Here is a 144179-nt window from a genome sequence, read left to right as displayed (position 1 = left end):
ATTTTGGAGGAAAGGGCGCTGTACTTTGAAGCCTCGCGCAGACTGTCGCTTCTGTGAGGGAGCCGCACGACCCCGCGCGGATGTTCGGTCCGTAAAATGAACTTCTTGAGAGGGTGATAAACATCACGCCTGTGCCCCTTTTTCTCGTTTCAGCTGGCATGCGCCCTTCCCCGAGGCTTTCAGCCCGCGCTATTATGCTTCTCTATCCCCGACACGTGCAGATACAAGAGCCTTGGCCGGACCTCATGCGGAACTCCCAAATAGAGGATTTAACCTGAACCCCTTCAGAAATCAACTGATCCGCACATGCACAACGTGCGCGGAATGAAAACTGGCAGGAAGCTAAGTTAGCAACAATAATAATAATAATAATAAAATCGGGCTTGTCTGCATGAGTTCCAAAGATAGAAAGAATATATTTCTAGAAGTTGTATAATAAATTGTATTATCAGTTATATTAAAATAGTGTGGCGCAATGAATTAGGGAACGTCCGTAGCCTTTTATTATCTCTCAGATAATTCAATTAATTGTTTTTTAATGAATTTCATTTCATCGGTTTTAAAAGGTTTTAAAAATGACGTAAAACTGTCATAAGTAAATGCATGTTGATTCAGCCCTGCTGTTATCACACTACTGTGAGAAATTGTATTTAATAAGACGAAAAATTGAATTTAATGTGCGTTTGGCTATCTTTAAAGTGTATTTTACAGATAAATAGCTCGCTATAAGTTACCTTTTATTTAACTGATAATATAGTTATCACTTTAAAGCACGTTTATATAGTTTTCAAATCTACTTAAAAAGCACCAGGTGGCATAACGCGTTACATTTTTAACCATTTGAAATCGATTTATTTGTTGACGCTTATAGCAACTCTATAGCACCGCATTTATTGCTGTGGCTCGCGAGGCCACTTTCCTTCAGCGCGTGGCCCTCAGCTATGCACCTTTGTCATCAATCGCGCTTTTTAAAGTAACAACCAGGCCTCGGATGGGCTGGCGTCCTGTGTTTTCGTCACGCAACTTCATGGGGAGCTTTTAAACGCACACTGACCAAAATAACGTCACGCGCGCGTAAAGATTTTTATTTTCGAGATGGCTAAAAGTCATCCCCAGGGTTTGACGCAATCGTGTGTAAAAATGCACGGGCAGCGTGGCTGACAGATTAGAGCCTCCTCGACTCTGTACCTCCGATCTGTTTCCACGCACCTGCTGCGTAACCGTTATTTTACGCGCTGTGACCCAGACCGACGCTTCATTACAATGACGCCCATCATGTTGCCACGAGTTGTTTATGCGTGTCACATTACAAACAAGCAAGCACAGGATACTTTTGTTTTGTAGAAAACGTTATATTTATTCGTACAAACACGTTTGCACCAGATTTATATTTTGAGGTAAATACATAATAGAATAAATCTCTTTATATACAATAAAAATACAATAGCATACGAAAGCGACAGGTTGAATAAATAAAACAAAAAGAAAGCGGTGGGAAAGCAGTCGTGAGAGTACTGTACTCTGCTGCGGATCAGCCAGACAGGAGAGGTTTCTTCGGGTCAAAATACATAATGCATAAGGCCAGATCTTTGTCTTGTCCATTCAGTCTATTGTCACGGCGTTGAAACGAATTTTCACGCTCGTTTTTCTGCTTTATCGCTCTACAAATTGTAATATTGACTTTTCACCTTGGACTGCAAAGGCCAATCAGTCTTGGTTTAAATTAGAATTTTCCCTAACGGGCGTTATGCCCCAAAGAATGCGCAAAAGTGCAAAGGTATCAGGAAAAGGCATCAATATCGGTAACAAAAATAAGAACATTCTCATCTGCGAACTGTCGTTAAGGCAAACAGTGAATACCTAATGTCGTGCTCTTGGTTCTATTAGAAAAGTAAAACAGCAAAGTGATTTTACACTACGCGCTTCTGCAGACTCTAACGCAGACGCGGGGACGCTCGGGTCGCGTTAATAGATGCTGGGCACGAAGTTGCGGTAGCTGTAAACTACGTCAGTCTGCAAGTATCCAAAATCGTCCACGGCCGAGGGGCTGCCCGGGTCTGAATTGCAGTAAGACGGGGATGAAGACGAGGAGGACGCGCCGGACGGCCAGGAGCAAGAGTCTCCGCCGGGGCTGGGCGCATCTCCCATGCAGCTTAGTCCTGGGAGCAGCAGCGCGGAGTCTCTGGGCTTGCTCTGCCTCTGGTCCGCGATCCGGATGGTCTCGGAGAGCGCCCAGATGTAGTTGTGGGCGAAGCGCAGAGTCTCGATTTTGGTCAGCTTGGTGTCGTCGGGGAACGCGGGCAGCACGCTCCTCAGGGCGTCCAGGGCGTCGTTGAGGTTGTGCATCCTGTTCCTCTCGCGGTCGTTGGCCTTCAGCCGGCGGTTCTTCTTCACGACGTGCACGGTGGCCTCGTTCCTGGCGCGGCCCCTTCGCCTCTTTTTCTGCTGGAGCTCGGCCGGAGACGCGGGCGGCTTGCCGCAGGAAGACGCCGGGGACGCGGGGTGGAGGCTGCTGCGCGAGTCCTCGTCGTCCGTGTGCGTGAAGGAGTAGTCGCAGCTTGAGGTGTCCATGTCGGAGTAGACGGTCTCCATTGTCGGCAACCTGGAGAAACAGCACAAGACAAGTTAGGTACGCGCCGCAAACACGCTCGGAAAGTCATCCCAAGTTCTCTGCGCGGGGCGAGTTCTCTTCTCCACGCTCGCTACGCACCTTATGTGGGCTGTGAGATGAAACTGGGCGTTTGAGGTCTTGCAGAGTCCTGCGGATAGTTTGCGTTGAAGTTTAAGGCACGCGTCTGTCTTGCTCTTACCCCTCAATCAGCTCGTGTGAGCTTGTGAGCTTGGCACACGACTGGCCTCACCTGCCTTATATACCCTGGCGAGACAATGGACGTACCCCCCTCGCTTTGGCATTTTTGTGAAGGATGAATGAATGGTTCGCATCAGGTCTGCCCCGTGCCGCACGACCATCTCATTAGCATAATTTATGCCCGTTGTTTGTTCGCCCTCTGAAGCGTGCCTGTAATCACCGCTGGCCAATCAGAGCGCAGGAGAGCTGGCCAGCCACGCGAGCAGAGCTGTTGCTATCTGTCCAGCGCGCACCAAGCCCACTTTAACTTAAATCTCTATAGGAAATCGAAAAGGAGAGACGACACGAAGTGGCCCGAGGCTAGGAGACATTTTTTTTAAAAACATTTATCTATTGTATTTTTCGTGCCCTAAGCCAATCATTGCGCCTTGCGCAAAACATATTCATTTCATGCAATTAATACAAGGTCTGTTATTATTTGTGGCTTGTGTTCTGATGCATTGACGTAGAAACTTTTTTAGCAGTTTACAAAAGTTATTGTAAGTTTTACCGAATGCTCCCAGACCGCTTTTGTCATTACGATACGACCAACACAGTTTTTAAAATCTTATTAGAAAGTTTATCAGATGGTTTTGCCCACGCAAATTAAAAAAAAACTACTTTATACCAAAGTAGGCTAATTAAACAAGCATGCAACACAAAGCATGTAAGGTAGCACACAAAGTAGCTATATATAAATATAACGCATTAATTTTATACCTGTTCGTTCATTAACCGTATTTTATCTTAAACGTATGCGTTGCTTTAACGCGCGATTTTACTCCCACGACTTTTAAACGAGTTTAGATTAAATGATGCGATTTTTTTATTATCCTTTAGCCTATGCATTCGACCATTTTCCCTCTAAAATAGCGTCTTTACGCCGCGTTCGCTTTATCGCGAGCGATAACTCACAAGGCGAAAGACGCAGTTCACTCTGCCAGCGCCTTAAGTTTTATTTAAAGACATCTTTATGAGACAGCCGTACAATTGTTCATTAATTATTCAATTTATTCAATTGCAAGCAACTCGCCCCTCTTTGGAAAAAAAAAAAAAAAAAAAACTGAAGGGGCGCTATTTAGAAATAGTTTGGCGAGGGACCTGCGGCGCCTTTCTCCGCGCGGCATTATGGCGATAGGGGCACAGTCATTTATAAATAATTACACAATGTTTAGAGTCTTCAGGCATGTATGATATATCAAAGCGATTATAAGGTGAATTGTTCCATTGTGCGCCTCTGCTCTCTCTTCTTTTCAGCTCTATGCGGCTTGTCCCCCGTCCAAATTCTGCGCCTCTGAGCTTTTGTCACTCATTTTTCTCGGCCTGCGACACTCCAATAGCATTATTCTTATTCAAATAGTCCCAGCGTGAACAAAAACACCCCGCTTCTGAGGCACGTTTGTGCTTTCGCTGGCATGAAGTGAAGCACAAGTGGACTAGATGCATAATTTCGGACGCGTAAGCTCCTAAATCTTCCGAGAGACTCATCGGAACGCGCTTTGCTCACAAACAGATATTATTATTTTTTTTGCTACATTAAGCGCGTTACATCGGCGCGAGCGCGCGCACGCGCTTCCTCGTCCCGTTCACTCTTTTACGGCGAACGCGTTGTTTTAAAGCCCCTCCGATGGAGGTCTGGGGGTGATGGGGGAGATCGATTTTACTATTACAACACCAACCTGTCAGTAATAACTTCAAAGAGGGAAAACAGCTTGAACGACTATTTTGCTTCCAGTCGGAGCATTAGCGATCTGCTCTGGACCTGGAGCTCGCTGCTCTCATAAAGTCATAAAAAAGTTATTGTTTTACAACGTTACTTAACATTACTTATTTCCACAGAAGTGATGGATGTGTCAGAGTTTTTTTTTCTTCTTCTTCTTTCTCTGCCTATAAAGGGGCGGTGGGGAGGAAGAAGGGCTTTGCCCCACAGCTGAGAGATGTTGCCAAGGAGATTTTGACAGGATTAGGCGCGAGTGCACGAGACCTGATTGCATTTCAATGGCAGAAACACGTGAGAAAATGAAACAACTGAATTACTTAAAGAGGGTCCGATCCGGACCACCGAAACAATCGAGCGCGCGCGCGCTCGCGCGTTTAAAAACGCGCGTGGTTGAGGGTCCGCAGCGAGTAAAGTGAAATATGCGAGCTGAATGGACGTGATATTTCAATGCACAATGGCTATTAAAAAAGATTTGCGTGGCAGGTGTGGAAAGGTGCATTGCGCCGCGTGACGCGTGAGGCGCAGGACTCTCTTTATCCTCCCGGAGAATGGCGTTTTAATTTATTTTATATCTGTTTATGCGATTCGAATTAAAATTCAATTTTGCATTCGGCCCAGCATTAATCCCCGGGTATTAACGCGATTACTGTTCGCAAAAGATCTTTGAGTCAGAAAGTCTGATAGAAGTTTTCACATGGTAATCCCCGGAATAATCCTTTCCCCTGGCGCTGAGGCAGGATCGGGGCCAGAGGACCTTTTCTCCTTCTTCAGAATTCAAGCAGGGCAGAATAGGGCCATTACTTTTGAATGATAATTAATTCCTTACTCCAGTGCTTCAATTGTACGGGATACCACACCCCAAATAAGAAAATCACCCCCACAAGGACTTAAGAGAGTGAAAATAAATTCTAGGGTTACAATGTTTAAAGACACTCCCTTTTCTAATCGTCCTGGACCTCTAATCAAATCTTGTTTATTTATTAAACGCAGTGCCTTTTGTACAAATTAAATATTCACCTTTTCAATGTTTGCAAAATGTTGCATCACCTCCTTCCTTCCTTTCTTCCTTCCTTCCTTTCTTTTTTCTTTCTTTCATTCTGTCTTTTCTTGCAGACGTTCATTCAGCCAAATATTTTTTTTGTGCTGCTTTTACAAGCAAAAATCAAAATTCGCTACATTTCTTTAAAAACATAGGAAGTAAACATGCCGTAATTTGCATTATTTAATTCACAAAATGTTTTCTTTCTATTTTATTAAGAATGCACACATTTTGAAGCATTAAAAACATTATATTTCATTGCATTATATTTTACTATTTTACTATTTTTACTATTTTTCATTAACATTTGTTCATCAATATATAAAACATTTATTGAGCAACATTTTTACACTAAGTTATATTATTAGTTCAAAAAATGTTTTCTTTCTATTTTATTAATTAAGAATGCACACATTTTGAAGCATTAAAAACATTATATTTCATTGCATTATATTTATTATATTTTACTATTTTACTATTTTTACATGAACATTTGTTCATCAATATATAAAACATTTATTAAGCAACATTTTACATTAAGTTATATTATTAATTTACAAAGTGCTTTTTTGTGTTTTATTAATTAAGAATGCACACATTTTTAAGCATCAAAAACGTTATATTTCATTGCATTATATTATATTTCACTATTTCACTATTTTTACTATTTCTACATTTGTTCATCAATATATAAAACGTTTATTAAGCAATGTTTTTACATTAGGTTATATTATTAATTTACAAAATGTTTTCTTTCTATTTTATTAATTAAGAATGCACACATTTTTAAGCATCAAAAACTATATATTTCATTGCATTATATTATATTTCACTATTTCACTATTTTTACTATTTCTACATTTGTTCATCAATATATAAAACGTTTATCAAGCAACGTTTTTACATGAAGTTATATTATACATTTACAAAATGTTTTTTTTGTGTTTTTAACTTAAAAAATACCACCGCTACCGATTACTATTATCATCATAACGATGTAATTTCGCACATTCAAAGCATGGTTACGATGATTTAGATGTTCGGAGTGGCATTTCTCCTTTGTCTGGAATGCATTCGTGTTCTCTAAAAGTCTGCTTAACGTTATTTAAAACGCACACCCAAGCGAACCCTCAAACACACCTGAAACGCATTCTCTGCCGTTTATTCGCAAGGTTTCCGAACAGGTGCCATTATCAAACCGCGATGGAATCTCATTACAAGCGATGCGAATGTAAATTTTCCTCTTTCTTTGTGAGTCAGACACATAATGTACCAGTTCGTGAACCTAGTGCCATCAATCAGACGTCCGAGTCTAAATACGGACCCTACGGTGGGGCATTCACTTGTCTTGGTGTGTTTGTGCAAGTGCATAATTTACCTCTAGTTTACCCTGCATCAGCGCCAACAATGAGAGCTGTGTCTCTAAAGACTTTATATTTGAGAGTAACCGGGGCAACTCTTCGGCAAAATGAGAAGAAGCTTTGCACAAGCTACATCGCCGTAAAAAGGGAGGAAGTATACAGCCATTCCCTGACTAATGATAAGTTCATACACCTGACCCCCGCCAGACTGTTGCATGCATTAGACCGTCTTTCTTCACATCCATTTTTTGATGTGTGCAATTTCTGTTTCTTCATACAGCGCCCGCCTCGGGCCCGACGGCGTCGCTCGTAGGTGTTCGGATCGGCCATATGGTTTTGAGTGCAATAACTCGAATCTCTCGCCAACAATGGAGTAATTGAGAAGGGAAAGGAGTCTGAGCTTGACTCGACAAAGCTGCAAAAACTCCTTCTTTCACTCTAATGAAGCTGTTGTCTGGAGGTTCTGTGTGGGGTTGGGAGGGTGGTGGTGGACGTGATTTGTCATACAATCTGAATCTTTAGGAGGGCCGGAGAAAGACCTCCTCTCCATATGTCTGCTTATTTTGCATCTGAAAGCTACCTTTGGCGAGAGCAGGGGAGAGGGGGAAGGAAAGCAGTGCCGCTGGAGCTCAGGAACGGGGCTCTGAGAGCACAGCTTTGCTCTCGAAAAACAAAAGCGCCGCGAGAGAAGCGTATCTCAAAACGGCTCGGCAGGTTTTTTTTACGTGTAACTGTTTAAAAATGACGCTTAAAAAGGGCGACGTTCAATTTAAATGCTTTATTCAAGTCGGAAATGTTATTTTATTTCGCTGTGTCAAACACCAAAACTCAATTTTATGGTTTAAGTCGAGACGAAATAGTTGCAGGTCACTACAGTGTGTAATATTTCATTTGCACAAATCAGTCAAAGACAATTAAGACAATATATATTTGTTATGCAATATGTTGCATATAGTGGTTAAAATTGTATTTTTATTTATATTTTATTTAATTATACTGTATTAATATATTTTTGTGTCCGTGATATTTATTATTATTTTAAGTAATGTAAATTTAATATATTTATTCATGCATTATGTATTTGTTTATTTTGAAAGGAGAATTTTAAGGAAAAGCAAAAGAAAAAAAAATATATAAGATTTTTGCATTTGATTGTATTTGGTTTGTATTTGATTCCTTTGAAAGCAGAAACTATATATAATGTATATTTTGTATATTGGCATTTTATTTTATACATTTATTTATGCATTATGTATTATACATTTACAATCATTTGTTGATGTTTATAAAAGTAATAAATACAAGTATATATTTTAAAAAATATGTTTTATTTATTTTATTTTGATTCGTTCGAAATCTGAATGTACTAAATCAATTGCATTATCTTAAAATAATAATTTATTTATGTATTATTTATGCACATGCATTTGGCTCAGAAAGTACCATTTGTTAATGTATTTATAACATAACTATATCATAATAATATATTACGTATGTATGTATTTCATTTGAAGCATAAAAGTTTTGTTCGAAAGCACAATTCACTTTAGTGTATAATTTTTTTTTATAAAATAATGTATTTTAATTATTTATCATTTATGCATGTAGCTACGGATCGAAAGCACAATTGTTTTTTTTTTTTCACTGTTTTGCAAAAAGTTATACTTAGCGATAAGCATAAATATAACATGCCAAACTGCATTTTATAGCCAAAGATAACTTAAGTGACAACGGAGAGGCTGTTAGCACCAATGCATTTTGCTGTTACTTCAAGAAAACTATATATTTCTTTGCACTGATTATTATACTCAGTATAGCTTCACAGGTGCAATAGACCTCTTAATAATTTCGATCCTCAGCATGGACTTGTGTTTATATATATACTGTTAATATATGATATGAAGTATGCTTTCAAGGACCTTGCGACTTAAATATCTGAATCTTATATTTTCTGTGCGTTACTGAGTACCATTTGCACTTCAAAGCACCGTTTTGAAACTGATGAATTGCTGTGAGTTGACATATAAAGGCGAAATTCCCCAGAAATAGAAAGAGGGACTGTGCAGACTTTGATTAAACGAAGGCACCGTCTCCGCAACACGAAGGCCGTGAACTTGTGACTGCGAGGACATCTGCGGCCCTTTTATAATATCAAGGTTAACGCGATGAGCGCCGGCTCTCTGCAAGAATGCGGACGAGGACAAAACGAAGAAGTCCCCAAGGACCGTGTTGGGTTCGGACCGTGCACGGACCCCATCCACCGTGCTCAGATATTTGTGGACATCTGCCCGTGCTCATCAACATGCATGGCTTTAGTCCTCGGCTATCTGACCTGCCTCGGCAACAATGGTGAGACAGTCTGATCTATAGCACTCCACTGCATTTGCTTTTATTTGCTTGTGAAAAGAAGCTTTTAAAAACTCGCAATTAAAGCTAAACAGCAACAAAACTGGAAAGAAGGATACCTTTCGCACGTATAAGCTTTTTTTGTCACATAACATTTAGTGCGAGGGACCTCTTCCACACGTCACATTGCCGGAAGATACTGTTAAAATGAATCTGATTAAAGTAATAATGCAGTTGTATATGATAATACTTTATTTTAGGTTTATTAATATCAGTCTTTTCCTTAGCGTTGTTCTTAGCATAGGCATATATGTATGTATATATATATATATATATATATATATATATATATATATATATATATATATATATATATATATATATATATATATATATATATATATATATATATATATATATATATATATATATATATATATATTTTTACATCTTGGGATTCAGCAGCACTGAAATTGCGCTCTGTGTCTTTAAAGTAAGTGTGTATATAAAAACCAGACACAAAACTGTCCCCTCAGTGAAAAAAACTTTGGTCACTTCAATAGTGGTAACTTTGGAAATGCAGTGACCTCTTGTGGTCATGTTCTGTGGTCATTTTGAGACGAATTCTTAAGTAAAAATCGCAGCTAGGCTTAAACAACAAAACCACTGGAATTCAGTTAGGTCTACCATATGTTAAGATGATATTAGAATGATTATTACTGTGTTTGTTTTATTTATTTTTTTAAATAACATGCCTAAATAAAATATACTATGTCGCTATACAGCAGAGGTCACTACCATATTTGTACTATATTACAGTTATTTTCTAGGGGTGATATAATTAACTAATATGTAAACGTTTAAAAATATTTAGTAGTAAAATATGCTGATTTTAATTATCTGAATCATTACATTCAGTTGTAAGATGATGAAATGTAGCATTAAATAATGGTGGACTGAAATAAATTCATTAAAGCAGTGACAAGCAAGACAGGCCTTGAACACAGGGTTACAGAAGGGCATTTCACTAAACTTATTTTTAATCGTGTTTATTGCTAGAAAATTACAAAATAGCATAATTTGGCGTTATAATATTTTTTGAATACTTAAAATAAATATTTAACAAAACAATAAAAATAAATATCTGTTTAATAATAATAAAAAAAAACAGCTCGAGAACTTTTGTTTGACTCGAAGTTGGACGTTTTTTTATGCGAAAATGTCTTTTAGGAAATTGTGTGACTTTTAATTTGAAAAGTGACCCGGAAACACTCTTTGTAGCCGGGTTTGAGCTGCGAGTGTCGTCGTCTGAGCGCGCACGGTTAAATACTCGCCTCTTTTTAAGATTAAAGGAAGATAAAACTCTTAAGAGATGTTTTATCACGTAAGTTGTAATTGTTTCGATCGTACGTGTAAAATTTGATATGTTCTTGTCGTTTATTCACTGATGCTGTTTTGTTTTCGGCTAACTGTTACCCGCACGCTCACTAACGTTTTGAACAAGTCGGATATAATACAGCTGCTAGTTAAGTTTTGTCATTTTGGAGATCGCTGAATATGTTGATATTTGTCTTGTTTGTTTAATATGTCGCAATTTACAGCAGTGTAATTGTCAATTAAACAGGTCCTAGTACATTAATGTCATGAATTGCTCTCAATATAATCTGTATTTATGATTGCTTTTTCCAATAGATCTCTTTGGAGCATGAGATTCTCCTGCATCCGCGATACTTTGGACCCAATCTGTTGAACACAGTCAAACAGAAGCTGTTCACTGAGGTGGAGGGGACGTGCACGGGAAAGTAAGTCCAACGCACAGTCAGACATCTGGCTTTTTCAGTGAAATATGAGGAACTTTGAATCTCAGATGTATCTCTCGTTTGACAGGTATGGATTTGTTATTGCTGTAACCACAATCGATAATATCGGAGCAGGTGTCATCCAGCCTGGCAGAGGTTTTGTGCTGTATCCCGTCAAATACAAAGCCATCGTGTTCCGTCCCTTTAAGGGAGAAGTCGTGGATGCTGTTGTCACCCAGGTTAACAAAGTACGGCTCCATTTGATCTTTTTTAATTAGTTGGAGAGCCCTTGCATAAAGAACTTGCTTGCAAAAATATCTTTAAAACGGGTTTGGTAAAAATGATTGTTCAGACCTCAATGCAATGTTTTTCCTCTCTTTCTTTTTCCCAGGTTGGACTCTTTACAGAAATCGGGCCCATGTCTTGTTTCATTTCTCGTCATGTAGGTTGTTTATATATGAAATTGTGTAGAGGCTTTTTTTTAAAATTTGGTTTGTGATTTTTATATCTGTGTTTCTGTTGTATCTAGTCTATTCCCTCCGAGATGGAGTTTGACCCAAACTCAAATCCTCCTTGCTATAAGACAGTCGACGAGGTAAGATTCAGTGAATCGCCTTTAGGAAGAGTTTTATTGGGGAGAATTCTTCCAAACATCGTTTGCGCAAATGTAGGTGCTTTGAGTTTGTTTTCTTCAACAGGACATTGTGATCCAACAAGATGATGAAATTCGACTGAAGATTGTGGGAACTCGAGTGGATAAGAATGATATTGTAAATCCCTGGCACTTTGTTGAATATGCAAAATAATAGAATAGAAAATGTAAAAAAAAAATCTTTAATTATTGTTATTTTTTTATTATTAGTTTGCCATTGGATCTCTCATGGACGACTACCTGGGTATGTATTTCTATATATGTCTAATATATGTGTGTGTGTATGTACATGTGTGTGTGTGTGTACAGTATGTGTATGTATATGTGTGTGTGTACAGTATGTGTGTGTGTACAGTATGTGTGTGTATGTGTGTGTGTGTACATGTGTGTGTGTGTACAGTGTGTACAGTTTGTGTGTGTGTGTGTGTGTGTGTGTGTACAGTGTGTGTGTGTGTGTGTGTGTGTGTACAGTGTGTGTGTGTACAGTGTGTGTGTACGTGTGTACTGTGTGTGTACGTGTGTACTGTGTGTGTACGTGTGTACTGTGTGTGTACAGTGTGCGTGTGTACAGTGTGCGTGTGTGTAGTGTGCGTGTACAGTGTGTGTGTGTACAGTGTGCGTGTGTGTGTGTGTGTACAGTGTGCGTGTACGTGTGTGTACTTGTGTACGTGTGTACAGTGTGTGTGTGTGTGTGTGTACTGTGTGTGTGTACTGTGTGTGTGTACTGTGTGTGTGTGTGTGTGTGTGTGTGTGTGTGTGTGTGTGTATGTACAGTGTGCGTGTACAGTGTGCGTGTACAGTGTGTGCAGTGTATGTGTGTGTGTGCAGTGTGTGTGTGTGTGTGTGTGTGTGTACTTGTGTGTGTGTGTGTGTGTGTGTGTGTGTGTGTGTACTGTATGTATATGTGTGTATGTATGTACAGTATGTGTATATATGTGTGTTTATATGTGTGTGTGTGTATGCATATGTCTTTGTTACTATCTAATTGCTGTCTAATGAAATAAGTTTTATTTTTACTCTTCTAGGTCTCGTGAGCTGATTCTCCTGCCAAGAACATGGGAAATATTAAACTTGACGCTGTGGTGGTGCATAATAGTTTGTGTATATACTGTAATTATCTTCCCATTCGTTTGAAGTTGTCTTTTTTCCCCCCTCTTTTTATAGTTATTTTTATCCCCATGTTAGTATATCCATAGTTTTCCCATGGCAACAGTTCAATTGTGGAACAGCATCGAGATAAATGGGAAGCGAGTGTAGCTCAGCAGTGGCTCTGTGTTATGGATAGACTTTGAACTGTTTAATTTAAAGTGAGGCGGCAGAGAAAGGGTAAGTATGATTGGTTGAGCTCTTCAGATATTAAAAGAACCTGTGAGCAAAAGCTTTTCACAAGCACGTTATAGAAGGACGAAGGTATCATTCCTCACATTGCTTTTTAGAGGTTTTTTTTGTCTCTATTATATAAGGTCATTTTTTTTTAAATATTTTTGTAAATGCCAGCCAACTTGTACTTGTATCTATTTCTCTTTTGTAATACAGCACTCACAAAATTTTGAACGTCTCTGTCTGGTTTTCTTGTTTTAGCTATTGCTTTTTCTGTGGTGCTTTTGTAGGAATTGTTTAATACATGGTATACAGGGAGCATTGCTAATCTTTGCAAATATTTTGATATTGGTATCCCGCTCTGAAAACAATTTTATTATTATTGCAGCAGCTTTCATGTCATGCACACAGTGGCTCGCTGTCTACTCAAATATTTAAAGTAATAGTAATGGCATCATTGGGAGAATGGTTTCATTTACTCATCATCAGGCCTTGTTTCTTCACGGGAACAGAATACAGACAAATTTAGTATTTCGTTGCTCACCAATGGATCCAAACATTAATCATCAAGGTAACAAGTAAGTCATAGGCTGCTTTGCTTTGGGAAGTTTGTCTGTTGGGACGTTCTATATAAGTAGAGAAACTATTTATTTCACTTGAATAGAAATTGTACAGAGTTGAGTTGTTAAGTATCTGTGTCCATATTTATTAAACACGAATAAAAAAATACAAAGTGTGTATATATATACGTGTATATAGATATACACATATGTGTGTATATATATGTATATCTATATATGTATATACACATATGTGTGTATATACATATATGTATATGTATATATTGCAGACATTTAATTTTATTCAGTGGAACACAAAAACAGATGCTGGACAGAACAGTATTTATTTTTTTCACTTTACATTTAATTTCAGTCCTTTCTCATGTGGTTATAAAATGAAAGGTTTAATTTTTATTTTTAAATAGACAGAATGACAATAACCTTTAATTAATCTGTCTGATGTGTCGATGTCCTCTAAATTAAAAAAAAACACGTTTATTATCAAACAAGATAAGAATGAGCACAATTCAGTGTTTTTCATCTATTTAATTTCACAACATTCAATTTATGTTGACAATAAATCAAAAGCGGCGCTTGACGTGTCTTACTTTATTTTACTTACACCATATAAAAGAAAATGATTAAAATGATGGAAATCTGACACTTTCCAAATAAAATAAACAAATGAATAAATAAGAAAAAACACGTCCAGCCGTCACTTTCACGCCCTCATTGCGTAGTATTTCTGCGACGGGCCTGGCCTATACGTCAGCAACGCGCGGCCCGTTCCTCCTTTCTCTCGTCCTGAAGATGGCGGCAGGGGTGAGTAAGATGGGAGAAAACCCTTAGACGCCTTGTTACAGCCCATCTCCATCCGCAATCACCCCGCAATCGCGCCGATCCTCGTATCTTCGTGCGCTCTCGTCGAGCCGAATTATTTTATAGCGTCTTTAACAGCCTTCGCGATGATTATTTTCGCTGTAAATATTCCCCACACCCCTTTATAAGGTGGTTAGAGTGATGACGGACAGAAGCGGAGCGCTGCGCTCCTTTGTGCCACGTTTCCCGTGCGCGTCGTTCCCTCTCCTCCTTTTAAACGTTCGCTGGACGTCGTGTTATTTGCGACTTCACGTTTTAATACGTAAAGGCGAATAGCGCGTGTTTAGTCGCTATAAAAGCGTAGCGAGTTGAGAAGCGCTCGCTGTACGGCCGTCAAGACAAAAAAAACGTAACTATTGACGTCTAACGTTGATGTCAGTTAATTTCGGGTTTTTAAAAAAACAGAAACCAATGATTCAAAGCTTAACGACACCAGATGGTTTACAAATAAGTGTACTGCAACTGTTAATGTTATTAGTTCTGCCAGTGTTCTCTCTCTCTGTATGCAAACTATGTAGTGTGTGAGGTAATTTATCGCAGGGAATTGACTCTCAGCTGTGTCCTCTTCAGGGAAAGTGCTGTGTAATGCTCGTAATGAAGGCACGGCGTCTGTTGGCACTGAGTTTGTGTTACAGTCCGAGCGAGCAGCATCGGTTTCAGCAATGCGATCTCCAACCTTTTGTTTCTGCAGACTCTCTACACATACCCGGAGAACTGGAGGGCCTTCAAGGCTCAGATCGCTGCCCAGTACAGTGGGGCTCGTCTGAAGGTTTCGAGCACCCCCCCTGCCTTCAGCTTTGGGCAGACGAACCGATCCCCTGCTTTCCTCAGCAACTTTCCCTTGGGCAAGGTCAGTGTCCTCCTGCCTGTTTTTTTTAATGCACGTGTTCTGGATGCAGATGGAGTTTATTAATGCTGTCCGTGTCCGTTTAGGTTCCCGCTTACCAGGGTGATGATGGCTTCTGTCTGTTTGAGAGCAATGCCATTGCTCACTTCTGTAAGTAATCTTTTTGGGGCCCGTTTGTGCTTGGTCACTTTGTGCGTTGTGTAGCAGTTCGTTAAAAGGGCGGCGTTTACGCTTTCACAAATTATCCAACAAATCTAAATTGAGTTGCTTTTGGTATGTGCCAGTTCAACAGATGTTGCATCTGATTTCAAAATCGAACGCCGCATTTAAGTGCGGGGGGCATTTCCTTTTTAACGCGTGTTGTATTTTAAATGAGGTCCTAGGTCAGGGGTGTCCAAACTCGGTCCTGGAGGGCCGGTGTCCTGCAGAGTTTAGATGCAACCCTAATTAAACGCACCTGATCCAGCTAATCAAGTACTTCAGACATGCACAGTATGTGTTTTTAGCAGGGTTGAATCTAAACTCTGCAGGACACCGGCCCTCCAGGACTGAGTTTGGACACCCCCTGACCTAGGTCTTTCATGATCTGAGGAAATGCCTGAAGGCGGCAAGTGTAAATATGCTCTGATATGAACTACTGAGACGTTTTATTGCATGCAGTTAATGCCGTTGTTTCCTCCTGACAGTGAGCAATGATGCCCTCCGTGGCAGCACTCCCCAGGCCAGCGCCCAGGTGCTGCAGTGGGTCAGTTTCGCTGACTCTGAGATCATCCCTCCAGCTAGCGCCTGGGTCTTCCCCACCTTGGGTATCATGCAGTTCAACAAACAGGTTAGCTTTGAATACGTGTGACGTTTTATGTCAGGAATTGAATATTGTTTTCTTTAAGTCTGCACTCTCTTTGTTTGTAGGCCACAGAACAGGCTAAGGAAGAGGTCAAGCGCGTCCTCGCCGTTCTCAATCAGCACTTAAACACTCGCACTTTCCTGGTTGGGGAGAGAGTCAGTCTGGCTGACGTCACTGTTGTCTGCTCCCTGCTCTGGCTCTACAAACAGGTGAGTCTGCAGGGTGCCGTGAAAAGCTGAGCCGGTTGCATTAATTAGGGATGTGCTTTCACACAAGGTGGTTGCATAAAATGGAGACTAGTTTTCTTCTGATTTGTTACATTATAGATTAGTCTTAAAGCTAAAAATTAGTGATTATTCCTTTGCTAACTTCTAGTTGGTTAACCAAGTTTAGACTCTTAACAGGCTAAGCTTATGCAACGCTGGTTTCTTCCCATTTACGATTAGTAGAGTGGTATTACAAAGATTTAAATGTAAATTATTTTTTTAAATGGCTATAGTGTTTTAATGGTTTGTTTTGTTGAATGTCATTAGTTTGTCACCTATTGGTTTATTGTTTTGACTAATAAGCAATAAATGCTTGCTAAAGCTTCAAGGTAATCGACGAATCAAAACTGCTTTTAATCATTAATATAAATGCAAGTTACGTTATTTACTAGAGCTTGGGCAATAAATCAATGCTAAAATGGATTCTGAGATTTTTCTGGCTTCATCTTGTTTCCTCAATCGATTTTGAGGTTGGATTTTAGCAGTAATGTAAACACAGATCACTGTGAACACACTTGTAATTTGCTTCAACCATTTTTATTATTTTAGGTTCAAGTGTAAAGATTTGGAAACAAAGTACAGGTGTTTCTAAAGAATTTCTTTGCTGTCTGTGGATCAAAACTAAGCTCAATCAATTCTAGACGAATAGCGACGCATTCTGCATTGATTTATCGCCATATTCACCTTTGTGGTGTTCTAATGCTGTATGTCTTGACTCATTTGTGTGTGTAATCTGTACAGGTTTTGTTTCACGTTGTCTTTTTCACCTTCTAGGTTCTTGAGCCTGCTTTCCGTCAGCCCTACCCCAACGTCACTCGCTGGTTTTTGACGTGTGTCAACCAACCTCAGTTTAAGACTGTTTTGGGCGAGGTCAAGCTCTGTGAGAAAATGGCTCAGTTTGATGGTATGTTTCTCAAATGTCCATGCTGTGTAGTTTTATGCATTTCAGCTTGAAGTGAAGTGCAGAAAATCAGTCTAATTTTAGGTTTATCAGCAGGGTCATCAAGCCCTAAACGGGTTATAAATCACTGTAGAATATTCTTTAGGCTTAGTAAAATTGATAAACTCAATAAAATTATACAACATTGTACATTCTAAAAGCAACTTAGAAATGCATTTACAATATTTTGCTGAAGTTTTTCCATTTACCAGAAATTTTTATAAAGTACAGCCTCTTATGTTTTGGGTAAGCTTCATGTGGGTTATTTTATTAGTATTTCTAATGCAACAATTTGTCATGTTTTCCCTGAGGGCTTTTTCTCACATAACAAAGATAATGCTGTGACTATTTAAGCCAGTAAAACCTCAAGGAAAATTAACCTGAAGCTCTACACACCCCAGCTTCCTCATAAATAACTGAATGCACAAAACTGATACTATTTTTGTTGAAGTGTGCATACAAATCTGGTTGAGTGGATTTTTCAGAGAAGGTATAAACTTGCATAATGAAGATCTAATGTCTTATAGAAGCATAAATAATAGTGTAGCAGCTTTTGGGCTTTTTAATATCTTTGCAATATTGAGTGTATATGTGCTTTAATTTTAAAATCATTTCTCTAGCTAAGAAGTTTGCAGAGATGCAGCCGAAGAAGGAGGCTCCTGCCAAGAAAGAGAAGAGTGGCAAGGAAGGAGGCAAGCAGCAGCAACAGCAGCAGGAGAAAAAAGAGAAGAAAAAGGAGGAAAAGAAAGCCGCCCCTGCTGAGGAGGAGATGGATGAATGCGAGGCTGCCTTGGCTTCTGAGCCAAAAACCAAGGACCCATTTGCTCTCCTTCCAAAAAGGTACTTGATACACCTCCTTTAGAGTTAGTTATTTGAGTTTACAGTTTAATCAGCATGCATTCGTCCTTTTGTCACTAGTTCTTTTGTCATGGATGAGTTCAAGAGAAAATACTCCAATGAGGACACCCTGACAGTGGCGTTGCCTTACTTCTGGGATCACTTTGATCGTGAGGGCTTCTCAATCTGGTATGCTGAGTACCGCTTCCCTGAAGAGCTGACCATGTCCTTCATGAGCTGTAATCTTATCACCGGTACGGTCAGGTCACATTGACTTCTTGATTTAGTTTTGTTTGTATTTCTCTACACAAAATGACATGAATGGTTTTTACTTGTTCTGAGTTTCTTTCCGATTCAGCATGTTCTGCTTGCGCAATACTGTAACATTGCATAGTTTTTCCACAGTATGTACAAGTACACTCTTGTTTTTGTTTTTTCCCCTCTCTCAGGAATGTTTCAGCGACTCGACAAACTGCGTAAAAATGCCTTTGCCAGTGTCATCCTTTTTGGCGCAAACAATGACAGCTGCATCTCTGGTGTCTGGGTCTTCAGAGGCCAGGATCTTGCATTTCCTGTGAGTGCTGCACATGCATCCATAAGCCAGCTTTCTTTTTTTGTCTTGTATGTTTTATAGGCAGATTTGACAATCTAAAATGCGTATGTAAGATATGGGATTGCAACAATTATGGTTGCCAGTTATTGTAGTGTCAGTGGGACCTCATCAGCAAAGCAAATGTTAATTTACTGACGTAAACGTCATTGAATTTTAAGCCACCATTCGATACTGCGGCTGAAAAACAAGCCTTGACACCTGAGCTTGAGTTTTGCAAGATTTGACACTTCTGGAAGTGGTTTTGTATCTGGTGAAAACCAGGAGGCTTGTGATTTTTTTTTTTTTTTTTTTTTTTTTTTTTTTTTTTTTTTTCTAAGAATAATTGAAAAGTCATTATTTGAATTTATTTCTGTATACAAAGTGATTTTTATAATAATTGAATAATTGAAAAGTCATTATTTGAATTTATTTCTGTATACAAAGTGGTCGTTGCTTTTATAAAATTCAAAATTGATTGACTCTTTGGCAGATGGAGTGTTCCGATGATGTTCTATACTACATGACTGTTATAAGCCTCACAGTTTTCATCTAAAATGTTAAATTGTGTTCCGAAAACAAAGCTTTTACAGGTTTGCAAAGACGTGGGGTCTTTCCAAACCTGTAAAAGCGATTTTTATTGCCAATTTTCATTTTTGGATTGCGTAACCCCCTTCACATTAGAGCTTCAACATTCATAATTGAAACCTGTTATTTTATAGTTTTTGCAACAAGTTAATTTAATTTGCAGCGATTTATTTTTTTATGTAATGCATAACATTGACTAGTTTAGGTTTTTAAAACCGCCTGCCAGATTAGCTTTTATTCCAAGGCACATGTTGAAAGCTCGACTCCAAAGCCTTGCATCATATTTGGGCGAAGCACAGAGTAAGAGGAACATGGAGTTTTAGCCAGATGTGACCAATAACCAAACAATTTTTCCATCTCAACACAGCTGTAGTGATCGAACTGAAAGCTACAACAAATGCAGCAGGCTTTCAGGAGTAAACAACCCGAATTTCCAAAGTCTTCAACATTTTAATCTAGACGTAAAAACCAGGTAGAAGCTTGCCCAAGTAGGCCGAACCTGTTGTCATCCTTATTTTTGTTTGTATATTTTTAAATGAAGGACATGTATTACTAAAGTGATTTAACATTAGGATTGTTTGGTTGCCAGACAGCACTCTTGACGTTTGATTGTGAGAAATAGATGCTGAAGCAAAACTAGTCGATTTACTGTTATAAGAAATGTGAAAACATGAAGGTTTGGTGTAATTAGACTTATTGATAGCTTTTTGTTTCCTGTTCGTTTGCAAATGTGCTGCATTCAGCCTTGTGCAGTTGCGTCACATACATATTAGCATTTCTGAAAACTGGTGAACGGTGTATATTTTGATATGGTTGGTAGGCTTGTTTTGGTTAAGTCGACAGTGCGAATCCGTTTTGTTCTGCATGCAACTACAAACAAAATGTTACTTTCAAGCCTTTCTCTACTGCCGTTGTTTCAGATTTAAAAGAGAAATTCTTTGCAATAATGTCTCTTTTTTCCCTGCTTGTCTCTTTCCAGCTGAGTGACGATTGGCAGATCGACTACGAGTCATACACTTGGCGCAAGCTGGATGTGGACAGTGAGGAGTGCAAGACCATGGTGAAGGAGTACTTTGCATGGGAGGGTGAATTCAAACATGTAGGCAAACCTTTCAACCAGGGCAAGATTTTCAAATGAGAATATCTTGCAACTAGTATTTATCATCAGAATCAATGGACATAAATTGTTTGCGATTCCCCTGTAAAGGCTTTGAGCTGTGGTTGAACGGAAGACTTCAGTTGAGAAAAAAATAAAACTTTTTTTTTTTTTTTTTTTTTTTTTTCCAACAACATCCCTTGTGTTCACTTTATTTGTGACGAGCGTTTATATAAGAGACTATTGTGATGTTTAACTCTCAAATGCTTAACCGTGCTGCACTTCAATAACTGTTACAAATGTTTTATAAGCGGTTAACGGTACAGTTTTGCAAGCTTTTGAACGAGGTTGAAAGTAAAAAAAATTGCTTTTAATTTGGTATCGCTGGTTTTAATGTTCCCAGAAAGTGTTTCCACAGTGCGTGGTGCTCTCCTGGGATCTGCGATTGAGAAAGCTTAGAAATTGATGCTCTCCTCGAATCTGGAAATCATTGAAAGTCTGGAAACAAAATGGCGTCTCAGCCATTTAATTAAGGGGATGTTTGCATATTTCGACTTTGGCTTTTTTTGGGGGGGATTGGGGGGGAAGAGAACAAAAAATCCACCAGAGGGCGCCTCAGGTCATGAATGTTTTAATACCCTAATATGGATCTAACCAAGTCTGCGGATAGTTTAAATGGGCAACTTTTTATTTTTTTTTTTTTTAAACATGCATGCAAACTATTTTATTTTTATATACAGTGTATCATATGGGCAAACTGAATTACAAGCTTACGATTTGTTGTATATAGAGTATTTCCGTTAAACAAGTACTTGACTAGCACAGAAGAGTACAATACAGTGCATTAAAGTCTTCAGGACATATAAAATTTCACTCTTTAGCACGGATCTTTATTTGCGAGCATCTATTGCCACAGGCTAGGCTTTAAGTTGCGAAATTGCTGTAACTAAGAAAAATGATTGCGACCATAAGCTGTTCAAACATGTCTCCGTTCTTACGCACCATTGGTATCGCCGTTTTTCTTTTTCCTGTGACAGGATGAGAACTTACTCCTTTGCTAATGTTCAAGCACACACTTCTGTTGGCATAGGCGTATGCTGGGATGTCATGTTGGTTGACACACCTGAGGTAAGACTGTATAAACTTCAGAGAGGAGAGAGGAAAAAAAAAAGAGAAAAAAGCCACACCTTGTCCACGGGCGTAACTGGTAACTTATCCTTTTTTATTTTAATGCTTCATTGATTTCATATGCTTGCAACTGGTTACTAATCCTGTTATTTTATATTTTAAAAAAAAAGTACAAACTTGATCTGTGTGGGAGAGGTAAATAACGTGGCCTAAACTTTGCTGTAAGTACATTGAACACACATGGGGGAGCAACTTAATCATAACTGCGGATGATTGATTGCGGTTAAGTAAATATTTCGGCAAGTAGGTCTACTCGGAGTACAAAAGATGTGATGGTTTTAGTGCTAAAGAGCTGCACTGATAAAATTCCTCCTCACTCAATGGAGAGCGCTCTCAGTCACAGGGTGTGGCCTCGGCTCCGGCTCAGCTGAATGTGCTGCCCTCACTTAACCTTGTGAGTGTGTTAGCAGGACGCTGTCACACACTGATCGCCGATTCACTTGCATGCCTCTGAAGAGTGCAGGCATTGATTTCACCCCCATGTTCTTCGATAAAAGCTGTGCTTTTAGTATCGCGTGATGGATGGCTGATTTTACAACTCCCGTGACTGCATGTTTTTAGTTTTAAGGCTCATATGTAGCATCCTACACATTTGTGAAACACAACACACTGCAATGAATGCAGATAAAACAGATGAAGATAAAAAAAAAAACAACTTTATGGGTAACAAGGTTTAACTTTTTTTTTTTTATTATTAAGCATTTATTAACCTTAATTAAAATGCTCTTTATTTTATTTGTTAACTGTGCTTCTTAATATTTTTATGGACGTAATTCAACTTTATTTTGTCAAACCTTTTGCAACATTACAATATCACTTCAGTAATTTAATGCATCTTTGCTGGATAGAAGTATTAATCTAAAAAGGACATTCTTTTTCACTACGATCTCCTAGTTCGATATGTATATACGTTACTTTAGATACGTTCTGTCTCCATGACGGTACGTTATGAGTCAAATGAGTGAAAATGCGATCCGTGTTAGGAAACGCACAGGAACGTGAGAGTGTGGAACTGGAATGTTTGCCAGAAAACCTCCTCTTCCTTTGTATTGGTTGAGAGACTCTGGGGTTTGAAGGGTCAAACTAAACCAGATTGAAGAACAATACGTGCTGTAATGCCAACAGCAGCACTACACTAGTTCTGCCAGCTCCCCCTGAAGTTCCCCAGTGCTCGTACTCCCTCCCCGGCTCTTCCCTTAGCTCCCATCTCACGACTCCTTCCGGATTGATTTTATTAGGCTACACCAAGTGCATGTGACAGATTGTTATAGAAACCAAGAGGCACCCGAGGTCTGTATTGTACATCAAGAAAAAAAGCCTGGTATGCCTCTGTTTCACACATCTGGAAAGAGTGAGGTCTAGCAGCGGTTAGGAAAGCAGACCGAGAAACACTCGAGTTTTCGAACATGCGTCTCAGTGGTAACGTCGAAAGCGTCGTCACAAACGCGTTACCTTTATATACAAACGTGGTGCCATGGTGACAGTGAGTCAGTAATGAAACCTCAATTTAAGATGAGGAACATGAGAATAGAAACCAGGCTGTGAAAGTGGTTTGTGCTGCATTGTGCTGATACGGGAATTTTCCCCTGGAGTCAGTCACCAAGCTCCTCCGCCAGGAAAAAATAACCACGCAACCAGGCTCACCAGAACTCGGCGCAGAAGTTACATTAACTATGCTCTTGCACTTTGGTTGCAAAATGCATGTTCTGCTTTAAATGTGGTTACGTTAAGGCGTTTCTTATTGTATGACAGGTATACGTGAGTTTTAATTCTGGCTTGCGTATTTTTGTTTTCCCCTCTGCACACATGCAGGAGGAATTTTTGGCATTCCAGTGCCGGGGGTTAAAGGTCAGAATGCCAAAGGCAGGAATGCGAATGCTGCTGTCAATCACTGGGAACCACAACAAAGGTTCATCAGCACAACGTCGGACGATTTGAACTTCTTGCATCCCTTTTCGGGGAGTTTTAAATTCAAGTCAATCGGCGTCTCTCGACGTGTTGGTTGAGAAAGTAACCGTGCGATTTTCATGCGAGGCATGGCACAAATCAGAAGGGAGAGCGAAAACAGACAGCCCCTGCATTTTTGGACATGAGACCCCATACATAACTCTGCAGGCTCAGATTACCATTGGGGGAGGTGGAGCAAAGACATTGGGTTCATACAGAGCTCCACTACAATGCTCAGAAATGTCACGCAACAGTCTATTCTTTCATCGTTTGTGTTTGATGCGGAAGGCTGAGGCTGGAACTGTTGTTTTCCCGGTGGATTTGACACTGTTTATTTCGGGACAAATGTAAATCACAGCAAAGTATTATTTCATGCATGCATGCTATGTTTAAGTGCTCAGTTACTGTACCTGACAATTTAGTGCAATTGTTTTCTAAAGAATTATATAAGGATTACACAATAAATCCACTTTGTAGTTTTGTCATAATTCAGACACGTCATGGGGTGAAGTCCCAGCAAAATATTTCATAGTCATTTTGAATGCTTTAAATAAACATCCAAAAGCCTAAAACCAAGAATTATGGATATGTTTTTTTTGCATCACTTTTTTTTTTTAATGAGAGTATATTTGTATTCAAGAGGTTCTGACTGTTTGTGTTCATCAGTTTTTCCCATTTGCTCATTTTACTCTGACTATCGCTTTATATAGACCAGATAGACTATATATAGACTTTATATAGACTTTATAAATCAGATGCAAAGATAAGTTCTTGAATATTTATTAAAATAAATATATACTAATAAATAAATCACAGATGGTAACAATGGTATGAGCTGACTAGATGCTTGGATGTTGTGGAAAGCTGGAAATATGGATATAATTTTTGTAAATATACTTTTCTGCGTATTTTAGTTAGTGAGCTAAGCGAATGGTACTGACGCTGCCGTGTGAACAAAACGAATCAGTTAAGCCAGTAACTTACACTTGAACCGCTCTGATTCACACTGAAACTTGATTCGCTAGCAAAAAAACACATTAGAAGAGCCTTTCATTTTTGAATTTGTAACGATTTTAAAAAGTATTTAGTGATGGGTGAAATGGATATTTTTTTAAATTTCGAATCAGTCAAACCATTGCGTTATAAAATCAGTCGAAACATGTATTGTGAATTGATTCGGGAACATGCATTGCCAATCGTTTGATTGATTCTGGTACTTTAGACTCAGGCATTTGATTCAGATTGGAACTTCAAAACGAGTTTGCAGTCTTTTGATTTATATCAAAACTTGGGTGCAGGTTCTCAAATCATTTCATGAAATGTCGATACACGCGAGTCCCAATCTGAAATGACGATTCACAAATCGTTTCAATCAGGATTTGAACTTCAGGGCGCACATCAAGCATAATTTCATTCTCAATAATTCGATTCTGGTCGGAACTTCGTTGCATGTATTGTGTGCGGATCGATTGCGAATCGTTTGGTTTAAATCAAAACCGATAAAACCGAGCGAGTCCCTCGATTCAGATTGGAACTTCGGAGCAGGTTCGTGAAACTTGATTCAGTTCGCCACTTTGAAGCATATATCGCAAGTCCATTAAGGCCGTACAGTTAAAAGACAAAAATAAATAAATATAGAAAGCATACACAGATTCAAATCCCAAGAAAATTAACAATGGCTTTATTATACTAAAAGTGCACTAACCATGTTTTTTTTGGATGTTAGTTACCATACAAATACAGATAACATGAAACTCTGGCCTATCATAAATGCAAAAATCTCGGTGTGGTTTTACATTGTGACATTTATTTTTTTTAAAACCCTTAAAATATTCTTTTTTTTAATTTTTAAATTTCAGTTGGATTTGACCAAAATGTCACTGTGAATGTCACACATCTCAGAAGGGTAAACCATTAAAAATGTTTAAATAATCTGTAATGTTTTTACATTCCGCAAAACAAAAATTGAGTTTGCTTACACCGCCTTGACTCTCAGTTTTGTGTGTTGCCATGCAGTGACTGTTTGTGTGCTTTGTCATAGTCCCGAGATTTCTTTGGTTTGCTGGTATGTTCTGCATGTGGAATTTTTTTTCCTTTTCGTGGCTTCGATGATCTTGAGATATACAGCGCTGCCGCTCAGAGGGAATCAAGAATCAGAACATCTCAAACGTGTGTCAAGTTAATATTTTGTCTCGTGGAATATGCTTAACGTCTGTTGTGCAGCTTCTTCAGTGCATTGCTAAATCAAAGTGGAATTTAAAAAATGCTAAGGATCTTACAAATTATGCAAGGGGTGTGTAAAATGATGAGCACCTAAGTTCATAAAATACTATATAGGTTAGGGTGTTGATGTATTATAGTGCTGCCTATACAGATGTATAGTTATTATATAGCGGCCTTTATACATGTTAAAATGTTATATAGCTGCAGTAGAGTCTGAGTCTGATTAGTGTCGGGGCTGTTGTCTGCGGCACACTCTCATTTACAGGCGCGCGGCATATCAGGCATTTCATAGGTGAAATAACACGGACCTCAGAGAAACCTGTGGTTCTCACACCTTTGATGTGTGTACCATCCGTCTACAATATGCTGTGTACATTTTCTGACTGACTAGGTTAAACGTGTTTGTGTTTAGCTGGTTTAAAGTGGCAATAACCGTAAAACCACACAAATTCCTGTGTGCAAGCAGGAATTCATTATGTTATGGCAAACCTGTATTGTAAGGTAACATATATATACATATATATATATATATATATATATATATATATATATATATATATATATATATATATATATATATATATATATATATATATGTATATACATTATATATATATATATACATATATACATGTGTGTGTATATATATATATGTATATATGTGTATATATATGTATATATATATATATATATATATATATATATATATATATATATATATATATATATATATATATATATATATATATATATATATATATATATATATATATATATATATGTATATATATATATATATATATATGTATATATGTATATATATATATATATGTATATATATATATATATATATATATATATATATATATATATATATATGTATATATATAAACAGTATATATATGGACATATATATTTATATATATATTTATATGCACAATTATATGCCTTATTCTGTTACGTGTAAATCTTTATATTATGTACGATATTCCTGAATATAACATATAATTAACATATATTGTTATTATTTAATAAATATGTTAAAGGTGGCAAATCCTTAATAATAAATACTATATTAACACAATATGTTATCCAGCATGTTTTTACTGTTGTTTATATTTTGATCATTTTGAACATATATCAGCGTGTAAGGTCATGCCCTTTAGTTGAAAATGTATGAGCTAATAATAATGCTGGTTTGTTTTTTATGTTAACAAATATTCTTTTGCACGACGGTTACTTTGTAACTTTTTGCAGTGCAGTCACATACAGATAAGTTGATTGCATTTGCCTATTTCTGTACATTTTTTCTACTGTACTTCACTAAAAGTGAAAACGGTGTTAACTGAAAATTCTTGTAAATGTAATACGAATAATTGTAAGGCAAAATGCAATCTGTAAGTATTAAATCTTATTATACACACACACAAAAAAGTGCAAGCACTGGCTAAACGAGGTAAAAGTACATCTTTGTACCTTATTTACCTCAGAATGATACATATAAGGTCTTTGAAAGTTCATATGAAAGTGTGTATATTAGTACTTTTCAAAAGGGTCCCACTCGACCTTTTTTTCAGAGAGTGCGTAAAAGTAAACCATTCTGTACTCTGCTGGTTTATTTCTCAATCATCTCAATTACAAGGCTTTTGTTATAAGACGTACTGTTACTGTACACATTGTTCTGCTGGTAAAAGCCTTCTTGTCATTCCTGTATTAACTTGTGCATGAGTTTTGAAACTCACCCGTGGAAGACTGCGGTGTCGAAACGCTTCACAACTATGAGAGGAATGTAATGATCATAGGTTGCTTATTGCTTCTAAAAACGAGAAAAAATGGTATACGGCGAAGTGAACAGAAACAGCGCTGCCGTGGATCATTTCTGCCTGCGAATTATTATATAAAACAAAGAGAAATGAAGGTTGTTAAAACTTTATAGCCTTGCACAGCCTTACTGTGGACTTACTGTGTTTCTAAGAGCGTGTATTTGTTGTTTAATTCGGATATTAGAAGGAAATGAAACTCTAGATCGATAGATGCGTGAATTCTAGCCGGAGCAGCTTTGAAGCTCTTTTGCAATCTGTGTATTTTGGGCCGTGCGGCTGGAGGTGTGAATGTACGGCGCGCTTCTTAAAAACGCAAACCTTCACGAAAAAAAGGTTTTGGCAGAAATGAAACTTTTTCGTCGGCGCTTACGTCACATTACGACTCTGCAGACTGCACAGCAACGCAACATGTTACTACTTTTCAAACGTTTTGACATGCCATATTTATATACACACAGGGGATCGCCATGGAAACATCACTGCAATAACCTTCCCCCTTTGCTTATTATGTTGCCACGGCAGCCATCCCAGAATAGTCCTTTTCAGTTTGTCCCTCCCTCGTGTTTATGACTCACGACCTGCAGGGGAAACCACAATTCAGCCTGTATCTCATGATGTTCCTCCCCTACGTTTGTGCTAGAACATTAGTACTGGATCTCAAAGAGGGGAACTCCATGAAAACACAAAAAATGTGACTATGGAGACTGCAGTGATCAAAACCATTCGAATGGGGGATGGGGCTAGTTTTTTTGGGGTTTTTTTGCTTAAGAGAGTTTCTAGTATTGCACGAAAGTAAATACAAAAACAAAAACTTATCGGCCTTATCGCATAAATGCCGCGGCAGAACTTCTGTACTCAAGTAAAATGCTCTCATCCTCATCCATACTAACTGATGTGGCAAATGTAATAATAATAATTGTTGTCTACAGAAGTAACCTACATAAACGGGTAGCCCACGCCCTTGCTGTGCACCAAGCCCTCCCACAAAGAACAGGATGAACCTATTGAAAACTCAAAACTTGGTCTTTGTTTTGTGGTGTACTCTACAATAACCAATAAGTCTGTTATGCCTCAGCAGTGCTGAAAAACACCTGGCACCAATTGTGTGTGAAGCTAAACAGTATCTAAATTAATATGCACACCTGTCTGCTAAAAGGGAAGTAGTACATGCAGATTATTTTAGGAGGAGTTAATTGTTTATATATATATATATATATATATATATATATATATATATATATATATATATATATATATATATATATATGTGTGTGTGTGTGTGTGTGTGTGTCTTTATAGTCTTTATATTGTATATTGCATGTGTGAAAAGGACATTAATAAAAGCTAAAAATGTCACAAAAATATAAAATATATATTTTAAAATAAAAAAAAAAAGTACAAAATTCAAAATTTTGTTTTAAATATATGCATGTAATATTAAAAATGTGTGTGTTTTTTTTTTTTTTTTTTTTTACAATTATTTCAATTAATTGCAGATTTTTTAAACACCTTTTTTAAAACACATTTTAAATATCTGGAGTTACCTAAAAATTGCAGATGCTTTTAGAAAATGCAATGAATTCAAATTATTGTAAATACCGGTATTTTAAGATCAAACCAACTGCAGAAAAGTATATATTGTAAATATCTGAAATGAATTACAATGGAAGTTATTTTTTAAATTTATTGAAATAAGTCTGTATAAAAACAGGAAAAATATACACAGGTAAATTTAATATTTAGAACAAATATATAATTAAAAAGACACTTAAAAATTAAATATTATTTAATTAAATAAATAAATTCAATAAATTAAAAATATTTGCAATTTATTAACAAATGCAGATACTGAAAAATTTTTTTCATTATTACTACTAAATTGTTTCCTTCAAATGTATGACATAAAACACTACCATAAAATCCCCTTTTCATTACACATTAAATTCACTGTATCTTCGAACCACGTTTTTCAGACTAGTTCTAACATCTGCATTTGAGGAACCAAAACTACCCATCAACTGATCAATTGACAAATATTTAATAACAACGCAACTTTCATAGCTTGGCCAGGCAGGATTACGATTTGTGGCCATCGTGGTGCTGTGGCGAGCATCAACGAAAGCTTTCAGGCTTTATATTCGAGCGTATGCGTGCTCCCTGCACTAAAACTAGCCGTTCTCTGATTTACAAGTAAAAACACAAGCGAGGGTGCGCAATTAAGATGACTTTGTTCTGCGCTGTTTTCTTTAAACTTCAAATAAAGTGGTTCCTCTTATCCTCCAGAGTTGATCCTGGGACACACCCAATAAATTCATCCTCTCTGCCCCTCCTTGTTCTTTTCCCTTCCTTCGCTTCTCGGTACAGCGCTGCGTGCATTGTAGTCATACGGGATGACTCACCCTGACACACCAACCCTGACTGCTGTTATTCACACTAGTTCATACAGGCAGACACACCTATGAGCCACTCACCAGGAAACACCCGTTCCCACATATCCTAGTATTGAACCATGGAGATATTTTTCAGGACTACTCCAGCATCGCTGGGTAACTCGCTTTATCAAAAGCACGAGGTCCTCTCGTTTAGCTCACGGTGACTAATCTCCCAAATATGCGTTCGCCCTCAAACTACAGAGCTTTGTTGCGTTTGCTGCGGCCATTTCATGTCTTCTTCTTCTTCTTTTTTTCCCTCCCCTCCTCACATGGTTTTGGAGCTATGCAGAAAAGCATGACTGTTTTGTTCCTTGACATTCTTCGCCTGTTTGTGATCCAAAAAGTTTTTATTGCATTGGGGAGACTGAACTCCTACACCGACGAGAGAACGCTGGAACGTACGCACACTGTTCCAGTTGTTTCCCGACTCGAACGGTTTGTCTGTTCTTCTGGTTGCGGCACATCCGAGGAGGGTTTTAAGTATTGACTTCTGCGACTTAATACTTGTGTATTTCCACTTATTTACTCAAAGCGCCGCGCACCACTCCCTTCGTTTCTTTATACCGGGCAGACAGTATAACTCTTTTCTCGTTTGGAGATTTCATCCTTTGCTTACCATTAAACACAGCCCTGAAAATGGGTGTGACGCGTGGATTTTGTTCACCAAGCGCCCCAGGCTTCTCTGTCTTCGCCTGTCTGTCTGTCTGTTTGCCTCGAAACGGAGCAAGCACCCTCCCACATGTGCACACCTACGCTGTTTACCTGCCTTTCTGGCATGAGCGATATCTAAGGCAGCTGAAACAGTCACTTAAATGGGGCAACCACAGACGTCTTACTCAATCAAATGCGAATTAGACCTTGTGAAACCTATTTTGTGGGATTAGGGCAGGTTAAAACGGAGCAGGAGTATTGTACAGAGAGCATAGAGAGGGATGATTTAGAGAAAAGCAGCCTTTTGATGGGGGGGTGAATGATTGATTTGGGCGCTGCAGGGTAAAACCTGTAGCAATAGAAGGCCTTGCAGGGAACAAAACACAGAGAGAACTGTAAAAGTGTGCATGGCAGGGTATAAATCTGAAAAGTGTGTTGTGTGTTCCGGGCCTTCTAGGTGTCTCATCAGCCATGCAAATCCTGTGAAGTTCAGTTGCTTCAGGTTAGGTATACATTTTACTTCACTTTTCTCTTAGGCTTTCTTTTTTTTAATCCAAAAAATCTAACATAATACAATTCAAATGACCTATATATTAAAAATGACAGCCTACATATATAGATCACAAATAGATTTAAGTAGAAAAAAAAAAAAAAAAAAAATATATATATATATATATATATATATATATATATATATATATATATATATATATATATATATATATAATAAAAAATTAAATAATAATAAATAAATAAATAAATAAATAAAAAAATATATATATATATATATATGTGTGTGTGTGTGTGTGTGTGTGTGTGTGTGTATTAGAACTATCCCTTATTGATAACAAATGCTACATATACGAATGCATTTTCCTGGATTTAAATATGCAGAAGGCAAAATATATATTTATTATGCATTTAACAAATATTTATGTTTATATATACATTACACAAATGTGCAAAAATATATAATATTTGAAAATATATTTATGCAAATATATTTGAATCCATATTGTAGTTAAAAAAATGTATTAACATTTTATATTTTTGGGGCGAATATAGGGCACATACAGCATACCATCTTTTTGCAAACAGGCTTTTTGTTTTAGGTAGATGGAGGGAATCCATGTTCGAAGGTTTGTGCTCTGAATTGCACATTATTTGCCTCAGTGAACTGTCACAAGCCTAATTAAATTTAATTGAATACTAGATTCATAATGTTCACAGCCTTTAATATTTGAGTTAATTAGGTTCATTATTCTATTTATTACATTAATTTTGTTTGTCATTATGATCATCTTTAATTTGCGTCTGCTTTCTCGCTAATAGTTTTCCTTACTTATTCAATCATAAAATCAGCATTAAACGTGCCAAATAAAAATATGAAGAGTTTATAACAAATAAAGCTTAACAATACATATTTAAATCGTTTCAACTGTAGGATTTCTGAGCTAAACAGATTAGAGTTAAAGCTCTGCATTACTGTAACAAATTCCTGTGACATTATTCTAGCTGTCTTGACAGCAGGGTTCTGACTCATGGTTATATAACTTAAATAAAATAAATACAGATTGTGTTTTGGAGCACCAGTGTTGTATTGTCATTTGGGCCTTGTTCGTTAGTTTTAATTTTCCAAAGAGCAAACTGAATAACCAATTTATAACCATTTCAGCACTCTGTCCGGTTGGTTTGAATTAGTTGTCTTTGTACATTGTTTAAAATGAAGCAAATTAACAAATGTTTTTTTATTTGTTATAATTTTTTTTTTTTGCAAGAAAGAATACATTAATAATGCAAAAATTGAAAATAAAATTCGCAATATTGTCTTTTACAAAACAAATGATGTCAAATTTGACTTTAAAAAAGGTAAAAGCTTTGTAATGTTCTTGTTTTTCCCATTTTTAGTTATTTTTATTTACAACAACATAAAACATCATCCGGCTGCAGAGATGTTTCATCAATCCGGTGGTCACAAAATGAAAATGAAACTCTCCTCAGAGATTTACACTGGATTTTCTGTTATGAAAATGGTATGCAAATCATGCTGGAAAAGCTCAAAGAGAGCACTATATTCATGTTTACAGACACAATGAGCACATTATCAAAGACAAGGAGCACTCCTTCGAATGTCTACAAATATTTGACATTTGTCATAAAGAAACAAATCGTATAAAATTTGTTAAAAACGCTCACAAACAAGGCTACAAAAAAGTTAACGTTTTACCATAAAAACATGAACTACTGCACGTGCTGTACATGGCAAAATTGCTTTGTATTTACATAAGTAAATTGCACATGTAAGTTGTGCAAAATGGCATTTTGTGACACAAAGGACATATACAGATTGCATACTGACAGCAAGCAGAAGACACTATGCATCGCAGTTCAGCATGCATACACAGGATCGTACGGGAACATGACAATATGAACAATGCAGAATGTGATACAAAGGTTAGTTGTCACTTGAGAGCGATATCTCAGCAACCATTCGATTTAGGGTCAAATTACACAAAAACGTGTTTTGTTTGGTTCTGTTTTTTTTTTTTTTCGAGTGGGGTTGACTTGTCCTGCAGAGTTAAGCTACGACGTGCCTCGGCACACCTGCATAGATCTTTCTAGTGTGCCTAATATAAGAGCTTGATTAGCTGGTTCAGGTGTGTTTAATTGGGGTTGGAGCTGAATTCTGCAGGACGCTGGCCCTCCGGGAGCAGGGCTGGACTAGTAAACCCTCTTTATTCTATTAAGCAAATTCAAATCCCAGTATAATCGTGTTTTTGCTTGATCTATAATAAACCTTGCTTTGCGACATGGCAGTAAGCTATTTTCTGTAAATGTGCGATACTTCTAAATCGCGATAAAGGTGATAAAGGTAGGCTAAGAATCAGATTGTGCTTTGTTCGCCAAGTGTGCGCAAACACACAAGGAATTTGCTGTGGTTTTACAAGAGCTCTTGTTGCATACATATAAGTAGACACACATATATGAAAAGGAAATATAAGAGCATTTAAACATGACTAAGGAAAAGGGGGAATAAATAAATAACGTATGCATCTGGAATAGAACAGGGCACCTATAAACGGATATGTTCATTTAGTACTGTCTATAGAACTTCATAAATAAAAAATGTATACGTATTTACCACTATGTATTTACAATTTACAACCAACTATTGCTTCTCTCTCAGATACTGAGATATTGCTAGTATATCTATATATATATATATATATATATATATATATATATATATATATATATATATATATATATATATATAAGAAGAATAAATAGAATAGATAGTATACATATAAGAAGAATAAAAAAGCGTAACGAGCTGTTTTCGCATAGGTAAAACAACTGGAAGTGAGCGACACCGGAAGTCCCGCACATTATAAACAAAATGGCGACGCCCTCTCTTAAATTAAAACGTAAACAAGTAAGCGCCATAAAATCAGACTAGCATCAGCAGTCAAAGATATAATGAAAACGAATTTCCCTTCACCACGAGATTACGATCACGTGTTTGGATCCATGTTAAATAGATGTTACACTTTTTTTCCCCCTCCGGTTCACTCTAAGTTTAAGTTAATATCTGTACTTAAAATCGCGACTATTTCATGACCGCCGTCAAGCAAGAAAAGAATCACGGGACACGCCTTTTATTGGTTCATGATTACACATTTTAAAACACTTAACAAATTGCCTCAATAAAGACGTGCCAATTTGCACCAAGCTGATAATTAAAACGACTCTTGTCCTAAAAGCGCAGTTCAACCTTTCAGTTAAAATCTGTTTCCAATCTGCGTTCGTGCGCTTTATGGCGGCGTTAAACATACATGTCACTCAAACAGTGGGTGGGCCGGGCTAAAATTATGAAGGACCACTCCTTGCTACACCGTTACCCCCGCCCTCTTCTCCAGAGAAGAACTCCACAGCCCTAGCCCAAACCCTGCCATTCTCCATAGCCCGGAGTTACAAGCACACTGACAAAAACCAGCACGAATGTGAGAGGAAGAGAGAGAACAAGAAAGAGAGAGAGAGATAGAGCAAGTGACAAAGTAACTAATAAAAACAGAAAAATACAAAGTGAGGCGTCGCGCCTCGAGAGACAACGAGAGAACACACGAATAGTTCAAGTTTAGTTTAGAAAGCGTGGTGGAAAACTTTTCTGGGCTGTGGCAGAAAGCTGTGGACCGCGTAAGATGCCAGAGCAAAGGTGTTGAACTTTCCAGGTAAGTTTGTGCATCTCTTCAAGTTACGTAGTCATGAAGTTGCGGCGCGCACGTTGCGTAAAGTACTTTTCCAGAGAGCGCATCTTGACTTATCATGTGCTCGGTTTTGTGTAATAACGCTATATATTTGTGTTTGTCGTGTTACAAATCTCACTAGCTTTATTGCCGAACATGAAGAAGAGGGTGGGTGGGTGTGTATCTGCTCAGTAATTGACATCTGTGGCGCACGTTTTTTTTCAACCAGCAATGCTGAAGTTTGCCGTTGTGAAGAATTAAGCGTTTAGCTTCTACCGAATCGCTCCGAAGAAACAGGATTCGCAATTAAGGCAAATTTTCTTGGGCTTTGCATGTCATGCAAAAGATACACCCGAGTTAAAAGAGTGCAACGTGGATGAGAAGGTTGCCTGATTTTGGTTGCATGACTTTGCCCACGCTCTAAAATGTATTTGGTTTAAAAGAAAGCTGTCTATCTATTAACTTTTACAAAAAAAAAAAAAATAAATAAATAAATAAATATATATATATATATATATATATATATATATATATATATATATATATATATATATTTATTTTCCTTTCTTTTTTTATTTTTTTAATAATTTAAAAAAAATGAAAAAGCGTATATGCAGCAACTAAATAGATTATAACTTTCTTCTTGAAAAGGAGCATTATCCTGCCATACCAAATCTGGTCATAGCTCAAGGTTTTTGGACAACGTCAGCACATATTCTACACTGTGGGTCAATTGTTTTCTCATATTTCACTCTTTCTTTGGTGTGCACGAAATGTTAATTTGTTTTAATAATTCTCGCTAGCCTCATAAAATGTGATCGTTTTCATTTAGTTTTGCAAATCCTTTCTCGTTTCGCCTTGATTTTCGTAACCTGGAGCCCTGGCCAGGGTGTGGGTAGTGAGTAAGAGGGGTGAAGGGAGGAGGGGGTATTGGAATGTAGTGGTTTGGAAAGACTTACTAATTGAAACCAGGTTTGAAGCACAGAGGGAGAAAGTAAGGCTTGCTACGGAGACGAAAGAATGAGGTGTTTTATTCACGCCCAACTGCTGCATGGCTTTAGTTGTGGAGCTGTTTTGCAGTAGGATGACTGAAATTTTGTTATATAACAGAATAAGAGAATCAAAGGAATAGATAAACTTAAGAAGGACGAAAAGGTTGCAGATGAGTGCTGATAGGTTGGAGGTGCGTATAGAGTGTTGGCAACCAAAAAGCCGTTTTATCTGATTTCAGCTGTCTTTTAAAAATGTTTGCGAGCAGATTTTTCATCCGAGAACATTTGTAGCCCATCCCCCTTCTCCTGCCACACCCAAAGCTTTCTTCTGTTCTGTCAGGACAGATGACTCTATAGCAGACTAAAGTAATAACGTAAAGTTATCTAATTGAGCTAAAGCAACTTTAAAACTAATTTAAATGAAATGTATTAACTTTTTTTATGCATGTGCGGTTGCCGCAGTCATGACCAGCAGTGTCTTTCAACCTCGGTTGTATTTGAAGGTTACCGTGCGTTTTGTTTATAAGGACAGGGCGCTTCTTGCTTATCTTGAACGCTTTAGGATTTGAATGTTGAATAGAAACAACGTTTTGGGGTCTGTGTGTCACTATCTGATGCGGGGTTTGCAGTGGAGGCAAAACTTTCTCCTCCTCCGTGTTGATAGGTCAGATTAGTGTGCACTTCATGGGACCGTCTATTCTAGCGTGAAACGGAAAGAGCCTGGACTTGTGCACGCTTCCTTTGTCGTTTCCTCAAAGGCTTGTCGAGGACTTGCGGTGACAACGCCAAGGGAGGAGTGGCAGGCTTTTGTAGCGGCTTTTGTTTCATTCGCTGTTTGTTTGTTTTCTCACATCTCAAATCTTCATTTGATTATTATTGTTTTTCTCTATAAGGGTACCGCATGAAAGAAATCAATTCTCCGTGAAATTGTGATGCAGATAAGCTGTCAGCGCGGTGCCACACAGGATGTAGGGATTATCTGAAGAGTTTAAGTATGAAGTCTGAAACTTGTATTATCTTGGTACGTGTCTTCCTGTTCAGACAGACCCTGGAGTTATCATCATTCCATGGTTGGGAAATAATTGCTTGAAGCTAAAACCGAGTTGGACAATTTGGACCTGTTTGCCAATATGGCTCTGAGTCAGAATCAGGCATTTAGATTTCATCATTTTCCTTATCGAGTTGTGTTGTAACAGTTTGGCACACATGCCTTAATCACTTTTACAATTATAATTATTGCCATTTCCAGTCGGATTCTATTAATTGCCTTAGAATAAAAAAAAAAAAAAAAAAACAGGTCTACTTGTTTTTACATTTTTGTATTATCGCAAAGTTAAAAAATGTATATTTTATTTGTTATACATTTTGGACCTCTGATAGCCTGTGACACATGATAACTGTACTTCTATTGTACTTCTGCTTGGATTGCTAGATTACATTTGTTGTCGGTCTCAAAATAGAAGATGCGGACTGCATTTCATTAAAGTTTGGTATCACATGACAGTAAGATGGTTAGGCTTCGACGTCTGTCCAAGGCTGTTTGTTTTTGCTCTGACTTTAATGCTTCAATTATGTACGAGTCCTCTTGTTTTCAGACAGTTACTTTTAGAAATGACGTGCTTCGTGTGCACAAACCATAATTTAATGATGCAGCAAGTAAATAGGTTATTTTGTAGCCGAGGTGAAATACGTGCACTAACTTGCATTGCCGCACGTGTCATTGCTACATGATATAATGGATGAAATGTTGATTTAAATTTATTGCAAACTTTTAATTGACCAAGTACATCATGCGAATGTGTTTACTGCTAACTAATATTTCGCATCAATGAATTACCATAAAGATATGAACTGCAGTGATACTTGATACGTCTGCTTGGTTCCAGTGAGTGCTGTAAGAGCTGCTTGTAGATGATGAAAGTTGCACACTTATTTTAAAAAGAATTAGTACACAGCGAGGCCATAGTTTAATGGTTCTCATGCATTACAAAATTTGCTGTAAGGCGATTTAATGATCGCCATGTCTTGACGTAGAATAAGTGTTTGACTACAGCTCGTACTACATCACGCCATTTGAGTAATGTAGGTATGCACATCTACTTGTTTACCAGACTACCAAAGGATACTGGCTGCAGAGGTTAGATCGTTTCATGTGCAGTTTACCCGAGTTTGTTTCTAGTTGAATTATAGATATACAGAGAGTTTGGATCTGACTTGTTGCACGGATCAACCTGCATGCCTTTTCACTTCTACAAAATGCTTCGTAGTGGTGACACAGACCTAACTATAAAACTAGCTGATGGCAAATGAAATGTAATGCACCCTGGGCTGCTAAGAGAACCACCTTACCATCAGTCATCGCTGTGTATTTGATTGCTGACTCATATCCGCTGACTCATTTTGAAGAGCCTTGTTAACAAGATAAACAAACAAGTCAGAATAGACAAGAACGTGCCTCAGTTCAAGTGAAAGCTTTTAGCTAATATACATGTATCTGAAATATTTATACATATGCGTTCAAGGCTTCATGATGTTGCTTAATGTAATTTACCGCTGTGCATTTTATTGTTGTCTTCTGTTTGTTCCTTCTGTAGATAGGTGATATTTCCACAACAAGACCGAAAGCGTACGTCTTTGCACGAGAGTTTGGTCACTTGTGGTTTTGAATTGAGTCCATGTGGAAGTAAAAGTGGAACTTTTAACCAAATAGTAGTTATGCGTTTTTTTTGCATAAGCTCTCGCTTTGTCAGAAATGAATAATGAGCCTTTAATAGAGAAATATGACTTGCACTTGTCGCATTAAAAACTATCCTGTAATTTGCTTTGGAAAGAACGTGTCTGCTAAAGGGCGAGCAACCAAGCAACTCCTGTAGGCAAAGCCAAAGGCCACAATTTATGTTATTGCATTGTGTAATGGCTGACTGTATGTGTGCGTGTCTCTTATTAAGCATTACAACTCTTTAATGGAAAAAGTGCGGCATGAAACGCTTGCAGTAGCTTTTCTATAATTAGTGGTCTGGTTGTTTGCCCAACAATTCTATCACTTATCTAACCCGCAGAGCTGCTGAATCTTTATAAATGTAGATTTATAGTTGTGCAATACATTTGAGCATTAAGAGCTTTCAAACAGTATTTTGTTATGACTTTGTTTTTCTGTGCATTAATCAGTCTCATGGGGGGTATCTATTAGTCTTTAGAAAATGTGGAAATCTGCTCGCTTTAAAATAAATAAATAAATAAAAGTGACCCCGCTCCACTGGCTGTAAGTAAGTGGAAACCATGAAAGAATCCCCTGTTTTTGTACCCCGCTCAGACCCACTGGGTGATTTGAGTGGTTGGGTAGAGAGTAGGACATTGCTTTGGAGTTAGTCACTGCAGGAGAGGCTGGGCTCTCTTCCAGTTGGCCTGACGGCTCTATCAAGGAATGCGTGTGACTGGAGGCCTGGGTGGGGCTCGCAGCTCACTGTGCGTTATGTGCGGGCTGAGAGATGGTGTGTGTGTAGTTTCTCATTGTACGAAGGGCGTGTCCCCTACTTTGGATTTGCAATGTTTGCCGTCTATGTTGTGCCATAAACTCTGCTCCTTTTAGAGTTGCGCAGTTGTTGCCAAACGACCTCTGCCAGATGGAAGCGTTGCGGTGTCGTCTGACACATTTAGACCCGTGATTATGGTCGCATTTCGTTCTAGTACCAGTCTTTCTCATGCACGACAATACGAACTATATATAAATGTAACTTTTTACATTTTTTTTTTTTTTTTAAAGCTAGATGGCATTCTTTAAGTCTTTCTGAAATTCCATATGCGCGATAGTTTAAGTAGTTATCGTTGAACGTGTTTGTAACATGCAGTTTTGTTCGGGCCGGCTCCACCTTTAGAGAGGTGACAGCAAACTTGATACAACTAAGTACGGGGCTCATAGATGTCACCCGTTTGAGTGTACACAGCTGCTCTGCCAAATGTTGTTCTTTGCAAACAGTCTGACAGCCTCGTCCAGACTGGCCTTTATCACAGCGAGCCCATGACTATTTCAGTCACAGCTCAGAAATAACCGTCCATTAATGAAACAACAGGGTAGTGAGAGCTTCTAGCAATGATTTCCAAATAAGACATTGGAAGTTTACAGTGTTTTTGTTCCTGTGAAGAGCTGTTTACTTTAAAATAGCTGGTCATTTTCAAGATGCATCGTGACTGCCCGAATGAATGCTTTTGTAAATATTTAGAGCAAAGATTTGCCCGTCGTTTTTGAATGGGACCGAGAGTTGCTCTTATTATATAAGATTATAAGTTATGGTAAATATACGGTTTTCTCTAAATGATTACTTTTGCTGTTAAGAGTCGTTTTCTAGCAGAGTCGGTAACAGAGGAATAATACTGGGGAGAAGTGATATCAGGGCAGGTCCCCACAAGCATGTACCTGTCTGTGCTGATTCCAGCGTTTGTTTGCAGTGCTAGTGTTACATTAAGCCTTTTCATGCTTTTCTGCTGTAGGGAAGACCTATCAATTTCAAGTAACCGCATTTGGGATCTAACCCGAGTCGTGAGGTTTTATCATTACTATCAATAGAATTATATTAGTATCTCTGAAACCGCATTTCATTGCTCTTTGTCATAGAGTTCACAGAAACGCACATGTATCTTGTCTTGTCATGCATCGTTGCTTTAAAGGCCTGAAAGACACGTTTATGAAACGAAACAAATTCCCAACATTTCTCTAGCCTGGACCGAAAGTCTTAAAACAGATATTTCTTTGTGCTCAGCCTCCTCCATGCAGAAATTATCTAAACTAAATTGGACGAGAAGCCACGGGACGGCTTCAAAGGCCGCGGAGTGTGAAGGACAATTTAACACTTTACAGATTTAAAGAAAGCGAATGGAAGCTCATGGCACTTGCTCTTTAAAGCTTGCCTTCATGATGCCTATGTTGCGGGAGTTTTTTTAAGTAGATGTTCGGCAACAAAGTCACTTGACTTAGTATTGACAAATGCCTCGCACCTCGCATCATCTGAATAATTGACACTCATCATTTTTGAGTAACTGGAGAACTCCATTATTAAAGCAAATACTGAGTGGAGTAAATACTGCTTGACAGAGAGGAATTGTTCCCAACGCGAGCAGGCAGTCTTAACCTTTTTATTAAATTAACCAAAAATGGACTCTTTTTTTTTTCCCTTGTTTTGTGTATGATAAGGGTAGATAATGAAGTTTGATAATTTGGTTTGTGTGAAATTAAATGAGTGAAATGACTGCGTAGTTTAGCCTCCGGTGTCTTCGGCCATACCATGTGACTTGAGGAGCTTTTAAGAGATCAAATGAGGATTTGCACATGATGTTTGCTTTCCTGTGAGAAACGTACTTGAACTTTATTTTGCTTGTGGCAAGTGACAGTTTCATGCCATTGGCATGGTTACTATGAATGGCTCGAATCATCTCAAGTTTTTAGTCATCTTGAATTACTTCTTGACGTAGCAAACAAAGGTCTAGATGACAACTTAAGAATTTAACTTTCACTCAAATTCGTTTTAAGGGCAAGGCGAAAAAAATTGAAACGCTGTAATATCTGAAAGCGGCAAGCAATTTCACTCTTACTGTAGCTGCCCAAAAAGATTCTGTGTTTAGAGCACAGTGCGTATTTGCAGCCATGAGAGTTTATTTAGTGGGAGTGATGCGGTTAATTGTATTGAACAATAATTAGTTATCAAACCTAATATTTAAATACAGATGTAATTGTGACTTTTAGTAGTCAGACTAGGCAGACAAAAAAAATCAACAGCAACGTTCAGAGGAAACGTTTAAGCTTGTGCAGACACGTGTAAGCTTTGGTTTGTGCACAGGAAAACTCCCTATTTGTGCTCTCGTAATGTAACCATTTCAGTCACTGTCGCCCTCTTAGGGCAAACCAAAGTAAAAAGCCAACTAGGGTGGGGCTGCATTTTTAAAGGAAAAGGGAAATAAAGTCAGTCTGATCCACGAGCTTAAGCTCTCGAAACCATGCAGACAAAACGATTGTTATTAACCTTTTTGCTTTGACAGATAAGCGATACTCGAGTCGAATGTACATTCTGTTATTGATGGTTTTAAATTGATTTTGGCATCTGTTTGATGCAATCTGATTTCCCTCTCCTTTCTTGCTTTCTTTCAGAATATAAAGGAAGACGGGAGAGAGTGTGAGCATTAGCCTTGCCAATTCAGTAGGTTCTCTTATCTATTAGTTTATGACATGCATAAAACATCAGATATAAGACTAAGCAGAACCTTCTGCCAATTTGTTGTTTTGACAATGTATTGAATGAAAGCATAATCGGTAACGCCCACTTGTCTTTCAGCATGAATTGCTGTGTGTATGTTATGTCACCTAATTATAATTCACGCACCAAACACTTTTTATACTTAGTTGCCTTCACTTTTTAGGTCCTCTTGGTCACTTTTTCCAACAATTTTTATTTTGGGGGGTTTTCTTTTTTCTAGTGTTGTTTAAATCTTGCTCTCTCCGGTAAGATGCCTCAAAGCTTGGTCCCGACTGCGCCTCAACAGTTCACAAAGATGTGTTCTAATTCATCGCTGTAGTCTCATGATTGTACGAACACTGGAGGTATTATGAAGTGTCTGCTTACACGGATCATAGCAGATCATATGATTTTGGACAAGAGCCATCTGCTTTAAGCCAACACGCTACAACAATACTCTGGCAGTGACGTGATTTTATACTCTTGTGAAAGCCGAAGGATATCTCACTTATACAATGAAAGATAATCTGTGTTACACTTGGTGCCAGAGTTGTTTTGAGCTCAGTCGCTGTGGTTAAGAGAAAGCACGATGTGACTTCTTTGGGAGATGGTTTAGTGGCTGCCTGCATGATTGTACCATGTTTCAGTCATGGATGTGCACACCTGCTGTTGTCCTTTTTTAATTGAATTAAATTTTTTTTCTTACCCTCCCACTCAGTTTGCTTCTCCAAATGCGCACGGTGAGGATTTGTGACAACAGCCTCCGTGCAAGTAGTACCATGGACAATATAGTTTTAAAAATGGGTAAAGGAAGTAGAACATGTATGTATAGTGGTACAGGAATGTTGAAAGAGGGTGTGGCATCATGTTAAGAGGCGGAACATGGACTAGGCTGGGAGTGAAATAATAAGCTTTTGCACTGCTTGCTAGGGAGTTCTTAAATACACAGCAATGTAGGTTTTCCCCTTCTCCTTTTGTAAATATCAGCTTTAGCCAACAATAATACAGCACTGTTTCAGGCTTGGGTTTCACAGCTTTCATGTGTTGCACTTCTACCCCTGCAGAGAGATTTTACTGAAATTACATTAAGGCTTAGTGCCTATTAAATGTAAAATATTGTGCATTATTCTGTTCGTCTGATGTTGACTACATTTTTGAAGCATTTAGAATTTGTAAAAGTCACATAATTAAAGTAGATTTAATACAAAACCAACGTTTCAGTCCGATTTCCAGTTACAGCAACAGTGTGTTAAATTATAGTAATGTCGATGTGTAGTTATAATGTCGTCTTGTTTTCTCATTAGTGTGGTCTCTAATATCAAAGCCATCTATTCTGAGAGCCTCAAATTGTGCGTTAGTATAGATAGGATATTTTGTGTACAGTTCAAATGCAAATTGCAGATGTTTTATAATATGTGCCGCACTGTCGAGGGAAGCATGATTGACTCTCAAATAATCTGTTCTGTACTATCCTGTCTCTATAGAATAGTCTACATGGACAAAAATCTAGGCTTCTTTCACCCTGGTGGGAAGCGTATTTGGTGGGAGGTATTTATAAATTAGAGGGGAGAAAATGTTCTCATTCTATAAAATACACAGAATTTCTCTAGGCGTTTATAAATAATCAATTTTATGATAAACCGATTTGCTGCTGAAATAATAAATAATTTGAATTTACACAATTAAAAAAAAGGCTGTAGATGTGAACTTTATCATCAGCTTCACGAATGGTTGAGCTGCACCTAAGCCTTTAATATTTGGAGCATTGTTTTCACATTTTATTTTAAGTGCGTACATTCCCTCAGTAATCTACTAAGGTCAGGGTCAGTCTTATTTCAGAAGTGAGTATACTTACTATTTTGAATCAAGGAAGCATTTGAATTGCTTGAATAACTCTTACATCCCACCAATTCATGATCACATGATATAGCCTTTTCTATTTCTGTTTCTTACACTCTGACATACAGGAACGCTTTCTAAATGATCAGTCACGTTATTGAGCAAACTGACATTTTTGTCCAATGACCATTGAGCTATATTTTTGACTGTTGTCCATGTCAACATAATGATACTGCTGGGGTTCTTGGGGGAACTTGGCTTCTGCTTAGCTATAACAAGTCACTTTTTTTGTCACTGGCAAATGTTTTAATTAAAATGAACTAGTGCCTCATTTGTTGATGTGTACTGAAATATGAATGTAGGTGTTTTCATATCCAAGAGATCTTGTGTAATTGCACGGTGGATGGTTGTGAGGGGGTGATATCTCTGAAACAAAGACCTTTCTGTGTTGAAAGCTGGAATGGCTGGCCCACATGTCATCTAAATAACTCTGAAGCAAAAAAAAAAAATCTCTGTTCATCAAGCAAAGATCTCCCAGATCTACAGGCTGCAGTGTGATTTTCATTTCATGGACATGAGATTTCTAGATATTTAGATAGTTTAATCTGTGTATTCAGCTGAGGTTAATGCATTTAGTGACAAGTTATTGCTCTTGTAAAGCTTTTCTCCTCAGGTGGTTTAGTGCTTTCTTTGATGCTCAAGATAATCGTGATATATAGATAACTCGGTTTTTGCTAGAAAGTAGTTAAACCACTGCAAGTTCCCAAACAGAACTCATGCGTGTTTACTTGCACTTTGTTGGAGACTATATTGCCATCTGGTGGTCTCATTTTGAAACTCTTTCACTGTTTTAAAAAAAAACCCCAACAAAAACTGTTTTTAATTATTATAAAAAAAAAAAAAAAAAATCAAATATGAACATATCTATCTGCGAAATGTTAATTTGAATGCAAGACACTAACTTTCTTTTCCTTTTTTGTTTCAAGGAAAGAACAAGGGCTGACACGGTCCACACTAGGGGACAGGGGAAGAAGTAACACGTTTAAAGGTATACAGAACGAGTAGTTGTGTTTTAGCTATGTGATGTTAATATCTATGTGTAAGCAAAGCACTGCAATTTTCAGTATTTTTTTTTATGTTTCCAGTTACTGAAAAAGCACTCTTTTATACTGTTTATAGTAATTATAAGTAATTTCTCTCCAGGAAAAAAAAGGTTATGTCTCTTAGGCTCTTTTTAACTAATTCAACTTGAAACTGTGTAGTAGTCAACATATATATTTGGTTTTGTGGTATTAGTTACTATGTTTTACTGTTTCATTGTGTATTCTGTAATTTCACTTTTTTTTGTTATTTATAAGATGGCTGATGAGCAAGACACAAGGGAAGTTCTTTTCCCACAATGGATGGGCACTGATAAACTTGGGCTCACCATAGAACAAAAAGGTCAAGGAGAGCTTTTTGTCAAAGAGGTGAAAGATGAGTCCCCTGCTGCTCATACTGGGAGAGTATATGAAGGTATGAAGTCAAAATACCCCTGTAGGTTTTAATGGAATGTGGAACTTTTATAGAAGTTAATTTTCTAACGTTTCTTGAATCTTTAGATTTTTCTAAACTAGGCCAGCATGATTAATCGAACACGATTGTCTGCACATTTTGTCAGTAAAGCCAGTTCTGGCATTAGTAGTAAATCTCCATCACCTGCTTTCAGATGAAGCAGCATTTAGTATACAGGGCTGTATTTTTCAGTGTATATAATCGTACAATTATGATCGCAAAATCGCAAAATGCTGCTCCTTCTGAAAGCACATGAAAATACCACATTTAAGAGTGTTTGAAATAAATCCTTCTGTGAGGTGATCTGGCTTCTTATACAAAATAAGGCATGCAACATTTCATAGTAAACCAAGCAGTGATAAAGACTGTCGATTAGCATTTCATTATAGATATACTTTTATTATGATAAATTATAGTAATAAAAACTCAGATGAACCTTACATTGCCATGTGTTTATTCACACCCTATTTAGTCACACTGAATCAATATAAACAGTTCAATCTTATGTTTATTCAGCAACCACTATAGGCATTACCTAGGTTTTATTGTTTTGTCACAGGTGACCAAATTGTGGGGGCCACTATTTACTTTGACAACATGAGCTCAGAAGAAACGTCTGAACTACTAAAGACTCTAAACCGACATAAGGTTGGACTAAAATTACAAAATAAGTCTGGAGACAAGTCACCTTGCCGTTCTCCAATGGGGACATTGTCATGGGAAGGACGTGGAGGGTTAGGAGGCTCTAGTTCAGACATTCTTCTGGTAAGGTGGCCTTGTATATAAAAAATGCAAGTTTTACTTTGATCAGTGCTAAATCTAAACTTAAATATACATACATTTTACTCAAAATGGCATTTGTAATTGTCCTTTTCCTGTAGAGTGGGGATGATGAAGACTACAAGAGAATCTACACTAAGAAGATTAAACCTAGACTAAAGTCAGAAGATCTTGCAGAGGGTGTTGATGTGCGCACTGAACGACACAGCAGCACAAGCAGTGATGGTTGCACCATTACTACAATAACTCGTCGAATAACTACCTACACTGTGGACGTGCCTGGGGGGACTGGTCAGCAGATTGATCCCTCAAGCCCTGAGTTCAAAGTTCAGGTCTTGCAGCATGAGCAGTCAGAGGGGGATTCTACTCAAATCAGATTACCACATAGTAGCCTTGTTAGTGGTGCACACGGAGGTATAAAATTGGGGGACATAACTCTTAGCGGGCCCCATGTCACTGGCTCCTCTGTGAAGCACTCTAATACAGGGTCTTTAAAAGCAGCAAGTGAATTAGATGGCAGTGGGAAAGAGATTACAATTAATGTGTCAGACACTGGACTGTCAGGTGGTAAAGGACAGATGGTTATAGAACATTTTGGAAAGAGTGAAGCTTCTGTAGGCAGTAGTGATCTCTCTGGCAAAGTAAGCATGGGGATAGACAAAGACGTGAGAAATATTTCTTCTCCAGTGGAAGTCGGTTTTAAAGCTTCAAGTATGATCGGAGGAGCTGAGGTTGCTACAGTAAAGGGCCCTGTTCTGAACACTCGTGTTTCTGGTTTTTCTATTAGTGGAGATAAAGGGGACAGTATTGGCAGAGAGTCTTTGTCTGAAGTGCATAAGAATGGGTCTGCTGATAAAACCAAAGTGTCTAAAGCTACCATAGATGTGCAAAGGCCCAAGGAAGGTCAACATGTAGAAGTGGATTTTAACAATCAAAATCTTACAAATGTTAGTCAGAGAGGTTTCAGCATAGGTGGGAATCAGGAAATGACAGCTCGGGTTCAGGAACCTGATACAGTAATAAGTCTCCCCAAAGCAGATGTAAAAAACACACCAACAGATATGGACATCAGGGGTCCAGAGATTCACTTTAAAGGACATGAGCGTACAGTCAAAGATGTTAAATTTGATGCGTCTATGCCAGATGTGGGTTTAAACCTCAAAGGACAAAAAGTGAAAGGAGATGTTAACATGTCTGTTCCAAATGTTGAAGGGAATGTTACAACTTCAAAAATTGAAATAAACAGGCCAGATCTTGAGGGTGGCAAATATGACTTTACTGTTCCAAAGGTCAAAATGTCCTCATTTGGAATAAAAACATCTGAGGTAAGGGGTCCTGATGTTGATGTAAACATTGCAAAAATGAAGATTAAAGCACCAGATGTGGATGTCAAGACTCCAGACCTTAACGTTGAGAGATCTGAAGTAAACATTAAAGATCCCAAAATCAAGATAACACCAGACTCAGATTCTAAGATTGCGGTGTCTGACGTGAACCTAAATGTAAAAGGGTCAACACTGAAAGGTGACTTGAATCTGCAAGGCCCAAAACTGAAAGGTGAGGTTGATGTGTCTGTTCCAAAAGTGGAAGGAGATATTAAACCACCAAAAGTTGAAATTGAAGGTCCTGATCTTGAGAGACTTGAGGGTGGTTTCAAGATGCCACAGATCAAAATGCCATCTTTTGGACTAAAAGGCTCAAAAGTGAAGGGTACAGATTTTGATGTGAACATCCCTAAAGCTGACATTGACATTAAGGCACCAGATGTGGACATCAAAGCTCCAGAGGTTGATGTCGAAGGACATGATGTTGGTTTTAAGATGCCAAGCATTAAAATGCCGTCATTCGGACTGAAGGGACCAAAAGTGGAAGGTCCAGATATTGATGTAAAAATCCATAAAGCCGATATTGATATTAAGGCTCCAGATGTGAACATCAAAGCTCCAAAGGTGGACATTGAAGCACCTGAGGGAAAGGTCAAGGGCCCCAAATTCAAGATGCCAACAGTCTCTGGTTCAAATATTTCTATGCCAGAGGTTGACTTCAATCTGAAAGGTCCAAAACTAAAAGGTGATGTTGACGTGTCTGTTCCAAAAGTGGAAGGAGATATTAAAGCATCAAAAGTTGAAATGAAAGGACCAGAAATCGAAGGACCTGAGGGGGGTTTTAGGATGCCACAGATTAAAATGCCATCATTCGGACTAAAAGGTCCAAAAGTGGAAAGTCCAGATGTTGATGTGAAAATCCCTAAAGCCGATATTGATATTAAGACTCCAGATGTGAACATCAAAGCTCCGGAGGTTGACATTGAGGGACCTGAGGGAAAAATCAAGGGCCCCAAATTCACAGTTCCATCAATCTCTGGTCCAAAGATTTCTACGCCAGACGTTGACTTCAATATAAAAGGTCCAAAACTGAAAGGTGATGTTGATGTGTCTGTCCCAAAAGTGGAAGGAGATATTAAAGCATCAAAAGTTAAAATTAAAGGTCCAGAAATCGAAGGACCTGAGGGTGGTTTTAAAATGCCACAGATTAAAATGCCATCATTCGGACTAAAAAGTCCAAAAGTGGAAGGTCCAGATGTTGATGTGAAAATCCCTAAAGCTGATCTTGACATTAAGGCACCAGATGTAAACATCAAAGCTCCAGAGGTTGACATTGAGGGACCTGAGGGAAAAATCAAGGGCCCCAAATTCAAGATGCCAACAATTTCTGGTACAAATATTTCTATGCCAGACGTTGATTTCAATCTGAAAGGTTCAAAACTGAAAGGTGATGTTGATGTTTCTGTTCCAAAAGTGCAAGGAGATATTAAAGCACCAAAAGTGGAAATTGAAGGCCCAGAAATTGAAGGACCTGAGGGTGGTTTTAAAATGCCAAAAATTAGAATACCGTCATTCGGACTGAAGGGTCCAAAAGTGGAAGGTCCAGATGTTGATGTGAAAATCCCTAAAGCTGACATTGATATTAAAGCACCAGATGTGAATATCAGAGCTCCAGAAGTTGACATTGAAGGACCTGAGGGGAAAATCAAGGGCCCCAAATTCAAGATGCCAACAATCTCTGGTCCAAATATTTCTATGCCAGATGTTGATTTCAATCTGAAAGGACCAAAACTGAAAGGTGATGTTGATGTGTCTGTTCCAAAAGTGGAAGGAGATATTAAAGCATCAAAAGTTGAAATTAAAGGCCCAGAAATCGAAGGACCTGAGGGTGGTTTTAAAATGCCACAGATTAAAATGCCATCATTTGGAATGAAAGGTCCAAAAGTGGAAGGTCCAGATGTTGACGTGAAAATCCCTAAAGCCAACATTGAAGTTAAGACACCAGATGTGAGCATTAAAGCACCAGACGTTGATATTGAAGCACCTGAGGGAAAAATCAAGGGCCCCAAATTCAAGATGCCATCGATCTCTATGCCAGACGTTGACTTCAATCTGAAAGGTCCAAAACTGAAAGGTGATGTTGACGTGTCTGTTCCAAAAGTGGAAGGAGATCTTAAAGCACCAAAAGTGGAAATTGAAGGCCCAGAAATCGAAGGACATGAGGGTGGTTTTAAAATGCCAAAAATTAGAATGCCATCATTCGGACTGAAGGGTCCAAAATTGGAAGGTCCAGATGTTGATGTGAAAATCCCTAAAGCTGACATTGATATTAAAGCACCAGATGTGAACATCAGAGCTTCAGAAGTTGACATTGAAGGTCCTGAGGGAAAAATCAAGGGCCCCAAATTCAAGATGCCAACAATCTCTGGCCCAAATATTTCTATGCCAGATGTTGATTTTAATCTGAAAGGTCCAAAACTGAAAGGTGATGTTGATGTGTCTGTTCCAAAAGTGGAAGGAGATATTAAAGCATCAAAAGTTGAAATTAAAGGCCAAGAAATCGAAGGACCTGAAGGGGGTTTTAGGATGCCACAGATTAAAATGCCATCATTTGGACTAAAAGGTCCAAAAGTGGAAGGTCCAGATGTTGATGTGAAAATCCCTAAAGCCGACATTGAAGTTAAGGCACCAGATGTGAACATCAAAGCACCAGAGGTTGACATTGAAGGACCTGAGGGAAAAATCAAGGGCCCCAAATTCAAGATGCCCTCAATCTCTATGCCAGACGTTGACTTCAATCTTAAAGGTCCAAAATTGAAAGGTGATGTTGATGTGTCTGTTCCAAAAGTGGAAGGAGATATTAAAGCACCAAAAGTGGAAATTGAAGGCCCAGAAATCGAAGGACTTGAGGGTGGTTTTAAGATGCCACAGATTAAAATGCCATCATTTGGATTAAAAGGTCCAAAAGTGGAAGGTCCAGATATTGGCGTGAAAATCCCTAAAGCCGACATTGAAGTTAAGGCACCAGATGTGAACATCAAAGCACCAGAGGTTGACATTGAAGCACCTGAGGGAAAAATCAAGGGCCCCAAATTCAAGATGCCCTCAATCTCTATGCCAGACGTTGACTTCAATCTTAAAGGTCCAAAATTGAAAGGTGATGTTGATGTGTCTGTTCCAAAAGTGGAAGGAGATATTAAAGCACCAAAAGTGGAAATTGAAGGCCCAGAAATCGAAGGACTTGAGGGTGGTTTTAAGATGCCACAGATTAAAATGCCATCATTTGGACTAAAAGGTCCAAAAGTGGAAGGTCCAGATATTGGCGTGAAAATCCCTAAAGCCAACATTGAAGTTAAGGCACCAGATGTGAACATCAAAGCACCAGAGGTTGACATTGAAGCACCTGAGGGAAAAGTCAAGGGCCCCAAATTCAAGATGCCTTCAATCTCTATGCCAGACGTTGACTTCAATCTGAAAGGTCCAAAATTGAAAGGTGATGTTGATGTGTCTGTTCCAAAAGTGGAAGGAGATATTAAAGCACCAAAAGTGGAAATTGAAGGCCCAGAAATTGAAGGACCTGAGGGTGGTTTTAAAATGCCAAAAATTAGAATGCCATCATTCGGACTGAAGGGTCCAAAATTGGAAGGTCCAGATGTTGACGTGAAAATCCCTAAAGCCGATATTGAAGTTAAGGCACCAGATGTGAAAATCAAAGCTCCAGACGTTGACATTGAAGGACCCGAGGGAAAAGTCAAGGGCCCCAAATTGAAGATGCCAACAATCTCTGGTCCAAATATTTCTATGCCAGATGTTGATTTCAATCTGAAAGGTCCAAAACTGAAAGGTGATGTTGACGTGTCTGTTCCAAAAGTGGAAGGAGATATTAAAGGACCAAAACTAGATATTAAAGGCCCAGAAATCGAAGGACCTGAGGGTGGTTTTAAGATGCCACAGATTAAAATGCCATCATTTGGACTGAAAGGTCCAAAAGTGGAAGGTCCAGATGTTGATGTGAAAATTCCTAAAGCCGATATTGATATTAAGGCACCAGATGTGAAAATCAAAGCACCAGAGATTGACATTGAAACACCTGAGGGAAAAATCAAGGGCCCCAAATTCAAGATGCCATCGATCTCTATGCCAGATGTTGACTTCAATCTGAAAGGTCCAAAACTGAAAGGTGATGTTGATGTGTCCGTTCCAAAAGTGGAAGGCGATATTAAAGCACCAAAACTAGATATTAAAGGACCAGAAATTGAAGGGCCAGAGGGTGGTTTTAAGATGCCACAGATTAAAATGCCATCATTCGGACTGAAAGGTCCAAAAGTAGAAGGTCCAGATGTTGATGTGAAAATCCCTAAAGCTGATATTGATATTAAGGCACCAGATGTGGACATAAAATCTCCAGAGGTTGCCATTGAGGGACCTGAGGGAAAAATCAAGGGCCCCAAATTCAAGATGCCATCATTGTCTGGTCCAAAGATTTCCATGCCAGATGTTGACTTCAATCTGAAAGGTCCAAAGCTGAAAGGTGATGTTGATGTGTCCGTTCCAAAAGTGGAAGGAGATATTAAAGCACCAAAACTAGATATTAAAGGCCCAGAAATCGAAGGTCCAGAGGGTGGTTTTAAGATGCCCCAGATTAAAATGCCATCATTCGGAGTGAAGGGTCCGAAAGTGGAAGGTCCAGATGTTGATGTGAAAATTCCTAAAGCCGATATTGATATTAAGGCACCAGATGTGAACATCAAAGCACCAGAGCTTGACATTGAAGGACCTGAGGGAAAAATCAAGGGCCCCAAATTCAAGATGCCATCATTGTCTGGTCCAAAGATTTCTATGCCAGACGTTGACTTCAATCTGAAAGGTCCAAAGCTGAAAGGTGATGTTGATATGTCCATTCCAAAAGTGGAAGGAGATATTAAAGCACCAAAAGTAGATATTAAAGGCCCAGAAATCGAAGGACCAGAGGGTGGTTTTAAGATGCCACAGATTAAAATGCCATCATTCGGACTGAAAGGTCCAAAAGTGGAAGGTCCAGATGTTGATGTGAAAATCCCTAAAGCCAGTATTGACATTAAGACACCAGATGTGGACCTGAAATCTCCAGAGGTGGACATTGATGGACCCGAGGGAAAAATCAAGGGCCCCAAATTCAAGATGCCATCAATTTCTGGTCCAAAGATTTCTATGCCAGACGTTGACTTCAATCTCAAAGGTCCAAAACTCAAAGGTGATGTTGATGTGTCCGTTCCAAAAGTAGAAGGAGATATTAAAGCACCTAAAGTGGAAATCGAAGGCCCAGAAATCGAAGGATCTGAGGGTGGCTTTAAGATGCCAAAGTTTAAAATGCCATCATTCGGACTGAAAGGGCCAAAAGTGGAAGGTCCAGATGTTGATGTGAAAATCCCTAAAGCTGATATTAACATTAAGTCACCAGATGTGGACATTAAATCTCCAGAAATTGACATCGAAGGACCTGAAGGAAAAATCAAGGGCCCCAAATTCAAGATGCCATCAATGTCTGGTCCAAAGATTTCCATGCCAGATGTTGACTTCAATCTGAAAGGTCCAAAGCTGAAAGGTGATGTTGATGTGTCCGTTCCAAAAGTGGAAGGAGATATTAAAGCACCAAGGGTAGATATTAAAGGCCCAGAAATCGAAGGTCCAGAGGGTGGTTTTAAGATGCCCCAGATTAAAATGCCATCATTCGGAGTGAAGGGTCCGAAAGTGGAAGGTCCAGATGTTGATGTGAAAATTCCTAAAGCCGATATTGATATTAAGGCACCAGATGTGAACATCAAAGCACCAGAGCTTGACATTGAAGGACCTGAGGGAAAAATCAAGGGCCCCAAATTCAAGATGCCATCATTGTCTGGTCCAAAGATTTCTATGCCAGACGTTGACTTCAATCTGAAAGGTCCAAAGCTGAAAGGTGATGTTGATATGTCCATTCCAAAAGTGGAAGGAGATATTAAAGCACCAAAAGTAGATATTAAAGGCCCAGAAATCGAAGGACCAGAGGGTGGTTTTAAGATGCCACAGATTAAAATGCCATCATTCGGACTGAAAGGTCCAAAAGTGGAAGGTCCAGATGTTGATGTGAAAATCCTAAAGCCAGTATTGACATTAAGACACCAGATGTGGACCTGAAGTCTCCAGAGGTGGACATTGATGGACCCGAGGGAAAAATCAAGGGCCCCAAATTCAAGATGCCATCAATTTCTGGTCCAAAGATTTCTATGCCAGACGTTGACTTCAATCTCAAAGGTCCAAAACTCAAAGGTGATGTTGATGTGTCCGTTCCAAAAGTAGAAGGAGATATTAAAGCACCTAAAGTGGAAATCGAAGGCCCCGAAATCGAAGGATCTGAGGGTGGCTTTAAGATGCCAAAGTTTAAAATGCCATCATTCGGACTGAAAGGGCCAAAAGTGGAAGGTCCAGATGTTGATGTGAAAATCCCTAAAGCTGATATTAACATTAAGTCACCAGATGTGGACATTAAATCTCCAGAAATTGACATCGAAGGACCTGAAGGAAAAATCAAGGGCCCCAAATTCAAGATGCCATCAATGTCTGGTCCAAAGATTTCTATGCCAGATGTTGACTTCAATCTGAAAGGTCCAAAGCTTAAAGGTGATGTTGATGTGTCCGTTCCAAAAGTGGAAGGAGATATTAAAGGCCCAGAAATCGAAGGACCTGAGGGTGGTTTTAAGATGCCAAAAATTAAAATGCCATCATTCGGACTGAAGGGTCCAAAAATGGAAGGTCCAGATGTTGATGTGAAAATCCCTAAAGCCGATATTGATATTAAGGCACCAGATGTGAACATCAAAGCACCAGAGATTGACATTGAAGCACCTGAGGGAAAAATCAAGGGACCCAAATTCAAGATGCCATCAATGTCTGGTCCAAAGATTTCTATGCCAGACGTTGACTTCAATCTGAAAGGTCCAAAGCTGAAAGGTGATGTTGATGTGTCCGTTCCAAAAGTGGAAGGCGATATTAAAGCACCAAAAGTAGAGATTAAAGGACCAGAAATTGAAGGACCAGAGGGTGGTTTTAAGATGCCACAGATTAAAATGCCATCATTCGGACTGAAAGGTCCAAAAGTGGAAGGTCCAGATGTTGATGTGAAAATTCCTAAAGCCGATATTGATATTAAAGCACCAGATGTGAACATCAAAGCACCAGAGCTTGACATTGAAGGACCTGAGGGAAAAATCAAGGGCCCCAAATTCAAGATGCCATCATTGTCTGGTACAAAGATTTCTATGCCAGACGTTGACTTCAATCTGAAAGGTCCAAAGCTGAAAGGTGATGTTGATATGTCCATTCCAAAAGTGGAAGGAGATATTAAAGCACCAAAAGTAGATATTAAAGGCCCAGAAATCGAAGGACCTGAGGGTGGTTTTAAGATGCCACAGATTAAAATGCCATCATTCGGACTGAAAGGTCCAAAAGTGGAAGGTCCAGATGTTGATGTGAAAATCCCTAAAGCCAGTATTGACATTAAGGCACCAGATGTGGACCTGAAATCTCCAGAGGTGGACATTGATGGACCCGAGGGAAAAATCAAGGGCCCCAAATTCAAGATGCCATCAATTTCTGGTCCAAAGATTTCTATGCCAGACGTTGACTTCAATCTCAAAGGTCCAAAACTCAAAGGTGATGTTGATGTCTCCGTTCCAAAAGTAGAAGGAGATATTAAAGCACCAAAAGTGGAAATCGAAGGCCCAGAAATCGAAGGACCTGAGGGTGGCTTTAAGATGCCAAAGTTTAAAATGCCATCATTCGGACTGAAAGGGCCAAAAGTGGAAGGTCCAGATGTTGATGTGAAAATCCCTAAAGCTGATATTGACATTAAGTCACCAGATGTGGACATTAAATCTCCAGAAATTGACATTGAAGGACCTGAAGGAAAAATCAAGGGCCCCAAATTCAAGATGCCATCAATGTCTGGTCCAAAGATTTCTATGCCAGATGTTGACTTCAATCTCAAAGGTCCAAAGCTGAAAGGTGATGTTGATGTGTCCATTCCAAAGGTGGAAGGAGATATTAAAGCACCAAAAGTAGATATTAAAGGCCCTGAAATCGAAGGTCCAGAGGGTGGTTTTAAGATGCCACAGATTAAAATGCCATCATTCGGACTGAAAGGTCCAAAAGTGGAAGGTCCAGATGTTGATGTGAAAATCCCTAAAGCCAGTATTGACATTAGGGCACCAGATGTGGATATCAAATCTCCAGAGGTGGACATTGATGGACCTGAGGGAAAAATCAAGGGCCCCAAATTCAAGATGCCATCAATGTCTGGTCCAAAGATTTCTATGCCAGACGTTGACTTCAATCTGAAAGGTCCAAAACTCAAAGGTGATGTTGATGTCTCCATTCCAAAAGTGGAAGGAGATATTAAAGCACCAAAAGTAGAAATTGAAGGCCCAGAAATTGAAGGACCAGAAGGTGGTTTTAAGATGCCAAAGTTTAAAATGCCATCATTTGGACTGAAGGGTCCAAAAGTGGAAAGTCCACATGTTGATGTGAAAATCCCTAAAGCTGATATTGACATAAAGGCACCAGATATGAATATCAAATCTCCAGAAATTGATATTGAAGGACCTGAGGGAAAAATCAAGGGTCCCAAATTCAAGATGCCATCAGTCTCTATGCCAGACGTTGACTTCAATCTGAAAGGTCCAAAGCTGAAAGGTGATTTTGATGTGTCCGTTCCAAAAGTGGAAGGAGATATTAAAGCACCAAAAGTAGATATTAAAGGTCCAGAAATCGAAGGACCTGAGGGTGGTTTTAAGATGCCACAGATTAAAATGCCATCATTCGGACTGAAAGGTCCAAAAGTGGAAGGTCCAGATGTTGATGTGAAAATCCCTAAAGCCAGTGTTGACATTAAGACACCAGATGTGGACCTGAAATCTCCAGAGGTGGACATTGATGGACCTGAGGGAAAAATCAAGGGCCCCAAATTCAAGATGCCATCAATGTCTGGTCCAAAGATTTCTATGCCAGACGTTGACTTCAATCTGAAAGGTCCAAAACTCAAAGGTGATGTTGATGTCTCCATTCCAAAAGTGGAAGGAGATATTAAAGCACCAAAAGTAGAAATTGAAGGCCCAGAAATTGAAGGACCAGAAGGTGGTTTTAAGATGCCAAAGTTTAAAATGCCATCATTTGGACTGAAGGGTCCAAAAGTGGAAAGTCCACATGTTGATGTGAAAATCCCTAAAGCTGATATTGACATAAAGGCACCAGATATGAATATCAAATCTCCAGAAATTGATATTGAAGGACCTGAGGGAAAAATCAAGAGTCCCAAATTCAAGATGCCATCAGTCTCTATGCCAGACGTTGACTTCAATCTGAAAGGTCCAAAGCTGAAAGGTGATTTTGATGTGTCCGTTCCAAAAGTGGAAGGAGATATTAAAGCACCAAAAGTAGATATTAAAGGTCCAGAAATCGAAGGACCTGAGGGTGGTTTTAAGATGCCACAGATTAAAATGCCATCATTCGGACTGAAAGGTCCAAAAGTGGAAGGTCCAGATGTTGATGTGAAAATCCCTAAAGCCAGTATTGACATTAAGGCACCAGATGTGGACCTGAAATCTCCAGAGGTGGACATTGATGGACCTGAGGGAAAAATCAAGGGCCCCAAATTCAAGATGCCATCAATGTCTGGTCCAAAGATTTCTATGCCAGACGTTGACTTCAATCTGAAAGGTCCAAAACTCAAAGGTGATGTTGATGTCTCCATTCCAAAAGTAGGAGGAGATATTAAAGCACCAAAAGTGGAAATTGAAGGCCCAGACATCGAAGGACCTGAGGGTGGTTTTAAGATGCCAAAGTTTAAAATGCCATCGTTCGGACTGAAAGGGCCAAAAGTGGAAGGTCCAGATGTTGATGTGAAAATCCCTAAAGCTGATATTGACATTAAGTCACCAGATGTGGACATTAAATCTCCAGAATTTGACATCGAAGGACCTGAAGGAAAAATCAAGGGCCCCAAATTCAAGATGCCATCAATGTCTGGTCCAAAGATGTCTATGCCAGACGTTGACTTCAATCTCAAAGGTCCAAAGCTGAAAGGTGATGTTAATGTGTCCATTCCAAAAGTGGAAGGAGATATTAAAGCACCAAGGGTAGATATTAAAGGCCCAGAAATCGAAGGTCCAGAGGGTGGTTTTAAGATGCCACAGATTAAAATGCCATCATTCGGACTAAAAGGTCCAAAAGTGGAAGGTCCAGATGTTGATGTGAAAATCCCTAAAGCCAGTATGGACATTAAGGCACCAGATGTGGACATCAAATCTCCAGACCTTGACATTGAAGGGCCTGAGGGAAAAATCAAGGGTCCCAAAATTAAGATGCCATCAATGTCTGGTCCAAAGATATCTATGCCAGATGTTGACTTCAATCTGAAAAGTCCAAAACTGAAAGGTGATGTTGATGTATCAATTCCAAAAGCTGAAGGAGACATTAAAACACCAGATTTGGGTATCAAAGGCCCTGCACTTGACATAGAATTACCAGAAGGAAAAATCAAAGGTCCAAAAATTAAGATGCCATCAATATCCGGTTCTGAAGGTCCAAACGTTGATATTAACTTTCCAGAAACAAATGTCAAGAAGCCTAAATTTAAAATGCCCAAGTTTGGATTTAAAGGGCCAAAGATTGAAGCACCTGATGTTGATATCAAACTTCCGAAAGGATCTAAAGTAAAAGGTCAAGCTGGTGTCAGTTTGGAAGGTGATGTAAATATGCCAAAATTGGACGTTGCTTCTCCAAGTGTAGAAGTTAAAAGTCCAGAGGGAGGATTCAAGATGCCAAAATTTAAAATGCCAAAATTCGGTTTCAAGTCACCCAAGGGAGAAATTGATGTCAGCATACCTAGTGGTGACATTGGGTTAAAATCACCTGAAATTGATATCAAAACTCCTGAAGTAAAGAGCCCAGATGTTCATGTTAATCTCCCTAAAGCAGATGTTGACATTAAAGGACCTAAAATTGACATCAAAACTCCTGATCTTGACATTGAGGGACCTGAGGGGAAAATCAAAGGTCCCAAGTTCAAAATGCCTACCATATCAGGTCCACATATCTCGATGCCAGATGTAGACTTCAACTTGAAAAGCCCAAAAGTGAAGGGTGATATGAATGTTTCTGTACCAAAGATTTCAGGGGACATAAAGGCACCAAAAGTGGACATTGAAGGCCCTGATTTTGATATCGAAGGACCTGAGGGGAAAATCAAAGGTCCCAAGTTCAAAATGCCTACCATATCAGGTCCAAATATCTCTATGCCAGATGTGGACTTCAACTTGAAAAGTCCAAAAGTCAAGGGTGATATGAATGTTTCTGTTCCAAAGATTTCAGGAGACATAAAGGCACCAAAAGTGGACATTGAAGGTCCTGATGTTGACATTGAGGGCCCGGAAGGTGGCTTCAAGATGCCTAAAATCAAAATGCCATCATTTGGATTTAAAGGTCCTGAAGTAGAGGGCCCAGAAGTTGATATCAATCTGCCCAAAGGAGATATTGATGTTAAAGGACCAGAAATTGACATCAAATCTCCCGATCTTGACATCGAGGGACCTGGGGGGAAAATCAAAGGTCCCAAGTTCAAAATGCCTTCCATGTCAGGTCCAAAAATCTCTATGCCAGATATCAACTTAAAAGGCCCCAAAGTCAAAGGTGATATGGATGTTTCAGTACCAAAGATTTCAGGGGACATAAAGGCTCCAAAAGTGGACATTGAAGGTCCTGATTTTGACATTGAGGGCCCGGAAGGTGGCTTCAAGATGCCTAAAATCAAAATGCCATCATTTGGACTCAAAGGTCCTAAAGTGGAATGCCCAGATGTTGACATCAATCTCCCCAAAGCAGATATTGATATTAAAGGACCAGAAATTGACATCAAATCTCCTGATCTTGACATTGAGGGACCTGGGGGGAAAATTAAAGGTCCCAAGTTCAAAATGCCTTCCATATCAGGTCCAAATATCTCTATGCCAGATATCAACTTGAAAGGCCCCAAAGTCAAAGGTGATATGGATGTTTCAGTACCAAAAATTTCAGGGGACATAAAGGCACCGAAAGTGGACATTGAAGGTCCTGATGTTGATATTGAGGGCCCGGAAGGTGGCTTCAAGATGCCTAAAATCAAAATGCCATCATTTGGACTCAAAGGTCCTAAAGTGGAGGGCCCAGATGTTGACATCAATCTCCCCAAAGCAGATATTGATATTAAAGGACCTGAAATTGATGTTAATGCTCCTGATCTTGACATTGAGGCACCTGGGGGGAAAATCAAAGGTCCCAAGTTCAAAATGCCTTCCTTGTCAGGTCCAAAAATCTCTATGCCAGATATCAACTTAAAAGGCCCCAAAGTCAAAGGTGATATGGATGTTTCAGTACCAAAGATTTCAGGGGACATAAAGGCTCCAAAAGTGGACATTGAAGGTCCTGATATTGACATTGAGGGCCCGGAAGGTGGCTTCAAGATGCCTAAAATCAAAATGCCATCATTTGGACTCAAAGGTCCTAAAGTGGAGGGCCCAGATGTTGACATCAATCTCCCCAAAGCAGATATTGATATTAAAGGACCTGAAATCGATGTTAATGCTCCTGACCTTGACATCGAGGGACCTGAGGGGAAAATCAAAGGTCCCAAGTTCAAAATGCCTTCCTTATCAGGTCCAAAAATCTCTATGCCAGATATCAACTTAAAAGGCCCCAAAGTCAAAGGTGATATGGATGTTTCAGTACCAAAGATTTCAGGGGACATAAAGGCTCCAAAAGTGGACATTGAAGGTCCTGATTTTGACATTGAGGGCCCGGAAGGTGGCTTCAAGATGCCTAAAATCAAAATGCCATCATTTGGACTCAAAGGTCCTAAAGTGGAGGGCCCAGATGTTGACATCAATCTCCCCAAAGCAGATATTGATATTAAAGGACCAGAAATCGATGTTAATGCTCCTGATCTTGACATCGAGGGACCTGGGGGGAAAATCAAAGGTCCCAAGTTCAAAATGCCTTCCATGTCAGGTCCAAAAATCTCTATGCCAGATATCAACTTAAAAGGCCCCAAAGTCAAAGGTGATATGGATGTTTCAGTACCAAAGATTTCAGGGGACATAAAGGCTCCCAAAGTGGACATTGAAGGACCAGATTTTGATATTGAAGGACCTGAGGGGAAAATCAAAGGTCCCAAGTTTAAAATGCCTACCATATCAGGTCCAAATATCTCTATGCCAGATGTAGACTTCAACTTGAAAAGTCCAAAAGTCAAGGGTAATATGAATGTTTCTGTACCAAAGATTTCAGGAGACATAAAAGCACCGAAAGTGGACATTGAAGGTCCCGATGTTGATGTCGAGGGCCCGGAAGGTGGCTTCAAGATGCCTAAAATCAAAATACCATCATTTGGACTCAAAGGTCCTAAATTGGAGGGTCCAGATGTTGACATCAATCTCCCCAAATCAGATATTGATATTAAAGGACCAGAAATTGACATCAAATCTCCTGATCTTGACATCGAGGGACCTGGGGGGAAAATCAAAGGTCCCAAGTTCAAAATGCCTTCCATGTCAGGTCCAAAAATCTCTATGCCAGATATCAACTTAAAAGGCCCCAAAGTCAAAGGTGATATGGATGTTTCAGTACCAAAGATTTCAGGGGACATAAAAGCTCCAAAAGTGGACATTGAAGGTCCTGATTTTGATATTGAAGGACCTGAGGGGAAAATCAAAGGTCCCAAGTTCAAAATGCCTTCCATGTCAGGTCCAAAAATCTCTATGCCAGATATCAACTTAAAAGGCCCCAAAGTCAAAGGTGATATGGATGTTTCAGTACCAAAGATTTCAGGGGACATAAAAGCTCCAAAAGTGGACATTGAAGGTCCTGATTTTGATATTGAAGGACCTGAGGGGAAAATCAAAGGTCCCAAGTTCAAAATGCCTACCATATCAGGTCCAAATATCTCTATGCCAGATGTAGACTTCAACTTGAAAAGTCCAAAAGTCAAGGGTGATATGAATGTTTCTGTACCAAAGATTTCAGGGGACATAAAAGCATCAAAAGTGGACATTGAAGGTCCTGATGTTGACATTGAGGGCCCGGAAGGTGGCTTCAAGATGCCTAAAATAAAAATGCCATCCTTTGGATTTAAAGGTCCTAAAGTAGAGGGACCAGATGTTGACATCAATCTCCCCAAAGCAGATGTGGATATTAAAGGACCAGAAATTGACATCAAATCTCCTGATCTTGACATTGAGGGACCTGGGGGGAAAATCAAAGGTCCCAAGTTCAAAATGCCTTCCATGTCAGGTCCAAAAATGTCTATGCCAGATGTCAATTTAAATCTTAAAGGCCCTAAGGTCAAGGGTGACATTGATGTTTCAGTACCAAAGATTTCAGGGGACATAAAGGCACCAAAAGTCGACATTGAAGGCCCTGATGTTGATATAAAGGGCCCAGAAGGGGGCATTAAAATGCCTAAAATCACAATGCCATCATTTGAACTCAAAGGTCCTAAAATGGAGGGCCCAGATGTTGACATTAATCTCCCTAAAGCAGATGTTGATATTAAAGCTCCTGATGTTGACATCGAAGGACTTGAGGGTGGTCTAAAACATGTTAAGTTCCCAAAATTCAAAGGCCCCAGCTTTGGAGTAAAGCCTTCAGGTGGCAGTCTATCAATACCTGAAAAAGATATAGGGGCGAGTGTTGATGTCAAAAGCCCTGACGTCAACATCAGTGGACCAGATGCAAATATTAAGGTGCCAAAAATGAAAAAATCTAAATTTTCGCTTGGAGTTAAGAGCTCAAAATTGGATGCAGATATTCCTGATGCTAGTGGTAGTGTAGAAGGACCTGATATGAACATAGATGTGAAAGGAAAGAAAGGTAAATTCAAATTGGCTAAAGGGAAGGGGAAGTCTAAAACATTTGATGGTGATATGAAGACTGAAACTGTCAAGTTAGAGACAAATGAACCTGACCTACAGATAAAGTCAACCAAAGTAAAGAAACCTCTTTTTGGAAAGTTACATTTTCCTGATGTGGAATTTGACATCAAATCTCCCAAAGCTAAAGGTAGTTCATCTGCCTCTGGAACAATAAAATCATCTGCTGATTTACCTTCTGCAAGCCTTAAAACTGACATTCAGACACCAGATGCTAGTTTGGACAGTTCTGATTTCAAATCAAAAGGAGGAAAAATCAAAATGCCAAACGTCAGCATCTCTGGCTCTGAAATAAAAACTCCTGAACTGGTGGTTAGAGATGCAACTTTAGAGGTCCCAGAAAAGACCTTCCAGTCCCCAGATGTCAGTGTAGCAGGATCAGGCATTAATGGAAAAGGCAAGGCTAAAATTGACATAGGAGGGAAAATACAGGATGTTGAGTTGACAGTGCCTTCTGTAAATCTCCATGGTGGTGCTTTAGATGCTGATTTAAGTCTCACTGAACAAAAGGGAGTAAAAGGGAGCATTGAAATACCAGGCTTTAATGTAAGAGGACTAAAGGGAGAGACTGCAAGTGGGTTAGAAATGAAGCCAGATGCATTATTATCTGGTGTGTTGGAGGGCCAAGAAGGTAATGTAACCTTTCCTAAAATCAAAGTACCAAAGTTTGGTGTTGCATTGCCTAAACTAGATGGAGATGAGATAAAAGTTGGCGTAGGTTCAGGTGAATTGGCAGCTGGTTCTAAAGTTACTTCCCAAAGTCTAGAATTTGAGAGCACTGATATAAAAAGCAGTGGTGGAAAAGTGAAAGTAAAAATGCCGAAATTATTTGTCAAATCTAAATCTAAAGGAGGCAGTGCAGCTGATCTTACTGTTGAGGGAGAAGGTGTTGATGTTACCAGTAAAGGTGGTGCGAAAGTGTCTAAGGAGTTCAGCCTTAGTTCTGGGGAATTGACAAGTGGCAAATTAGCAGTACAGGGAAGCCCTGGGTTTAAAGTTTCACCAAAGAGTAAATCTGCCTCCCTTGACCTCTTCAAAAAAACACGTCACTCCTCTTCTGTTAGTGATGAGGGAGGTTTAGCTTCCCCTGTTTCTGCTGAAGGCCACTTACAGGCAGAGGGTGGCAACATTTCAGTTGACGTTGGAGAAAAGACCAAAGGCAAAAAAGGAAAGTTGAAGTTTGCCACAATTGGAGGTTTTAGCTCAAAAAGTAAAGGCTCGTATGAAGTGACAGATGAAAGTGAAATTGGGATTGAGGGTGCTGGTGTGGTTGCTCAGTCTTCAAAGAAGTCCAGAATGTCATCATCATCTAGCAGTGATAGTGGTTCAAAAGGCAGTTTTCGGTTTCCACAACTAGAAATAGCAGTGTCACCAAAGAAATAGTTTAAGCACAGTACATTCTCTCTCACTCAGTCACACACACACACACACACACACACACACACACACACACACACACACACACTAGATGGCTCTGTAAATCTGTCTTTCATTTAAACAATAATGCACTGCCATAAATTGACTGTTTCTTTAATTCCCACATATGTTCTTTACAGGCATTCATATATATATATATATATATATATATATATATATATATATATATATATATATATATATATATATATATATATATAATTCCCTCTGAATCACAATTTAACTGTAAATAAGAGAAATCTGTTATGTAATTTTAATTTTGTTTTGTAGATAGGAAATTCAAATCCAATCCAACAATGCGTGTAGTTAATATAAAAATCTGTCATCTGATAACTTGTTCTATTTTTGTACCTTTTGAAAGTTTTGAAACTCTGTTGTCCTTTCTAAAATTGTCTGGACACATTTAAATGCAAGATGAGTGATTTTAGTTAGATTGAAAAGTTTTTAGCTTCACTTACATTAGTAGTGCTGTGTTATATGTACTCATTGCATATGAACAACTAATTTGAGCAGTGATAAACCACATCTCAGTAGTGAGCACAATGAAGTTTTTGGGCTGTACAAACTGTAAATAATTTGATTCAAAACAGATACATGGGATCACGTCCCAAATATTATGACAGTTCAGATATTATGGAATTTACACAGAGATTATAATCTTCTAAAGTATTTATATCTAAGACTCTTTTTCAATGATTGTTTGAATATCTTTAAAATGCACACCAAGAAGCAGCTGGCAAAAGCTGTGACTTGCTTTTTTATTTTTAATGGTTTCTAAGGCATTTTTCTTGGTTGTATCTTCCACATTTCTTTACATCCGGTTGACTCTCTCTCTTCCTCTCACTAAATTTATGAAATGCCGTGCTGTCACGTGGTGATATAACTACAGGAATGCTGATGCCAATGGTAAAACATTAATATTTTGAAAAGGCATAAAATGTGCATTTGCCCTTGTAAATAATGGGACATTTAGGTTGCAAGTTTCTAACTTTTTTTTTTCTCCTTGTATCAGTTGCAAAAAAAATTTTAATAAAGTGAACAATTATCAATGCTTGCGTGTTGAATGTGCCTCATTTGCATTAAAGTACGGAAAATGTACACAAATGCACAATTCCTTTTGTATTGTAATACAAAACCACACAGAACAGTTTTGTTGGAATAACTTGAATATCAGTGTCACCAAACTTATTAAAGCAAGGTTAAATTTTTCAAAATGTGTTAATTCTAACATTATGCTTTTAGCTTTCTATGAATACTTTGATAGGAGCCAACGTTAAAAAACAGGAAATGGCTTTCCTGCCCTGGTTCTTCAAACCAGTACTAAGGAAGGAAATGATCAGGAAATTCCTTTGAGGGAGGAAAATGTGGTTTGTTTTGTATGCAAATATTCGCTAGCAGAACTGGGGTGAGAAAAAAAGGGGCCATCTATTTTACGCTTAGCTTGAAATCTATGACAAGCAACTTATGAGCTGAGAGGACGACAGGCAAGCACCCGTAGTTTATCTGTTTCGTTTGAGAGGTAAGACATAAATGACTTTTTTTTTTTAAATGACTCTTTTAGTATGCTACTGACATTACAAGGAATCGAGTGGATTCGGGTGAATGGATTTTATCTTTGAACATGTTTGATTCTGAGAATTTCCATCTTGTGCTGTTTTATATACATAAATTCCATAATTTTAGCGTATCGATTTCCTTGGTAGTTCCTGGCTTGTCTAATTTTAAGAGGGGAAATATTATAGAATTTATTAGAAGTTAACTCTTTTTTTTCCTATTTGTATGCTTGGCATCACACAATTTTTGCTCCTGGCTGTTGTGACAGGAGGAAACGTTACATGTACTGCAGTTATACTGTTCAAAAAATTTAATAAAGGAGTCAAATCTGCATTAATATCGGAAAATAACCAGTACGTTAAGAGCTAGTGGGTTTGGAGTGTTGTTCCTTCATCAGCGCTCCTTGTTGTAGAATTATGATTATTTATGTGTTATGCAGGTAGGAAGAATCTCTCTTTATCTGGTAGGGCAGATGTTTGTGAATAATACAGTGAGCAGCAGTCTAAGCTGACATCTCTTGTATCAAAGAGACTTAAACAGATGGTGTCCTTGACTCCTACAGGAATAAGAGGCTAGACTGTGCATTTATTTCAGTTCATACTGGTGTGTACTGGTTCTGCACCAAAATAATTACCTATGTATGTCTAATGCATTAAAATCCATTTCAGGGAGAATATGACCTTTGGATACTTAGGGCTCTTTAAGGGCAGAATGGACAGAATGTAATAGCTAATGTGTTAAAAGAACAGACATAAAATGTTGCATGTACCAGATGACAGATGTCTTGCTTTTTTTTCTATTCGGAGCAACTAGCAATGGCTTCATTTGACAAATTTGTTGTAGTATCTTGTGCATTTCGCAGATTCACTTGTGAATTTTGTACCATTATACAAATAAATGCACATATATAATAACATACTAGACATCTTGTGAACAGGTGAACAGGGCACGGAATATTTCGCATTAGGTTTAAATATTCTTATAATAAAGTTTCAAAACAATAAGCAAACTGTCTATCTAAATAATAATAATAAAACAATAAATAAATTAATATGGCAGCCAACATGTGAAGTTGCCTTAAGACAAGAACAGGTGTTGTGTTGTTTTGGTTTTAGGTTTGATAAAAGGTTGATATATATTGAAAATATATTGTAATGAAACTTGATGCTAGGCAAATAGAAAATAAATAAATATATACATTTACTGGTTTGATGCATATAAACCTTAAAACAAGACCCATAGCTCTCTCTTTTAGTTTTTATTTTAATGTTTTCATTTGCAACCATTTGGAATAAAGCAAAGGGAACTCCTCACAATAACAGGTATAATATGAAAGGATGATAGGATAGTATCCATATTTTCAGCCTAGCGAAAGAACAGCCAACTGAATGCAATGCACATGAATAAATCATTATCAGTATCAGTATAAGACTGGAAAATCTTGGTTTAAAAACAGCATACATTGCAGAGCATCTAGAACAGTCTATACGATAAACACAACCTCTAAGCCAGAAAAAAAAACCCCACGACATCCCAACATCAACAAATTTGTATTTGTTTCCTTATATGCAGTTTAAGGGGGATTTTTTCTCTTTGCATTAAAAATAATTATAGTATAAAATGATTATTGTTACCATAGATAGTATGCATTTCTCGTAAGTTGCTGTATTCAGAGATCAAAGAATGCTTTGGGTATACCAATAAAAGATGTATGCAAGCACACAGTTACATACTTGAGATGAAATACTAACTGGTGAAGTCAAAACAGTGAAACACTTTGGTGTTTATCTGTCACTACTGCTTGAGACAGACAGGGAGAGAATATTTTTCTGCATGGTTTCCTTCGCTGAGAGCCTGAGACCGTCTCCCTCGGGATCCCATCAGATGGGGGGACTGTGCGAGGAGACATGTCTATGTGCATGCGTGAGGAGCGAGAGAGAGCTAGAGCGAGGGAAAGAGCATGTGTGTGCACACAGAAAGGAAAGGGGCAGAGTGTGAGTGCGAGCGCAGATGATGCTGCTCGTGGAAGGAGATGCTGCTGGTTTTGGCTTTCTTTCCTGTGCTACGAGATTTTCCCCACTAAGGTTTGACCTCTGCGTCCTGTCAGTTTGGCACCTCGGCTTCCCGGGTAAGAGCTGTTCCTTATTTGCGGCTGGAATCAGAGCAGGTTGCTGTGAGCGTTCCTAATTTTCTGTGTTGTGTGTGTCTGTGTGTGTGTGTCGTATGTGCAGAGAGACACAGAACGACAAAGGGAAGGGAGGAGGGTGGTACAGGCAGAGGATATCATGTGTGCGCTATAACTAAGGACAAGGAGCAGACAGAGTTGGAGAAGAGGGGAAATAAGACACGAGGAAGAAGCTGCAGACGCCAGACCAGGCAACAAAGACAAAAGAGGTGAAGCCTCTCAAGCCGAGACTCAGCCTCGATATTCCTCGGATTCCATGTGCCACTGGCATCGAGTCAAATAGCATGTCTGTGTCTGGAAAAAAGGAGTTTGACGTGAAGCAGATCCTCAGGCTCCGCTGGCGCTGGTTCAGCCACAGCACTCAGACCTCGGCTGGGAACGGGGGCTACATCCAACAGGAAGGTTTCGACCAACGGGGAACACCGGTCCGGCTAAAGAGTCACTCCCGGGACAGAGGAGGTTTCCGCAAGAATAACAGCCCCGTGCACAGCATTCTGGCACCGAACCCTGGACCCACGCCTGTTTATGTCAGGCCAGGCGATCAATCATGGCACCAGCAAAACATCATCCAGCACCTCCAAGCCAGCGAGGAGCTTCCCAAGAGCAACTCACCTTGCAGTGCCAGGAAAGAGGAGGCGAAGAGCAGCCATGAGGATGTGAAGAGCAATCCGGAGGATCCCTGTGAGGAGGAAGCCACAGACAGGTAAAAAAAAAAAAGCTGAGTGCAGAAATAGAACCGTATAACCAGATGTGTGAAGAGGTGCCTGCTGCTGTCAGCTAACACATGCAGGGTGGAAGCGACTAAGTTCTGCCTGTAGGCATGAAAGACTTGCAGTTTTTAGATGAAAATCCTATTTTTGCCCTTAGTGCGGTAATGAAAACAGACAGTACAGTGCCTAGAGATGAGCGAGGTGTTATTTTGGCACGGAGTGGATTTACGCTAAGCCCCAGGGAGCGTAAGGATTCAGTACAAGTACAGTATTTAACTGTCACTTTATTCGGGCTCATTACACCAGTGAAATTCGCTCAGAAATGACAGTTTGTTTTATTTTCATTGGCTGCGTTGCCAGCACTCAGGGCAGCAGCTTACACGCCGCTTCGGTCTTCGGAGAATATCGTTTTTCAATCAACTCCACCATTGCAGCTGCCACCGCTGCTCACCTGGGAATAGTTCATTCACATGGCACACGGGTTGTAGAAGCACAGCTCTGAAATACCCACAGATAAATTATTCATCAAGCAGACATCTCGCAAAACACAGAAGAAAACACAGAGGCGTCTGAATATAGCCGGCAGTATAACACGTTCTGTAAGCCGTGAGGTGGTTTTAGCAGCCTGCATTTTCATAACCTGAAGCAGGAATATTTCATGGCGTGTTAACGCGCGCATCCTTTGACTTATAAATGCTACAGAGAGGGTACATCAGAGACCATCGGCGCAAGGGCTATAAATTTGGGGAAGGGCAACAGGATGAATTATCTTTAGTGGGGATGATGTTTACACATCAGTGCAGTTCGAGAGAAAGAGAACATTTCATTTGCTTGCTCCGATCGATCGAAATTTACGAGATTATAAAGCCCTACTTCCACAGACGCTTTCAATTCACATCTTAAGTGCTGGATGTTTAGGAGAGAAAGGTCTTGTTTTTTTTTTTCTTCCACTGAGCGGCTGTGTCTAGCATAATGTCACCGTAAAGCAGGAAGTAAACATATTCTCAGATAAGGAAGTGGCAAGACTGACCCACTCTATAAGATGATGTCATGAGAGATAAAAGCAAAACAACGCTCTCCTTTAAAAAAAAAAAAAAATGCGCCTACGCAAATAGTCCATCGTGTTTTACACCTGATGAACATTTATAGTTCATTTGCATATGCATGTGAAACTGTTACTGTCCATCAAATGCTTTTGTGTTTAGACGGAATTAATACTGAATCTAAATAACCCTTGATTAAGAATAACATATTTGTAGTGTATCAAGTGATTTATTCAAATTATAGTATCGTATGCTCATCAATTTAAATGCTTTACGTTATTGTTTATATCTTTTAAAATCACTTTCCGGTATTTTCATTTAACAATTTATGCATTTTCTCCTCTTTCCTTTCCAGTATACAGATTTTTTTCAAAACATGTAAACATATCCTCCGTGAATGGCTCTTTATTTATTCAGTCTTGCTTGTTCTGGCAAGGAGCACTGGCTGTATTTGCAGCTCGGGACTGGACTGACTGCAGATTTACAAATACGTGCGATGCACGGGTCAGAGGGCATTGAAAACATTAAATTGTACTATATTAACATTAGCCATGGGTTTGTGGCTCCCAATAAGCACTGCTATATCTCCTGCTATAGGCACATCTCCCCATGGATATTTATGAGTCTATTAATATTTTAGAGCGTGTGCGGTGTTGCTTTTTTGGCCTTTATCTCTTAACAGTATGGTAATAGAATCAATTCAGGTCAAAGACAATAAATAAATCAGGTAAACCTGGCAAGAATATTCCTTACTGATCCAACCTGAAGTCAGTATTATCTGCATCGCTTGTAGACGCAAGACATGAAGTCTCAAACGTCAAGTTTTGACCCTTTAAAAGCTCATGTTAATTGCTTTGCTGGTCTGAAAGCTTTCTTAGTGTTAATAGGCTTGTCCACTGATTGATATGGTCTTGCGAACTTAAGTACCATGACTTCATTCTTCATCTACCGTGGAAAAAGCGCTATTTTCATACAGAAATGACATTAGCCGCAACATTAAAACAAATTGCAAATTTAATCTTATACACTAGAAAATCATTCTTAACCCCTGAAAATTAACTACTGTGTTTTCATGAGTGCCACAGTGAGGCTATCATGTGCTGTGTTATGAATACTTAATCAGAGAATTAGACAGAAACAAAAGACATTTGATCCCTGAAGACTCTCCCATCATGTGCTTTAAATTATCATACATCAGAGCCTCTAGGTATGCTATAATACATCTGCTGTTACATTTGTTTGTTATTCTGTGTTTTTCTTCCCCGTCCTTTTATCACTTTTCATTTAGAATGCGTAAATAAAGCATAAATTTCCCTTACAGGCACAATGTAATGGAAATGAGCCCTTTAATGTGCCTCTAGACTAGGGATTTTGTTGTGCATCTCTGTGTGTGAGTTAATAGTGAGATCAGACCAAATTCCTCAATGCACATTTTTTCCCAAAGGGCAAAAAATAACTATTCATTGGTTTCACTGCCCTGTGTGACATTCATCAGTAAAGGAGAGTTGAAGAAGAGGTGGTAATGCATTAGAGTGCAATTATAAAGCAGAATATGTATATAAAATGAGCTGGATATAAATTGTAGTACACATTTGGTCTTAGGAGTTTATTGTTTGGAAAATGCACTTGTAGTTCATTACAGTTGAGCTATATAGGACTTAACTTATCCATACACATTATTTAAATACAAAAATGTTCCATACTTATCGTTATTGTAGCGCCTTGCATTGTTTGTCGATCCCATTTCCCCCTCCGTTTCCAGTCCTCTCTACACCAGCACTGCTAATAAAAATGATGAAAAAGCTTTGTATTGACATGCAATGTCTCACAACACAATGCGCAATTATGTTCGTTTTTAAATGTATTCAAATAAAACACATTACTAGGAAAAATGCCAAACACGTCGCGTTTAATAGCGTCCGCTGTATAAGCTATATTTATCTGATATATTACTCATGGATTTTATTACCAGTGAAACGTCAAACCGGTGGAACCTCAAAATCTTGTGAGGCAGCCAAGGCAGTAATGAATAAAATATTTTAGGGAAGAAATTAATCTGGATTCAGCCTGGAAGCTGTATCACTATGGGAATTGATGAAAAGTGCTGAATACTATGTTTAGAATGTTTCTGTCGATCTTCTCTAATATTGAGGCTGCAGACCTGCTCATCATAAATAATTCAAAGGGATTGATGAAATATCCATCTTTTTAAGGGTTATTTTTTTCAAACAGAAAGTGAAATGAAGAGGCATATAATATATGCTGAAATTAGAGAGGTCATGGTGATTTTGTAATGATGAACTGAACCAGTAAGATCATGTTAGTGGAGGGCATGCTGACACTCCAAGCACGAAATCTGTTAAATGTATTGTTTTTCTATAAATTTAACATCCGAATCTGGAAATGTTTAAAAAGAATCCAACCTCCTTCTCTGTTTCAACATGCACTCATACCCGGTATCTTGCTAAATCTGACATGTATATTCACTATAATAGACACTCATTTCAAGTAAATTCATATTTATGTGAAACGTCTGTTTCTGATCTGTTCAAAAGGGCCGAGCAGAGAAAGAGTGAGAGAGAGAGAGAGAGAGAGAGAGAGAGAGAGAGAGAGAGAGAGAGAGAGAGAGAGCGAGCAATGTTTGGTGTCCTACATATCCCTGCAGGCGTAAAGGGCTTAGGGCCATGTCTGTGATCTGTGTTACCGTTTCTTCAACTAGTCTGACAAGCTGACAACATGCCGGCTTGCAAAGGGTCATGGGTTGTAGCAGAACTACTACATTGTTATGTGCAAATTGAAGTTCATATCAAGCATTGTGGTGAAAATATCAGCAGGTCTACTTAACACGACTGGGTAGTGCCATAATGATAAAATAACGTCAGTCATATTAGTGGAGAATCGTTTTAAGCGCCGCATGTTGAACAGCAAACATGATAACATATTCGACGAAATGCTAATGGCCATTCGCTAAAGTTTTGAACGCATTGTCTTGAATGCACTGTAATTATTTCATGAAATCTGGTGAAAGGTTGAGCGAGTTCAAAAGGAGTAATGCCTAAGCTCACTGTAATTACTGGCTGGAAGTCATTTTGCTGAAGGATTTTTGGAAATCCTTTGCAGTTTTTTTTACAGAGGAGCCATAGACTGCTATACAAATGGATGTTGTGCATATATTAGAAGTGTATTGTGTTATAGATGATAATATATTTAAATAAATGAATGTTTATAGCCCTTAATCGTATGCTAATCTGTTAATTCATTAATGCAAATAATAATGATGTTTTACTGTATTATATCTTTCAAACGATCGCGTGCATTTCTATATTTACGTTTTTAAGCACTTATCGGAAAAACACATTGTGAAAAATATATTGAGTGCGTCACTAAGTCCTTGTGAAAAAGACCATGCCTTTCTTTTGATGAAACGGTGTCTATGAGAAGAATTTTGGCCCTGACCCTTTAATAAGGAAACAGCAGACACTTGAGTCAGCAGCCGTTACGTTGAATGATATCTCAATTTCCTCTCAATTGCCTTGGAAAATAATGACACCATCTTGTCCTAGGATGAGTAGAGCTTCATTTCAGGGAGAGATTTATGGTATCTTCATACAGCATTGACAGGTCAAGAGACATTGTCCAGGTAGAGAAATGGATATGTAGTGTGAGACGGGGAAAAACGCAAGAGGCGAGTTCAGTGTCGAATGTGTGGAAGAAATGATTGAAGCTGGTTTAAAGTATTAAAATAACTGAAGTTTAAAGAGATGGAGTAAATAACTATTGGACGCTTTTTCTAACAAGCGCTGTATTAATATTGGCTTTGCGAAAGATTGCTTTATGAATCAAGATTTTGCTTCAAAGCTTGTTGGTTGCTTACTGATTAATCAGTGAATTAAGTTTTTATGTGTTCAAAAGAAAGCATTGCACAAAAACCCTGGAAATAGCTAAACATCACAAGGGCTTTTATAAAAACTTAAATAAAGGGCAGCGTCAAAAAAACCCAACAGAACACTGAGAAAATGCCTTCTCATGTTAATGCATTAATGTGTATAGTTCAAGACAGAAACAGACTGTTATTCCATTTGGCTGGAAAGCTCAATAGCCTTCATAATTAGCTTTTACATGAATATCTAAACAAGTTTTACAAATCATCTAGTGTTAAAGTCTACAGCAGTATAACGCCTATACAATGCATTTGTACAGATCTGTGCGCAGTATGTTTTTAAAAATACACAATATATTTTTTTGTAGTTCATAGCAGCGACACTCGCTTCCGTATTTCTGCAGTAGAACGTTGTTTGTCTTCGAAACGCATCTATTAGCATAATTATTGATAATTCAGGATTTGTTGTCATTTGAGATCAATACATTAAAGCCAGGCAATAAATTATCCTAACACTGCTGACTGTTCGGCATTCAATCAAATTATAATTCAGCTTTTCAACATGTCTATTAGCCTCAGCATAATTGGTAGATGTTCATAATTTGCATCTGCCGAGAATAGGATATTAGAGCAAAAATGCACACTTAGCAAACATCTGGCTTCATTTTTCTTACCGAATATGATGGGGGAAAAACAGATTCATTTTACAACATAACGGATTCACGCGCAGCGTATACTTTAACGAGCCTATTTAAATTGACTTCTTTTAAATAATGTACAGAGCCCCTCTGTAAAATCGCTCTTAATGGCATGTGACTGAGCCGCAGCTTTTTCTTTGACGTTAAGAATACTGACGTAGTTTTCTGCAGTTTTTATAACCCTTGAGGTAAGCACTATTTACCTTGCAGATGGTTAGAAAGGTAAATAGGTGATGAGACACTGCACTCTGAAGGGGCAACGCAGTCTGAAGATAAAGAAAAAAACGCAACACTTATGATAATAAGCAGGGTCTGACCTGGAGGTTATAGCATAAACATGCTTTCATCTTCACACCTGTTCTTCTTCTGAAGATCTGTGCGTGGTTAAGTTTACAGATATCCTCTCTAACTTCATCTTTGTGCCGAAGTGTAGATAAAATGGTCTGGCATGAAAGACACAGAAAGTAAACCACCCCCAAAACCAAAAGCACCGACACATATCGTGAATGGTTCTCTACAAAGGACGAGAAATAAAGCAACGATCAAAGTAAAATGCGTTTAATGCACTTCGCCGTTTTAACTACCACATGGAGATGGTAATAGCACTGCATATTAAGACATATTGATACACTGGGTAATTGTGCTTCCACCGTTTCCACGAGAGGTTTGTTTATATTCAATGCAATCTAATTAAAGGTTCTGAAGATCTGTGACCTGTATTGCCTCTCATAATGTTTTTGTTGTTGTCTCATTAATAATGCATTCGCAGAAGTTGTTTGCAGAACGTGGACTATTAAAAGCCAATTTCAGGCAATTAACCTTTATCTTAAAATGCGATGTATCATCAGTTGACAGCGTTTTGACACTGAATGGGTGCTGGAATATTAATGGTTCTTAAAGCTCAGTCTAAGAGTCAACATGTTAAAAAAACACCTACTTTTGGCATTAACCATTTATTCAAATGTACAAAGCTAAAGCTGAATGAAAATCCCAGTCGGTAAATCTATTGATACATCCTTTCTCCCTTCAGGCATTGACTTTGGGGAAGGAACCAGCCACACCTTTGATCTATTCAGTCTGGGTTGAAAGTATGCTGACAGGACTAGACTTTTTGACAAGTGGAATTCATAAATACTGTAGGTAGGCATGTTGAGGCAATAAGTTATTTTGATTGCTACGGCAGCAGCTATTTTATATGTTCACAGTCACAAAGGGCTATAATAGTGCAGTAGGCATATTCTACATGGCTTTTCTTGTTAAAGAGATTTGAATGGCTAATAGTAACAGATAGGATAATTATTACAAAAAATGTAGACTGTGCTGCCCCCTGTGCTAATTCTGTCATTATTTTAGGTAGGCCTACCTATCTTAGAAAAATAAGGGAAGCTGGTCATTATAGCAAAATAAACAGATTTATTTTGGAATAATGGCCATCTTGGCTGTATATTGTGCCACTTATTGCAAGAATAGTGGACACATACAGATAGGCATTTCTATTTGTTTCGTTACATTTGATGCATTTATCCTCATTGTATGAACCAAGGCGAAACAACAACAACAACAAAACAGTAATTAAGGGGTAATTAACGCGCGCACACACACACACACACACACACACACACACACACACACACACACACACACACACACACAAAACAAACAAACATACACAAAAAAACATAACTAGTATTGGTGCAGCAGTAAAATAAAAATAGGCTAAACCAACTAAAATAGGCTAAAGCAACACACACTGCAGGTTATGGGGCTGTTGTTAATGTTAAACGTTTACTTTTATGGCGCTCGTACTTTAATGAGCTCCGTCTTGACGCGCATGCGCGCGCCAACGCGCCTTCATTTAAGTTTGAGTCAGCACGAGCTTTCATGCAAAATGGAAATACTCGCGTTCATTTCAGTCATTTACAGGTAAGTACACAGATAAAGCACACTGTCACAAATGCATTAAACTACACACACACACCTGGCAGGAGGTCCAGTCGCGCAGGTTTATGATTTAGTTTGAAGCGTTTGATATATCACATCGTGTTTCAGGCTGCAGCAGCTTACTTTGAGCCCGCTGTGTTCGCTATATTATAATATATCGATATCGGTAGGTTATTGTCCCCTGAGTAAAAAAGAAAAAAGAAAAAAAATCAGAAATCAGTCTAAATTCCGTGCATGCAGCGATTTAACAAAACTGTATGCGTTTGATACACACGACGAACCGAAAAATACGTGTAGCTACTTTTAAGTACCTCATAATATATATATTTTTAACTTATTTAGGTGTATTTATTTATTTCGAATTCAGTACGTTTCTCTTCCTTCCATTCCAATTCAATGAAGCAACTTATTAAAGCATGAATTGCGTCCAACCCCGCATTCTAATGTAATAGTTAAAACAATGCTAGCAGAATGTAAAATGGAGGCTCCCTTAAAACTGTATTTTAATTTCGTGTCCGTTTTGACAAACGACTTAAGGAGCACTTTCTGAATGCTAATGGCTGGATATTTATTTCTTTAACAGTCATGCTTTTTGATTGCTGGAATTGAGCAATCTAACAGAAAGAAAATAATTCCTTTAGCACAAATCCTGGGGCTTACATGAATATAGATCTATCTAAAAATGAGGTTGAGCCCCCACTGTACTCAGTACATCAGACTTAAAGGACAGTGGGTGAAAATGCTGGAGGAAGGAAGCCCCAGTTAAGCTGTCTGGGTGATAAAGATGATTTCTACTCACGGCTTTGAGCGAGCACAGATAGCTGTAATCCTCTTTTAGAAGTGAGGTTCATTCATCTTCACTTAGTTTATTGTTGTGGAATTGTCTGTTAGACACACAAGACATATTATTAGGATTCTACATTTATAGATACGCCAGGTGCTTTAATAGATATGCAAGCTTTTAAGGTCAGAAAATAAAACGCCTTGCAAACATCGGCCTGGTGTTTTATTAAATGGTACCGAACATGCTCAGCATTTTGTCTCCGTATCCGGGTGGTGCTGTTTATGCTTGTAGAATCTGAATATTTACAAGAATTAGATTAGACTCAAAGCAGATTTGTTCACATTGAAAAATCTATCCTATTCAGTGACATTTCGGAAAAGGCAAGCAAATTTCAAAATGGACGAAAACCCCACAGACGCGCGGAGCTGGCTCGGTTTATAAGCACGAAAGCGCTGTTGTGGAGTTTCAACATAATGTGTGCACTGTGCATCGCTGAATAACAAAGCATGCTTCAGAAATCGAGAAAGAGGCATTGATGTGCTGTTCTACGAGGAATAAGATCCTGCCAAATAAAATCGCTCAGGGCTGCCTCAGTATGTTTGCAAGCAGCTAGCATCTATTTCTTGAAAGGTCACCCAATGCGCAAACGTGTGCGAGCAAAGATGCAGATGCATATTTTATCATAACATCCTTGAAAATCCTTAATACCTGCTTTCTAGCAATTTGTATACGTATTTGATTGGCTAAAATTAATGCATGAATATTGCCTACATTTTTTTTAATGCCATTTTTGTATTGAACAAAACACTTACGCAGAGCTAGCGTATCTTAATAAATGGCATTTTTAAGTGATACTAAAAAAAAAAAGATTTATGCTGATAATAACAAGCATCTGTTTCGGAGACAAAGGGAATGATGCGTGTAAAATCTGGTTGAGCACTTTGCTGTGCTCCGCATATAACATGCTCTCCGTGTCAGGCTCTTGAAATAGTGTTTGAAGAGTCTGTTGGCAGGCTCTTGTCAAGAAACGCTCAGGTAACTGCAACAACTGCCCACTTGTTATTGATCTGGGTGAATAGAGCGATACAGCTCAAGTTCAATAACTGTTCAGATGTTGTACTGATATGGAGATATGATGAGTTATGTAATGCACCAGATAACACAACAAATAGATTTCTATAAAAGTCCTCTGAGTATGGAATATGTCACACGGCAGTTTCAACTGTTGAGCTGTTTATTCTTTCTGTTCACAGTGCATAACGATGTGAAGATTTATTTAGCCAGAAGTAGTACTCGAACCAGTGCATTAACAGCATCAACAACAACAAATAAAAGAGAGATAATGGAAAATAAAACGGATAAGCTTATAATAGAACGGCATAAAATTAAGATTTACAGCAACGTAAACGTAAGATCAAAGCACATAAATATATGAAATGTGTATAGGAACCTTTTGTTATATATTATTCAGGGGTTACAAAAATGTTTTATTTGCGGCGCGTCGCGTTACAGGTGCATTGCGGCTCGTAAAGACCCTTCTTTATAAAAAGCCAATTTCAAAAGCAGAAAGAAAACATTTTCAGTGAATTTACAACCTTTCAGAAAGTGATACAGAAGCAATTTGGTTCTTCGATATTGGTAGACATAAAAGTCCTCTCAGCATTCCTTTGAGCAAAAGTAATGCATCTAGGTTTTACAACCCTTCTTGTGTTGGCTTATTTCTTATTCACTACACCCAGCGCTGTGCCAAAATGTAGCTATAATGTCAGTGAGATAAATTACCCACCTATTTAGCATAAAAAACAACCTTATAATGACCAGGAGGAGTCTGGGACTGGTAGCCTTTGCTGTCTGTGCAATCTAAACTGTTATTAATGTCTAATTGTCTTGCAGCTGCCGATGTGTCTCTCTTAATTCACAAAAACAAGCCGGCGTAATGTAAACAATGTGATGTAAATTCAATGGCACTGCATTGTCTTGTGCATCATCAGAAGCCACTGGCTTTAAAACCAATAACCACCACTCTTTCTTTCGTTCACTTGGGCCATATAAAGTAGCTTCATCACAAAACAATAACAGGGAAGCATGCAAACATTTTAAAGGAACAGCTCACCCAAAAATAAAAAAATGCTGAAAACGTCCACATCCTAAAAGTGCAGTGGCGACCCAAAGCAGCCTGGTCACAGACTTTCTTGACTAGAGTGGGTGTGCATTTCTTGTGGATTACTGTTTTTAGCAGCAGTTCGGACTCTCGAACTGGCGAGAAAGTGATGCAACATGTCTCCAAATTTGCTTTGATGAAGAAACAAACATCTACATATGCAATTTCGGATGCCCTGAGGGTTACTACCTTTTCAGCAAATAAACATTTTTAGGTGAACTGTTCCTTTAAGCAAACTGGATGCTCTACATGTAAAATAGCAGGCTATTTGATGCGATCCGTCAGCCAGACAACCTGAGTTTGGCTTTGCATGTGGCATTAGATCAGAGCAACCCCAGGACCATTTTTAAATGTTTAGAAGTCAGCTCCCCTCGGCTTGTAAATATCAGTGCGATCACCTACCCCTGACAGCTGACCAGAGAGATAAAGATAATGTATTCCGTATGAGAGTCACCTTGCTCATCAAGCTAACTCACGTCAAGCCAACTCCATCATTTTAAATGTGCCAGCTGACTACTTATCACATGTAGTCTGCTATAAAGAGAGCGGAAGCACGTACTCTAGAATTAATGTGATTTAGACAGCGGTATGCTTAAAAAAACTAGCTCGTATGATAGAGCATGTCCGCCTTTAAAGCAGAGGACACAAGGGCGAATGTGTCCCTTGAAGGACGAGTCGAAACGATTGATCCAACGAGAGCAGCTTTCAGTGGGATTTACTCCGTAATTAAAACTTTTACGAGATCATAACATTTTATCAGATGCTTAATATTCATTCGCAACTTTATGGTTTTGCAACTCTCGTTGAAAGATGAAGTGGACAGTACAGATAATAAAGTGGTCACGCTTTGTTTTTGTTAGGCAAAACCTTTGGTGATCATTCAAAGCGTATGTGCCCTTCTCTGTGGCATATATTTCAGACAAGTAATCAGAATGCACGGCTCTACTGTACTTCCCTACGGCGGCTAGACTTTTTAAACAGTGTTGTGGACTGGTTAAATGTCAGCCATGGATTTGTTCCGTGAAGGACAGCAAAATAAAGGGTTTAGATTGTTTGCTGTGAGTCAGAGGGATTATTCAGATGCAGCACAATGGCTTGTAATCTACCGGTCTGCAGGGAGAGCAGCTCAGAATTTACATTATCGAGACTCTATGAAGAGACCAGATCCCCACAAAGTCCTGTGCTTCCAAAAGAGTAAATAAATATATAAAAACGGCAAAGTTTGTGCAATTGGTAATCTGCCCCTTTGGAAAACTCTGCCTTTCAATCCACTTATTTACGGAGTTTAGCTCTAATGGTTTCAATTTTAGCTTTCACGAGTGTGAAGGAAGATATACACAGAATGACTAATGTCCAATTGGGAGAGAAAAGAAGTGTTTTTATTACTTGTGCGCAATGTTTAATGCATGCGTACGGAAAACTGCAACACGGTGACAGTCATTGGCGGAGCAGAACTCCAGAAATTGGATCAAGCCATCGAATAGCGCGGAAATTGTCAAAGTAACAGTGATTTTTGGTGTGAAATCGTGCATTACAATCATTGTTTAAAAAGGATGCAAATGTGTTTCTTTCATTATAACACAAACGGCATGCATGATACCATTTTTCGAAATGTATGAAACTGGCACAAAATTGTTCAATAATATTACACATTTATATTAGAAAGCTACGCCTGTTTCATTTTTCATGGGTGAACCAACTGAAGTAGTAGAAGTCAAGTAATCCATTAAGTCTGTATGTCCAAATAGTAGTACACACAATTAAGGAATGTGCACACAAATAATGGAGGGACAGTTCATTATTTACTCAACCTCATTTAATTTAATTCAACCTGTATGCTATTCTTTCTTAGGATTAAATTGAATGCTCCAAGAGGGTTTTTGGAGCCTCACCCAATGTATGGACCAAAGAAAGGAATTCGTACGGGTTTGCAATGATGTGAGGAAGGTCGATGACTGAAGTGCATTTTTAGGGCGACCTAAAATAATGCTCTTTAAATACCACAGTTTGAATTGCACATGTCCGTGACTCATGCTTTGCTGCAACGCACACATTTTTTTCAACATGACCCGTCAGTCTGCCGAGCCTCGGGCCTGAGGGCCAGTTAGGGAGAAAAATAAAAGATAAAGTCACAGGTGGACACGGCAGCCCGTGCAGGTGTTAGTTAAGTTCCCCCTGTCACCCGCATAGATCAAACAGTCGTATCAAACTGACAGAAGCGCACATTGCTCGGTCCCAGCTCAACTCCGCTCTTCTGTCCCACAGGTTGGCTTTGAGCAGTTTCTCTAGGATGAGCTCCAACTGCTCAGATGAGTTTTTCCAGGCCACAAACCATGCGGAACAGACCTTTCGAAAGATGGAGACCTATCTTCAGCACAAGCAGCTGTGTGATGTGCTTTTGATAGCTGGGGATCACAAGATCCCCGCGCACAGGTGAGTCTCCACCGAATCTTCTTTCTGCAAAATGTCCTGCTTGCACTGCGAAAACAGACGGATCAACAGGGCCGATGGGAACGCTGCTTAAAATGCAGCGCCGTACTTCTCCAGGAATAGGTTGAAATTGAATTCACATTAGTCATTCTTAGGCAGAATCAAACTATTCGACAGCTACTTAAAACTCAATGCTATTATTAAAGCTTTCAGTTAACTCTAGAGGAATAGTTTAGCTGGCTTTTTTTCTTTACAGAACTGGGTTCAGTAACACTTTATTGTAGGGTCAGCATGTTAGAATATTAGCCATTTATTAGTAGTCATTAAGCACATATGAATTCCTTAATTTACCTTATTTAACATCCCTAATCCTACGCAATACCAAACTTAACATCTACCTTACTAAATATTAATAAGCAGCAAATAAAGTCTGAGAAAGAAAATTCTGTTATTTACTCACTCTCATGTTGTTTCAAACCGTTTTTTGAAACTGAAAGATTTTGTTCATTGTCTACATCTCACGCTCAGAAAACTAGAAATACAGCACACAAGGACCATGTTCATTTAAATTTTTTGGTGCTTCTTCATTCTTTTTGAAGCTTGGAAGATCAAGGGAAATTCATTTAAATTTAATGGAAAAAAAGGGCGTTGAGCACATTGTTCAAAAATCCAAAAAAAGTCCTTGGGTTTGGAGCAACATTATGGTAAAAAAGTGAAAACAGAAATTTATTTTTGCGTGAACTGTTCCTTTAAGGACAGATATGCAAATGGCAGCATCGGGAAGTGTCAAAACTGTGCTGCACGCTCCATTTCAAACTACGAAGCGTGTTGAACTTTCTTCAAGGACTCTAAAACAGTGTTTATTTAAAGAAATCTCTCGGCCGCTGAGTGTTTTGATGCTATTCTGTTGAAAAATTCTCTGTAGCCAAATCTCTGCTGAGTGTCCCAGTTTGACACCGAGCTCAATCAACATCATCCCAGAGCTGCATGAAACAACCTGGTGAAAATAGCTACGCTGAGATAAATCTTTTTGTAGGGAGGAATTTTCTGCGACGGCGGCTCTCGAGAAGTTGTTTGAGTTGATCTCGAAGTACGCAGTCGCATATATAAACTACCTGCACAATATATATATATATATATTTTTTTGCAGGCTTGTCCTGAGCGCAGTTTCAGACTACTTTGCTGCCATGTTCACCAATGATGTGAGGGAGGCAAAACAAGAGGAAATTAAAATGGAGGGTGTCGATCCCGAGGCGTTGCGAACGCTGGTTCATTTTGCATACACTGGTGAGTATCTGCATTCCACCTGCGGACTATTTAAATGTGCTGTTCGCAGCAGAAGTGTCACATCCCCCCTCAGTATTTTGTCAATGCCGGTGGGCAAAACACTAATTTACAAACCCAAACTAACTGTTTAACATTCGTCAGTACACACAGGTTAAACGTACCGTTTTGCTTCCTAGAATAACGCTGAAAAGTTTCTTGCACATTTCGCTTTCTTTTTTTTCCGTACAGGAGTCCTGGAGCTAAAAGAAGAGACAATTGAAAGTCTTTTAGCTGCCGCTTGTCTCCTCCAGCTCTCACAAGTTATTCAGGTCTGCTGTAACTTTCTGATGAAACAACTGCACCCATCCAACTGCCTGGGGATCCGTTCGTTTGCTGACGCTCAGGGATGCATGGATCTTTTGAACGTCGCTCACAACTACACCATGGTAGGACCTGGCATACAAAGCAGCCTATTATAAATTAACTAAACATAGTGCTTACATTTGTCCTGACTGCCAGCTGCTGACCTGCAATGGTGGAATTACATTTAAATGACACCTGTATGCTCCATTTTGACGGGAGTTGAACGGCCGTGATGCAGCAGCTTGCTGTTGTAGAATCCTAATGATTATCTGTGTCTGCATTACAGTAATCTCTTGTATATTTACAGATTAACTGGTGTAATGTCTACAGTAGGATGCTGGCGACGTTCCCAGCATGCAATCTGGCATGAATAAATTATGCGGCGGCATTGTTTTACTCTTTGCTGGTTTATATCGTTTTGGCTGTCTCTTTTGACTTGTTTTGTAAGACTCCAGAGTCATTCAAAATGATGATTGGTTGATTGTCAGACCCATTGGGTTTTGGCGTGTTGATATCTAATACTGAATGTGCACCGGTGATAACCAGTTTGGGAATATTCACAGTATGACATATCAACACTTGGCATGCAAAGCCCCAAAATGCTGTCAATAAATGAGCATAACCACCATAATTGTATTGTAAACTCTTTAATTTGATATTTGCATATACAGTACAGGCAAGGCAAGCAAAGTTTATTCATATAGCACATATACAATGGTAATTCAAAGTGCTTTACGTAAAATGAAATAAAATTTAATTAAACATCTAGGTAGAATATATAACATTATAGGGATTCATAAGGGTTTAAACAATATTAGATTAGTAAATCATGACAGAACTTTCTTTTTGTAGTGAACTATCATTAAAACTAATAACCATCAACTCTTTTCTCTGCATATCAAAAAAGCCACAGGTTTTAAAGCCTTGTCTGACAACAAGAATTCCAAGCATAAAATTACTTGATGTGACATTTTGCGTCTCAGCATGCGGTCAGTTTAAAGGGTTGCACAGAGCTCTTTGATGTGTGAGAAATATAGCAAGAGCAGCCTTGGCTAAATAATGGCAATACATTAAGTATTCTCAAGAGCCCGAGGATCCACAGAACACATTTGCTTGATGGGCATTTCTCTGCCCAAGTACGGAAACAACTTAGGAAGATAGCCGTTATCTCCTGAAGGACATCTGCACAGGCTGTTTACAAAGGGCTTTCCAGAGCAGAGAGGTTAATCTAATCGGAGGACACAAGCAGGAAAATTTCCTGTTCGGTCGCTTCAGTAATGAACACGGCGTCAACAGAGCTTCCTGGTTGGCTCGCCGTGGTGTTCAGATGAAAAACTTCTATTCCGATAAGCGTGTTTTTCTTTCTCATCATTAGTTTTTCTTAGCTGCAGACTTGCGCTGGTTAATGTCTTAGTTCGAAACGTCTGTGGCCTGTAGCACGCTGCAGGTCTAGGTATTTTCTTTGGAATGTAAAAAGCAGATGAGACGGTGCTTAGATAAATGACTGACAACACAAACACTGCTCGAGGTCATATTTCTCGTCACGAATGCATTAGATTTGGCACAAGCCAAATTCTCACATCCTCCCTTACAACTTAATCCATTTCGATCTTACGGAGCCTTGTGCGCCTCGCTCCGATTTTGCTGCAGGACCTGTTACTTGCTGTTCGGTTAATGCCCTCCCCTAAAATATATGCCCACGAGAGGCTCCTAAATGAATGTTTGCAGTGGAACAGAATGAATGTATTCAATTAATTGCCGGGGTGCTCGTGATGGTAATTGCGAGTAATGAATCTATATCAATGTCACCAGAAGAAGTCGAGTTTAAATCTATATTGAGGAGGGCCTGAAAATCAATGCACGGTACTCATTTAATTATGTGTGTCTGAGCTAAGCTCAGAGAGCCCATGCACGGCTTTAGCAGAGACGTTGCTGTTTAGATCTGATTAATGATCAATAGGATGTTTACTGCCCTTATTTGCAACAGAATCAATGGGGATTACTTCTGAAGCACAAAGGAAACTCTAGAAGTGCCATAAGTAATGAACAAGCTTGTTAGAGAGATTTCCAGCATCCTCTTCGCATGCTACAAGTTGAACCTTGCGAAATGCTTTTATGAGAGAGCATCTTCTGATGTCCTTGCGGATGTGTCGGAGCAGATCTTTATATTGCTGAGATGGATTTTTTTTTTTTTTACAGTTATTAGATTCTCCATAATAGGTTATTCTGAACAAGATGATATATTCTGTGTCAGGGCATGTGCTTGTTATATCGTGCTGTATCAGATACAAGTGAAAATGCTATTTCTCAACAGCCATTATATTGACAATACTGGTTTATAGCACACCTTTAAACAGTTTTTTAATGCTCTACAGCAGGGGTCCCAAACTTTTCCATTCCACAACCCACCTACAATCTATTTGGAGACCCACCAAAATATTTGAGATAAAAAAACTAACTGTTGACATTACTGTCAGCTTATTCTTAATTAAATGTCGAATATGGGAGATAATATTAGTTCTTCATTTATAGAAGTTGATGAGTCAATGAAATATGTCCAAAAAAATGTTCAGTGATAAATCATTTAAAAAAAAAAAAAATTGACTTTGGCTCATTTTTTTTTAATCTACGTGGTGATGTAATTGCAATGAAGTAATATGAAAACAATTTAAATATTTTTATGTTAGCATGTGGAAGTGAAATCTGCGTTTGTGCCCCGCTCAGCCCGTATTGGCTACATGTGAAATATTCTTATCATTAATAATGCTGACCGAGCAGCACCCCGACTAGATTTTATGCACCGCAGGATTAAGTTTGAGAACAAAACACGATACCGGTCGGTAACGCTGGTGTAATTTAAACGGGAGCGGGCTAACAATATCCCGTTCCTGATGTCCTTTTAGAGCAGCTTATCTGCGCTTTATTCTTACTGTCCACTGATACAGCCTGCATTCAGGGATGTTATTTGCGAGCTGCAAGCATGAACCGTGTTTTCTGCGTCATGCATTTTTTTGCATTTGCTTGCCGATGCTCAGAGCAGGCTGTAGCGTACCTGCGGTAAAATGAACAATGATGATTCAGCTTTGATTTTTCAGTTGTGTGTGTGAGTGTCTTTTGTCACCATTTTTCGTTTGGATGGGGAATGTGAATTGTAAGATTATAGTCAATAATTACCCACCCTCAGGTCGTTCCGAACACAAAAGAACTTGATGAAACTTTGATGAAATCCAAGAGCATTCTGACCCTACATAGACAGCAATTCAACCGACACATTCAAACAGTCCACGTGACATTAGAGGTTCAACCTTAATGTTATGAAGCTAAGAGAACACTCTTGTGAGCATGCGCCGAAGACTGACAGAGTATTTTAACAATGTGCTTACTAACTTTCTGCCTTGATTTTCTGCATTGCTGTCTATGCAGGGCATGAACGCTCTCAGATTTAAAAAATATCTTAATTTGTTTTGCAAAGATGAATGAAGGCCTTTGAAGGTTTGGAACGACATGAGGGCGAGCAATATTTGACAGAATATGTTGTTAACTATCCCTTTATCAACTGGATTGCTGCATTGGGCACACAGAGAAAAACATTACTATATTTAAAATAAACTATAAGTGATATTTCCATAAATGTAATATAATTAGTTTTGCGCTTTAGCACTCGGAGTTAATGTCTCATTATATTGCAGCACGCAGATTTCTAACTAAATATTGTTTAACATTTCAGGAACACTTTCTCGAGGTAATTCAGAATCAGGAGTTCCTCTTGCTGCCCACAGCGGAAATCATCAAGCTTTTGTCCAGTGATGACATCAATGTTCCAGATGAAGAAACGATTTTCCAAGCACTGATGATGTGGGTTCGATACGATGTGCAGCACCGGCAACAGGATCTAGGAGTGCTGCTGGCGTACATTCGACTTCCCCTTTTACCACCACAGGTTTGCCAGCAGCATTCATATAAGACTCTTGGTCATTTTTTCTGTTACAATTTAATGAAATCACTGTAAAAAAAAAATCCTGCCAATCTAATATTAAAATTGCATTTGTTACCATTGCACTCTTAATGCACTGTTTTGTTTTTGTTGATTTAGCTTCTTGCTGATCTGGAAAACAATAAGATGTTTTCAGAAGACCTGGAATGCCAGAAGCTCCTGATGGAAGCCATGAAGTACCATCTTTTGCCAGAGCGCCGTCCCATGCTACAGAGCCCAAGAACCAAACCACGCAAATCCACTGTTGGCTCGCTCTATGCTGTTGGACAGGGTTCGTATCGATACTGTAAAATTACATTTTCTAGGACTTTCAAGGAATTTTCAAGCACTACTTTTTTGGTTTTCAAGGGCTACAGAAATATCAGTTATATCTTTATTACCTTTCAAATTCTAAAAGAGGTAAAAAGTTAAATACAAATTAGGGCTGTTACGTTTTTTTAAACTTGGCTGATGAAAAATAATTATTCTATTTAATTTCAGTTTTAGGGCTTTCAGGATTAATTGTCTTTTTTTAGTGATTTGTCACACTTTTTTGAGTGCTTCATTCATTAAATGAATAATTGAATCTTTTCAAAGTTATGTTGCAGTGTGAAATTACAGTCCTTTTTAAATATAAATGTATGCAATTCAGTATATAATCGAAACAATCACCACAAACTGGCCATAAATCTACCATAACAATCTAGAATGCACTACTTCATTATATTTCATTTTAAAAGTATCTTTTCATAAAGGCTGTTTTCAAGGGTTTTGAAAGATTTACATGACAAAAAGATTAAAATATATAAAGCACCTTGTACGCCTCTCAAGACCAATATTTAGCTTTTTTCGAATACTTTTCTTATAGTAGTTCCTCTTACTGCCATCAGTTTTGTACATGTAAAATAGCTGTTATCATAGCAGCATACAAACAAACTCTGGAGTCTCTGTCTGCTTTTAGGGTCTACAACAATAGAGAAATACGACCTTCGCACAAACAGATGGATCCAAGTTGGTAGCATGAATGGCCGAAGACTTCAGTTCGGGGTGGCCGTGATCGATAACAAGCTCTACGTGGTTGGAGGAAGGGATGGACTCAAGACGTCTAACATGGTGGAGTGCTACAACCCGATCACTAAAGTGTGGTCCACAATGCCTCCGATGTCAACCCACAGACACGGATTAGGTATGTTTTATGAAAGCTTCAGATGTTTATCGTATTACACAGCTTACGTGAATAATTGTTACAGTCACAGTAATGTTTAGTAATTAACTTCTGTGTCACTGCATAAATGCGATAGATACGGTATAAATGTATTAAACTATAGAACAACATCAGCCCTTAACTTTGAAAATCAAATTAGTCATAAACAAAATATACATAGTTAACATATCATTAATTTAAAAAACAACAATCTTGACTGAACATTCATGATGTCCATATTTCATACGTGATTCTGAACGTGTTTTTTTTTTTTTTTTCAATATTTAGTTTTTTCAGTATTTAGATTATTTCAGATATTAAAATAGTCGTATTCTGATCCTATCCTAACAAACCATACATCAGTGGAAAGATTATTTATTCAGCTTTCATATGACGTAAAAAAAAAAATAATAATAAAAAAAAAAAAATATATATATATATATATATATATATATATATATATATATATATATATATATATATATATATATATATATATATAAATTTATTTTAGCTAATTATTTAAGCATTAGGTTAATGTTATGTAAGATAACAGAAGATAATGCTTTGCTCATTAATATTAATTTATTTGCTTAAAGAAACACATTGCTAATCAGCTGGTGAAGAAGAACAAATCCTACTGTTATGAGGGCATAGTTCATGAATTAATTTATTTTGGCTAATTGGCTTTATTTTTAGGTTGTTAAGCCATGTGTGTTAATATTCACGCCCAGGACTATATCGGTTTCATTTATATTCACACATGACGTGTTTTGGTTCAACAATAGGTAGATGAAGCAGAAAGGAACAGATCACAGACATCTCTGTGTGCGTTTTGAAATACTTTAACTCTTGACACTCTTAGAAACGGTTCATGGCGCAGGAAGCTGACTAGCAGCTAAACGCCTCTGAATAGAAATGTCTCCCCTGCAGATTACAGCCCGAGGAAATTTAAGAAAGTGTCGTGTCAACTGCTTTGTTATCAAAAGCAGTCAATCACAGTCTGAAACTTAATTAGCGTATAACGTTTGGTGCATTGGGGAGATTATATGCCGTGTATTACTTTAAAGTCCATTAAGTTGACAGTGTGAATCCCTTTTTTTTTTCCAATAATAAAGTGTAGCTTTTTACCAAAAGCAAGTGATCTCTGACGTCAGAGCATGTTTGCCAGAAAATCATGAGACTTTCAGTTCAAAGAATGAGTCCCAGTGTAGTTTTGCTTACTATAAAACATTATCTAGCATCGCATTAATTCTGGCAGGTCATGTCAGCTGACCCACATCTACGCGTTGCAGACGTTTTGTCACTCCTAAACTACGCAAAAACCTGCTGACACCTTTCTGCACGCACAGTATTTAAATCAAGCAATGGCAATGAAAGAGGAGTTCGACCAATCAGAGCGCTGGGGTCATTCTCCATCTAGCAAGTGGGATGATTGTGCACAATACTTCCATCTTCTTAAGGTAAAAGGTGTTAAAGGTGAATTAAAATGTTAGTAATTCATTCAGATTATTCTGAAACCCCCCAATAGCTCAATAGCTTTACCCTATTTACCCTCCTCCATCCCCAACTCCTCCTCTTGTTTTTTCTTTCAAAATCATAACTTTTATATGAAATCCAAACGCTATAATATGGTTAAAATGGCATCACACCAAGTATGGTTTAGTGGCTGGATACTTTTAAAATGGAGAGAACATTTCAAAACCTTTGTGCATCTTTTTATTTTGTCTTGAATCAGTGAAACAGAGGGAATATCAAACTGTAATCATTGTTCAAAACCTATATGAATTTATTTTATCCATTGAATACAAAAGATGTTTTTTAGAATGCTGGCAACCAATCAGTTGATGATAACCATTGACTTGTATGGAAAAGTACTATCAACTGAAGTAAATGATGGCATAATTTGAATTTTTTTTAAGCGAATTACTGAAAAGATAGAGATACTTCTCATTTAATGATTTATAAATTACATTTAATACAGTAGTTCATAGAAACAGGCAACTGGCATGTGATGTTAAGTCTACATGTTTGTTAGTAGTAATTTTGTTGCTTTTTATTACAAAGAGTTTCAATTGTTCCAGTTAATAATGTAGGCACCAAATACATAAATTCAGCAGAAATTACATTTTATTACTTGCAAAACAAAGGAAAAAATTATTCTGCGCATCTGTTTCCATAAACGCGCCAAAAGGCAAACCAGTTGGGGCATAATAGAAATGGTGTGGCTCTAACGCCAGTGCCTCAAGAAATAACAATAAAAACAGTCGAATGGACAAACATCAAAGCAAGTGTGTATAAATTAACAAAGGCAATCTGGGCCGCACATAAAAATGTGTATAAAAAATATGGCAGGTAATTTCAACTCAGCGGAGAAAATGCATTGTACAATAATCCCATAAAGCTGACACTCAAAGGTTGCTCGTTGAGGCCTATGAAGTGCACTGCAATATCATAACCAAAATGTCGGTCAAGAGACGATTTATATGTCAAGACCCCAAAAGCGACGGCCAGAGATTTATAACAGAAACACGAGAGACCCTTGCTGTAAAGGAAGCAGAGAGATGCACCATGAATACTTAATGCTTACCACAGCGTCTTAAGGTCTCACCCGGAGAGCGTCTGTAGCGATCTGCTTAAAAAGGCTCTCGAAATTTAATTCCATCGTATTACCATTTCTAATTTTGACATTTGCCAATTGCGCTACATCACGGAGACGAAGACACTCACTATTGAATAATTGTGCTTTTGTCTGATGTATGGCGTGTGCGCCGCTGAGGCCAGTCTTACTTTTTTCTTTTATTTATTTATTTGTTGTTAAAGGGATTGCTGTGCTAGAGGGGCCTATGTATGCAGTGGGAGGCCATGACGGATGGAGCTATTTGAACACCGTAGAAAGGTGGGACCCCCAGGCGAGGCAGTGGAATTATGTGGCCAGTATGTCCACACCGCGCAGCACCGTCGGAGTCACTGCTCTCAACGGAAAGTAAGGAATTCATTATGTCTCATTACATGTAGCATTGTTGAGATGAGACGGAATTTAAAAACATTTGCATGCATTTAGCTTTTATTCAAAACCATATACAAAAGAGCAACAAGGCAATTTGTCAGTAAATTGCTGGGAAGCGCACTACAGCCTTAGCTCATTTAGTATGCGTGCAGCTATGAATATGCAAATGAGCACCGCCTCCACTCTGTCATAATCAAGTGGGGGGGTGCTATTCCCTACAGTGTAACTGAAAACTGGAAAAAAAAGTGTTTACATTTCTGTATCAAACAGTGTTCAAATTTCTCTTTAAAGTGCCCTTATTGTAGGTTATGAAAGATTCATATTTTAGTTTTGGGAGTTAACAGGTTAACTTGCATGCAAGGTAAAAAAAACCCCACTTATTTTCTTATAATATGCATTTATTTTTGACCTTATCTCAAACAAGTTGTTGAGTGATTAATTTTCCCAAACCTTTGTCTGGCACTAATTCTGCTGTGTTTGAAAGGAGTGTTTAAATTTCATTTAAAGCAGTGTTTGTGAGCTTTTTTAACGCTACAAGGGCGGCAACTAGTGGCAATAAAATGAATTTGCATTTTCATTCAAAGACCGACGTGAAAATCTAGTTTTCCCAGGTCTGCGCTCGCAACAAGTGGGCGGGCAATATGCTAATGTTTCATGTTGACGTCATCATGAAGCGCCTTGGGACTTGTTTCAATGAGTCCACTCCTTCCTTTGAGCGTTTAATATCTGCATTTAATAAAAAAAATGACGATTTTCATTATGCATTACTATCACATTTGATAACATAGTCAAGCCAAACGCTAATGACAGATCTTACGGTCATGTGCCTGATGTTATAGAGAGCGATATCTACATTACCATTCTGATACGTTACCTTAAAGACAACGCTGTCCTCTTCTTCATCGGAGCCAGTTTCTGGTTCAGACACATTTTGCTGAATTCAAAAGGAGCAGGGGACTCGAGATGTACTCCATTGAGCTGCGCCATTTTAAAAATTGATTGTGTTTCGTAATACACACAAACGCCTGCTGTGTAGCAGTTTACCAGTTAACTGAGTGAAATTGGAGCAGGTCTGGGCTGGTGTGATTGAGTGGAGGTGGGGACTCATTTGCATATCTCGCGTATACTAAATGAGGTTGAATTATATTAAAGGCGTGGATTTTTTTTTCCACGGGAAAAATGATTTAAATCTCATTTCGATCACCAAAAAGGGATACAATTACTTAAGATTGGAAAGGGAATACTACGCTACACCGCTGCTTTTAAATTTTTATACATTTTAAAGAAAAGATTCATTTTTTTCCTATTGAAAAAAGAAAAGGCAAGTGTAAAAAGACTTTTCTAACAATAGAAGTGTGTGTAGCGCGCTGTGGCTGATCGCTTTCCTCCATGGATTCTCCTCATGATGAGGTCTGAATTAGGTACTGGATCCAATATATAGCGTAACCCCGTACAGCCAGACGGGAGTTAATAGGCTCTGAGACCAAAGACCCTCTGGTGTCTTTTACATTAAAGTTACTTGAGTGGCAGGCGGGCTGCCGTTAGCTCTGTCCAAGGAAACCGAGGCTGGGTTCGAATCTAGCCGAACACTGACTGATGACTCGTGGGGCGTTTCTGTAACCAGGTCAAAAACAAACCCTTCAAGCGACCTCCAGAGTCCAGTGTCCTACTTCTCCAAGTGATTAATTGATCAGTCTTTTCACCAGGACGTATCACGGGTATCTTTTCGAAGTACTGTAGGACAGAGTTTGTCAGCCTCTTGTGACCCGGAGACCCCTCGCCAAGACTGTCAACATCCCCTTAATATAAAAATTCTTCTCTTCTATTGATTAACATTGTGTTTATGCTAAATCTAGTTTCTCAATTAACTACATTTATCCCCTAGGTCATGTCCAAGTGTCTTCACATCAGTGTACAGGCCAACAGAGAGAGATTTACTTTAGTTTATGGCAGGGCGATAAATCACTAACAATAATCATGTTCATTTGATATAACAGTTTGAGAAATAATCAATATAAAGAAACTCAGAAAGCTGTAGAATTCCAGTATTTTTGATTAAGCTGTAGTGTTTGTACATTTATAGTTATACCGTCATTCAATTTTTACCATGTATGTGTTTTTATCTTGATCTAAATATATGCTGTTATGGAAAAACCAATAGTTAAATAAAAAAATGGTAACACTTTGATTCATGGTTACACCTATTAGGTGCTTATTAGCATGCATATTACTAAAATATTAGCCAATTAGTAGTGCTAATTATGCACATATTGATGGGTTATTCCACGAGACCTTATTCTATATCCCTACTCCTACCCAATATTTAAATTTAACAACTACCTCAGTAACTATTAATAAACAGAAAATTAAGAATTTACTGAGAGAAAAGTCGTAGTGAATAGTTAAATGTTACCTATTCAAAAAAAAAAGGAAATCCTAGAACAGTCTTAATTTTTTCTTTTTTAACAGATGGTACTGTTTTCGATTATGAACATACATTGGTGCATTTTGTTTGAACATAAACAAATGTGCATTTGACAAAAAATGTGACATTAATATCGCAGCCTGCACTGCAATATAAAGCCTGATATAAATGTTTTATGCAATTTTTTTTTTTTTTTGCCCATATCGCCCAGCCCTACGTTCATTTAATGGTGTTTTCATGCTATGTAAAGTCAATAAGATCATAGAAGTTAGTAATTTTTAGAAACACATTTTGAAAATACAGACACACACATATATATATATTTCTGCAGTATTTCTTGGACTTCCAGAGTTTTTCCATAAATTATTAACATTAGCTATATAATTCTCTTTTCAGGTTAGAGTAGTTTTAAACTCGGTTAATACAAAAATAGTACATTAAAAAATAATACATTTAATATTAAATGTATAATATTTAAAAAATATAAAAAATACAAAATAACATTTTTACATATTTATGATGTTAAAGGAATGTTGCTGATTTAGTATATGTTTTGTATATTTTAATATACATAAGTTGTTACCAATTGTACTACCATACTGTGAAATATATTTGACACAAGAAAAGTAGCAGTTATTTTATTTATTAATTGTTGACCGGCATGTGAAATAAGATCAGTACCAAAAATTTGGAAAATAAGCTACATTTTGATTTCATGCCACTATAAATAATAGTAGAATTTACAGTAAACTCATTTGGGCTGTGTGTGTATATATATATATATATATATATATATATATATATATATATATATATATATATATATATATATATATATATATATATATATATAATATGAAAGTGAAAATGAGGTAAAATAAGATGAATGTTCCTTGTTGTTCAGGTAAATCTTTCATGTATTTACAGGTTGTTTGCTGTCGGCGGTCGTGATGGAAGCTCGTGCCTGCGATCGATGGAATGTTTCGATCCTCACACCAATAAATGGAGTATGTGTGCGCCCATGTCAAAGAGGAGAGGAGGAGTGGGCGTGGCCACATATAACAGTTTCCTGTATGCAGTCGGAGGACATGATGCACCAGCTTCAAACCATTGTTCACGTCTCTCTGACTGTGTGGAGAGGTAAGCTGTTACAGCTCAGCATCTGAGAAGAAATCCAACACCTAATCACAACAAGCCCCACAAAAGCGGGCTGTGAGTCTCGCCACACATTTAAAGGCGCCAAGTACTGCAATTTGCACATTTTTTTGCAAATCCGGACACATTTTACTCCATTGTGAATTCATTGTTATTCACAGTAATTCAGTAATCTGGAGTTAGATGCCCCCTGCTGGTGATGATCCGAAATACAGCCTAAAGTATGTATGAAATTAAAACGTAAAGGCTGCATTTAATTGATCAAAAATAAACTAATACATAATAAACTATTACAATTATTAATATAAATATTTTTTACATTAATTTGTAAATATAATTTATTCTTTTGATTGTGTTTTCAGCATGATTTCTTGGTGTAAACCCTGCAAAATTGAATTCAAAGTTAGTTATAAGCAATATACCTGTATATTACTGTATTACAGTAAAAAAAAAAAACTCCCAGTAAAAGGTGACCAGTACTTGAGAGAAAAAGCTAAATGAAGAATAATTGAAGTACAAAGAACAAAAAGACATCCTGATTAATGAACAACGGTCATCAGATCCTTCAACTCATTACTCTGTTATTACTCTTCATGCTAAAATCACAATAGATCTCATTGTTAGGGATGATAATCATAGTCCTTATGCTTTCAAAGGCCTCCATCGTCTAGATTACAGACCGGCTGCTGTTTAACCCCTCTATGCAATTATCTCTCATTTTAACCAGTAGCTTGTATTGAAAGCGCTAGCACAGATTTATGCTCCGTTGTACTGGCTCTTCTACGTTCTGTTCTGCATTCATAGGTATGACCCCAAAACAGACACGTGGACCACAGTGTCCTCTCTGAGCGTCCCGCGGGATGCAGTGGGAGTGTGTCTGCTGGGAGACAGGTTATATGCGGTCGGAGGATATGACGGCCAGACCTACTTAAACAGCGTCGAGTCCTATGATGCTCAGAACAATGAATGGACCGAGGTGGGTGCGCTGAGTCCATCTTCAAATCAGGCTGCCTTTTAAAATAGTGCTTCAACTTTTTTGGCTTCGAGAGCCTCATTGTCCACAACAATGTTCAAACGCCCCAGGGATTTTCCAGTTGTTTGTGATTACCTGTATATGGATTAATTTAGAAAAATTTCTAGAGCTTGTCATGACTTCTAAATGTCTCTTATAGTAATGCCTGTGGAGTTTTGATTATATTTTATATATATATCATTCCATTTTAGAATTTTATATATATATATATATATATATATATATATATATATATATATATATATATATTTTTGTATATATATGTGTGTATATATGTATATGTGTGTATATATATATATATATATATATATATATGTAGATATGTATATATATATATATATATATATATATATATATATGTATATATATATATATATATATATATATATATATATATGTATATATATATATATGTGTATATATATGTATGTATATATGTATATGTATATATGTATGTATATGTATATATATATATATATATATATATATATATATATATATATATATATATATATATATAATATGCAGATTTGTAAAGATATTGGAAAGCCTACATTTTCAAAGAAAATTAGAAAAACTTACAATTATTTAAAAAATGAATAAAAATAAATAAAATGACGTTAACATGCATTAATATAGTGTTTACATCTGTTGGCTGGAATTGTCTTTTTTTTTTTTTTTTTTTAAGCTTTTGCTGCTTGGGCACGTTCACTTGCACTGTAACGCAAGTTCGCTTAACCTCACATATTCTGTCAAAATGACTAGTCGAGCCAACATTACGCTACAAGTGCTTTCGGTTAAACTTAACTTGCATATACTACAAGTATTTCATAGCCATCCGCATTTTTGGCCAACCGCGTCGTCTGCAAAGAAGGGAAAAAAAAACCACCTAGAAATGTTGCGGGACATTAAACATGTCAAAACATGCGAACGTTCCTTGAATGCCGCGATGATGTACGTCTGTGAACGGGAAGTGCGAGCATTTCCTGCCATTCATCTGTTTTCCACTTGTGTCACAATGGCACTGAACACCACGAGGTTAACCGCTCTTTCCTAGCCAGCCAGAGTTACAAACACTCTATTCAAGTCTAGTTTGCCTTCTGTCTCGGCTTCCCATGGCTCCGTCTCGCTCTCTCTTTCATAGGATTACCTGCGATGGACTGTTGGTAGACCGAGTGTGACTGAGAGAGCTGCGGAGGAGGGAATTTGCTGGGGTTAGACACTGGTCATTAACCTCAGTCTCTTGTTATTTCAGGAGGTCCCTCTAAACATCGGGAGGGCGGGGGCATGCGTGGTGGTCGTCAAACTGCCTTGAAGCCTCAGAGTCCCCGAACTGTGACCTCAAGAAGAGGCCTGCGATGTCAACTCTTTGAATGCTCTTTTCACATCATACACAAAGCTATCGTCGACACCGGATTCATCTCGACAGATTTGTTTTCGCTCCGATATTCAGCACTATTACAGACTGGGATAAAAGGGAAAAAAAAAATAAGGCTTCTAAGATTTTACTAGATTATATAAGACATTTTATATTAAAAGAGTACTTTTGAAAATGTATTCAGGCAGAGTTTGAGTTTTACATTTACATTTAGTTAGCCTCATCTCATGTCTTTTAACTATATAAAAATCTATTGTAATTTTAAAGACAACGGCATACTTGTTTACTTGTGCAATTTTGTGGAAAATGTATTTTGATCTTAGATAAAGGATTTTAAAAGACCACTGTGAATACTTCCAGCTGTACGCTTGCAACAAAACACTCTGGCTTACCCAAAATGTTTGTGGACACACACACACACACACACGCTCATGAAGTTCTCGTATGAATAAATTGTTTTTGGTCTGAGTCTAGGTTCAGCACGAAATGACTTAAAGCAACTGTAACTGAAGTAGAAAAAAAGAAAAACGTAAAATTACCAAAGTAATTAGCACGTATCGGTAAGTCATTATTAAAATGGTAATAAGGTTTACAGTAGAAAATATACTGTTATATCATATTGATATTTCACCTTTATGTAAAGGTTTTGTAATTTGTATTGTATATAGTCCCTGGTTCTGTGTAATTTATTCTCATACTGTACTGGCATGCTACTTCTATGTTTGAATGCCATTATTAAATATTTTAAAGACCCTGTGAAATCATCTGGAATCAGAATACAGTTCTGTGTTGACGAATGACATGAATCAGAAGTTGGGGTGGGATACATCAACGGCTTTCATATCAGTAGGCTTGTGTTTTAAATTTTCATTGCTGTGACAAAACTAAAGTCTATAACGGAGCTCCATGATCGTTTATTGTTCTCCAGTGATTCTGAACAGACGGCTAATTTTGAATGACTGATTTAATGACGTTCACTACTTCCTTTATTAAACTGAACGAACGATTGAATGAGCGATTCAACGCTAATACATTTTTAAACAGTCGCCACCTACTGGTGTATCGATGTAATGGCGTAGTCTTTAAGATCGTGAACTCTGTTGAACGTTAGACGGTGTTTATATCCCAAAAAACGAACCCTTATTCCAGTTCTTCTGTGATAAGAAAGCTTGTAACAGGAAAAAAATGATACTGTATGCATGAAAAGACTCGTAACCGCTCTCTCTGGGTCTGAGAAACGAGATCACAATAATTGAATGATTAATTGTGCAGCTCTGCTAAAAGATCTTCTTTCGTTTACAAGTGCTCCAACATACAAAGGAGTCGATTTCGCAGGGTCTTTAACCACGATGTCAAAGTCGGTCATTAAAACTGTTCTCTGAATTGCTTTGTGATGTACTGATATCCGTTTGTTTTTTGACTGCCATAAACATGTTTTATTAAAGAACCTCGTTAAACGTTTGACTTAACTGGAATGTAACCTGCTGATCAAGAATGACTTTACTATAGCGTGACACATTTGTAATACAGAAATGCTTTCATTGATTTTTTTCATTGTTTTATATGGCATGCTGAAGAAACTTAGAAATAAAAAGTTATTCTTTTTTCGGGGTATTTCTGTGGCGTGTACCGTCTGAACGGGCACCACGTGTCCTGTCTGTGCCGTTTCAAGCCCTTTATTTATTTCTTTTAATACTCCAGTGGCCTCCAGTGGTTGTCTCTTGTACAGCATTGGATGCATATTGCCTCAGCTCTGGATGTCTCGCAACCTCAACGAAACTAATAACTCATTCCATTTGAAAATAGAAATACGACTCGAGTCACTTGGTGTCGCTAGTCGCCGGCGATAACGTCAACGTTACCAGCGTGGCTAATTTGTTTAGGCTAAACATTATGGATCAGAAGTCAAAATTGAACAATAACGGCCAAGATTACTACAGCGATCGATAAATCCGGCACATGGGTAGAATCATTATTCTACATGAAGGACATAACTGAATCAATATGAAATGAAAAGAGGCAACAGCACTTCAATCAAACAGACCTAGAGACCTAGGAGGTTCAGGCCTAGAAAAAAAGACCCTGAATTGTTCCAGTGTAACCTTTAAAAAAATTAATGCGTTATTTGTTGATAGTCTGAAATGTCACAAGATGAAAGTGATGCGAAAGGACAGAGCCAGATTGTACCTGATAAAATGGATAGATTGCAATTATAGTCTTTGTTCTCCAACAGAGCAAGAGCAAAACAAAGACTGAACATTTCAAAGGGAATAAAAATTGATTATTAATGCAGCGCAATTGCCACAGCGCATCAGAAGACGGGTGGAGAGGGAGTGCAAAAGGGCAAAAAGACTGCAGGTGTTGTTTCAGTCCCACCAGATGTTGGAAATGGCAATATCTGAAAAGCCTTCTGAAATTACCTGACCTCCGGTTCACGGCCTCATGGAAAGCTGTGTCTGCTTCATCCACGCTGCAGCTGAGAAATCAATGCCAGGACCTCTGAACGAACGAACATGTATCCACTCGCAGCGTCTCAGGTTAGCTTTGCAGAATTTACAATAACGCAAAACTTTATAATGATGTGTCACGAAACTCAGCGCGCATTCGTTTCATCTCACGATGAAAAGCGTGATTTTGTAGGACAATACCTAAAAGTAATCTACGCTCCTGTCGATATCTCCCGGACCATCAAATTACTTTGCATACTGATTGCAGAGCTCAAATAAAAATTCAATATAAACACGACAGCCTGGACTCCATCCAGTAAAAGTTGCGGCAGACCTTGCTTTGACTTACAGTGAGACAGACTGGACCCGGCTCTGAGGAACACGGCTTTACATTTTGATGCGTATGCATAATTTGTGTGTTTACAGCAGATGGTGCTGTTGCACTTTTAGTACCATTACTTTAAGTATATAAAAAAAAAAAAAAAAAAAAAAAAAAAATCAAAAGGCCAGTTCTCGATCCCTGTTATGAACAATAAATGTCATCTTGCATCAACTAGGTCAAGGGCAAGTAATTGAGATAATAATGCTGCATAATTATTAGGCCAGGCTGATGAAATACAAAGAAATTACGTATGCCAAAAAAACCAAAAAACACATCCTGCTACTCACTGTGACAAATCATGCTATTTTTTTGCCATCCGCAATTGAAAAAAAAAACCTAGACGTTTACTGTCATTCAGACTTTGCCTTGGTGTTTTAAAGTCTGGGGTGAATTAAACGACAGCCACTAAGAGGTTTTGAATTTCAAGTGTTCAATCAAAAGAGACATCATTTACTGTCATCGTTTACTCACCATCACGTCGCCTGCTGCTTCAAAACATTTGGAGTAATCATTATGCAGCTTTTGATATGCACGGACAGTTTAGTGTCTAGTTCAGTCAAACAAAAACAAAATAAGAGTGTTTAAACTGACAACTTGAAAACTAGCCTGTTCGTCTAATGCCATAACCTGTTTTTATCGACTGGTGTAGAATTTACAAATATACTAAGTTCTGCCAAAAAGATGAATAATCTAGTATTATGCATCGGACCAGCAGATGCATATTTGTTCGGTATTCAGTGGTTGTATGCCAAGACTTTGTCCCCACAACAAAAACTCTTCGACAACAAAAATAACTTAGGAGATGCTTGAATTTATATTAGCTCAAGGCAAATAAAGCAACAATGCAGTGTATATGATTGTATATGCCGTGTAGGCTTGCATATAAAAAAAAGATGGTAATTGCTGTCAGAAATGTCAGAAGTGATATGGCAAGAGAGGGAAGAGGCAGAAAGAGGAGAACTGCTGTGCCAAAGTCGCCTCATTTGAAAATGTCTTAATTGCTATTCATACGTTCTCAAAGGTATTTTCTGCAGAGCCAGAAAATGACATGCAACATAAGAGACAAACGTGATGTTCGTCAGATGTTTGGAGCTTGAAATGGGAGGTAGAGACTTTGTCTCAGAGGCTGAAATGATGCACCGATTGTCATTCATTTTAACAAGATGTGACAGGGAGAAATGTGCAGATCAACAAGCTTTAGAGAAGAAGAAATGAACCTATCCATCGCTTGCTTGTACCGGCTTTGTGCCGTCTTTGAAATTATGCACGGTAGGCCTGTCCACTGACTTCAGATGATATAGACCCTGTCTTTTCATTGTCAGAATTTACATTTTCGTTCTTCTCCCTCAAAGGCAGTCTTCTGATGTCAGGTAGACTGCTGCCAACTCGCCTGAGAGCCCAGATTCAACGTTTGTGGATTTTTCACCGGAATGAATGCAATTAGACTGCTTTGTGGGTGTAAACTGTCCCTAAGCATAAACTACGACACAGTGCAATCTATCATTTTAATGGGCTTCAACTTCCAAGGGAGACATTCTGTAATTCAGCGACTACATACACTGAGTCGCTATTACAAACACAAGAGGGCCGAACCTTCGCAAATATGAATGTCAATTTCCAAGACAAGCTCTTAAGTGAACTTTTAACAGAGGTGTGAATGACAAGCGTGTCAAAATTGCACACACCGGAAACCTGGTGTCTAAATCGCAGTGGACTTTGTTTTGGGAGGCATTTCTAATCATCTGTAACATCTGAACCAGGGAAGAATGGGACCACAGAACTAATCACACTTCAGCGAGGAGCGCGCAAGGAAAAGAAACACATCAGCCTTGACAAAATCGTCTTCAATGCTGATTGTCTTTTAATGTCTTCGAGCAAAGAGAAAACGGTTGAAAATGTAGGAGTGAATATGCGAGATGCATAAGGCCAAGTTTAACATCCTAAACACTTCGAACAACTTTCGTAACGCTAGTAAATAATAGGCTGCAGTTACATCAGAAATGCTCCCCAGGCTGTGTCATGATTATTAATTAAACACCCTTCTAAATTCATCTGCCGTCTGACTCCGGTTTTAGGAACAGTGACAAGCTGAGTGCAAATACAATATGTCTCACATTTTCAGAGCAAACAAAATATAAATAGCTCGAAAAAGAGTTTTACAGTAACTTACTCTTAAACGAACAGCTGACACAAAAGGGAGAATTCTGTTATCATTTCATGTTCTTTACTGTTTGTTTATTCGGTGCAACGCAAAAGCAGACATTATGAAGAATGTACTAATCATTTTCTTCATGCTGTCAAAATAAAGGGACTGGAGATTCAAGTTTTCAAATCTGATGCAAAAAAATGTTTTAAATGTGGTTCGCACAACTCACGAGCTACATTGTTATATTTGATCATATTTACAAGCTTCAATTGATATTAGGGCTGAAACGGTGCTAGAAAAAATACTGTATATTGCATTATTAATGTACATTAAAGTGATAGTTTGGTTTGTGTAGATTAAAGCCTAATTCAGTTCAGAACTGTTATGATTATTAAACAAGGTGTTTTAAAAGAGCTGCGGTCATCTCAGGTCATCTCACTTTTTGATTGTAACGGGGCTGACGAGACCAGAGGCGTGCGGGTCAAAGTGCAAAAGAGACATGATCAAAACTATGGCAAACAGAGAAAACCAGAGAGCAGTCCAAAATCAAGCAATGGTCAGTACACGGCAACTATATAATCCAATAGGGCGAGACAGAGATATAATCCAGGGAAGAGCGCAATAATCCAAGGTACAGAGCCGAAACAATAGGCAAAGGGTTAATTCAAAATTCACGGGCAAAAATCTATCGAACTATTGCTATCGAGAGTGATGTGTGCTAGTTATTTATGGTCTGCGATTGAATGCAGGTGAGCATGTGACAGCTGTGTGTAGTGCAATGGATGATGGGAAATGAAGTCCAGGGTATAGTGCAACAGTCTGCTTGGTTTGAAGGTCAATATTGTTCAAAGAGCAACCTCTAATGGTAATCGGTTAGAAATACAAGGATCGGATTTGTGACAGCGATATAATATTTGTATTGTAAAAAAGTGATTGAAGTTGTATAATAGCAATATAATAGTTTGAAGTGTTTACCTTATGTATTAGTTAGAATATGTGTAACTCCATATTTGATCAAAGTGCAAAAACTGTTTGAATAGAAAGTCTGCTGAATAAATAGTCAGTAATTATGTCAATTAGTCGATTAATAATAATCATTAGGTTAACCGATTATCAAAATGATTGTTTGTTGTAGACCTAATTGTTATTCACTTTTAACTTTCTTCTCCAGTGAGTGAATGATTTTAAGATGGGAATAATTTAGATCAGTTTTTGTAAACCAGATTTGGTCATGAATTAGACATCACTACTTCTAAAAACTCTCATAAATGAGCCAAGGAGAGATATGTATGTCAATACTTTCTTTGAAAAGCAACTTTAATGCAGTCTGCTCTTCGCACGGAGTTGTTGCATGCTTTTAGAAGACTTTAAATATAGCCTGCGAATTACTTTCATGATGATTTTATAGTGCCTTTGCAAGCTCTTTGAAGCTCGAAAGTCTTCATTCATTGTAAATATACGACAAATAAGGCAATAAATCCTGCAAAACAAAATCTCACTTTGCTATCAGTGACTGTAAGCAGTTAGTCACACCGATCGGGACAACATAGCGCTGAGTACATAATGGAAAAAATGTAACTTAACTTTTAAAAACGTCCTTGTTCAGGAAACCGAAGGTTAAACAAGTTAGAAGTAAATACTAATTAAATCTCATAAAAATGATCGAATCTGTTGATAGATCAACACGTGAAAGCCCTTGAGCGGTTCTTTTGCGCCGCACAGCTGCAAAAAGCAGAGAGAGCTTAATCACCACCAGTTTAGGCGAAAAGTAGGCATTCTACCGAGACCTCATTGTTAGCTGCTTTTGTTGGTGAAGATGAACTACCCATGACAATTAAAGTTCCAGGCCATTACTTTGCTGAATAAACGGTTACCCGCAATGCTTAACTGTTCCGAAAAGACCTCAGGCTGGGTTAGTGTACTAGTTCCTTGTCAATTCCCAGAGATATTCTGTTATTCTGGAGTTATTTTCCGCCAAGTGTGGAAATGCCTCAACAACGGGCCGCTGTGTTAAACAAGGCACCAAAACGAAAGATCATTATCACTCTTATCTAATGTAATTTAATCATAAATCATATCAAACCACAGGACCACACCGCTTTTAGTCCCACTGGCGCTTCTGTACAATCTGCTCCGGCGGAATCGTACCCAAGCTCATAAGCAGAGTACACTTTCACATTCAGATGCAAAGCAGGTCACTTACAGTTATTCACATTAGCCAGTGGCCCAAAATATTCAGAGGATAATCACAGAAAGCAGGACAGAGGTGGCAGTGCTTAACCTTTGGGTCGTAGTCTATAGCTGCCAGCCAAGGGACGTAAGTACTGCAGCACACCGAGTTAATTTAATCACTTTTGGATCGCTTTGTAACTGGGTATCACTGTGGGAAACCGCTTCACACCGTGTAAGCCCAGAGCTCATACGCACCGCCAGCAGGCCTGCCCACGGCAGCACATACTGCACCTGAGTCTGGATTTCAGCCTATCGCTGTTAACAACTTCAAAAGATTAATTTGATCTTACCGTGCATTTCACAGGAGCGCTATGGTGCTTTGCATAAGCTGACATACTGTAGTGTAGCCTTCAGCTTGAAAATTTGAGAAGGCAGATTCTCTTTAAACTCAGCCTCCGAGCGTCTTTCCCAACCCGCCTTTTTTAATGTGTTTAACAAGCTTTACATCATTTGGAGAACCAAGTCATTGTGTGGATATTCAGCGCTGGAAATGGTAAAGTTCAGTGACTTTTGTTGAGGCAGTCCATTCAGTGGGTTTTTACTATCTAAAAGTTCTCCACTATGCATAACAAGAAATTCAGTGAGGCAAAGATGTGAAAATATCGATCTAAATAATATGAATAGCTATTGCTATTTAAATGAAATGGTATAAACACATGTTAAAAATTTTTGTTTTAATTTTATAGTTAGACTTTCTATGGATATGTCTACCAGTTAAAAGAAATATATTACAGTTAAAAAAATATATATATATTTTTTTTTTTATCAAAATGGATCATTCCTGCAGTACATAATTTTTTTTTGCTTTGTCTTCCATTACAAATATCTAAGCATTCCTAAGAAATGAGAAATGACTATATATATAAAAAAAAAAAAAAAAATATATATATATATATATATATATATATATATATATAGAGAGAGAGAGAGAGAGAGAGAGAGAGAGAGAAAGAGTCATAATATATAGAAAAATATGTATATATATATATATATATATATATATATATATATATATATATATATATATATAAAGACAGCAAGTCTTTTATTTTGTATGTCCTGGCTCTGTATTCAGAAAGCAAACTGTTTTCTTGACTGAATGTTCTAACAGCAGCACACATGCGCGTCCTTGAAAGTAAACTCTCCACCATGGTTCACGCATGACCTTCATACAACATCTCACTGCTTGAGTCTCCGTCGACCTTAACCCATTCATCGCCCTTGGCAAAACACAAACATGTACACACATTAATCTTTTGCCCCACACAAAATAGAATTTTCTCGCAGCCCTTTGACTTAGACTGAGACAAACTCTTTGAATGCGCAGAAAGCCTGTAGAACCTTCAACAAGGGCAACAAATCACTCTATGATTATATTCAGTCAGGCTCCTGAAAAAGGTGAATGTAGACAAGATTTCTGGTATAAAAAGCTTGATGAAGGAATGATTATTACGGACTCAATGGCACTTGCCTCTGACCTTCTTTGTTATTACAGTCCTGGGGTTTGACTTCAGAGAGCCCCACACGGCAGTTCATGTCTAGACAGTCAATCATGGGTCTTTTAATGAAATTAGTGCTTTTTTTATTACTTTATCACAATTATGTGGACGCTGGTGAATTTTAAATAATTCCTGTAAATTGGATTGAGTGGATGGTACAGTTCTTGTCCCTGGGTGCTTTACTATGAAAAACAGACAATTAATTAAGAAATATTACAAGATATCTTTTCTTTTCTTGAGAATAATGGTAATAATTATAGGTGTTTTTCCTTTCTTCTCAAATTTGCTTATTTCCGTATTGTTAATCTTTTGCGAAATCCCTTAAACTTACAAAAGCCAGGCTTTTGTGGCAACAAACTGATTTTAACTATTGATTTTTTGGAGGTAAGGAGGTTTGTTGCAATTTATGAAATCAACCTTAGTAATCAGCAAATATTAACAATGGATTTGTGCTTTTAGTCGGTTTCACTCATTCTAAAATATCCAGTCCAGTCTTCATAACTTTCTAACACTTTATAATAACGTTTAACTTGTTGAAGTTAGATAACCACATTAGATAACACGAACTACCAATGAAAAGCATTTAACATTAATCTTATTAATATTAATAAAAAAATTTAGTGATACACTATTCACATCAAAAGCTGTATACCCTGTTATTTTCATTATTATTATTATTTAATTGGACCTAACTAATTGCATGATATTGAAAAAAACAACAACACTGCAATATTTTCAATTTCTGTGATACACTGTGGTATAAAAAAAAAAAAAACACGAATTCAGAAAAAAAAAGAATTTTAGAGTTAGTAAGCTCATTTTGTTATGAAGTGCAACTGTGTAGAAAATGCACAAAAATAATAATACAATTTCATTTGCCCTGCCACAATAAGTAAACAAATATAATAAATTAAAAACAGTTATTGTTTCCATTGTTTAAATCCATTTCAACACCATACTATACTAACTAATATAAAGCTGAGACATTATTGATAACAAGTGGACAGTAATAAAACAAGAACAAATAATAGCACAAATAACTAAAATTCAACCAAGACACCAACGAATATATTCAGTGGCTCACGTTTTTCACGTTGGTCTAATAATAGCTTTCAAGTACAGATATTAAATAATCAAAAGTAATATAACACTGCATAATTTCCACTGTATAAATTTACAGGAACTAGTACTGTACAGGCTACTGTCGCTTCTCGAGCAAATGCAAAGATCCAATACATTGACACATATCCGATTTCTGTTTATGTTGGCTTAAAACATAACTGACTGTTCTCAGATGCTAAACCGCTAAATTATTCATGAACATACATGTAAACCGGTACAACCTATATTTATTTAGTTAACTCACAGCCTGCACAATATGACAACTGCATTAGGCCGCATCTCAATATCATTTCCATTTCGATATTTTGTGGAGTACAACGACTCTGAGCTTGACCAGAACACATTCAGAAAGTCTGCTTCTATCCTACAACGGTGGTATGTTCGCTGTAGTAAAGCTGCATAGCTCTAAAGCTACTGCATAACATTAATGGCCCTTAAGTTGTTCTGAAGTCCATTTAATTTAGGGGAAAATTTAAGAGATTTGCACTTATCGGTATAATAGGAAAGTTTTACTCAAGGGCCCCCATAACTTGCTGGACTGCATGCTATATAATGAACCGAAAAACTATGCTCAGAACAAAAGCGAAGGCATTAGAAGATGCAATTAAACTCAGCGAGAGTTAATAGGTATGATGCCATGAAGAAGGATAAATTGAAAGGCACGCTGTGTCTGCCAGTGAGGGATTTCTTGCCAATGCCTTTGAGCTTTTCAGTCACAGTCCTGTCACAGGGAGTTGAGCAAGAGCAACCAGCAGCCTCTGTGTCAGAAAAGCCACTTTCATTGTGTTTCAAGCTCTAACACTCTCCCAAAACATGCCCTTCACAGTGTTTTCAAGGGAAAAAAGCACCTGGATCATGCATTGCCACTTGGAGGATGGGCCACATAAAAGCTAAATCTCCAGTGTGGCATGTTAAGCTCTGATAATCTTCCGCGGCGCACACAGGAAACGCCGCCGCATAACCAGGCATCACCGTGACACGACACCTGGTCGGAATTTCAGATGACTGCATGTTTTCCGGTAGGTGCGAAACAGGAATCCACCGACAGGCCGACGTCGTTCTTCCGCTCCGTTCCGGTTGAAAATCATCCCTGTTGACACAGCCAACTCGTGTCATTAATATCACATTCAAAGGCATCGCAGCAATGTGAGTCACGTCAATGCCAAGAATGTCCTCCAGAAGCGTGCATAAATTACTTCCAATGGCTCGCGCTGGGTTGGTCGGCGAGAGATCCATCTGCGCTCGTAACAGCTGAGGCTCGCTGCAACAACAAATCGGAGGGCAAGGCTTTCTTCCAGCATGCTCCCATAAGCTTAATAATGTGCCATGTGGAGAATGATGTAACATAAAGACACTGCGAGATGTGCTGCGGCTCAGAAGGACGGACTCAAAGGAGCTGATTACTGTGCATCATCTTGAATGCAACAAGCGCCCAAATCTCCAGCGAGACTCTAAATAGTGTTTGACGATGGCCACAGAAACAAGAGAGGGTTTAAAAACACTCACAACTGCGCTGAGTGTGATCATTACAGCAGCTCCATAAGGCAAACCAATGGCAATGAAAGTTTTTGTTGTTGTTGTTGTTTTAACTTGAGTTGTCTAGGCTGTCGAGCCTTACAAGTTCTTTTTAAACTCTGAGCACTACTGAGTGTAAGCCTCTTTAAATCACATCTTTCGAAATAATGCATGTTTATACCCATATAAATAGCTATATTACATATGCTTGTTGTGTTAATTGGAAGCAGGCTGTCATTTTAGTTAACATCATTCATCACATATCAAGATGTATCTGTTCTCTTTTGACTCTAACGAGAGCTGGTCTTTGCGTGAGGGAGCTGGCCATGTGACTGGATATTTGCCTTCCACAAGATGGCAACATTGACTCATCTTGCTGCTTTTAATAGCACAAGTCTCTCAGGCAGCCCAGGCCTGAAGAACCCCGTGATTTTTATGTTGCTATTCCACCTGCTGTGAGAGCAGGAAGAAAAAAAAAAAAAAGCGCTGGGTTGTTCTTTTCCATGCGTCCTTTTCACTTCATGCTGCCAATATTTGCTAAGTTATTCTGATTCCGTTGGAAAAACAAAGCAGCGCTTTAGTTGGCTGTCGTAGGATACGAGTTTATCGCAGAATGTGACCACTTGAATCTCCAGAGTATCTAGATAACTAAATTGTCAGGCATAAAGATCTAAAATGAAATCAGTTGTAAATTTCTTCCCTGCATTTTTCTCCAATCAATATTGAGGCAAGAATAAAATTTGCTTTGAAAAAGTGAAGGACAGAATTAAACATGAATATTGCATGCTTGAACTACGCGGGCTTCCCATAAATCATAAAACAGTTCTGTGTTGGAAAGGCTTTCTTCTTTTTTCAGCGCGTGTAGTTTAAGATCAAACTCACCTCACAGGATTAAAAGCTGCTGGTAAGGATCAAGTCTGGCCATAAAGTTAATATTTATTAATTTTACAATTTGCTTTTAATTCGGCTTCAGTAGTTCTTAAAAGTGCGGAGTTAATAATTAATAAAAATTTAGCTCGTACCTCTGCTTAAAAAATATTGATCAACGAAAACTCCTTGAAGTCGGCCCGAGGCGAACTTTAACAGCATCTGGATCTACCGGTGGTAGGGACATTTAACATAGATGAACGTCTAAATTATTCAAACAAAAATGAATTAAAGAAATACATTTATACAATCCTTGAAGCTATGAAAGATCTGAAAACTTTAATAGACAGCGCTGCAATCTGCCACGAACCCTAGCGCTTTTACAGAGCGCAATTAACGTTTCAAACGTCAGGCTCCTCCCACACAATCTGTTAAATATAGTTAAATATACGACTCCTCCCACATCTCTTTCAGTGTGTGTCCCACTAATATTTCTCAGTGCCATTTAAGAGCATTTCTTCTTTGACGAGTGAATCATATCATGCACAGAGCTCATATTATGAAGCTTAACAAAGGTTATTCGGGGGTATTATTCCCTCTGTGTGATAAAAGATGTGCTACCTTATGCCACGGACACCTCAGAGGAGGTCTTTAGATAAAAAGGCTTTTACACACAGCGGTGAATAGAGACTAGAGCTCTAGAGGGCTTTGAGGAATGATGCTGTACTATCACGGCATTAAAATGTAAAGACTTTATATAGCTGCATCTACACATGTTGCGAGTAAACAGAAAGCTTTCTGAAAAACAGCGTAGAGTATGATACGAGCAAGGCGGGGATTTACAGCACCGTCGCCTTCCAACACCCGGGCTAAATAATTAAAATGATCCGTAAACCGTTTACTGCTTTATCAAACGACGATGATTTGTGCACCGCGTCGCAGAAAACGCTGCCAAGATCCTTATCACGTGGCATTACATTTCATTATCTTTGGCTTCTCCGGACAAAAGGCAAAGAGAGGACGGCGAGGCATTTCATTTTATACTCGATCTCGTAACCTCCAGATGTTCACCTCTAAAACATTTCCACAGATACAGGTAGAGCTTAATGACCCGAAAATCGCCTGGAGTTCGGGTAATGAAGAGCAAGCCCCCTTCGCTTTTAATTGGGACTTTGAATCCAGATTGCTGGGTAATGTGCTCCATGCATCACGAGTTTTAAGAACAAAAATCTGCCTACAGATATTTTGTTTGTATGAAGCACAGACCTCCGTGAACCGCACTTCATATAATTGTGAGGGGAGACGGGCTGTGTCAAAAAGGTGAGTTAGCCGAGACCACACATCAGCCGCAAAATGTCATCCGGACTGCGTAATTATTCGGGGCTCTAAAATTAGACATCAAGACTCTGGTGACAAGGACGGAGCACTAAGGGCCCACTGGGTGAGAGTACGAAACACAATGCCCTTTGAGTCAAGCTTGTTATTCCTTTGACTATTGACTGCTTTTTTGATAACGCTGTCAGCGGGAGATGAACAGTTTGATCACATTTCTTTTGAACCTTTCTCTTATACACAGATTATTAGTATGATTGCTCCGACTAGACGATAGTCCACTTGTTATTTTTTTTTTTTAAAGGTACAAAATCACTTGGGTCTAGGGTGAATCAGTGTTCGGTAATCACAAAAAACTGAAATGCCATTTATCAAGCGAAGCACCTTGGGGGTCATCAACCCGTTCATCAGTCCTCCAAAGACGTAACGATTGTTCCCCTTCAGCATAATGCTGGATAGAGTGGGCTTCGCTTGCTAGTTAAGAGAGTTTGCGTGACAGGCAGCTGGTGACAACCTCAAGCCCAGATGCTTCTGCCCCACCTCTGCTCAGCTGTCCACAGAGGAGCCGGCTTTGAACAGCCTATTACCTCCACACAGCACCAGGGAAGGCAATCAGCACCACTGGAGCACTTCTCTTGGACCAGATGGTGAGAAAGATGAATCGCACCATTATATTAGGGCCCAATAATTCTTCAGATGAAACTAATTAAGTCAGTTCTCTTACCTCCCTTCAATCAACAAACGTGGCTGATGGCAAGGCCACTCCCTCAATAAGTTTTGAAATTTGAAAGCTTCTGTAAAGCTTCCGACCTTAGCCCTTTGCTACATTGGATCGCTAAAGAAAATGTCGCTTTAGAGTTACATCCATGTATTCATGAAACTCATCTACTTGGCTTTACAGTTGTTCCTCAGTCGAGACATTCATCTCAGTTAGAATCTTTAAACTTGACCTTAAATTTGAATCAGCTGAAATGTTGAAAAGGAAAGTTTGAATCGGCTAGTCAAGCATTTCTTAAAGGGGTAGTTTGCCCCAAATAAAAATTCCATCATGTACTCAGTCTCATGTTAGTAGTCACAGTAGATGTTCTTGTAATACATACAACCCAGACTGGTTGGAAAACCGTGCCTTTTGAGACTTGTCTGGAAAATGATATTACACAGTTTTTTTTTTTTTTTTTTACACATTTCGATACACTTCAAAAAGAAATGTCCAGTAAGTGATGCTAAAAGTGCATTCAGTTTTATCTTTATCCAGAATAAGTGGATGTGAATTTGGCAATGTTTTATTTTACTGGTTGTTGTACATATCACAGCATGAAATGTCTGGAGAGTGGCGCTTAAAGGGGACATCGAGTGCAAAATTCACTTTTACATGGCGTTTGAACTTAAATGTGTGTGTGTACACATAATGATTTTTCAAATCCCCTCAAATAAGTATTTTCTCAGGTCAAGTTGTTCACAGGTTCTTTGCAAAGTACTGTAAGTTATCCCAGGCCCCTCGCATGAACACTGCTGTTTTACTATAGACCCACCTTAAGTGAGCTTTCAACAGTCCACTATTGTTTCAATAAGAATGACTCTTAAGCGACTGGGGCATTTCGTTTTTGAATGTAAGAATAAACACAACGGACATCTGCAACACAGATTTGAAGGAAATCTACCTACATGTGTTTATGTTTGCACAAATCATTTGTGATCCAGCTTCACCTTTAGAAAGAAGTACAAGTTTTTTTTTTCCATTATGAATCTTGGCAAATCACATTTCCTAATAATGTGCTAGTTAGCAAGTTTCATAATGAATGCAGCAAAATATAAAAGTCTCAGAGAACTGCTCACCCCGCCCCTCCCTTATGTGGGAAGAGCTCATTATCATTTAAAGGGATATGCAGCAAATCGGGTCGCTGTGAACAGAGACGTTTTGACAAAGTGAAATGGGTGTTGTTTTACACTATAGCATAGCACTGAGAAATTTTCACCAAAGTATGTGATAGACTTTTCATAAAGATTTAATGCAATAAAAAATGTATCTGCCAACCATGCCTTTTTTTGCTCGCTTCTTTAAGATCTTTTTTGTGACTTGGGTTTCACAGGGTGCTCTGCATCACAAGTGCATTGCTGTACTAGGTGATCCACCAAGCAGGTTTAATTCTGTGCTTCAGAAAAGCCATACGTAAGGAGCTTTTTAAGTGATGCAAACAAACACACTATAGTAAAACGCATACAAATCATGCGCTATAGTAAAAACCTTTTACCAAAGGTTACTAAAAAACCTTTACAAAAAGCAATTATTATCATAATATTCCGCAAGGAACTGCATGATCTATATTAATTAATATCTTGGCCCTCTAATTAAAATTTGTGTGAAAAAGAGATCAAGTGATCGTCCCAGCTGGAAACTGCAGTGAATTGCATGTAAAGTTATGTTTTTAGAGGAAACAAATCAGGTTGATTCCTTTATGACGAATGTTGAATACATGACATATTGAGAAAATAACAACTTTGATATGTCTTATCTAAATCAGAAGAGAAATATTTTCACAAAATCAAATTCGACCCCGTGGCTAAGACACATATAACCTACATAAAAAAAGTTATAATTTTAGTCCACCTACAATTTGAATTTGATTTGGATCTTGCCTGAGATTCGTGGTTTCGTGTTTTCTTTTCTTTTTTCATGTTGTCCTGTTCAGAGTATGATGAAGACAGATTTGACTTAATTATTCTGCGATTCAGTGTGAAAGCTGATATCAAATCCATCAAAATGTGATAAAAAAAAAGCCATTGGCAACCGCACAAAAAACCACAACATAACAGAAACTCTCATAACATGTCAACATAACTCAACATAACTGACCATTAAACAAGAGCAAGTGTTTCCCTTTACTCGAAAACACTTAAAAGAACACTTTTTTTAACATTTACTCTTCCAAGTAATGAAATGAAGTTGTGACAAAACGTTGATTTGGCTCATTTTTGGCAGCAATTTTAAATGTAGGCAACATGCTGTTATTGTGCTTTTTGTCACTTCTGGAGCTTTATTTACTTTCATTGTATGAAAAATAGCAGAGCGGATGCTCTGAAAACATCTCATTTGTTCTACCGTTTTTTTCGTAAAACTTGGAAAAACACAAGGGTGAGTAAAACGATGAGAATATTTATATCTGGGTGAACTATCTCTTTAATAACAACAATACTTAAAATATTACAAAGAAACTCTGTTGAACCTGGACTGCATTACAATCTGTCATATCCTAATTAGAGCCAAGAGAAAATGGCTTCTTCACACTCTCAGTTAGGTAGTAGCTGTTCTCGAAGCACCCACGCTTGTAACAATCACAGCGATTGCCAACATAGGACCGGGTAAAGATAAAGACTGCTCAGTTAATTGAATCCAACACAGAACTGTAGGCAGTTTCCAAAGAACTAAACACTATGATATTTGTTTATGTAAGCACACAGAGAAGTACCAAAAAGTTCATCCCGCAATCCTCGTCATACTGGCAGCACTCAACCGCTCATACGACAAGACGAAGGCGGCGGCTCGCTTTCCAAAAAGCAAGAAAAAAAACTTCAGGCATTAAAGAAATAGTTCTTCCAAAGATGAATATTCATATTCATCATTTACTCGCCGAATCACAAAGTAGCTCCAGATCTGTATCTGTGATCTGCCGAACACAAAGGAAGATGTTTGTAACCAGGCTGTTTTGGTCACCAAAAAAACACTATGGAAGTCAAAGGTGACCCCAAAACAGCCTGGTTACAAACTTTTTCAAAATATCTTCCTTTGTGTTCGGCAGAACAAAGGAATTCAGCTGCTCGAGGGGGATTTTCACTTTTGGGTGAACTGTTCCTTTAGGCCCTTTCTTTAATATGTTGCAACAAAATATCGCATGTTCTGTGGTGTGTGAAGAGTGTGTGACGGGATGTCAGACACATGGCTTGACCTTTCTCCGCCATGGTTGTTATAATGGGCGGCAAAAGCAAAGGACGGCCGAGCACACCAGAGCCATTTCCAACTTCTCCTGGCATAACGTTTCCTGGCAAAGCAATGCGATGCAATGCAATGACGCTCTCGTAAGTGAAGTATTAACTGTTGCAAATATAGCCACAAGCACTAATAATAGAACAATCACTGTTAACCGGTAAGAGGGTAAATGCATTTGCATCCATTTTCTTTCTATTTTAACCACAACTGCGATAGAACTTCTTTATTTTAAGTCCTTATCATCAATTCAATCTGTTTAATCTTCCCTGGTATAAAGAGAGGTAAAACACATGCGGATGGTTTGACTGTACTGCTGCTGGGTATAAATCAACACTGGCAAAAGGACAACAGTAATCACATTCACCTAATCTCCCATGACAGATTCAGGACATGCTTTTCATTATAGCAAAAGTGGATAACTGAGCAATAAGCACTGTTTCAGAGTTTACTCAAATCCTGCTCAAACTAACAAAGAGATTCTTGTTCCTGAGTGGTTGATGACGCACTGTATTTGCTCAGGTTTAAGACAAGAAAAGGTGCTGAATTTTTATACTTTCTCATGCACCTTTCTTTTCCATCTTAGATTTAGTTTCTCTGTAGCTAAACCATCTGTCTAAATAATGAGTTTGTAGACAGCTTTTATATTCCCTTACGCAGTTTACTTCGCTACAGTTGATGCAAAATAGTCACAGAACTGTTACTGGAACAGTGCTGATTTAACTTCTTAACTTAACGGTGTTTGGCAACAGTTATTACATTTTCTTAGAGTTCCCCAAATCTTCTTAAAGTAAAAAAAAAAATACAAAAATTCCCGGCAAGTTTCCCAAATTCCTCGAAACTTTTTGGAAATTTTCCAAAAATGTTTCACCCCTTGGAAAGCCTAAAATGTACTCACCCTTCAGTCCATCCAAGATGAAGGTGAGTTCGGTGAGTAGAGTAGTCTGTTTCTACATCTAAGAATTGTATCATTACATCACTGGATCCTCTGCAGTGAACGGGTTCCGTGAGAGTCCAAATAGCTGATAAAAACCTCAGAATTTTATTCTGACGGCACCCATTCACTGTGCTGTAATCCTACATTTCTCTAAATCTGTTCTGGCGAACATCTTCATGTACATTTTGGATGGTCTTTTCAACTAATTTAAATTTTTAGGGTAATTTCAATCTCTTAAGGTAAGACACCTCAGGTGAATAGGGTAAAAAAATCTTACTTACCTAGATTGAAAACATTTAAATATGCAAACGAGGCATTATTTAATCAAATATGCAGTAATTTAATTGGAACCAAATCGATGAAGGCAGTTTTTTGGGGGAATAAAATGTTATATATTATCAAGCAAATTATATATGAACAAATCCCTCTGTAAAAACCTTCAGGATATAGATAGGAATAAAAATATAAAGTTTAGTGTGTGTAATTGCTACTGAACTGGTGATGTATTGCTCAGTGTAGGAGAAAAAACTCATTTTGAGAAGACAACAGCTTGTATTGTAATTAGGAATAAGCTGGTATCAAATTGCTAATGCTTTTTATCATGGTATACGGTAATATCACGATATGGATATTTTGTTGCAGAGTTGTTATACTACAGTAAAGCAGGTTTAATATCTTTTTTCTTATAACAAAAATATATGAACAGTTCAATGCAATAAAGCAATGCACAAAAATGTATAAAGTTAAAGTAATTACTTTAAATTAGTTAATGCATTAACATCATCAATGAACAAAAGCTACATTTGCTACAGAAGTTATTAATCTTTGTTAAAAAATAATACAACAAAATTTCTGTCAGTACATTAAAAAAATGTATAATACAGTTTATAATTACTTTTAACAAAGTGTTTTTAAATATTTGAATTACCTAAAATGAATGAAGGAATCATTTAGAATCATTTTTAATTGGCAGTCACTATTTAATTACGTTAAATAATGAAGCCGTAATGTAAAATGTGCCAGAATAATAAAATAAAAAATTTAAAAATAGCCTATTTTCACTAAATATTAATGTATACAAAAATCTGAATGAATACTTTAATTAGAAAGTAGCGCAGCTGCTTTATTTCCTGGCTCACGATAACAATACCATGCATAATCATTATCTCGATAAATCCCAAATCTGAACAATATATTTTTTATGAAAGAAATCTCAAATTTGACAGGTGCATGAAAAAAAACTGGGTTTTTGCCTGCAGTGTAAACCCTTAAATGAATTGAACAAATATCAATATTTAGGATATGGTCACATATCCTAGGGAACGTTTGCGCTTTCTCCTTTTGTAACAGAAATAGCTCAATCCAATCTCAAATAAACCTAATAAATTCGTAATCACTGATTTATTAAGACATCAATGTAATATGGCATTCTGATTAATGCTCCTTTCGTTTTCTGAATAAATCTACAAGATTTATTCATTTTTTACCATATTGTCATCCAGCATGATAAACATGCAAAATTCATAATCACACACCCTACATCTTTTATGACAGGCACTGGCTTGTTATGTTTATGGTCAGTGTAACGTATTACGCTCATTCTTCAGTAGCGTGCAGCATAGCCGTATTTGAAAGTCGTGCTTGCGTTGAATAGATTTACAATAAATACTGTATGTCACATGCAGCGAGGGGAGAGTGGGAATGATTCATATAAATTGTGGCAAGTGGTGGCATAGCCGAAGAGCTGGCACCAACATAGGGTAATGTCTGAAAGCATATTTTACAGTGGCCTGTCATTCCCTTATAGCCTTTAAAACAAGTCAAATCCGTGTTTGTGACAGCTGGAGCCTGCTGGCCGAGTGCAAATTCCGCCCATCTACACAATGCAGTCGCAATGAGCCGAGGACAAAACAGTTATAGTGATAATGCGGCGCTAACAAAATGCATTTTCGAAATCAATTGCCACAATTTACAAATAATTGCCCTTATTATTTGTTATCTCGCACTGCTGTCGTCCTCCCTGAGCTGAGGGTCTGCGCATAACCAAAGTTTCAGAGCGAAAACAATACGCTTTGAAGTTAAATGTAACTGTTATCTATTATTTAAATCAGCGACTTGTTTGTGTATTATAATGCTAGTGGATTCTGTAGAATTAAGTCCGGAGGAGACATCAATTCTAATGACTTCCTCTGATGGTGCTAGATGAAGATAAGGATGTTTTCATTTCGAAAGCAACTGATTCATTTCTTATTAACTGATACTATAATCTCATTCGGAAATGACAATTGCTTTGACATCAGCGTGCTTTCAGCATGACTTAAAAAAGTGAATTCTTGCCTATGGCTGATTTACGATTTGAAATTCACAATGTCAAGTCCAATTTACCCCGAGTCTTTATAGCCTTCCTAATGTTTTTATAATTTTTTTTTTTTTCTGTATAATGGCAGCGTGATTATAACAGCAGCATAATAAACAAGCGTATTAAAACTTGTTGCGAGAAGGAGATAAATAAACACTGAAATATGGGAGGTGTAAACCACGTGAGAGTCCTTTACCGCATGCTCAAGACGGGAATGCTACTGCAGAATATAATTACACGGCTGTAACTAATAATTACGGAAGCCGCATTGTATCTAATCTATAAATTCTATAACAGCCTTAAGAAAAGAAAATCAAACCCGTGTGTCTTGGAATGTGGTTCTGATTAGGTCAGGGAATTAATTTCAGTTGTACACAGTGCCACACGCTCTAACCTCCGGGGAAAGGAGTGCTAATGACACTAGCTGATGTGATTATTTTTCTTGCAGCGGAGTGTACCTCTAATCATTAAGCCCACTGCAAACCATCTCAAATTAATCTCTTGGACAGGTGGCTAAACTTATGATCGGGTCCGGTTGCACTCTCTCCAGGGAAATTCTTGTAACAAAAGTACTTCCCACAACCATACAAAGTTTCAGCCGTGATATATTATACATTTTGCGAGAATCCGTAACCCTGCGCTTGATAATTAAGCAATGTCAAATATCACACCGGCTCAATTTCAGAACGGCACAGTTGCCTTTTATGCAACGATTCGACAAAAACAAAAAAGCGACTTTTTTTTTATGCAATTTGAATCACGGACGCAATATTTCCACGTACTTGGTTTTACTTATAAGTCAAAGCAATTGTTTCGTCTGCAAGAGAAATGCCGCAGATTTAATCAGTTTTGAACTGAACGGTTGTTGAAGACTCTATTGAAGTTGAAGTTGCCATTTGCCATATTTCTGAATGAATCTGTTAAATTAACGATTCGATGCCTCACTTATAAAGAGTCGTTTGTTTCGTCCCCAAATTAATTGGTTTTGAACAAATGATTCATGTTTTGAATGACATATTGACTGGTGTATCAATGTAACTCGCAGAACAAAAGCTGAAAAAAACGCAACAGTAAGATATTTGGTGGAGTGAATTTTGAGTGAAATTTGGCCATTATTAGTAATACGCCCCTTAAATTGATTGCAACCACTTTCCTTAATTTTTCTTCTAATGGGAGTTTTAAGAAATTTTTTAAAATCATTTAAATAAAATATATATAAATAACTAAAGGCGGCACAATAATATTCAACATATATCCAATTTTCAGTTAAAAGAAAAAAAAATGATGTAAATTGTACCGCATTTTCATATCAAATAAGATGAAAAATGACCCACCTTTTTCCTGACGTAAAAATGGGTGCCGCCTCATCTGTGTCCAGCTATTTTTAGGTGTACAAAACAGTTAGTTTTGCTGTTTGATTTTGATTTTGTGTCCTATCATCTTATTTTAATGTGTGATCTTAATTACGAACGCACTGGTTTTTAGTGCATGCAGTTTTTTTTTTAAACGCATGAATCAGGCCTGTTCGCACATGCGGACCTTTCAGGCATCAATTTCTGTTACGTTTAAGCATCTTTGTGATGCTGCCACCATTAGTCTAGCTGAAGTACTGTTATATCACAAATTACAAAGCAGTGCCAGGGAGGATGAGAGTTTACTCACCTTCATATTTCTTCAAAACATCTTTGTAAACCGCGGAAGTCATCTCCTACTCTGAAGTACCTAATAATCTCCCGGCAGAAAGCACAGTATGAGAGTCTTACAATTCCAGTATTGCTAAATGAAATGACAGCAGGAGACGGTGAAAGCGTGCAGTATAATGGTCATTTGATCAAAAAGAATAGAGGATGTATCTGTCAAATAGAACGCAGCAAATAACAATCCGCTTTTTTCCCTCCAAACAACTGCTTCGTTATGAAGTGTGAAAATCAACATGACGGCTAACAACTTTGTACAGTCAACTGAGAGATTTTTTTATGCATGCAATACGCTGTGTTTTAAAGCACAAGGGAAACAGAACTTTTTGTACTACGAAACGTCCCATTTATTTATTTATTTAGGCCCAGTAAATGCCCCGACACGTTTGGCTCTCTCTCTCTCTCTCTCTCTCTCTCCACAAGACTAAATGAGCTTCAAAAATTCATAGAATATTGATCAGCTGGCAAAGTCAAACACGATATCTAAGATCACAAAGACTTGGGGCGAGATGCACTATCAGCTAGAAATAGTTGTGTCACACAGAGTACATAAGAGAGCTTCAAACGAGACACGGACGAGGCCGAGTCAATGGTGTCCGCTATCAGGCCTGATTTGGAAGGTCATCTGTAGGTTGGTTAAATGACGGAAAAAGCAAGAGCTCCCTGGCTGACCCGTGCAAAGATGTCAACTCTCCTCACACGCATTTCAAATCCTTGCGCTAGCTAACAGAGAGGCTAATTCTGCGCACCGCCGCGAGGTTCGGCGTTGTTTCTGTAAATAGTCGTTTTCATTTTAATCATTTGCTCTGTTTTACAACTCCACAAATCGCAAATCTTCACGAATTGCTTATTTTGGGCATGTCACGACACATTTGTTGCCTCCTCCGAGCTGCGGGACTCGCAATCTGCGTGATTCGTTCTTTGACGTCGCGCTCTGTCTTGAACGGCGGCACTGTAATTTTGCACAGATTTCCTCAGTAAAAAAAATGGGTGCATTATTTCGCGGTGGCAAAAAACCCCCAAAACAAAACAAACAAAAAAAAAAGAATCTTGCAGAATGGATCAAAAATGGTTTGTGTCACTTTCAAGCAGTGAAAATACACAATTGGCTGTAGATTACAACACTCCATTTGTTATCAGCAACTGTGCAAAATGCAAGTTGTTGGATGCATGCAAAACACACAATCAATGCAAAAGTAATTCATGAATCAGCTAGGCACTTCCAAGAGGGTGTCATTTCCATTTCAATATGTGATTGCAAAAGCTGTTGAGTGAATTGGATGGTTATTTCGTCTGTTCCGTGTTATAGTTGACTTTCGTCTTCAGACCAATTGTTAGGGAATAAAGATTTCAAAATCCTAGACTTGAGGACAAAAATGCTGCAATGGAAGTGGTAGTCCAATTAAAGCTAATTTAAAATGATTTAGCAAAATTAATAATATAATATATACGGAGAGTATCCATAACGTTGCATGAAAAAAATCATCTCATCTGAATCAGGAGAGAAATACGAACAGATCATATATCTGTTCAAATATTCCAGCTCCAAACCGACATTAGAGAGGCTTTTTCACTGGAGGAAGGGCTATTATGGACTGAAATTCTGGACAGAAGTGACAATCATAATGATTTATTTTCCACTTAACACTTTCACTTCACAAGACATTAACTGATGGACTGGAGTTGTGTGGATTATTGTGATGTTTTATCAGTCGTTTGGACTCTCTCTTTCTGACGGCACCCATTAACCCCAGAGTGATGTAATGCCACCTTTCTCCAAATCTGATGAAGAAACAGACTCATACACATCTCGTAAGGCCTGAGGGCGAGTACATTTTCTGAAAAGATTTTTATTTTTGCGCGCACGGAAAAAAGCGCAAGCATTTAAATAAAACAAACTGAAAACGAAAAGGCGTTTTTGATTTTTAACACATTTTTTAAATATCACACAATGCATATAGATGAAGCTGGCGCGCAAAAGACGGGCAAAACTGTGCTCTCAAACCACCGTTCTCTGGGGAACGTGAGCCTTTCTGTCTTTCAAGCCAGACATGCACAGAAGCAAAGAGAATATTTGCATGCGGGGAACAACTCAGGGCTCTTGAAATGTTTAAAACTTCCCTTGATGTGCACAATACGACGATTGTCCCATTGGAAAGAACCAAAGGTGTACCTTTGTCATACTGCTGTCAGAGCACAATGAAGGGAAGGACTGTTTGATTTGGCTGTAGTGCTTATGCAAAGGAACAGGTTTCTCTGAAGAGGCTTTTATCTGATTCCCTATAGCAGACGGAGATGTGAGACTAGGCTCATTTGAGGACTGCTTCCAATGCATAAGAAAGCAAAGAGGAGGGGCAGTTGACACGGCAATGCCAGCCCAATTAAATATTACTCATAAGATATTCGCCACGAGTTGAGCAACTGTCACCGCTACACAAAATGAAAGCCTGCAGACAATCTTGCTACTGATGCTCGGAGAAACACAAGGTTTAAAAAGAAGCTGGTCAAGAAGTTCTTCTCTGTATCGACTCACGCCGGCAACGCAAACTCTGAAATCTTCACAAGTGAGGGCATCTCCGAGTGAACTCGAGACAATGAGTCTTCCAGCAATTATTTTTATGTGTTTCCTGATACGCTTAGGCATTCAAAGACAGCCAATGATGTGATATTAAAGAGCATGTAATTTAGCAGCTGAGGGACTTTTGAGCGTGAACGAGGCCTGGCGACAATACCATGGCAAAGGCTGTGCTGTCTCTTCCATTTAATTTTCCAATCCACTTCCTCCACGTAGTTAGGAGAAGTGAGTTTTGTTCTGGTTTGATACACCGTCTAATGAGAGGTACTAAGAGCTTGTTGAAATTGTTCTTTGGTAATGCATTCTGAAGTCTCAGAATGATGAATATTTCTGCTATCTTCTCATACTGTGTTTAATATATTCCAGAGCTCCTGACTTCTGCTCTCTTTCAACTTTTTAAATCACCGCCGTCTAACTAGTATGAGAGATTTTACCATAAAATCCTTTTGAAGGCACGGGTGTGGGATGCGAATGTCTCAAGCTGGATATTTGAGCCTTGCATTGGTCTGTTATTTGGGAGTAATAAGTTGCCACAATATTGCAGGCAGAAATTACATTTTTTTGGGATGTAAAATATTATGAATGTGACATATTGATGTGGATGGAATAATACGATAATTTCAAGCAGGCACAATGTGTTGCGTGATAACGGTTCGCTTTAACCTTGCAGGTTTTTATGTAGAAAGCCTTTCTCGTTTGTACTGAATGATTTACTGGAGATTTCGGCAATGCAGTTCATTTCCATTACAAAAGTATGAAGTATAAATGTCATTTTGCGCTAGTACAATGACAAAGAAATTAAAACTAACAAACAAAAAACAAGGCTGTTATTCAAAAAGAGCTTAAATGTATATTTATTTGATGAAAAGACACTGAAAAGATGCTTTATGAAACTCCGGTGTCTTTTTGTTTTAGGGGGATGATTGTAAGTAAATCAAATTTCTGCTTTTGTTCTGTAAGAAGGTCACATTAAAACATATTCATTGTGAAATGTTAATTCTGTAAAACAATAACCGTTGCTACTTTTTAATACTTTTATGTATAGTTTTGTTCGTTTCACCCTTGTGTCACACTGTATGAAATTCTATCATTAAAAGAAAATCACATATTACATTTAAACACATAGGATTATTTAAACGGGTAAATATAATAATAATAAATCTGTTTAATATTTGTACAAAATGTATTTTTCTGTATTATTAGATGCTATTAAAAGATTTTGTTTCTCTTCAGAAAAGTCTGGTGACCATTTAGATCAGCGTCTGTGAAGAGCATAATTGAGATACATAAATGATATGAAAGATGATGTGTGAGGAAAAATAATATTTTAATCACTTTTAATCGTCAAAAATAGTATAATTTTATGCAAATAATGCATAAAATATCCTGAAATGAATCAGACATTTTAATTCAAATGTTTAAAATTTCCACCACAGAATAATACAATACGTCAAGTGTAGGGAATATTTCATAAAATAATCTGTGTTACCTGTATGTCCACTCATTGAATAAACTAGTGAGAATGAATTTATTTTCTAAAAGTCCACAGGGGCAAATGTGTCCAAACACCTACAGTTTTTTACCTAAAATGCCAACCATATTTTTTTTTTTTTAAGAATAATGTTCACTCAGTCCTATCAGCTAGATACAGTTAGCCGCTTTATCTGCTTCCCCAGCACCCCGGGCTATGTGCATTTGTTTCACAGAGCCCAGTCTAAGCTTTGAATTCTGGAATTGTGTTTGCACCTTGATGTCTGATTGGATCTTTACAAATGCATGTATATGCAAATGCAGCAATATCAGTCTTTGCTCCGGGCGAAATAAATAGACAGTGGTTGCATCCTAAGAAACATTGTGCCAACTACGTTCTGGCTGTGAAAGCTCGCGCTCGCTGAAAGTTAAATCTCTTTACTTCTCTAGCTGACATGTTAGACTGTACATTGTGTATTTTCTCGGAAGGGAAAATCGATAACGTGTGTCAATTTCATCAAACATATATCCACAAGAGTCTACATCTTATTCACTGCGTTTCAGCGAGTGCAAGGTTGAGGACAGCGAGACATATTTCTTAAACGGCGTCTTGAAAATGAATCTAGTTTAGAATCATCTGTGATTTTAAACCTAATCTGGAAAGAAAAACAAGGGTTAACGCGAACGGTACTGAGATAAGGATTTTACTTGTTTTGTGTATATTTCTGATTGTTCGGAAAAGTAAAAACGGCTGAGGTGAGTTCCACAGCACCGTGTAAAAGCTCATCTCCTCTTTTAAGAGCCCTTATCACAAATTCATGTTAACTGAAGTTTTGTTGACACGAAATTTTACTGACGACAAGCAGAGCTCCTCTGTAGTCATCGAAGCAGCATGTTGAGTGATCAAAGCGGTGCAACGGAAGCATTTCATTTTATTGCATACACGGAAATATTAAAAAAAACTAATAAGTCACAATACAATTCCAGTTAAGATATACAGTCAAGCCACAAAGCTCTGTGATCTCGGTACAAATGCAAATACATATAATGAGACTGATTACGAAAACTTCCGCTTGCAGACTTTTCACCAAAAATGAAGTAGGACTGCTGATAGCATTGTTTATTTGCACTCTCTGCGTCGTTTTAACCCGATTCACTAAAAGAATTATGCAAATCACGTAACTCCATAAACAATGCTCAAAATGTTGTGCCTGCAATCAAGCATTTTTCACAAGTAGAGCTTAAATAATTAGAATTAGTACATTGTTGCGACGGTGTGTGGATGAAAATGAATATTTTATTAAGCACAACAAGAATTATGGTGCTGGTGGTTTACTGAAACACTTCCCCGCTGTATATAGTAGGCCAAAAGCAGTAGCCTTTTTGTGAAATGAGCAGTATTGCTAAATGCGTAGCGTTCATAAAATAGTACAGGATGACCGGCTGCTCCTGTCGAGATTCTGAAGTGCATCTGGTTCCCATGAGGCCTCGTGTAAATGGCAGCAAAGCGACACTGTAGGTCACATAACAACATGAGGAATGTAATAAGGCCTGTTTCCCTTAATATTACATACATTCATACTATATAGAATATACTCAGGGGTGTGTAAGAGTTTTGTGGGGGTCCCTGATGTGCACTCAAATATTTACAACACAAGTGTTTAAATATTTGGCTGGTGCTTGTTGTAGCTCTTCAGAAAGCCTTCACCTTCCCCAGCTCCACCTGTATGGATCTTGTGTACACATTAACACTGTCATATACATTACCACGTTGTACAAGTGATACAAGTACAAACTATCTATCAAACTCCTAACTGTCATATTTTTGAAAAAGTTAAACTTGCATTTGCTCTCTCTCTCTCTCTCAAAAAAAGTGGATGCTGAAAGATGAGCACCGGCCAATAGGACTACTGCTTGTGCATTAGCCCCGCCCACCAGCTGGCAGTAGCTTCTGCTCAGACTTAATGCATTTGTTTCATACAAACAGCTACGTTTATTTTTATAGTCACACTGTTTCTACAGGCAGTGGTTGTAATATTCTGCCATGCATTTTCTTGCCTTTAAAATAATGCTACATAGTTTACATGCGACATGTAAAAAAAACATGTGCTTTACAAAGGTTGCATACTTTTAATTCAACTATGAGGCCACTCTAATATTTGCTCAGAAAGTTCCAGCTATGGAATGCTGCGAAATTCGCACGAACGTATTTATATTAATAAAAGGTAACAAACAAAAAAAATGTGCAGCGCGATCTGCCCTAATGGTCCCAAGTTTTGCGCTGAAACACCGCCACGAAAGCGATGCATCTTAATTGTGAATTCGTCCCTCAAATCGGCACATCCAAGAAACAGAACGGCACGATTTGCAATCCGAGTTGCCCTTTACACAGAGCTTGCTTCTTTGAGTACAGGGAAGGCTGATCTGTAAGATCTTCAAGCATTTGTCACAGACGTTTCTCGCGTTCAAAGCAGCAATGATTATTCCTTGGCACGTGCTATTAATCTACCTTGATGTGATAATTTGTTTCCGCTCTGTTTGGGGTTTTTAAGTGAACTTTGCCTCAGCAGGGTGGCTGAGCTGCTCACGACGACCAGACGAACAAGAGGCAGCTGCTTTCCATTCATTCTCTGTCAAAACAATAGCGGCGTTAACAAAGCAGAGGGGGCTTCATGCATAGTGCGACAGCATTGCTTTTGACAAGTTGAGGAAAATTATTTGATTGATGAACAAAGTCATTTCCCACTTGTAATTAATACTAGTACGTGTGAAGTCCTTTTGAGAGCAGGCGGCGATATTGTATTAATTCAGGGTTTCAGAAGAGGATGGGAATCCCACCAGACAGAGGGGGCAGGATCTCATTTATCAAAGCACACTCTAAATATCCATGACATTATTAATGGATTCTTTGTTAAAATGAGGCAAAATGATTAAAGAGGTAGAGGAAGAATTATATCTGTTTGTACTTCACTATTTCCACTCATGTCTGGAGTCATGCTCAACACATCTTCATGGCCCTCGCTTTTTACATCATTTTCTAACCATTATAGAGCTATTTTACCCCTCTGTCCAATGGCGAAGAATAGAGATATAATGGCCCAAATTGTATTCGTGATGATACAGTTGACCTGATTCAATTTACGAGACTAAATCTGACTCTGACTCTCTCTCTCTCTCTCCCATACACACAGTATGTGTTGCAAACTAGTTCAACAACTTAACTTTTTCAATTACGGCTCTCCCACACAAGTAGCTGAAATAAGATGAACTGATTTTTCATCCTCAAGGACACATCTATTTTCGATACAGATGTTTGTAGCTCTGCCGTGTGTCAGAACTCTCACAATAAAGACATTTTATCTGTATGTAAAACATTCATCGTCAGAGAATTTGATTCGGATTGAAAACCTTGAAACAGTAGCATCTGTAAAGATAGATGGATAGATATGTACATATAGATAGACAGACAGGACAGATAGAGGTCAAAACGACAAAAAACAGCACAACTGTCTCCAACGTTCATAATAACAACAAATGTTACAGAATGTTAATTAAATCAGCAGTTATTTGAAATTGCAATAATAGTTTATAATATTATTTCTCTATATTTTGAACCAAATAAATGCAGCCATGGCTAGCAAATACTTTTTAAAAAATCACATATTTCAAGTTAGTTAGGTAAGACAGACTTCTCAAATAAGCTGAATCTAAACTTAAACATAGTACACATACACATAATTATGCGTCTATATATATATATTGTGACGGGAGGAGCCAACGACAGACACAGTGGGCGTGGCGTCAGGCCTCGGAGAGGCTTTTTATTATTAACAAAATAATAATAATACAAAATAAAGTGTCCATGGGAAAAGTGTCCAAATAAAAGGGGGGATCTGGTGTCCTCGTCGTGCTCCGGGGAAAGTGCAGGTTGAGGCCGTGTTCCAGGGGGGAAGGGTCCAGGTAAGGGGCGGAGTCCGGCGGTCGCACACGCTCCCCTTTTTCTGGTCCGGGGCGCGAGGGGCGGCGGCTTCTTCCGCGGCGTCTCCGTCGCTTCGTTGCTCGGGCGGCAGAGTGGGATGAGCTCTGTGTTCACGGACGGCGGGGTGAGGTCCATCGCGCACCCTTCCTGGACCCACGAGGACACCAGCGTGCATGCACGGGGGAAGAGACCGGTCTCCCGAGGAGAGACGCGGTCAGGTATTTAACGGCGACGGTGACAAGGCTAATCCCCTTCAGGTGTGCCTCGTCACACGCCGCCAGACCTGACCGATACCACGCCCCTCCTCTCGAACACACCCACTCCCGTCGGGAGCCTGGTGAAGGGCGGCGAATAAAGGACGGGGTGATGGTGACAATAAAGAGGAGGGGCAGCCGACTCGTCACATTCCCCTCCCCAAGCGTCAACCCCGTCAGGCGGTCGCCGCCCACGCAGGAGTGCTACCTTCCTCAACCAGGCTCCAGCAGTCGGAGTGGGCGGGGCAGGGATTCCTCTCCGGGCAACTCCCCTCTCGCACCGGGACAGAGAAACCGGGAATTAGTCGGAATGCTCAACCAGCCACCGGGTAAATGACAGTAAACGCAAGCGTCACTTACCCTTCCTGGTGGCTGGGAGCGAGTCTCCGTTGTTCCTCCGTCCCGGCATGGGTACCAGCGAGAGGGGATGACGTCATCAGATGTCGCCCAACTGTGCCGTCTAAGCTCCGCCTTGCCCGCATTCTCCACCACTGTGACGGGAGGAGCCAACGACAGACACAGTGGGCGTGGCGTCAGGCCTCGGAGAGGCTTTTATTATTAACAAAATAATAATAATACAAAATAAAGTGTCCATGGGAAAAGTGTCCAAATAAAAGGGGGATCTGGTGTCCTCGTCGTGCTCCGGGGAAAGTGCAGGTTGAGGCCGTGTTCCAGGGGGGAAGGGTCCAGGTAAGGGGCGGAGTCCGGCGGTCGCACACGCTCCCCTTTTTCTGGTCCGGGGCGCGAGGGGCGGCGGCTTCTTCCGCGGCGTCTCCGTCGCTTCGTTGCTCCGGGCGGCAGAGTGGGATGAGCTCTGTGTTCACGGACGGCGGGGTGAGGTCCATCGCGCACCCTTCCTGGACCCACGAGGACACCAGCGTGCATGCACGGGGGAAGAGACCGGTCTCCCGAGGAGAGACGCGGTCAGGTATTTAACGGCGACGGTGACAAGGCTAATCCCCTTCAGGTGTGCCTCGTCACACGCCGCCAGACCTGACCGATACCACGCCCCTCCTCTCGAACACACCCACTCCCGTCGGGAGCCTGGTGAAGGGCGGCGAATAAAGGACGGGGTGATGGTGACAATAAAGAGGAGGGGCAGCCGACTCGTCACAATATATATATATATATATATATATATATATATATATATATATATATATATATATATATACACATATATATGTATATGTGTCTTTTTGTTCTTCTTAAACCTGTACTAAGAATTGCACTTTCTCCACCTTTTGTCGATGGTTCCAGATCTTTTCAGCATGAAGTCAGCACCTATGGTACTGTATAATTTTGATGGCTTTGCACAAGCCAGGTTGGTGCTATGAATCATTGATTATACATCATTTTAGTATGCCGCACTGCAGACGCCACATTGGGTTCAAATGGAGGAAAGGCAACCTGAAGTCCCTGATCAATATGAGCAAACCTGGGAGAAAGCTGTCAGGTGGAGGCGAAGGACTCCCTTCTGCTCCTCTGGGATAAGGAGTAACCTTTTCAAAAGCAAGGTGATGAAGAAGCTCATCATTTTTAATGAGGAATTAGAGATCCATCGGACAAAAAAAAGACTATCAAAGGAGAAGCGAGGAGCGGAACGACTGTCTGACTGATGCATGCAACTCATCATTTAGGTCAAAACATATGCTTCCACTTTGGAGAAGTGACAAAAGTGTCAATTGATGCATTAAAAGATTATGTTAATTTGAATGCTTTATTCCAATGTAACACAGTTGGTTTTGCATTTTGAACAAGAAGGAAAAGGCAATTTAGTCTCGAGGTAATCAAATTGCCACCTACTATGAAACCTCAGAAGCTAAAACAGATGAGGACCTATTACATTTTTCACTGTCATGCCCAAAAGAAAATCTAAACCGATCCGAGGAAATAGATATGTTATTTAATTTGACTGAATGCATCCCGTCTCACATCGCACTGTATATTTCATAAGAAAATGACAAATTGCTGCAATTGACAGAAACAGATTCATGGTTAATTAAAAATATAATTACATGCACTTAAGCCATTTAGAGTAAGATGAATGTGACATCATTAGGCACACTTTGAAAACCAGATGTTCGTTAAATCAGTTTATACTGGCGACACAGTACAATAGATCGAGACATCCGAGCGGTAAAGGTACAATGTGCAATCAACTTCACCAACAAAAATGGCCAGCTTCTGCTTTGGAAATACATAAATTGATGTGTCGCTTCATATCTGCCTTGCTCACTTGCACTACTCTATTGCTAATACAAAGGTAGACAGCAAATCCACTTATTTGAGGAAAAGCGATAAAGAAAATGCTATGCCTTTCAAATTCAACCTGTATTTGCTGACAGACACGGCAGCAGTTACTTTCGACTTGCTTTTATTTGTCAAGGCAGCAGAGCGTCCGATGCCTGTCCTCCGACATGCGTCTCTGCTGGATGCTAATAATTATGGGTGCGTTTTTCCCTTCCTCAATTAGCACCTGCTGTTTAATTTATAAGGATGATTTAACAACCGCACCAAAGTATGAGTCCGACCATAAATTGTACCGCTTGCCACGGAGAAAAACAAGGACGCGCAGTTGTTGCCGTTGCTGTTGTTGGAGACGAACAACAACTTTCCCCTCTTGCCGTAGGCGGTGTGGCCAAGTTCAAAACGTAGAGGTCATTTATCTTCACCCATTAGGTTAGCGTTTAAATGGCAAGCCTAAGTGCCTCCATGCTGGAACGTGGAGTTCCGGCTGGAAAAAGCGAGCCGCAATCTATGCAAATACCCCGCTGAGATGAATAAAAATATGATTAGCTTTCTGTTTTCTTAAAAGATAACACAGGCCGTGCTAGTGTGCTATATACTATCCATTATCAATTAATTTGCATGCTGCAGTAGTCTTACTAGCATTCTATTTCTGTAGTTTACACTTCTCTAAGCTTTAGCTCGCCGACACCCGTGTTATTCTCCTCTGTCAAACACACTCCTTTCGTCAAAGGGAAACTAAATTATTTCAATTCTGGTACTTTTATGTTAAGTCCTGTAATCACAGGTCGACGTTTCTCCTTTTTCACTTTCACTGGCAGCCACATCAATGGAGCAGATCTGTGTTGTGGTATTGACGTAGCCTGTGCTCCTTCTATACACAGAAGGAGGACTGCGGACATTGAAGAAGACGCGCCTATTAGCGCACATTTTCATTTATGTATTGTAGGAATATTCCGGGGTTCGGTACAGGTCAAAGCCGGTCGAACGAAATTGTGGCGTAATGCTGATTACCGCCAAAATCTATTTCCACTTGTCCCTCCTTTTCTTTAAAAAGAAAAGCAAACATCTGGGTTACAGTGAGCCACTCGCAATGGAAGTGAATGGAGTCAGTCTACCTAGACACCATTCCAGAAAGAATTTTCACTTGGAAATTGCTAATAGTTACAAAAAATGGCAAGTGCCACAGGCTCAAACATTAAACTTTTTAATACAGCATTTTAAGTTGCTAATATTTTTTGCAGAAAGTTTGTGCTTTTATAAAATTATAAAATTTCTCTCTTAAATTCTCCTAAATTGGCCCCGTTTACATTGAATGCAGGAACATGTATTGTTTTAATTAATTAGCGTTGCTCTGCTGAATTTAAAACATTCCTCTAAGCAAAGATAAACATTATGTTTTTAAGCCTTTGTTTAACCGATTTAAATGTGCTTGTGAATAATTAATGTACTTAGAGATATTATTCATAATTTGATATTATTATTATTATAATATCACATTATTAGATATTACTTTATAATTAACGAGTGCAAGGAATTTGAGTGCAGAGATTAATACACATCTCTAATGTCTCTTAATGCATGTGTCTTTTCTCATCTCATCTGAAGCCAAAGGTGCAAGAACATTTGTCGCAGCACTGTTACACTTCTTACATTACCAGGTGAACTTCAGCTTATGAAGTTGTCCAATTAGGTTGCTTAGTCTGTGTAACCAGCTGCAGTCTGAAAGGAAAGACATAAAGAATTTTTTTTAACTCTACAGTGTGGATTTTTATTAGAAGGTACACAAAAAGGTATATCGTGTTTTTTTTTGGAGGGGAAACCAATGGCAGTCCTGGCTCCCTTGCTTACCTAGGCAAGACAAGACACTAATTAAAAATAAATAAAGCGCACAGCTTATTTGTTCATTAAACGTATAAGAAATGTTAATCTAGTGGCAGTGTTTGATTAGTGAGGTGAGGTGGCCTGGGATTACTCTGAATTGAAATAAATAAAAATAAATGAAAAGCATTACCAATATAAAATACAATAAATATATTTCTAAAAATACATTAATCAAATGTTATACAATAAAAAAAGCTGCAGCTCCCATGACAGGCAGTGATCCCGTGCTTTTTTTATTATATAGTAATGAACAGCTTTATTCTGTGTCAAGTATCAAGTGAAAGGAGCAAGGGTGGATGATGACAAAATGTTCGGTTTTTTGAAAGCAATGATCTGTAGAAAATGAGACTGGATTGGGCTGACCTAATTTAGACGTGTGAATGGGTGATTTCTGACAGCGTTCTAGACAAACATGCATTTAAAATCCATTTGGATGAAAAATCTTAGGGGCGCGCGTGACTTTCAATGGACATGAGGCTGCTTCTGAAACAGCTTAGAAGGATTAGATTGCATCTAACTGCGTATGAATCATAATTCACAGTAACAATGCTTGATATCATCAGGCTTTTTTTTCAGATTTCTTCTTACAATCGACTATGACACCATACATTGTGATTATTATTATTATTATCATTATTATTCCAAGTGCTGTTTCTTCCAGAAAGGCTAGATCCACCTCCCCTCTTTTTTTTTTTATTTGGATGTTGTGACTAACTTGGTCTTGCGCATGTTAACTTGCAACCATAGCAACATCTAATTGCTTGATCTGATTCCTCACCTAAGATTTCTTGCTTCTGTGGCATTGCAATTAAAATCATACGAAGAGACTGCAAGTAAGTCTATAAAAGAAAAAAACTCACAAAACTATGACTCTTGACTCGGTTTTATTGTTGCTTCAGATCAAAACATACTGACATTTTTTTTCTAAAACAGGTTTCAGAAATGAAAGTCTCGATGCTGGTTTTCATCAGAGAAGCTTTGTCGCAGATAACATATCCCAGGTCATGAGTCTGCATCAAAGAGGATGGATGGATGGATGGGGGAATATTGTTCTGGGCCTACTGACAAGAGGAGCCCACTAAGGACTGGACTATTTTTTGCTGCTTTTCACTGTGACGGGGGTGGAATTTAAGCAAAGGCCTGGTCCCTTGTGCATGTAAACTGTTGATCAAGCACAAGCGAGCGGGGATGAGCCAGTTCCGATTGATGACTAAACTATTGATTGGACATGAAAAATCCCTAAGGTTGTTTCTTAAGTTAAGCTAGGCAAGTCTTACAAACACATCCGCAACTTTAAAGATATTAAAAGAGACTCTTGTACACCGGGGGCCTTTTGGTATTCACGTTAGGCCTTTAGAACTTGTTTTCAGTATTTAAATGCACAGAAAACACATAGGACACCTAACTTTAACCAATTTTTTTTGCATCGGGCGTTCAAATACGTGGTCCTAGCTGACAAATTAATTTCTTATGCAGCCTGTCATTCATAATGCATTATTATGTTGCCACTGCGTTATTGGTACATCGATAATCACTTTTTAAGATTAATGCACTTCGTCAAGTAATAACCTATCGTGTCAAGTAATACACTTCGCAGATTAAAAATGTATTACAATCTGAGTTACCATGTAACTTCAGCAAATAAAACAACTTTTTTTTTTTTGGTGGTGGTGGTGGTGTTTATTACATTTAGAATAATGCAAAATTCAACAGCCTGCATTTCTGAGTAGTTTCAATCACTGCGGATGATGCTTTTCACAATACACCACCTTCCTATTTGAATTATATTGACACAAAGCTTCCACCTGGCCATACTACTTTTTAATGCACAGCATCATATGCTGAGTAGCAGCTTTCACAGGGAATATTTTTCCAGCAGTATTTGCTCAATCTCAGATCATTTTTGATCTTTCCAGACGAAAAGGTAAACGAGTGACCATCACTAGGTGGCAATGTAGTGACATAGGAAAAAATGAATGGTGTGCCTCCTGCAGTCCTTATGCATGCCTAGAGAGCGGCAGTTTTTCCAACCGTCTACAGCATCTCCACTAATTTTCTTAATTTAATCTGAGGCATTTCAAAATCGTTTGTTAGACCACTTGACAGGTTCCTCAAAATGATGAAAGATGCATTCACACGCATTTATAAATAGCATGCATAACTTACGTAAATGGTTGTGCAATGTGTAATTTTTGTCCATTTAACTGCAATATCTCTAATATATGTTGAAATTCTAACTATTTCACAACCGCATGCAAACCCACCACCAAAAAAAAATAAATGGATGAATAAATACACCAACGTCTTTCACTCTGAAGATATCTAAATTGCCCATTCCTGCCTGTATCTCTTAAGATCTCGCCACGGACAGCTGGTCGAGGACAAGCATGACGTTCTCACACACCAAGCTTTTCCAATGTCTCACAAAGCTCTTCTGCTGTCTACAGCATCGGGAACAGTGACAGGCCCGAGTAAGAGAGCTGAACTGGCAAGGCATGTCAGACCTCGCAGTGATTTCCCGGAGAGCTATTTCACATTAGCATTAAAGTGGTCCTTAACAAAAAGGAACAAACAGTCTGAAAAATAGCTACTCGAAAAATGCATTAGTGGCTGTAAAACGTCTTTTGACTTATAGTGGATGGAAAACAAAGAAGGTAAAAGGGATGTGAATTTGATTTAACAAAGTTGTTAGTTGTGATTTATTAAAAATGCAGCAGTAAATCAGTCGAGTGTCTGAAGTTCGAGATTTTAAAGGGAATGGAGACGAGAGCGAGAAATTGCTACATAAAATAAAAAAAAAAAAAATGCATACGCAGCAATGTCACTGTGCCACGCGCACTTGCGGCATTAGAACTAAAGCCCCTTTGTGATCTGTGCGTGGATGTCAATGTTGACAAGTGCCACAGACGGAAAATCCTTTCCCTGAGGGAATATGCAAGCTAGGCACTATCATAAAGTGATCTGGCGTAAAGCAAAATAAAGGGGTTGTGGAGGTTATCTGGAATACTTCCTCTGCTGCTTGCGTCGTCTCATGTACTGTTTCACAGATGGCACCTCTGTGATGTCTGAAGAGTAAAGCGCCCTCTCCCCATGCTTTGGTTGGAGGCTGCCAGTGCCTTTTAACATATCTGTGCCACTTTACCCCTTCGCACACCACGGGATAATACATTCTCCGGAATGAAAACAAGTAAAGCACATCAAAGTGCTTTAATAATGCAAATCCCACGGGACACTTTGTCCTATACAAAAAGAGTTTGTGAAATATGAGGTGGCAGTGGAAGTTACTTCACATATCAGTGAACTGCGAGGCTGGAGGAGCTCAAAAACTTCGGGTTCCTTCTACGGAAGGTTTACGACAAGCTTTAATCAAAACACTGTTATTAAAAGCATACATCATATACATTATACTTTCACACAAACCCACGCGCATATATATATATACATAAACACTCATTTTCATTCAAAACATTTCATAAAAATAAGTCGGTTAGGGTTGAACTGATTAGTAAGGAGATATTAAGAATTGTTAATAATAGAAAAATTGCGTCGTGCTAGGGCACCTGTGTGAGCTTTGACTACTCGTGTTTTCATTGAACATTATTACATTTCTAATATACATTATATTTGAAATAAAATAAGAAATTCATTACTTTATTCAGCTAAGATGCATTATATTGATCAAAAGTGACAGTAAAGACATTTATAATGCCACAAAAGATTTCTATTTCAAATAAATGCTATTTTCTATTCCTGACAACTACATAGATAAATATTTCTGGAGCACAATATCTGCCTATAACACCGTAAAAAAAAAAAAAAAAAAGAGTAGCTACATTTTCTCTATTTCACTCTTTTTACTTCAAAATTTAACATTTAATTAAATAGTTTAATGGTTACTTGCTGATTCTTTGTAATTCTTAAATTTACTAGCAATGTTTAGAAATAATATTTCTCAGTATTCCTGTTATTACTGTGTTTACGGTGTAAATAAATGGAGCCCTATATATAATTCTGACACATTAACTAATATAAATTCATAAATCTAATCTATGAACTCTTTGCAATAATAAACAATTTAAGGCCAGAAGCCAGCAAATCCAACAAAGTCCAGTCAAATAAACGAAATAAACGACAAGCCGCCAAATATGTTCAATTCTCTAACCCCACCGGTTTTACAAACCGGGAACTTTTAAATTCTAAGAATGAAGAGAAAGGGCCCAGAATAAAGAGAAAAGGGGAAATGAAGTCAGCAGGGCACCGGTGGCACAAGCCTTTGCTTAAAAACGGGAATGAGAGAGCTACTGATGCAAAGACAGAGCTTGTACTTGAATGATTGAGGTTACACAGGTGACCTCATAAACTAAAATCCATGGCAGCTTCCCAAGGTGAACGCTGAATTATGCTGTCATTAAAGGACAGGCCCTGGCAGCCAAGGTTAGTATGTAAAACATAATCATCTTCTTCCCTCTACCAGTCCGTCATTAGTTGTTCTTATCAAGTAGAATTTATCACACCTTCAACTAGCTCTGCTATCACAAAGCGAGATGCCGCTTGAAATTGGATTCCAGCAAAGCCACCGAAATTGGATCGGCACATACCAGCCATATTAACTTAAGCCCAGTCATGTTAGGTTAAAAAATGATGTCTGATGAGAGAATTATTCTGTCTTGGGGTATCAACAACTTAAAACCTGATTTCTGATCAACTCCCGACACTTAGCTTGAACCGTGAGGGACCCTCCCATCAAATCATCTACATTCGGACACCCGATGCTCATCACCCAATGAATTACACCGCTGGAGCAAACACGACCCCATCTGTGTCATATATGGAAAAATGTTTGGAGCTTACGGAGTTGATTTCATGTTACAAGCAATGCAAGAGGGAATGTGGCTCTCAGTCCCAGCCACTAAACGCGCTTGTCCTTCATTGATCTTCCCTGCTGACTGCACTGGCGGCACACTGCTGCTTTTCTCTGTTCCAAAGGCTTGCAAATGTGCTAATGGTATTGCCAACCCTAAATCTGCAGTGACTGGGAATGTGCCATCATGTTAAGCAATAATTCTTGCTGAGGCTTTTCAGAGGTCACACGGTATGTGAGAAAATATTGCACATAAGACTCCTGCAACACTCTTTATATCATACGCCAATTAGGATGCATGCAAGACTTGTGTAAATATGCTATATAGGCTTAAAAACGAAGCGCGGATAACGACCTACGAAATACATGTTTTTTTTGCACATGCCAAGTATGTGCAACATGGCCATGTAAAAAAGTACAGGGTCAAGATTGCCTTGTCTTTCAACACAAGTTCTTTGCTTACAACAGCTGTTTGCGCTGTTTATATGTCACCGAGCACGTGAATGTAATACAGCCTAGCAGATACAGCATTGCCCTTTGAAGACAAACTTAGCCTAACAACAAATTTGATTGGAAGAAGGATTCTACTGTCACTTAACTAGAAGATTGCATGTTTTGGACAATAAATACTTGACCTAACAATCACTCTCTGTAACAAAGCATTTCCAGTGGATATTCAGTGAATGTTTTTTTCATCTCAATGTTCCAACAGGGAAAACCCACTGAATGCCATAATGGTTCCGGTCTTCCTATATATATATATATATATATATATATATTATACATTGGGGTCATTTTAAAAATAATAATGGATCTCTCAAGAAGAAAAGTGAACAGTACTCCATGAGTCATACATAAAATCTATTTTTCTTTCAATGTGCTGAATGTACTGAAAATCCTCTACATAACTGCTGAGGGGTAAGTGAATGGTATTAGCTGAGTTTTATGGTAGTAGTATTAATCCACCTAAGGGACACTGTCATATGAACATGATCTGCTTTCTAGATGGATGTTTCCATCATGAAGTGAAATTTAAAATCTCTTCTATAATTTCATAACTAATGACTGCTCACTTTATGCCAGCGGATCTCAACCATTTTCCTGGAGCTCCTCAACACTGCACATATTGAATGCTGAACGCTTGTGAACTGCTGAATACATAGCGTTAGTGCTAAACATCACACATATGTTTCACAAAAAAGGCCTGTAGGTTGTGCATTTACTTTCGTCTATGCAAACAAATTATTTCTATTACAAGCATGAGCATAAAGATACCTCTTTTGTACAAAAGTCCAACAAACGTAAAAACTGCAAGTGTCCCAAAGACCCTCTTTAGTGTAAAACTCAAAAATTGCCATTACTAATTAGAACACATTTCATTCTAACTACCAAAATTGGCTTGGACCACTTCTGAGAAGTTACTGGCCTAACAATAGCAGCACACTAGCGTGATACTGCTTTCTTTCACACAACGGTTTAGCAAATGAAAGGTTTATATAAACTTACATTTTAGATACAACGGACATAGTTATTTTATGTCACTTTGCTCAACCAGTGAAAACAGCTCAAAATAAATTTGCAGAGGAAAATCTGAGTAAAGAATTAATTGACTCCTTCATAAAGACAGTCACCCATTTAACTCCTAAATTACCAAACCGGTTGAGCGAATAATTCGAATTACTTATTATAAAGACAAATTTTTAAAGGAATGATTTAATGAGACATAGGCTTGCTGCAATAAACATGTTGACAGTGATACTGGTGTTAAGCCGCAACACCGGTCCCACATCATCATTTTAAGTTTTTAAGAATAATAATAATTTTATTTGGTGATGCTGCAGTTCAAGCTGAACGTAGCTGAACATTGAGCACAGATCAGATTTCATTCATCACGTGACCAGAGTGAGTCGAGCTGACGAAGAAGAAGAGCGATGAAAAGTTCTGCCATCTTAGTGATAATGGAATTAAAAAAACATTTGTTTTGGTCCAAGGATTTTGCAGATTTTTGTTTTATTTAAACTGTATTTTTTACTATTATTTTATATCAAGGTGCATTTCGTCTATGCCTCCTTATTTTCTTACTCATTTTGCTAATGTTATAAATTTAATTTGAATCTTTGGATGGAAACATAGTTAATGACTCTATCATCATCCCTGAATGAATCAACATTGCTGAACGAGTCGGTGTAGTGAATGATTCAAATGACTGGTTATAAAGACTTGTTCAGTTTCTGAAAGTATTGCTTGAGTGAATGATTCAGTGGCTCATCGTTTGTAAATTTACCAGTGTGATTAATAAATGGGTTAAGCGACTGATTAAAATAGCTCATTAAATGAAGCCGGTCCACACCTATTTACAACAAAAAGATTCACTGAAAAACCCTAACCACTAATACAAACACTGAAAAGTCTGACTAAAGCAGAAAGTCCCAGTGCTTTTCAGAACTCCTGGAAAGCAACTTGAAGAATCGGATTCAAGGACCAGACCTAATGTTGTACAACTGTGTATAATCAGTACACGTACATAAAGAATTCAAAGGAATTCCTTGCATTTAACAAAGTCTGCAGGAAACAACTGATGACATTATTTTATTAATGATTTAGTGCTGAACTTTGCATTGTGCTGACACCTGGGATGTAATGGCTAAGCTGTGAATTAAGTCCCAAATCCCTTTGATTCCTCAAAGCTGCCTGCACATCACCATAACTGATTTTTGCAGGGAGAGTCGGCGCTCAAGCCGTACTTTGTGAGAGTCCGGCTACTTGTTATAATCCTGTATAATGGAAAGTGGAATGTCACCTTGTCTTGAAGGTACCAGATAGCCTTCTGTAAAAATGTCATTTAGCTCAAGTGCAGATCACATTTAATTAGAAGAGGGGATTTAAATTGCCATGCATCAAACACTGTGAATGACCGAATGGGGGGAAAAATAGGCTTTGGGCCAGACTCCACGAGCTCCTCACAACCCATCAAAATCCCCTGTGCCACGGAGGTCAATAAGCCAACGCCGAGCCGTCTTAATTAATGATGACCAAAGCACGCGGGAGAGCAGAATGGTAATGTTCAGCCCGAAGAACCTGATGAAAAGGACAAAGAGCCATTCGATAAGGAAACAGAAGAACATATGTATCATGAAGAGTCTGACAAGTCAAAAAAGCACATGATAATTGAACTCAAATACACCACACCCATTATTTATCTCATCAAGTCACGCTGTAGCTCTGCAGGTTCCCATGTCAATACATTCTTCACACCCTTCACTGCCTTGAAACGTTTCTGTTTATCAATTCAGAGTTCAAGGGGGGTGGGGGTGTTTTCAAGGCATCTGTCAAAAAGTGGCAGCTAATTTCTTGATGCTTGTTAACCTGTCAGAAACGGTGCATATTTTTATCACTTTAATACAGCCTTTTGTTGTAGAGTAATTCGGCTTTCATTAAGTTCCTCGGTACAATCAATAACAACTACACAGGTGTCAAAGTCAGTTAGCACACATCTGCTTACTGTATGATGGCGCATTCATAGAAGCATCTCTTGCGCGATTGACTGGACGAAGGAAACGTTCGCTTCAATATTGGATTACACTGGTGAAAGATTTATCTGATTATGCAAATGCAAACACATAACGGTATCAAAGAAATAATGGCAGTCGTCTTAAACCCAAAAACCCTTACATCAAGAGCTGGATTTTAAAAGGACATCTGAATATCCTGCTGGGCCCGGCAGTCCAAGATCCACTTTACTCTCAGTGCATGCTGAAGGACATTTCAAACGTATAATAATACTGAAGACTCGCTGGCAAACTTCTTAAAATTGCCCAAATTTAGAATGGATGAAAAATAGAACAAATATCAGAAGCACTGATTTAACCTCACAAATAATTCAAGAGAGTTTTACAAACTATTCCGGCATCTCTTCGCTGTATATTTTTAACGAGATGAAACGTGATTAAATAAGGTCATCTCTAAAACTCTTACTAAGCGCTATCTATTCGCTTTGATGCAGTACTCACAAAGCACATAGCTTTTTTCATTAGCTTTATTTGTCAATGCTCTGTCAATTATTACAGCTCTCTCCTGCAGGTCTACGTTGGTGGCTGGAGTCTTGCCAGTTTAACCACATTGATTTTCAGCGCGGATTTTAACGGGGGAACAAAAATGGAGTATAATAAATAGCATCTTTGCAGGTTAGTGACAAGCTGAATGGATGTGTTCGGTCCTGAACAACAGCACCGTGTTGCTTTTGTTAACAGTGAGTTGTTGTTTTGATAGAGATAAGATGCCACGTATGTGTCTTCTAATCATAAACCTAAATTTTCTTCATCCATCATGTTGATTGCATTATTATAAAATATCTATTTCCGCTTTAAAATCTTGATAAGCTATGTTTGAAGAAAGTAAAAGAACAGATACACACGCATACATTAGTTGACTTCTATAATGCGCCTCATATTGCTTGGCAAAAGTAACTAGCCAACAGTCAAAAGAATATATTTTTGCAACATACACTGTCATATATATATATATATATATATATATAAATAAAAGCTTTTAATTACAACACAATTAAAAGACTATTTTTCACCAACTGTAAATTCTGTCTTCACTTACTGAGTGTTCAAAAATACTTTGTCTTTGTTTTACGAAACACAAAATTATTAGATATTTAAATAGTTAAAAAGAAAACAAGAAACCATTCAGTCTTCTGAAACCATACGATAGAGTTTTACCTGCATTAATAATTGAAATTATTCATTATTATTTACTGATTTAATGCAATTAACAGCACCATGTCATAATCAAATATGCATATTCGTAAATTTGTATCTGACAGCTGGAGCAGAGGGAAAATGATTTGGAATAGGTTTGGAAAGAAATTAGGGTGAGTAAACACGAACAGAATTTTCATTTTTGGGTAAACTAATCCTATAATGCTTTTGCCATGTGTAGACTTCCTCTCTGAGGGCCTTATTTTGATACGGGTATAAGCTCAAGCCATTCTGGAACATTAAAAGACATTACTAATAGAGAAGAAGTAAAAAGTACACTGATTTTAAAAAAAAAGCAATTTGCGCCAGAACGCTCATTTTTAAAACATGCAAGACACGATAAGTTTCATATGAAATACATTTTGTTGAAGTCTCTTGTCCGTCTCTGTAAATGGAGGTAACATTGTTCCTTGGAAATAAAAATTGCTCAAGCAGCCAATTTCCTTCAAAATGATGAGTCACTCAGCAATCAGAGTGAAGAGCTCCAACAAATGAGTACAAGTAATACTGTTAGTGATTGCGAGTTCTGTCACCTCATTCAGTGGCCTCAAGGCAAGAAAGAGCAAGGACATTGACTTTTTCTGTAGCTATACATTGTTGAATTGATAAGGCATTACGATAGTTTGTTGGGTTCATGTCAATCATTCATGAGCATCAAGAAATGACATACCTGCTTGACAAAAATGGAACAATTCTTTCTAAATGAGATTTTTACGAGATTTGCTAATCCTCTGCATATATGAATAACTTGTTTGCAATCACATGATTTTTCTTGATGTGCAAAATTCAGAAAAGCAGAATGTATGAGATGTCATTATTCATCTTTTGGGCTTCTAAATTAAAACTTGGATCAGATCAGGTTACACCTTCATTCTGTTATTTTATTATGTTGCATTCAATATCGTGATTCTCTTAACTCAAGTATGCTGTGTGATAAAGAAACAGTTCAATCAAAAAAAAAAATAATTTATTTACTCACCCTCGGGCCATGAGTTTGTTTCTTTATCTCAACACATCTGGAGAAATTTAGCTTTACATCACCTGCTCAGCAATGGATCCCCTGCATTAAGCAGCTTTTTTTTATTCATGTGATTCTCATTACATGCAAAAAATTCAGATCGAGGGCAGGAAGTGGAAAGCAGAATGGTTTAGACACTACTGCAAGAAAAAGGTATCAACAGAAAATCACAACATATGTTGGACGTGATCATTATGTTGTAAAGAGGGGCGATATAGTAGGAACTGAAATAATAGCCTGCCATCGAGCTGGTAAGCAACTTGTCCTCCTGCCTGGTTTCATAAAGCACCTAAAGTGTGATTTTCCCTTACCTATGAGAATGACTTAAGGGTTACATATAATCCATTAAACGGTTCTTTTTAGTCTGGAATAGCCAGACCTTCAGACTGAAGTCTAAAATACATAGCATTCATTGGCCAAAGCCCACCCATGAAGCTGATTGACCGACTTGTCAGATTTAGTTTGTGTGATGCTTTGGGGTGTTGGAAATATCGCCAAATCCAAAACAGCAATGATGGGAGGGTAAATTTCTGCGGATGATTTACTAACAATGTGCAAATTAAAGAACACAGCTGCAACAGCTCATTTACAGATTAGTGTTAAATAAAGAATAAAGAAATAAAGAAGCTACAGTACATTGAGGACACCAAATGGAGGTTTTTGCTAGATGTTTGATAGACCTGGTATTGCTTGACTCCTAGTTGAGAGTTCAAAGTCGTCTTTTATTTCTTGAAACAAAATAAAAAAATAGCATGGCTTGGCAAGCGATATGATCGGATAATGTGTTCTTCTGGCGTTCAAAATAAATTGAGGAAAAAACACGCTCTCCTCGCAAATATAATTGCAGCCATTTCATGCGAAAAATAATTGAAGACATTCTTTTTTGGCTGTTAAATAATGGAGCAAATGCCAGTAATTCGACGAGCGCAAATGTTAATAAAGCGTGATTTATTTGAATACTCTCCTCCCTTAATTTCTGCGTCTGAAAGGGAAACTCCTACCAATGCATTTTCAATAAGGGTCACGCTAACCGCCATTACAAAATTCTATTGTTGCCATGGACAGATTATTTGTTAATACAAACATTGGCAGGTTTGCACAGAAAACAACATAATTTGAACAAGTGAAAAAAAAGAAAGAAAATTAAACACGAAAGAGAGGAACCAGATAAGATGACAGTTATTATTTATATTCACACTAATGTCATTCTAAAAACAACTTTGATTGAAAATGAAATCCTGATCGCT

The 144179-nt window shown here is 38.3% G+C and overlaps 5 protein-coding genes across 9 annotated transcripts; 4 read left to right on the top strand and 1 right to left on the bottom strand.

Moving 5' to 3' along the window:
- Positions 1 to 1397: 1397 nt before the first annotated feature.
- On the bottom strand, positions 1398 to 2778 carry neurog1 (neurogenin 1). Its single transcript, XM_043257987.1, has one exon. It carries the CDS (start codon positions 2590 to 2592, stop codon positions 1966 to 1968), a length of 627 nt encoding a protein of 208 aa, XP_043113922.1. The 5' UTR covers positions 2593 to 2778; the 3' UTR covers positions 1398 to 1965.
- A 7799-nt stretch (positions 2779 to 10577) lies between these two features.
- On the top strand, positions 10578 to 13316 carry polr2g (RNA polymerase II subunit G). The gene is made up of 8 exons (XM_043256586.1): positions 10578 to 10698; positions 11007 to 11116; positions 11202 to 11361; positions 11505 to 11555; positions 11643 to 11708; positions 11812 to 11883; positions 11976 to 12009; positions 12791 to 13316. The coding sequence occupies exons 1-8, from the start codon at positions 10687 to 10689 to the stop codon at positions 12802 to 12804; spliced, it is 519 nt and encodes a 172-aa protein (XP_043112521.1). The 5' UTR covers positions 10578 to 10686; the 3' UTR covers positions 12805 to 13316.
- Positions 13317 to 14349: 1033 nt separating this feature from the next.
- eef1g (eukaryotic translation elongation factor 1 gamma) lies at positions 14350 to 20712 on the top strand. The gene is made up of 10 exons (XM_043257612.1): positions 14350 to 14467; positions 15216 to 15374; positions 15458 to 15521; positions 16058 to 16200; positions 16281 to 16424; positions 17256 to 17385; positions 18042 to 18261; positions 18340 to 18512; positions 18708 to 18832; positions 20415 to 20712. The coding sequence occupies exons 1-10, from the start codon at positions 14456 to 14458 to the stop codon at positions 20571 to 20573; spliced, it is 1329 nt and encodes a 442-aa protein (XP_043113547.1). The 5' UTR covers positions 14350 to 14455; the 3' UTR covers positions 20574 to 20712.
- Positions 20713 to 34738: 14026 nt separating this feature from the next.
- ahnak (AHNAK nucleoprotein) lies at positions 34739 to 65216 on the top strand. Its single transcript, XM_043256560.1, is given in 6 exon segments — positions 34739 to 35027; positions 45084 to 45145; positions 45456 to 45612; positions 46211 to 46416; positions 46533 to 53862; positions 53865 to 65216. Coding segments are annotated over 4 exon segments (17940 nt in total). The 5' UTR covers positions 34739 to 35027; positions 45084 to 45145; the 3' UTR covers positions 64112 to 65216.
- Positions 65217 to 65357: 141 nt separating this feature from the next.
- klhl4 (kelch-like family member 4) lies at positions 65358 to 98962 on the top strand. Of its 5 annotated transcripts, none has more exons than XM_043256561.1 (12): positions 65708 to 67847; positions 67951 to 68607; positions 81387 to 81554; positions 82702 to 82838; positions 83067 to 83263; positions 86908 to 87120; positions 87274 to 87445; positions 88115 to 88339; positions 91181 to 91343; positions 94720 to 94932; positions 95752 to 95923; positions 97236 to 98962. In XM_043256561.1, the coding sequence occupies exons 2-12, from the start codon at positions 68189 to 68191 to the stop codon at positions 97293 to 97295; spliced, it is 2139 nt and encodes a 712-aa protein (XP_043112496.1). In that variant the 5' UTR covers positions 65708 to 67847; positions 67951 to 68188; the 3' UTR covers positions 97296 to 98962. The 5 variants fall into 5 exon arrangements, with proteins under 5 accessions (XP_043112501.1, XP_043112497.1, XP_043112496.1 ...); XM_043256564.1 differs by lacking the exon at positions 65708 to 67847 and adding an exon at positions 75266 to 75375 and having other exon boundaries at positions 68485 to 68607; XM_043256566.1 differs by lacking the exons at positions 65708 to 67847; positions 67951 to 68607 and adding an exon at positions 65358 to 65684.
- Positions 98963 to 144179: the final 45217 nt, after the last annotated feature.

This window comes from Puntigrus tetrazona, chromosome 14, assembly GCF_018831695.1.
Source record: "Puntigrus tetrazona isolate hp1 chromosome 14, ASM1883169v1, whole genome shotgun sequence".
In the NCBI taxonomy this organism is placed as follows: domain Eukaryota; kingdom Metazoa; phylum Chordata; class Actinopteri; order Cypriniformes; family Cyprinidae; genus Puntigrus; species Puntigrus tetrazona.
Note: the sequence above shows the minus strand (reverse complement) of the source record. Positions and strands in the feature narration are given on the sequence as shown.

Coding starts and splice junctions, on each gene's coding strand:
- neurog1 (XM_043257987.1), bottom strand. CDS start 2,592: ATGGAGACCGTCTACTCCGACATGGACACCTCAAGCTGCGACTACTCC.
- polr2g (XM_043256586.1), top strand. Junction 11,117..11,201: donor GAGGGGACGTGCACGGGAAA/GTAAGTCCAACG, acceptor CTCGTTTGACAG/GTATGGATTTGTTATTGCTG. Junction 11,362..11,504: donor TTGTCACCCAGGTTAACAAA/GTACGGCTCCAT, acceptor TCTTTTTCCCAG/GTTGGACTCTTTACAGAAAT.
- eef1g (XM_043257612.1), top strand. Junction 15,522..16,057: donor CAATGCCATTGCTCACTTCT/GTAAGTAATCTT, acceptor TCCTCCTGACAG/TGAGCAATGATGCCCTCCGT. Junction 17,386..18,041: donor GAAAATGGCTCAGTTTGATG/GTATGTTTCTCA, acceptor TCATTTCTCTAG/CTAAGAAGTTTGCAGAGATG.
- klhl4 (XM_043256561.1), top strand. CDS start 68,189: ATGTCTGTGTCTGGAAAAAAGGAGTTTGACGTGAAGCAGATCCTCAGG. Junction 68,608..81,386: donor GAGGAGGAAGCCACAGACAG/GTAAAAAAAAAA, acceptor TCTGTCCCACAG/GTTGGCTTTGAGCAGTTTCT. Junction 95,924..97,235: donor AGAACAATGAATGGACCGAG/GTGGGTGCGCTG, acceptor TTGTTATTTCAG/GAGGTCCCTCTAAACATCGG.